The sequence below is a fragment of the Ixodes scapularis genome, unplaced genomic scaffold (genome assembly GCF_016920785.2).
Source record: "Ixodes scapularis isolate PalLabHiFi unplaced genomic scaffold, ASM1692078v2 PGA_scaffold5__190_contigs__length_132052651, whole genome shotgun sequence".
NCBI classification, from domain to species: domain Eukaryota; kingdom Metazoa; phylum Arthropoda; class Arachnida; order Ixodida; family Ixodidae; genus Ixodes; species Ixodes scapularis.
In genome coordinates, this window is record NW_024609880.1 from 64,352,037 (window position 1) to 64,496,215 (window position 144,179).

The 144,179-nt window shown below is 46.6% G+C and overlaps 2 protein-coding genes and 2 pseudogenes across 2 annotated transcripts; 3 read left to right on the forward strand and 1 right to left on the reverse strand.

Moving 5' to 3' along the window:
• Positions 1-22,078: 22,078 nt before the first annotated feature.
• LOC120850428 lies at positions 22,079-74,187 on the forward strand (annotated as a pseudogene).
• Positions 74,188-75,694: 1,507 nt separating this feature from the next.
• LOC121838156 lies at positions 75,695-78,405 on the forward strand (annotated as a pseudogene).
• A 25-nt stretch (positions 78,406-78,430) lies between these two features.
• On the forward strand, positions 78,431-95,498 carry LOC121838157. The gene is made up of 2 exons (XM_042294238.1): positions 78,431-80,738; positions 95,419-95,498. Exons 1-2 carry the CDS (start codon positions 78,431-78,433, stop codon positions 95,496-95,498), a joined length of 2,388 nt encoding a protein of 795 aa, XP_042150172.1.
• Positions 95,499-105,550: 10,052 nt separating this feature from the next.
• Positions 105,551-107,648, reverse strand: LOC120850429 (neprilysin-21-like). The gene has a single exon (XM_040222907.3). The coding sequence runs from the start codon at positions 107,506-107,508 to the stop codon at positions 105,682-105,684; it is 1,827 nt and encodes a 608-aa protein (XP_040078841.3). The 5' UTR covers positions 107,509-107,648; the 3' UTR covers positions 105,551-105,681.
• Between the last annotated feature and the right edge of the window lie 36,531 nt (positions 107,649-144,179).

Here is a 144,179-nt window from a genome sequence, read left to right on the forward strand (position 1 = left end):
GATACTGTTATACGAGTCTGCCTTGTGCAGAAAGGCAAATGATGTTGCTGTGCCCAGAACCTTTGCAAACACTGGACCTGCTTTTGAGCATCCTATTCACTGCTCCACAACAGAATCTTAAGCAATGCTTTTTGTTAAGCTTGTCCTTGGGACAGCACAGCATCCATTGGGATTGCGAGGAATTGGTGTGCAAGCACTGTTTCAGGGGTTAGTCGCTGTCACCTGCACACAACGGCCTCTGACATTAATGTTTCAAAACCTTCTCAGTGGTCCAAAAGCACATCAAGACTAGATAGATGCTTTCTATGCTAATGCAGTCTGTGCTTGGAACTATTAGCATGTAGGTTTTTATAACATCTCCAAAAGCCTGCAATATAAAGATAATAATAATAATTGCAAAAAGAATAATGTGGAAGTATTTACACTTGGCTTAAACGATACCAAAAATCACGTCTTGCAGAGCAAAGCGGTGCAGCGTGAATAGCAGGCAATCAAAATTATGTATCATGATCTGTCCATACAAACAGAGTGGAACGTGTGAAGGGAAAACGGACACAGCGTGCTCAAGCTGAACAATTCCCCGATGTTGAGGCCCTAGACCTTTGGATGAATTATACACATGCAATCACTAGAGTATAGCTTGAATGTGCGCTTAAAACGATCTCGCACAACACTCATCGCTTTGAATGAGGCGCCCGTTTTCTACCGAGAGCTGTCGTGCAAGCACGTTGAGAAAATGTTCAATTCAGACTGTATTAGAACACAGCGTATTGATACGTAAGAGTATTTACCGAGCGCACTGCTGAATTTACATCGCTGAACTTTTTGGTTGTCGTCTCGCCGTCTTCCTTTCGCGCGAAGTCCACCCACCTTGAACCCCGGGTGATCGATTATATTGTCTTTAACATCCAACAGAACGGGACTCACAGCGCACCGATGCATGGTGATTTTTCGCCGCACCAAAATAAGCCTCCAGCAACTCAGAAGCTGAGAGCACTCGCTGCTCGGCTGTCGGCAAATGGGGCCCCTCGCGACGCCGCCAAAGCTTACGCGGCAACTGTCACAGCCAGCGAGTGTCGGGTAGTATTCCCCGATTACGTCCCTGACGAACCTTGAACCGAACACATCAAAAACGTAGCGATGGTCCGTGAAAGATCGCTTCGTCTCGCCCCGTCCGTGAGCGCGAACGTTGCCATCTTCATTGAGTTTGGCAACTCCGGCTGCCTGACAACTCCAAAGTTATCTCAATCGCCAAACTGAATCGTGACGACATTTTGACATCACCGCTAACTTGATTATTTCACCAGCATAGCTCGAACTCCATCGGAATCCGTAGGGAAAAACTCAATCGTAACGTCACATCACGTAACCAAAAGGGCAGCCAATCAGCGACCGATTGAGTTAACTTTATCGTTGAGTTTGCGATCTAGCATAGACAGACAGAAGTGCAAAATTCACGAGTTTAGCTTTACACGAATACACGAGCGTGCACGGTCGCCCATAGCTTTGGTTACATTGCCGCCAAGAGCTGTCGCCGAGCACAGTCAAAACAGATAACGGCAGCTGTCACGCACGCTTGGGTACTTCTCGCCAAGTAAACACGGTACAGGAGTGGACCTGTCACTGACAGAAAAACAGTACGAGGGGCGGCGAGATTTTTGCGAGAGTAATTGCCAATTGTTCGGTTGAACTCGCTTAAAAAGTGATGCAACTAACTAATCACATTTTTGAATAGACCGATTTTCAAGTGGACAGTTTTGGTATGCACTCGAGAGCTCTACGAGGGCTTTTTATGTATGCCCGCGTATTGCTAGGTCATTGAACGGGCAGTGTGGAGCAACATCCACCATCGCGGAAAGAACAGTGCCGCCTACCTGAACTTGAAGAGTCATAGAAAAGACGCAGCTTTTGATGCGTTCATTTGTGAAAGAGGTACGTGGTGTGAACGTTCCTGAACAAAATAACCTTCCTTTATTGATTAGGTGGTAACTGACTCTTTCGTCGAAGCTCGCTTCCAAACCAGATGAGGACTTCAGAGGAAAGGCGGGGGAAGTCTTCGCGGATTGGATTTTTATCGACTAGACTCAGGAGCTTGCGCTGCCACTTCAAAGCGTGCTTCTGGACTCGCGCTCGGGGCAGTATGAAGCCTTTCACCGGAGTGAAAAGTTTCCGCTATTGGCGGTGAGATAATTCGGTGGCGCCCTCCCTAAAGGTTCCCTCTCCTGACGTCATTATCTAGCTAGAAACAAATTCGATGGCGTTTGCAATAAGCATGGTCGAAGCTTGAAAGCATTGCGCTCTAAAGCCAACACCGCCAACACCGTCAAAATCGAAATTTCTTACATTACTATTATTTCCGTTCGTGAAAAATCTTTTGCTCACGTCGTAGTCAGCATCCGACCAATCGTGGCAGATCGACCACAGCGACTCTTTCGATCGTTTACGTCGGCAATAGCCGCCGGCAAATGCGAGGAAGGCAGGGAGGAGCTCCAGCTGTTACTCCTCCTGCGCGAGTTTCCCTTTGGACGCGTCGGTGTTTTGTGTACCTGAAGTCCGCGCGAGAACTCAAAGCACGACGGAAGGCATGACGCGCGTTCTGGAGTCCGGGCATTCGAAAGACACGCCCATCCGTTCTCACTCTGTCGGTGACTATAGTAGCTCTGATACTCCATCTCACATTGGAAAGTTTTAGTAGATCGTTCCGATGACTCCCGGATAACGATACTCAATACTCCGCCAGGGCCGTCTTTGCGCACGGCTCGTATCTGTGTCGGGTATTGTTATCAGGGGTATCGGAGGTATGGGAACGATCTACGAATACTCTGGAATAAAGAGTTTGAGGGAACCGTTTTTGCACATCCGATACGGGATTCAAGTCTGACCGCAACCAACGATGCGGGATTCGATAGAGCCAATCGAGCGACTTCAAAGAGCTTATCGTCATGATGCTCGTCATCTTCGGCCGTCTGCTATCACCGCTTGAACCAATCACGCACAAGAAACGCAACATAATCTTGCACTTTTTTTTTGAGGGGTGGGGGGGGTGGGGGGGGGGGGGGATTACGTGATTTCTTTAGCCGGCGATAGCAGACAAGCAAAACGACGTGCGCCGTGACGATACGCTTTCGGAACTGCTTGAATGGAGTCAATTGGGTCGTAGGGTTCGGCTGCGTTCGGGCTTGGTGTGAAACGAAGTAGGTTACCTTTTAATGTGTTTGTGTGTTCTTTAGAAGTTTACCTAAAAATATATATTAGGGAGAAGGTTATAAGAGTGCCAAACGATCCCCGCAACTCGACTTGGTCGTCTGCGTCGCCGCCCGCCGTTGACCCTGGTAAGTTTCTCGGACTTATTTTTTACAGACAAGGAGCTACGCGTTGTAATTTGAGATGAAAAAAAAAAAAAAAAAAACGACCTGCAAAATACAGCTTTGGGGGAAAGTTTAGATTGCTACTTGAAGGCGTCGATTTTTACGGTCCATTTTAGATCGAGCTTGGTGACTTGGGACACACTCTCTTTCTCTCTCTCTCTCTCTCTATATATATATATATATATATATATATACACATATATATAGTGAGTCCCAAGTCACCAAGCTCGATCTAAAATGGACCGTAAAAATCGACGCCTTCAAGTAGCAATCTAAGCTTTTCATCAAAGGTGTATTTTGCAGGTCGTTTTTTTTTCATGTAATATATATATATATATATATATATATATATATATATATATATATATATATATATATATATATATATATATATATGTGTGCTAACCTCTACACCACTACAGCACACCCGACCAGACAGTGGGAGGCCCAGAGTTCAAATCCTGGCTCCGCCATTTTTTGGCTTTCGGCGGGTTCCTGAAAACTTTGATTCTTTGATTAATTGGATTAAGTACGGTTCATCCATCTGCACATATTCGTTTATATCTTCCTCGGAGACAACGTACGATGGTGTGAAGTGCCCCTGTTGTATATATATATATATAGGGTGTCCCAAAAGTTTTTTTTTTTTCAACGTAAAAATAAATTACGCATCGCCGAACGCTCCTCCTCTGTCCAAAGGTAACACTAGGGGTCCGAACCAGATGCCAAAAATTTCAGCCCAAATCAATATCTTATTCAAATGTTGCAAGTGATTTCGTGAAAATTTCAATAGAAAAATGGGACCCATTTTCGGCACTTTTCGGTTTCTGGCACCATAAAACTCAATCTATTCGAGAACTGCGCTGGCCAACATTTTCTAATTGAAAATTTAAAAAAAAGTTCACTCATAACATTCGAATAAATAAATCGGTTCGGGCTAAAACTTCGGCATCTGGTTCGGACCTCAAGCGCTACTTTTGGGCGAAGAAAGAGCGTTCGGCAATGCGTAGTTTAATTTTGCGGCGAAAAAAACTCTGTAAATATTTTGGGGAACACCCTGTATATATAATCCCAATTTTGGATTGAAAATAAGTTTTTCGTGTATGGCTCAAAAAGGTATGAGGCCGTGGAAAAAACCTGACATATGCGTTAAGTCTTGATTACGAAATTCCGAACTCCTTTTGTCCACGTTGAGCACATTGAAAAGCAGGGCGAAAGAGCCAAAGCACGCACCTGAACTTGTCACACCGCCGTCTCCTTCCGCATGATAATGTCCGTCTGCTATAGGCCTGTTGCACTCGGCCAGAGAGTGCGGGCGGGTCCACGAGACACGACCATGGAATGTTGGCTTCAACATCCGTAAGACGCGAGCATAAGGGCGGTGTTGTAGCGTTCGATCGTGAACAATCCACGTTCGAATACTATAGCGTCTGTGTGCGTCCGTTCATTCGTGTAAGTAAAAACAAAATAAAATAAGTAAAACATATACTGCTCGCGATTTTAGCGTCTCATCGAAACGCTGAAACGAATAGGCATTCGTTTCAGCTGTTTTATTCGTGTTTTTTTTATTGCGCCTTTCAGCAACCTGATTAGAACGTAAAGGCGCGCGATCAAAACGCGACCTCAAATTAATCAATTCTGCTCGCGAGAGGCGCTGCTTAAAACTTGAAAGCAACAAGCCTATGGTCCTCATCAACACGGCAACGAAGCTTCTCCTGAATAGACGCACAAGTGAATGCAGACTCTGAAACCAGCATCAGCAGACGCCTTTACACGAATACCGTCTGCTAAAGTCAACGCAGAGCCGTATATGAGTCAACGCAATGACTCTAGCCAACGCTGGGCGCGCCGATTTGGGAGAGGGGGGGGGGGGGGAGGGGGATTGTTGCTGAGTGTGGGAGATGGTTCCTGACGAACCCTTGGTGGGTCCGATCTTTCGACGAGGCTTGGTGGGAACGAAGCGAGGGGTGAGTGCGCGCAGCACGGATTGTTTCGAAGCCCAGCTTTGTGCCCCAGAAGAGACTCCGTCAATCTGTTACTGCGTCGTCGGTTAGGAAGCAATGTTCGAGATATAACGTCAGCCGTTGCTGGCTTCACACGCTGTGTTCGAGTGTGTGTCTATCCAGGAGATGCTACGTTGCCATGGGGGTGGTTATTATAGCAGAATGACTTCATTTTGTGGAAGGAGAGGGCGGTGTGTCAGGATCAGGTGCATGCCTCAGCTCTGTTTTCCCTTTCTTATCCATGGACGGACCGTTGAAAAAAAAGTTTCAAATAAGGACTTAAAAAGCCCCTAAAAAGAAAAAAAAAATAGTTTGGTTGGGACAGGCATGTCAAAAAATAAGTTTTACGCGAAAAAGAAAACTTTTTAGAGCAATATTGACGGCGAGAGATTCATTTGAAATTCTGCGCGCGAAATTCATGACGTCACTGGTCATTCCGGAATGACCATCTCGGTCGTGAAGGCAAAGCTGCTCCACCTCTCGTCCACGCGTCCGAAATGCCGAGAGAGAAAACAAGTGGAAAGGAGGTGACTGCCGACAAAATGGCGGCTCGCGCCGTCAATATTGCTCTTAAAAAAAAAAAAAAAAACATATTTTCCGCGTTTTTTTGGGGTTTTTTTTGACACGCGTGTTTTATTTACACTGTTAAAACAACTTTTTATTTTTTTTTTATTTTTAGGGGTCTTTTAAGGCAGATAGCTGAATTTCTTCGGAACCTAATATTTTCCTAATTATTTCCCAAGAAGTTTGTTTCGGCCACCCGGGGTCGTTTGTTTTTCTTTTTTTTTTCTTCTGGAAGGTGTTAAACTGCCTATATTTTTGTAGTCCGTGACAGTTCAAAAATAGAGTCGATGCTTCACCTCCAGTGCGAGCGTACTACATTTGATAACAAACGTGCACCTAAAGCCGGGAAGAAGGCAACGGCGCGTGTTGAAGGCCGAGCTTCTACCGCCGTCTAAACCTATTTATCCGTTCACTCTTAAAAGGACACTGCAAGATAAAAAAAAAAAAAAAATTAGAGGGCATAGATGGGACACGTATATTAAGAAAAAAAATATTACTAGAAAAACATTTTTTTTGAGCTGTATTTCTGCCGTTAGACGCCATTTAGGCGGGGAAGGTGGAGCTCGCAGCCAGCTAAGCCCTACCCCGTGCTTACAAGGCGCTTACATCTCTCATTGACTGGAGAGATGATTGACGTGTGAAAGGTTTATTTTAAATTTGTATCTCCGTGCCGTAATATTATTGAATCGACTATTCTTTTATGTTTAAGAATCAAAGAATAAAGAAAGAGTCAGTATTGTTTTCAAATGTATTCTGAGATTGCTTTTCCCGCTTTGGTTTGGAACGTTAACAAACATGGCTGCTGGCGCCTGCGGAGTGCTGAGCGAGGTAAACTCGTTCAGCTCGTTAATTTTTATGAGTGCGAGTGGTTTTGAGTTTCCAGAGGTGCTTAGAGGAAGATCTCCTCAACCGACGTAATTTTCAGCAAGCAACTACCGTAACTACGGGCCTTCGGAAGTTCTGTGCGGATGCTTGGTCTCGTTGCTGGACTGTGTTGCAAAAAGCAAGTTTCAAAAGGGTTGCCAAACGCAAGTTTTAAGAGATCACGCGTGATCGCCGGGAAACCGCCAACCGTGTCTCGGTATGTACGAACGGGGTCGCTTGCGAACCTCATCCGCATCCGCAACCGCTTCGCGAATGCAGCTCAACCGCCGGTGTGAATGCGCCACACCTGTGCCGCGCGGTGTAGATACAGATTCCAATGGTGCTCGGGAGCGTTGACCACTGATGGCGGCTTCTTAGCAATGCCACTCCTGAAAAGAGCCTTTCTCCGCTACATGACGTTTTATGCGGCGAAGCGACATTCACAGGGGCACCTGCGGAAGCGTTCTGTTGCTGTGAGAACTGAGTCGTCTCTACCGTCGCGTAACCCTCTCCGAAACCCGCTAAGACATCCAGCCCTCGGATGACGAGTCTTTCAGCACGCATGCGCAGTAGTGGCGCCTTTAAAAAAAAATGGCGGAGATGACAAAAAAAAAAAACAAAAAAAAAACGTTCAAATTAGTTTTTATTGAAACACGTCAAGTTTTAACGAAAGCTTGCACATTGAACTTTCCGGCGAGCTTCCGTTTACAGCCTGCTTTTTAAAGATTAGGCAAAAACGGTGCAGTTAAATTGAAAATAAAATAATATCGGGTACATAAAATTTCAAGTGGAAGGAAGGTCAACTTCAACGATCATCATCTTGACTTAGCGATTTTATCTGATTTTACCGACTTCATGTCGCGGCTTTCTTTTTTAGTTTGGTTATTTACGGCGCATTGGAACGGAGTTCGTATATATAAACATTTTTATGTTAAGTACTAAGGGTCGTAGAGTTAAGATATTAGGCCGGTCTGTTTCAAATTGATTCTTCGCTCCTTTGTCTGTTGCCCTTCGAAGTACATCGATCGATTGTTGGAAAGTGTGAACTATTACGTCGTTGCAACATTCGATATTGTGAGCGTTCGCCCACGTCACGATTCTAAATTTCACGATTCAAGCCAACAGCCGTTTGCAAGTACCCACACTTTGAAAGCTTGTTTGACCACCGTGGATGGAAAACGTTTTGTTTGGGCGCCAGTCTGTAAACCTTGGGTGCGCCTCAGCAATGCTTGACTATCAGACGATCTAACCACACCAGCAGCCAGGTGGCGGCATCCAGAAGCCGTACTTGCAAACGTCTATAGGCCATGTGCAAAATTCTTGTTAACTATCATCATCATGCCATTCGCAGCCGCTATATTTGAGTTTATTTTTTTATAATTTATCATGTGAATTTAACCCTTTTTTATTATATTAAGAGAATGAATGCGTATATTTAATCGGTCGCTCTTTAATTTCCATGCGACGGAGATAAAAAAAAAAGAAGACGGCCGTGAGATTGTGGAAAAGAAACTGTCAGGAACGAGATCGCAAGACCCGTCCCAGAAGCAATGAACTGGGCCATCCATTTAAGTGAACGGTGTTTATCAAAGACGCTTCGTTGAGGGTACGTGCTGGACTGACAGCACGTGAACATATTTTAGGTCTACGACTCCCCGACTGCCAGTCCATATATGTCTCGGGTGCAAATATCGATACAGGTGCACCCCCCCCTGCCCCCAATATGGCTGAAACTTGATAATTGATCGAAAGTACCCCAGATGGCGCTTTTTTTGTACTTGCTCTATTTAAATTCGAAGATCTTTACCCTGACGTGCCATCATTCTGGCACACCAGGATTTAAACTCGTCCGCTTTTATAATCTGCGGGGCAGCCGAGAGTCACTAACGGGCGCAATTTTTCAATCGCAACGTTCCGCATCCGTGACTTCCCCGAGCTTTAGATGCGGTGTCGGGAATCTCAGGGGATATCGTTCTGCTTTGTCACAGACTGAACAAACAATTCTGTGAGACGGAAAAAGCTTTCGCTGCCGTTTCAGATAGAGCTTCTAATAATAAACAACAGGGATCTCAGAAACGTGACTATATTTGCTCATTCTTTCTTTTTTAAATTTTTTAGTGAGTAATTTATGCTGCGAAACGACCGGTGGGGGCCTTTTTGGCTTTGGCAAGCAGTCAATGTGACAAATTGTTTTCTGCGGGCCTCCTACATCAAGTATTTGTATGCAAATAAACTTTAATATTACTGTTAAGATTGCTAAATTAGTGTCGTTCGTCTAAAGCTTATATCTTATTTAGTGGTTTTAGGACAACCAAATGATTCCCATCAGAAGACCTCTCGATTCCACCCTGACCCCCGATGGTTACCGCTTAATTCACCGCGATCGATACCGTTTTTACCAGAACGCCCATCGTTTGTGCGGCGAAGCTCCCACTCGAACACGATTCAATGAGGCGCGCGGATCTGCTGAAAAAGCACACGCGAACAAAGTGTGGAGCGAGTGTGGGCCAGCTTCCATTGTGCCCAGAGGCCGGCATTGTGCGGTGTTTTATTTTGTGCGTCGCGTCGAGCAATGGATCGGGAGCGGTTCGCACCTGGGTGCTCTTTGTCAGGGCCCGGGTCGAAGTCGCACAAAGCCTTCGTCGCACGAATGCGTGACGGTTTCCTTCTTTTTCTTTTATCTAAGCGGCGACGTTGCGGTCGATGTTCGTGGTCGTGGGGCTGGATGGTCAGCAGGGCTTGGGTCAAGTCCTGTTGTGTCTCGCAAAGCGGATGTCAGGACTATGAGCCTTACCGTCTATGTTTGTTTTCTGTTCTTTAACCCATTAACTGTAGTACAGTCAAGTGAGCGAAAATATGTCAATTAATGGATGTCATCCCGTTCTTGCCTAGCGGCGTCAGGTGGAAGGGGAAGGAGGTTAGACACAGTCCTGGAGGCCCACCTTTCAGAAGTAGGAGTTTTGTGCTGACTGTACCCTGCACTCATACATTTTCTACTGGAGATGTTTTCACTTTACTCGTGCTGTTGAAAAGAAGATGAGGAGCAAAGAAAGAGGGAAGGACAATCCAAAAATTTACGATGCACAGACATATTATCTTAGCAAAATTAGCGCAAAGACAAGGGCGTAAGAGCGTAGAGACAGTTTTGTTCTTCCTTCCTTGTTTTTGCGCTGATATTACGAATATTTTAGCCAACCATATGATTTTAGTATCTTCCTAGTTGTTTTTATTGTTGTTCGCCAACGACAACAAATCGTATACATTTTGTGTCATAGTATAAATTTTGTGTCAAAATATCCCCTCCCCCCCCCAAAAAAAAAAACAAAAAAAAAACAGCTTGTGTTTAGTTTTGCCGCACGGCGGAAATTGAACGTGATATTCAGGTTCACAGGATAAAAATACTCCAGAACTCACCTGTAACTCGTTTTCTTTTTTTGTTTTGTTTTCATTAACCTCTTTAGCTCGAAACGGAGTATAGGTGCGAGGTGCACAAGGATACATTAGGGTCTGATAAGGTGTCTCATCAATCGCTGCGACTCTGCTGTGGGTCCATACGGGACTGCTCGATTCTCGGGCTCATGCACCAGCCTGGCTCTCCTCGTACATTCGATGAAATGTATCCAGCGTTTTAGAAAGGGTCCATCGCCTATACGCAAAAGCGGCGTACTTGGCGGGCTGCCTGCGGGTGTCGTGCCCGGAGCGGGCCGACGACGCTGCGACTCGCGTGACTCCACGTTGTGACTCGGCGTTCCGTCGCCGCCACACCGGCGGTCGATTGCGTCACGCTCTGCGGCGACCGCATCGATCCCCGCGGCGCAACACCTCGCGTGTGGCCTCTTGGCGGCACGCGTGTGTGTGTGCACGCGCTCCGCTGACGCGCGCGCCAACTTGACGGGAGGGAGGAGAGAATGCCAAATAAATGGGGAAAGACGCGTGCGCGGGAGTGGCAAAAAATATAAGAGGCGGCGGCTGTGCCTGTTTAGGCAGGTCCCTATATCGGCTTCCCGTATTGACTTTTGGCGGGGTCCGTGACGCTTTCGAGAGCGTGTCGCAGCTCGATCGTCCACGTGGTGGCGTCGCGCTCTAAGTTGTCGTGGACACGTAATACGGGCATCCGCCGCTCGCTGTGGGCTCGTTAGGAGCACTTCGGTCGGATGTTTAATCTCCCTAAGAACCACGGTGTAAGATATCTATAAATGTGGACCTTTTTTTTCTGAATGTTCGTATCTTTGGCGTGGTGTTCGAGCCAGCGCCCGTCACAGTCGGAGCGAACGCACCGAGTAGAAAACGTACGCGCAGGTGTTTCCATGACAACGATATACTTTTAGTTTCTTCTTAGTTGCGCCGTCTAAACTGCAGAGACGCTGTCGGAAGAAGCTACTGCGGCGCGCGCGAACATGGCTTTAGTTGGTAAATCGGGTTGCAGCGCTCTCAATGCTATGTGGATACAGCTATATATATTTCTTACATCGTGCTAAGAACCATGCAATTCCTACCCTCTCCCTTTTTGTTTGCTATTCGAAGAGTGTCCGACATAACAAAAACATATTTTCTCACAAAAAAAAAAAAAAAAAAAAAAAACGTCGAAAAGAGTTGCATTTTAGATTTTTACAAAGGACCCCCGGACTGAGGCACGAGACGGAGGGGGATAGCGACTTCGTATATGTGCTGTCCTCTGCTTGTCGCAGTCTCCGTGTTGTTCGTAATCATGTTCCATTCACACCAGCTCGTTTGCGCTTTTACGTTTTGTTTATGAATCACCTAGATGATTTCTTGCGGCGTTGATGCTTATGCACTAACCCAATCGGAACGGGGGAGGCTAATCTATTAAATCAGTGTTGTAAAACTTGCACGACCGGTTCTATACTTTATTGCACCTTAAGTCCACTGCTTAAGGCCAGACGCAGTCGATGATTCGAACTGATGAGACCAATCAAACCGCCACGAAAGCGCACCATGATGATGTTTGTCATGTTTCTCTACGTCTTTTATCATTGCTGAACCAATCATAAACAAGAAAGGCCCATTCACTTGCGCTTTTAATGCTGCCTGAACGGTCAGATTAGCTCGTAGCGTCGTCTGTGTATGGACTTAAGTTGAAGCGAAGCGTATAATAAAAGTTTGGAAGTTCGGCGTTTTAAGTGAAGAGAACGTCATTGCTCTCTTGCTAACGATTTGTTTGTAAGATGCATTTTTCGAATGTGCAGCTTGTCCCCACAGAGCGGCCGAAGCTCGCGGTTTGGTTAATAGTATGAAAATCCTCTACCTCTCCTGTATCTACTTCACCACTCATCCTGGTCCTTTAAAAAACAAAAAACAAAGTAAGCCCTACGCCGCTACGCTGTTCCGACGCTTCACGCAACGGAATCTTGTCAAAAAGAAGCCCTTGTTCCGCTCGACACTAGAGAGCTTTAGGAAACAGTTTTGCAACTCCGATACGATCGGTCCAAAATTCGGTATCATTAACAAAACACGTGCCGTCAGTCTGATCTGGATCCCATTGCGTCGAGCTAAAAATCGCCATTTTGCTCGCAGAGAAAGCGCGAAGATGATGGCAGTTCGGGTGAATGTTACCGAATGTGTGTATTGTAAGAGCGACGAGCAATATTAGCACCGAAAACAATCGTACCAAATGAAAAACAAAACATAAATGAGAGCCGGAATATTACGTCTGCTAAAAAAACAAAAAAAAATTAAAAAAAAAAACGGGACGGATATTTTACAACAACCTTCTTCCACGACAAAAATACACTTTTTTAGCGCAATATTTACACCGTTATCCGTGCTTTGTAGGTTCTTTCCTTCCTAGGCCACGGGAGGAAAGAATGCTGCCCGTTGCCGAGTGATTCTTTTCAGGCGCATCGCCTCGCAGAATCCCGAGCTCTTCAATAGCGTCGATTTCGGCCAACGCTGGCCGCGGTTTCGGGTTATCCTCCGCCCGTAATGGCGACACGCTTGTTTCGCCACACCGGCATATAGGAATTCCGATTGTAAACTCGGTATTTTTACGCTGTAATCTTAAAGGATGGCCGTACCGAATCACAGATTTCACGGACGAATTGACGAAGCGCGGCGTGATGAAAGACATAGCGTGACTTGGTTCATTCCAAATCAATCAGGCATGAATGCTGACGCTCAGGACGCCTCTAGCAACGAGAGATGAACATCGCGGAGCTGGAGGGTTGGTACGTTTGTTGTCAATTCCTGAACCCGGAACATCAAGAGGTACAGCTGCGACTCCATTGGGTCCCGTTTCACATCCGTGATGAAAACGCACGCGGAGACTTGGAGCCTATTGCCAATAGGTCATCAATATCGCCAGGGAAACCTGGCGGACCGAAGGATTCGAAGGCAATGAATCGACTACCCAGGTAATCAGCATTATGATCAAGGAAAGGATGACCATCGAGGTCATGCCTCATCTGCTGCGGCTGTTTGTGAATAACGCCCTCCTATAAATATACTTTGTTTTAGTTTACGTCCAGACACATCAGACGCAACGAGCTTTTTCAACCAATCAAACTGAGTCAGAAGCGCAAGTCACTGGGCTTTCCTTGTACATGATTGGTTCAGTGATTATAGAAGACCTACAAAAACATGACGACCACCCACTGGTCTCTAGGCTAGATGGCGCATAGCCGCTCTCCGAGCAGGGCGCAAGTGAAGCCACCGGAAGTTCGATGCTTGTCCCGGAAGTCGGGTGTCTGCTGGGCTTCCTAGTGCATTCAGTCGATGTTTTGGGTCGTAAGTTTTAGTGTCTTTGAGTGGGGTTTAATAGTCATACTCCGAATCAAATCCAGAAAATGAGGCATTTGAACTTGGGACATATGCACACTTGATCAACTAGAATCTCAAAATGTTTACATTCAATGGCTTCGCATGATACTTCTCGGGTCTGCATGCACTCTTACTGCGCAACAAGCAGGTTCTCTTGAGGTGACAAGCGAAAACCCAGCACCGTCGACGCTTTTTGAACCAGTGCTCGGAAGGGTCACAAAGCCTGCCAAGCGCTTACTCCCGGAACAAACCGTTTAATTACTTCCAGTGGCTTCATACCTGTTTGCTGAATGCGCCATCCAGCCCCCTATAATAGAGATCAGTGCGCAGACCATCTGTGTGCGTTTTCGACGCTGTAGGATTGGCCCACAGCTCATGGCGGCGATTGTGCCTGAACTTTAGGTAACTAAATGTATATTGTTTCCTCCCCCCTGCACGCGTCCCCGTCTGTCTCCGATACAGGCGTGAGTGATTGCATCGGAGGCGTGTTTCGAGGTAAGTGCCGCGATCCTCGATGCACAAAATGCAACCAGTTTGGGCATGGAAGTAATGCTTGCGTGAGAACGTTCACAAAAAGCGATTGAACCTGTTCTACCGAAAATAAGCAACTTCGAAATGGTCGACGATGAGGCAGCATCTGTGCCTGAGGGCGTCACAGCACCAGAGAAAGATTCAAAGGGCAGCCGCATCGTCGCTGTTCCAGTTTCAGAACAGCGAGACATGGAAGGAGCCCAGCAGCCAAAGGAGAACATTAATTGGCGTACGAGTTCCCCTGGAACATCAACGACGCCAATTGCCACCACAAGAAAAGAAGGCGTCACGCTGATCAGCCAACAATCAGGACGATTCAGTAGACATGGATGTGCTAAATCGGTCACCCAGAGCGCGTCTTTGACGAGTCTTCGGACACAAAGAAACTGGGTCCGTGGCTAGAAGCCACCAAAAAGATAGGCATGATCAGAAACCGATTTTCCTCTGGATCATCGGGGGAAGAAGGAAACTAGATGAGGATATAAGGCTTCCGCCTGGTTTTGAACAGAGTATAGTTAAGGATGCGAGGCAGCGAGCCACACGATTCAATCAATGTGGGAAAAATACAACAACAACAACACAAGCTCTTCATTGGTATTTTCAAATCCACGGGCCTCCGCTCAAGAAAAAACGATGTCCATTGAATCGCTTAATGCCCGACTCCAAATTCGACATCCTGTCCATCCAAGATACAAAATGTGCGAGGATGAGCAAATAGCGCAAGCAGCGCAAGCTGTGAAGCAGTGTTCGAACTAAAGCCTTACAAGTAACGACGCACTGGTAACACGCTAGTTTCTTTACTAACGTACTTACGTACTTGTTAGAATCCCAAATGACTAAGGATTAATATCGTTATTAATTTACGGTATCTTCTATTAAGTTACGTTACCCCTTACTCGTTACTTTTAATTTAAACTCCCGGCATGATTGAAAACAAAATAATTTTGGTTCTGCACACTACGCAATGTGGCAGAAAACCCCAACAAAGCTATGTATAAACGCCGTCACTTCAAGCTCATTCGGAAGACTCTTTTAACGTTCCAACGACCGGGCCCAAAATGCGCCAGATTATCGCTGCGCGGAAGACCGAAGCATCCTTGGTGCAGTCTTTGTAAAGAAGCTGCTAAGATCACCGTCGCCGTACCCTGAAGGAGCAGCCGTCTCGCTGGAAAGAGACATCCGTTCAGAAGGCAACAGTCTTCCGCCGCTCGAAGGATTTTTCCTCAGCGTCCCTAGCTACTCCAGCTGGTGACATCCTTCTCTTCAAAGCAAATAAATTATCGTTGTGTTAAGAGCAGAAAGGATAAACTCTAAGTTTGGCTGCGTTGACGCTGCCACGGATTCAACCAAAACAAGTGTGTCAGCGGTGGCGAGGTGCTGGCGTGTCTTTAATTGGAATTGCGACGTTGGTTTGAGAAGGAATAAAATAACATTCATTTTACCGGATGAACTTTAATTACACGAAGAGGTCTATTTTGCGTCCATTACGTGGCGTGCATCCGGTCGTTCTTTTCAGAGCGGTTTCTTCTTCCCAGGCAGGTACTATGGGCAAGGTTCACAGGCCAGATTCACGAAGAGCTTCTTAGTTTACGACAACTTAGCTAAGAAGCTCGTAAGTTAAGGACATCCTTGGAAGAGGAGAAATCGGTATTTATGAACGCGTTCTTAAGTGAAAGGAGGAAAGCGACGATCTCGTACGGGAAAACGAGACCCTCCGGTGCTGTTGCTATGGCGGCGGCGTCTTCGGCTACACGAACAACCAGCCGGAAAGCTCGGCATAGTTCGGAGCACATGGATTTTTAATAACAAACACAGGCGGTCTTTCCACTACCGCTTGTCTGCGGTTCGTGTCCGTGCAGTGATATGTCGACGCTAACACGATTTAAACGCTTCGTTGACTGCTGCGAACTCGATCGCTACGAAGTCAACCAAACTGTCATCGTTGGTAAAAGGCCTGTGCCAGTCGTTTGCAAAGCGACGTAGATAGAAACAAACCGCCACAGCGTTATTCGCGGCCTCGGAAATGCAGAAGCGAGCCGACGTTAAAAGAAATATGTTTGAACTACGAGAGTGTCAGCAAGAGCCACGGAAATACCTCTTCACACTCAGAACGGACGCGAGCGTTTGATCGAAGTGCTGAATTCGCGCTGTTAGATCGCGTCTTGGTAAGCGCTTCGGGACCAATCTTTTACGATTAAAACTCGATACTGACGTGACACTCGGCAAAGACAGGTTGGACCGTCATCGCGTAGCTCCCATAAACTATTATAGCTCGACAGTGACGTACCGTCATGTCAGAATAAAAATGGCATACTAATAACAAAGTGTAGATACCGTGTTGCGAGGGTAATCCATACGGCGTTTATTTGAGCTCCATATCACGAAACCAAGGGGATAGGATCAATGGGAGTTCCTTTTGGACGACAGCGTTCGTGACCGCTGCCTCGGAAAACAAGGAGATCAAGATGACAAGGGGAAGAGGTTGACCTCTGAAATCGAGTTCAGCGATCAAACTATTCATGCGGGAAGGGTCCACAAGGCTTGCGCGGGCGCGTATTCCATTCAGCAAGCCAGCCGGTCGTGGGCAGACGGTCTTGGCCAAGGACCGTCGGAGCAACGCTGCGGCGGAGCAGGTCGGAGTGCCTGTTAGGCCTACATTCTGCCGAGCTCGCTTGGTCGGTGGGATCGTTGCCTTTGTTGCTCTTCCCGGATGTTTGTGGATTCAGGGTTCATGTTCCTCGTGGTAGGTTTTAAGTGCTTCTTCCTTTTTTTCTTGCTGCTTGAAGTCGGAACGCGCGAGAAGAGCGCGTAGAAAAATAAATGTCCGTTGGTCATGGTCACGATCAAGTAAGTGAGCGACGCTGTCGGCCATGTTGATTTGATCGTAAAACGTGCTTAAGACAGCTTCGGAGATGTAGGAGTCTGTTGTAATCTGCACAAAAGTTACGACAGTTTCGTTTCGAGAATACGAATTTTCTCTCAAATTTGTTGTACGAACTTATTTCGTCGTAAGTTCTCTTTCAGAATCCGGCCTCAGTTCTCCGAATCGCGCTCACGATGCGTCATGTGTTCGAGGAGATGCAGTACACATCCTGCCGAGGCCAGACAAACAAGCTGGCCTAGCTAAACGTGTTGAGGATATACATTACAGTTGTCAGAATCGCGCTCGCTAAGTGTTATGTGTTCGAGGATATACATCACACATCCTGCCGACAGTGAATTATTTTTTTTTATTAACCTGATCAATTCAATGTGAATTTCTTTGTTATTATTTTTGGCGTTATTAAAATATTGAAATGTTATTATTATGTGTTGTTTCGAACTGATCCAGGATCCAGAACCCAGGATCTTGGGTTCAATCCCCACCTCTGCCCGTTTCGATCTGGATGAGCATCGTACCGGCGTGCGGTCGTGTATCACTACTGCGTGATGCACGTTAAATACCCCAGGCTAGCAGCGGTTGTACTGCACTGGCTAAATTGCTCATCTACAGCTAGGAGACTCGTCGCCCGTTAAGGCAGACGAAGTTCTAGGCTGTATAAACATACATACAACCCAATATTTTTTTAACTGATCATTTATATTATTGGTTTCTGGCTTGTGCTGTTTGTGTGAAGTTTCAACGTTTAAATGTGATCTGTACTTCACTCCGCTGCTGTAATGCTCCGGCGCTGCAGAGTACAAATAAATAAATGAATAATCACCCTGAACAAGTGTATTGTTGCCGAAGTTTATAGGCCCGGTTTATTATAAACAGCTGTCATATACTAACGGTGAAACACAAGGTAGCGGCAAAATAACGTAAAAATAACGTCCGTTAGTCTTGGGTTGCCAAAGGCATGGTAGCGCTTTTTTGGACGAGGACAAAAGAAAGAAAGACAAGACAGACACGAGCGCTGACCGCAACTATTTAATCAACATGGAAATGAGGCATATATACACGCTTCGATCCTATCAATCAACCAACCCCAGGCCTAGCCGCCACTTGCATGAACTGCACCTCCTTATCGAAAAGGTCGATAGATGCAACGCTGACACACCCCAGCCCTGCCCTTTTTATTTCGTCCGCTTCGATAATCTCCCTAACAGTTCTATTCTTGTGTCTAGCGAGTACGGAGCATGAGTCAAACAAAGGTTTGCACCCGCAGTCATGGCAATGCATTGAAAGGTGGCCATCCCGATAGTTTTTGATGTTTAGACTATGTTCTCGGAGCCTATCGTTCAGGCATCTCCCAGTCTGACCTACATATTTCTTACCGCATGTTAAGGGAATCTGATATACAACACCCTCAACACAAACGACAAACGGATTTCTGTGCCTAATCACACAACCCAGCGAGGCTTTGCAGAAAGGGTTCGTCAAATGACTCAGCCTGGCTAGCTTCTCTGGCGCAGAAAAGACCACCTTAGTGTTTATGCGGCTTGCTATTTTCTTTAGGTTATGCGCCGTCTTGTGCATATAAGGCACGACTGCAATCCTTTGTTTACTACTGGCCTCTTCTGGACGGGTGTTGCCCTTAGCTCGAAGCCTCTTAAGGATCACCTCGGCTACCGACACCAGTACAGCCTCCGGGTAACCAGCCGCCAACAGACGTTCAGACTGCTCCTGAACACTCAAATGGAGCCGTATTGCGTGAACCGTAAGCTGAAACACACCATGTTCTTTTGGAAGAAAATGTGTTCGTCATGACTTACTTGGCGCTCAGGGAACCGATTAGTTCATAGTGCCGTAAGTGCAAACTTTTTGTGTCCTTTGTAATCCACTCCTGGTCCTTGGCTCAACATACCAGCTATGCATTACGAAAACACGTGACTTAATATTTTTAACCACCTTGTTTATGACAAGCGAAGGGAGTGCTTTCTGGTCTGCTGATGTCATGATTAGCAGTCTTGTACGTAGTTACACTACTCTACTTAAGTTACTGTAGTTTATCTACTTTTCTCAGTAGCTTAGTAACTTTAAATTACATTATTATTTCGGTAGATTACTTTAATTACTTTTTCGAGTAAATTTGACTTAAATTACAAATTACTTTCGAATTTTAGTAGTAGGTTCGCTGGTCAACAAACACTCCTGCACAAAAATAGATAATATGTTGGAAGATTAGCTGATATTTGCAAAGAGGGGGAAGCATGCGGCGTAGGAAAGGGGGGGGGGGTGGTTTGGAGGATCTTAAAGCCTCTAACATTTTCACGAGCCCCCCACTGCAACAACACTGCTATGAGGCGTGGGGAGCGGACAGACACATCGCAAGTGAGGCCCAGTAAACGCGAAGTTAACGCCGAAGACTGTCTTTTTTTATCGAAGCCAAAGAAGACTTGACGTATTTAAAGAAAGGGTTTCTCCCCGCTTCTTCCCAGCATAGGGACTCTCGCCCACTACAGGATCTGATGCTCCCGTAGTTTGTGCTGTATTTGAAGGATCGCGTGCTAGAGGGCAACGCAGAGGTGGCCTTTTTGCGTTGCCTTTCCTCCCACAACTCAGTATATGCATGACTTCCATGATTTCAAGATCATTCGAGGAGCTTAATAAATCCCCCAACGCCTTTGAAAAAAAAAAAAAAAAAACAAGAAGGCAAAACCAAGCTGAATTGGAAAGTTCTTTAAGACAACATGGTACTTAAAGTACTATTTCAAGTAGGATTAGAACACTTGCACTTTACTTTAAGTACATTTTTTTTATCATGTACTTGTACTTTACTTAAGTATTTTTTTTTCATTAATTTCTGAAGAAAGTAGAATTCCCGACTTTATAGAACATTCCCCAAATTTGGAAACGAAAAATGGCGTATCGTTATGTGAAAACGCTCTATCGTCTTTCGAGACGTCATCTGGTCATTTCTCTGAGTGAAGTAATGGCGGCTATAAGACCGAAAAAGACAAGTGCCCTATAAGTATATTGTGTTAAATAGTTCGTCAGCAAGAGTGAAACAACTACACCGTGGCAACTTGACTTTGTCCAATATTTGCCGCCATTTCCGAAATAGATTGATGCTCTTCTGATTACCCCGAGAGCAATGCATACGAGATAAAATAAAGTAAAAAATAGGGTATGAAAGGACATTATGAAAGATTGTGCTAAAGGCATTTGCACATTACTTTAAGAATATGTTGCATTTACAGTACTTTACGTCAAGTACATTGCACCCGGTGTACTTACGATACTTGAAGTATAACCTCGAATTGACTTTGTACTTTACGGTACTTTTTAGATGTACCTTACGCAACACTGTGAACAAGCAAACACTGTCTGCAAAATCAAGCTCAGGCAGTGCTAAACTTTGCGGGCATCTTCTAGCTCCGATTCCCTCAGACCCTGTCTCCGGATGAATATGACACTTCAATACGTTGCTCTCGGCAAAAGGGTTTATTCACTCACTCATTGCCTGGGGGGTTTCGGGATCGGGGAACGGTCATCAGCGAGGGCGGGGGAAATTCCGCTGCCACAGCAGCTTCTCTGAGTCCCAGCGGTGGTAGTCCACACCGCGTCATGGGGACGTCGTCGTCCAGGGTCGCTGTCCAGTCCGTTTGTCGAGTCCGCGACTCGACGTAGTGCCCGCACTCCACGCGCCAGTGTCCAGCGCCGTCCGAGCTCGCCTCCGTGACCGGTCCCTTGTAAGTCGGCAGCCCAAGCCCTCTTCCTTTGTCTCCGTTCCCCTTTTAAGACCTTCCCAAGTCCTTGTCCCGCCGACCGTCCAATCGGGAACCTTGCTGCGAGCCGACCCTCCGACGTCAGCGCTGGGTGATGTGGCGCTCGCCCCGTTTCTGCCGGAGAGCTCGGACGTTCCGCGACATGACGGCGACGGGAAACGGGAAGGTCACGGGGAACGAAGGAGCGCCCGACAGTACGGCGGCGGGGAGCGGCAAGGTCACGGAGAGCGGAGGAGCCAGGGAGAGGGTCCCCACAACTTCAAACTAAAAATGGTACATCCGCAGTACATCAATGACCAGAAAACAAAAAGTACAAAACAATTAATCACGCAGAAACAGAACCAGCTATTAAGGCATTTATGTGTAAACGCAAGCCGCTTTACATTTGGCTTGCAAAATTTCGCTAACGGATCAAAGCTTTTATGTACCTTCTTGTTAAAGACCGACCAACGAAACCATTGTCCGCAAGGTAGGAAAATGCCCCTCGCACCCTCCTCTTTTCACCCTCTCTCGAAAATCACGTGACGGCAGGGGCTTCTTTTCTGTCGGCTTTTTCTGTAGGGATAATCTTCAAAAACCGCGAAATGAGCGGCTAGCTGCGAGCACCACAACGACCTTGAGACGTCCACGTGTCTTCCCTCCTTGACGCGGGGCGCGGGCACGCTGAATCCGCGAGAGAATGAGGAAGCCAGCGCGACCGAACGGTTTTTCCCATGAGCTGCAGGTCCGAGGCCGCTCGGTCGGTGGAGATCGAGGGGTCGTGGTATGCGGGGTTCGTTACAGTAGCCGCTTTCTGGCATTGAACCATTGCCGTGTCTGCAGAAGGATTGGCTTGCGCAATAAAGGGCTCAGGTCATCTGTTATGTTTAGTTGTACGATCTAAATTCTTCCCTCTTTTGTTTGTTCCTTCTTTGCTGGCATCTGTGGCAGCGGCCCCCTTACACCTGCACCGCTGCCGAACGGCACGCGCCAAGAGCGCGCGCTGTGCTGCGCGCGCTCTGTCTGTCTGTCTGTTGGTTTGTTCGTTTCTTTTCTTCTCTTCTCTCTCTCTCTTTCTGCTCGAGAACTAAAACAGTTTTGCAATGTGACTCCGACTTGGCTGGTCGCTTTCTAGGCTGCCTCCACAGTTTTGGCGACGAGGGTGCTGAACCTGGGCACTCTCACTCCCAGAGGAAACGTGCGTCGTTCGGCATAAACTCACATCGGCAGGGGTACCTGGCGTCGCGACGACTCCTGCTTCCGACGAATTCCGGGCTCACCAGAGAACCTCGGTTGCTGGTTGTCAATGGCCGTGCGTTCGTTTCGAACGTCCTCCTCGATTCCTGAGCCGACATCTTAGCCGCAAGCATGGCTGACTGTGACCGGCCACCACCAAACTTCCTGGACAAGGCCGGTACGCCACCGATACCGTGGAAATCGTGGCTACGAATGTTCGAGCGATACATATTGGCTACAGGTGCTCATGAGTTTTCCGCTGAACGACGCCAAGCAAAGCTGCTCAACTGCCTGGGAGTCGAAGGCCAGCGCATCTATGACTCTCGACCAGCTCCCGTTGGACCGGCGCCAGCATGCAGCGTCACCGGCGGGAGACGGTCAGCAAGCCCGGCAAGCGTCTCGCGACGTGTATAGAGAGACCCTCACGGTCCTCGAGGCTGAATTTTCGCAGCCGGTCAACGAGACCCTGCAACAACTCCGGTTTCACATGAGAAAACAGCAAGAAGGAGAATCTCTGCGCGACTTTCTCTCAGCACTCCGAGCATTGGCCGTGCCGGCGAACTTCGGTGCCGACACCGAGGCCGTCATCTGCCGACAGTTCATGGTGGGTGCTGCTTCCGCAGAGATTCAAGAACGCCTGGTACTTGACGCCGCGCTGCCGTTCAGCGTGGCCTTACAGACTGTCCTTAATTTGGAACGCTCACGCCGGGAAGTTCGAGAATGGGCATCGGCAACTGCGCCAGCTGCGCCGTCGACGGCGTCGGAGGAGCACGTGACCTGTCACGTCAGAGGGCGCGCAACGAGTCAACCTCAGCCGATGATGTCATCTTTGCACGAGCCGTGGCGCTCGCGCCGTGAGTCACCTGTGCGATCTTCGGCGGGGCGTTCTTCAGCTGCTTCAGCCCGGTCAGTGAACGCACGCGCTTCGCGCTCGCCTAGCCAGCAGAGCTGCGTAACCTGCGGCCGTAGCGGCTATGGTGGTTTCGACCGTGGCGGTCGTCAACAGAGCCCTGGACGATCGGCGTTTCGGCGTTCGGTGCATTTCGAATCACCGCGGCGGCAACCATCTCCAAGGCGGAACTACGGCTACGGAAAAACATGTCCCAACTGCGGTTACGGTCAGGAACACTGCAGGGGCTATGACGTCTGCCCAGCGAGAGGTCAGCACTGCGACAACTGCGGTCGTCGGGGACATTTTTCACGCGCTTGTAGGAGTGTTCGCCGATCCCTGCTGCGCCGCCCGCGTGATCAAGTTGAGCAGATCGTCGACGACTACTACGATGACGACGACGAGCAGTGGGAGGTGTCCCACATTTCCGGACCTTCTCAAAGCAAGCTGTACTTAAACATCCAGGTATTTGACTCGACGCTGCAGTTTCTTCTTGACACGGGGTCAGCCGTCTCCATCGTGGATAGTGCCATGTTCGTCCGGTATTTCGCGAGCAAGGCGACAGTTGTACCACCACCTGTGAAGCTCCTGAACTTTTCTCAGCAACCCATCACCATTCTGGGAGCATTCGAGGCACCGGTAATGTTCAGGGAGCGTGCGGCAACAGTACTTTTTTACATTGCTGACCGTGGTACCTCTTTACTCGGCATGGACGCTGTTGTAGCCCTCGACATCCAGATAAGTGGCGCCACTCGGTCGTGCTTCTATACTGATACAGAGGGTTCTGGCGACCCGCCGAGAGAGGAGGACGAGAGGTTGACACCGGCCCCACAGGACGAAGCGTCAAGTGAATTGAGAAATGAGTGGTCGGCAAGGGTGCAAAATCAGCTGGCCTCAGCATCGTCTCCACCACAGGCTGCAGCTTCAGTGGTGCCTGAACCAGCAAAGCCAAACCTGCCGCCTTCCATGGGCAACTTCGAGCACCTCTTCAGTCCGGGTCTTGGCCGTGTCAAGGACGTTGTCCACAAGGTAAACATTCGACCTTCTGTCATTCCCGTCCGTCATCGAATGAGACGTATTCCTCTAGCAGCGCGTCAGTCAGTATCAGAAGAAATCAGACGCTTGGAAGCGGCTGGGGTCATCGAGCGGATTAATTCCTCCGAATGGGTATCACCAATTGTGGTGGTGCAGAAGAAAGACGGCTCAATTCGAATGTGTGTGGACCTGCGGGAAGCCAACAAAGCTGTCGTTATTGATAGCTTTCCTCTTCCGCACATAGAAGAACTTCTGCATGCTTTACATGGTGCCAAACATTTTTCCAAGCTTGACTTAGCGGCTGCTTACCACCAAGTGCCGCTACATAAAGATAGCCGGGACCTAACCGCATTTATTACACACGAAGGTCTCTTCCGGTTCAAGAGAGTATGTTTCGGACTGGCATCGGCGCCAGCAGCTTTCCAGCAGATGATGTCGGAAATGCTTCACGACTGCGAAGGTGTGTTGGTCTACCTTGACGACGTTGTTGTTTTTGGCAGGACCAAGGAGGAGCACACACACCGTCTGCGTGAAGTGCTGCGCTGTATCTCGGATGCTGGACTGAAACTCAACAACAAGTGCCTATTCGATGTGCCAGAATTTTCGTTTTTGGGTCATAAAGTCAGCGCTCAAGGGATTGCTCCGCTACAAACGAAGGTGGATGCACTCAACGCTGCCCCTATCCCCACGGACATCACCCAACTCCGTTCGTTTCTGGGGATGGTGGAGTATTACTCTCGCTTCGTGCCTCGGTTAGCGTCTGAGGTCGAACCTCTTCGAAGGTTCCTGCGAAAAGACACTCCGTTCGTCTGGGACAACGAGGCGGACAGAAGCTTCAACCAAGTCAAGAGGCTGCTGTCATCTGCCAGGACACTAAGAATGTTCGACCCCACGTTGCCCACCATCGTGGCCACAGACACGTCGGCATACGGCATTGGGGCTGTGCTGCAGCAGCGTCATGGTGACGGCGTCTTCCCTGTCGCATTCGCCTCAAGGACGCTCACTTCGACAGAGCGGCGATACTCGGTCGGGGAAAAAGAAGCGCTTGCGTGTTTGTGGGCGTGCGAAAAATGGCACATATACTTATGGGGCCGCCACTTTACCCTTCGCACGGACCATCAAGCACTCGTGTCTTTGCTGTCCACCGGAGGAGCAGGACGTCGCCCGCTACGGATCACCCGTTGGTCACATCGCCTACTGAAGTACAACTTCACGGTGGAGTTCCAGCGAGGTGCCGAAAACCAGGTAGCAGATGCCCTGTCCCGCTTGCCGATGTCACAGAAAGAAGAGAGGATGGAGTTCGACGACGAGATAATCTCCTTTGTCGCTTTAGACGAAGAGTGCATCACGAAACAACAGCTGCAAGAGGAGACAGCGAATGACGCTCTGCTCACCACTGTCATGGGATATGTGACCTCTAAGTGGCCTCCAGTGAGCGCTCTCTCCGCTGATGCGGCCATCTTCTACGACCTGAAGGATGCGCTCTCCGTCAACGACGGTCTCCTGCTGCGCGGAGAGCAATTCGTCATCCCCACGACTATGCGATGCGCTCTTGTCACCAGAGCACACGAGGGCCACAACGGCATTGTCAAGACGCAAGCACGCCTTCGTGAGCTCTATTGGTGGCCCCGCATGAACGCAGAAGTGCGTAGTGCAGTCTGCGCCTGCAAAATCTGTAACACCTCAGACAAGAGTGCCAAGACGTCACCGACCCCTCTCCAGCCAGTGCCCTTGCCAGAGCGACCTTGGTCAAAGGTGGGCATCGATTTCGTGGGCCCTTTTGAGCGAGCGGAGCCTGCGTGTCGCTACGCCATCACGCTGGTGGACTACTTTTCCAAGTGGCCTGAGGTACAGTTCTGCCCAAACGTCACCACGGGGAGGATCACGGACTTTCTGCGCGCCGTCTTTGCCAGAGAGGGGTACCCTGACAGCGTTGTGAGCGCCAATGGGCCACAGTTCGTTTCAGGCGAATTTGAGACGTTCCTTAAAGCGCGAGGTATAAAGCACCAGCAGCTTTCTAGGCTGACTCCACAGTGCCCGCGCCCCGCGCCACAGACGCGGGGCGCGGGCACGCTGAATCCGCGAGAGAGTGAGGAAGCCAGCGCGACCGAACGGTTTTTCCCATGAGCTGCAGGTCCGAGGCCGCTCGGTCGGTGGAGATCGAGGGGTCGTGGTATGCGGGGTTCGTTACAGTAGCCGCTTTCTGGCATTGAACCATTGCCGTGTCTGCAGAAGAATTGGCTTGCGCAATAAAGGGTTCAGGTCATCGATAATACATTTATTTTCGAAACTTATAAATCAAGTGGCTTTCCCTAATCTCTTCATCTCCTCTCATAGGTTGTTCATCCCATTTTGAACTCTTGCTTATTTATTCGTCCTTACCTCTGCTTGATGTCTGTTTTCTTACTTGATAAAGACCTTTAAATATTGGCGCGGGCTTGCGCGATCGACGACGCTATCCCGGATTTATCCAAAATTGGAAAGATTGGCGTCAGGAGGGGTTGAAGAAGCAAACCTAAATTATTGTTTCGAATGAAGACGGCATAATTGTAAGGTAGGTCATTGCTTCACTTGCCTCCACAACGCCCGATCGTTTGCACTGTCGCAACTGCTCAGTAACATAGCTGTATATCACATTTTACTCATGGTTACTATAGATGTGGCCCCACAGGCTTTCCAGTTATCAGCGATTCGACTTTTTAACGACCGGTGACTCTCCTGAATGAGAATAAATATTATCACCTTCCATCAACATCCACCCCTTCCCCCCCACCCCCTTTCCCGAGTTGGAAAAATATCAGCCCACTCCAGGAAGCAGCCTTCAGACTGCGTTTTTTCGGCTACTCATCCTCAACACATTCGAACGTGGAAGTAAACACATCGCATGAACGACGCCTGTTTATTTGCAACCTAAATAATGTGGCTCTATTGTTGGGGCCACATCAGTTTCATCATCAATCATTATTTGTTACGACTTCATGGTGAAAGTGTGTTCGTCGTGATGCCACATAAGTGGCCGATTCAAAGGGAGAACTAGGTCCTCGTATTTATTTTGCGGAAATACTCGCTTCTGTGACGCTCTAGTGCGTAAGGGCAACGCACCCGAGGCAATGCGTAATACTTTACAACTGTCTTTAAGGATGAAATATTTGTGGGAAGTGCGTAAAATTGTTTACACCACAAAAGCATACCTAAACACAACAAAATATCGCAACTGCAAATAATAAAAAAAGAAAATCTGCCTGCGAAAACCATTGCTCCCCCCCCCCCTCTCTCTCTCTTTTCGCGCCACTACAAATAATAGCGGCCGGGCAACGAAATTCTATCAAAACCTCGCTTCTTGGGGAAATGACAGCTGGCTATATGGTAGTGAATCTGCCAGAGAGTTTGTAGAAATAATGGGCGACCATTGAATCTATCCTTTTGCAGGAATCATGCCCGGGATATTTCCATTTCCCTTCCACGCGATTAGAAGGCAAGACGTTGGGGGAATTTATGTGCACTAACATGCTACTTCTAAAAGAGAGTACCAGTTTTCTAGTGCATGTCAACCTACATGTAAATAGTTTAATCAGTGTGCACAAACATGCGCGGCCTGGAGGATGCCATGGATGCATGGCGGAAAGCTTGCTGGAAATAGAAGTCTCTATTGCATTGCACTGGTGTAGAAAATTATTACGTGTTTTTGTTTTATTTCTGTGCGAAAATAAAAACAGCGTTTAGAAACCGAACCCTCTGCGTTTTGAGGAGCGCCGAAAGGACACAAAACCCGGGACAACCTGAACAATACGAGGCGCCTTGCGTCACTGAGCTTATCCTGGTTGCTTGTTTCTCCGGAGCCTTTCAAAAGGGGATGAAAAATTATGAACCGATTGGCCCGACTTGCCACATTAGAGCAGTTCATCTTCATTACGACAGCCTCTCTTAGAGCGTCTTGCATAGTTCAGCTTGTACTGGTCCGTTTTTATTTTCGGTTCCTTTTAAAAAGTGAGCTCTAAGCCACTGGACCAACCTACAACATTCAAGATTTACGGAAGTGGAGAAGTGGTTGGGAGGGCCAAGCGGGCAAGGGTTGCACACCTCTCGAACAACCGTCCGTTACCTTTGCTGAGCGGCTGGGCTTTGCGAGCAGAATGCGAGCTTGCTCGAGTAACTTGGATCCGTTCAGAAGATAAACCCCCCTAAACGACAATCTCCGCCGCCTGGGAAGAACGTAAGCGGGCGAACGAAACGCCTCTGGGTTTTGCGTCACGCCTGCATTTCAAGGGTCAGAGTTACTGGTTCCCAACACCATGCACGATTGACGGCTCGGCCCGCGTTTTTGGTTATATATTGATACAGAGAAGAAGGAGAAGAGCCCGACGGCCCGCGGCTATAGTGAGTTCTGGATCGCGCTCTGGCGGGCAATCAGACTAAAAACGTACCGCTGAAAACCACTCCGTGTACATAGTCGAAAACGGGGATGGGCAGTATTTCAAATACAAGTATTTGAAATACGTATTTCAAATACTTTGTGTATTTTGCATTTGCATTTAATTACAAATTGGGCAATGCATTTCACGTGTGTATTTAGATACTAAAACGTGGGTATTTCAAATACAATTGTAATTAAATACAATTTTGTGGGCGAAAATACATCCCTCAAATTGGTTGTCACTGTCCAGAGCAGGAAGAAAACTATGTTCTGCACCGAATGCAGCGTCTCTCAATCAAGCACTAGCGTTTAGTGACTTTGTGATTACGGTGCTTGTCCAAGGCAAGAATAGTGACGAAATCGACGTTCACAGGCAGACTGGCTAAATAAGTGCCTGTGACAACTTGTGATGCTCTCCAGCCTGATTTCCATTCATATTTTTGCCTGGAACATTCTAAATGCACGGGTCGTCCAGATTTTCGTAACTGGTGCGAGTTGCAACAATAAAAAATTCTCTAGCTAGTGCTGCGCGTCTTGGTCGTCTCGGTTCTTTGTTGGTCTATACCGAAATGTAATCGACAAAAAAAGCTGCTTGAAGCTCTGTATTTTCTTTTACCTATTACGTCCAAGCTGATTATATTTCTTTGTGATTATATTTCTATTACGTTACAAGAGCCTCGCACACTAACTCCCGAGTGTGCGATGCAAAATTAAAATGAGATACCCAGAAACCCGTTGCAGGTGCCCTGAAGTCACTGACGCAAATTTTGAGGAATATATTTGGAAACGTATTTGGAGGAGACCAAATCCATTTGGTTGTATTTATATCTTGTACTTAAATGCTTTTTTGGAAATGTAATTAGATTTGTTTTAAATACATTTCTGACGAAGTATTTTGTATTTGTATTTCGATACATATTTGCATGTATTTTGCCCATCCCTGGTCGAAAACATGATAAGCATCGAATGGGAGTGAACGTAGACGTATAATGATCCGATACAAAGTTTCGCTTGATTCCTAAACGAATAAGGCCATAGCCAAGTACACCTTCACATCAAATTGTTTGACAGAATTGAAGAGAAGATTGTGTGTTTCTTGAAAGAGGTTTTGGCCCCCTTCCATCCGGTCCGCTTTTCTATAGGCCCCAAATAACGTGGGCGAATCTTTCATTTTGTTGCATTTCCACTTCTCCGCTTCCGCAGATTATGATGTGGTAGTTTGGTCCAGTGGCTTAGAGCTCACGTTTTGAAAGGAACCGAAAATAAAAACGGACCAGTACAAGCTGAACTATGCAAGACGCTCTAAGAGAGCCTGTCGTAATAAAAATGAACTGCTCTAATGTGGCAAGTAGGGTCAATCAGTTCATAATTTTTCATCCCGTTTTGAAAGGCTCCGGAAAAACAAGCAACCAGGAAAAGCTGAGTGACGCAAGGCGCCTTGTATTGTTCAGGTTGTCCCGATTTTTTTATGTCCTTTCGGCCCTCCTCGAAACGCACAGGGTTCGGTTCCTAAACGCTGCTTTTATTTTGGCACGGAAATAAGACAAAAATACGTAATAATTCTTCACACTAGTGCAATGCAATAGAGACTTCTATTTTCAGCAAGCTGCTTTCCGCCATGCTCCCATGTCATCCTTCAGGCCACGAATGTTCGTGCACAGTGATTAAACTATTTACATCTAAATTGACATGCACTATAAATCTGGTACTCTCTTTTAGAAGCAGCGTGTTAATGCGCATGAATTCTCCCAGCGTCTTTCCTTCTAATCGCGTGGAAGGAAAATAGAGATATCCCGGGCATGATTTGTGTAAAAGGCTAGGTTCAATGGTCGCCTATTATTTCTACAAACTCCCTGGCAAATTCACTACCATATAGCCTGCTGTCCTTTCTCCAAGAAGCGAAGTTTTGATAGAATTTCGTTGCTCGGCCGCTATTTTTTTGTAGTGGCGCGAAAAGAGAGAGAGAGAGAGATAAAAGCAACGGCTTTCGCAAGCTTATATTTCTTTTTTTTTTTTTTTTGCCATTGCGATATTTTGTTGTGTTTAGGTACGCTTTTGTGGTGTAAACAATTTTACGCACTTCCCACAGATATTTTATCGTCAACGACAGTTGTAAAGTATGACGCAGTGCCTCGGGTGCTTTGACCTTCCGCACTAAAGCGTCACAGGAGCGAGTATTTCAGAAAAAATTTGAATCGACCACTTTTGTGGCATCACGACGAACACACTTTTACCATGAAATCGTAACAAATAATGATTGGTGATGACATTGATTGGGTCCCAACAGTAGAGCCACATTATTAAGGTTGCAAATAAACTGGGCGTCGCTCATGCGATATGTTTACTTCCAGGTTCGAATGTGTTGAGGATGAGTAGCCGAAAAGCGCAGTCTGCAGGCAGTTTCTTGGAGTGGCCTGATACTTCCCAAACTCGGGAAAGGGGGGTGGGGGTGGAGAGAGAGAAAGGGGTGGATGTTGATGGAAGGTGATAATATTTATTCTCACTCAGGAGAGTCGCCGGTCGTTAAAACGTCGACTTGCTGATGACGGGAAAGCCTGTGGGGCCACATCTATAGTAACCATGAGTAAAATGTGATATACAGCTATGTTACTCAGAAGTTGCGATAGTGCAAACGATAGGGCGTTTTGGAGGCAAGTGAAGCAAAGACCTATCTTACGATTGTGCCGTCTGCATTACAAGAAAGGATTTTGGATTGCTTCTTCAACCGCTCTTGACGCCAATCTTTCCAATTTTGAATGAATCCGGGACAGCGTTGATCGCGCAAGCCCGCGCCAATATTTAAAGGTCTTTATCAAGTAATAAAACAAACATCCAGCAGAGGTAAGGATGGATAAATACGCAAAAAAGTTCAAAATGAGATATACAACCTATGAGAGGAGATGTGTTTCAACCAGTAAAGAAGAGATTGGGAAAAGCCACTTGATTTGTAAGTTCCGCAAATAAATGTATTATCAACGACCTGAACCCTTTATTGCTCAAGCCAATCCTTGTGCAGACACGGGAATGGTTCCAGCAGCCGCGCGATGCCAGAAAGAGGCTACTGGAACGAACAACGCATACCACGACCCCTCGATCTCCACCGACCGAGCGGCCTCGGAGCTGCAGCTCATGGGAAAAAGCGTTCGGTCGCGCTGGCTTCTTCAATCTCGCGGATTGAACGTACCCGCTTCAACGAGGGAAGACACCTGGACGTCTCAAGGTCGTTGTGGCGCTCGCAGCTAGCCGCTCATTTCGCGGTTTTTGAGGATTATCCCTACAGAAAAAACCGACACAAAAGAAGCCCCTGCCGTCACGTGATTTTTGGGAGAGGGTGAAAAGAGGAGGGTGCGAGGGGCATTTTCCTACCTTGCGGAAAATGGTATCGTTGGTCGGTCTTTAGCATAAAATATATATAACAGTAACTTCGAAAGTAATTAGCTACCTTGTTATGGTAGTTAGTAATTTACTCAATTAATTTCCATTTGAGTAATTACTACTCTACTCAAACTACTTTTGTGGCCAATACTCAGCAACTTAACTTAATTACTTTCTTGAGTAACGTGTACATCTGATGATTAGTGTGTTGGGTGAAGACAGAACCAATTAGCGTTAATACGCCACTTTATACAACGACCGCTAGCCAGAACCAACCGCGGTTTTTTACAATAAAGACGTTTCCGCCACCACCACCACCATTTGCTGAAGCACGCGTATTGATGAAACGCCGTTCGTTGTGGTAATGCCATGTTAGTAATTTACTCAATTAATTTCCATTTGAGTAATTACTACTCTACTCAAACTACTTTTGTGGCCAATACTCAGCAACTTAACTTAATTACTTTCTTGAGTAACGTGTACATCTGATGATTAGTGTGTTGGGTGAAGACAAAACCAATTAGCGTTAATACGCCACTTTGTACAACGACCGCTAGCCAGAACCAACCGCGGTTTTTTACAATAAAGACGTTTCCGCCACCACCACCATCACCACCATTTGCTGAAGCACGCGTATTGATGAAACGCCGTTCGTTCTGGTAATGCCATAACATATACAATGACCACAATATGAATGTTATTTCCTTAGTAGTGAGTTTGATTAGTGTGAAATCCATTAGCATGTTTGAAGCCCGTGTAGCCGTTTCGTTACAGTTGGCACTCATCTGTCTAAGTACACTGCATGATATGCACTCTTAGCGCGAACACAAAGTCGACATCTTTTTGAATTTTACTTTCAAAAAAATATGTGTTGTCGAACCTTAATTTTCCCCACCTTTGGTTAGTACCCAAAATGACCAATTTCCACCAGAGTAGATTTTTTTTAATGCCAGACCTTTAATTTTCACATATAAAGAAAAGAGAACAAACTGCGATAGCTTCAAGAATATCAGACGGATGTCACCATTCTAAACACCATAACTCACGGTGCAATGATTTCGTTTGAAGCCTCTTTACACACTAAACTCTTTCATGGTGGACTGCTCTCTTCGTTTAACGGAGGTGTGATAAAACCAATTTCTGAATTCTTAATTTGTCACCGATAGCGAGCGCGTCCCTCAGTATAAAAAAAAATGCAAGTTGAGATAATTGAAGAGGGACTCATGCTTACTACAGAAATGAAGCAAAGTTTATAATGTAAACGTGCCAAATATAGTACTTTTTATTTTTTTCTTAGTAAATTTGCACTGCGGTTGCTTCTGCTTCTCTGGGCGCCGAGGAACATCGCGGCGCCTGAGGCATCTATATCGTCGGCAGCCGTACCTCCTCAGTTACGCAATGTGGCCGTCCGCGCCAGTACACCGCAGACGACCTAAGGGAGCGGGAGAACGTCATTCATGCTTCCGCGTTCGCAACTCATAAGAGGTACTTAGGTGTCCTCGGGATTTTTGCTTCAACTGTTAAGTTTTTTTTTTTTTTTTTCTCCTTACAACAGTGTCGGGTATTTTACATGATATGATTAACTACTATGGTCACAGACGTCTTACCGCTCATTCACACTGGAAGCGGATCCGCGTTCGCAAAGCGGTTGCGAACGCGGTTGTATAAAGATTCAGTGCAATTGCACGCGCACTCCATGACATCAAGTGCGCGTGTAATTGCACTGGATATTTATACAACCGCGTTCGCAACCGCTTTGTGAACGCGAATCCGCTTCCAGTGTGAATGAGCGGTTAGAGGGGCACGGAAACGTAATTCGGCAGCTCTGTTCTTTGCTTCAACATACCATAGGTAGGAGCAGAACCTCAGAAACATCAATATTTCGCTGGAAAACGCAAGAAAACACATTTTAAAGTAAATTAAAATATAACCAAAAACCACCTGGTTGTTGGCTATGAAGCCTTAATGGAATGTCGTGACAGCATCGGCCTCTGACGGCGGCCACACTATAAGGAAAGTACGCTTACTAGTACAGATTACCTATAGGCTAGGACGTAATACCGAAGGTTTGGCGAAGAAAGCCGAAGCACAGCTGGCCACCTTGGATTCACTCCGCCGGCCAATCGCTTCCACTCATTCTTTGACGTCACTGACGTCAGGGGCTGATGAAGTATATTTTTAAACATGGGACGCGCTGCTTTCAACAGTTGTCCTCACCGAGGGACGCCGACCTCTCGAAACGACCCGGGTTTACGTCGCAGTGCTGTGACGGTATCCGCTTTTGAGCGCTGTAGTTTCTGTGAGACGTTGCGAGAATTCGGCGATCGTCTCGCCGTCCAACTTAGTCGCCGTCGACGTGCTAAAAGTGTCCCCGCCTGGACGAGCGCGTAGTAAGCCTCGTGTGACGAGACCGACAAAAGCGGCGCCGATCGCTTCTCTTTATTCGTTTAGTGTTCGCCATTGAGACAAGTCGAGTTTCAAAACCGTGGCGATGCGAGCGTTTTTTTCGTGGTAGTTTTTCCGTGACGATATGAGAAATGTACAGTCATATTCTCTGTGCTCAGTGCCTTCGCTTAGAAAATCGCGCCGCGACGAGACCACCGCAAGCTTCTTTTACGCCACTGCCATTCCTTCGTTCGTTTAGTGTTCGCCCTTATGGCGTAGAATGTTGCAAAGTAATCGTGGTGTACGCGTTTTTTGGTGGTGGCGTGACAATATGCAGTTGCACCACTATTGATGCGACACATTGCGTGGAAATACTCGCCTGAAGACTCCCCCCCCCCCCCCCCTTTTTTTTTGTAATAAGAAAATCTTTTATCTCAGCGTATCCCAAATGTTGCAATAAGAAAAAAAAAAGAAGAAAACGTCATGCACTAATTGAGTTTTAGCCTCTTGACGTCACGGCATTCAGCACACAGTCCTTACCGTCTATATTCACTTTAAGAAACGCAGGGCAGGTCGAGATACCGAGTATTTTATTATCGCTCTGCAGTCGACGAAATTGCGCCATTCTCCAGTAAGAAAGCCGAAGGCGAAAAGAGGCGCGAGCATAATGAGCCTCTCTCCGAGTTTGTTAAGTTGTCAATGACTCTAATAGAAGGCGTCAGAAAAAAACCCCACAGGCACAACCCCCGAACCCAGAGTACTCACCCTTAGCCGAGGCTCCGAAAGCCCTGTCCCGCAGCGACAAGAACAGCCAGCGGCGACGCACTGATCCCTCGCGGGACTTTCGACGGCTACCCGTGACGTCCGACCGGGAGCGAACGGCGGCGACCCTTCATCGGACGACCGTCGGTCAGCCTCCGGGGCCGTAACCCCGGGGCTCGGCGCTCTCCTTGCCCCCAACCCCGGTCCCCGATTGGTCGGCGCCGAGACCCCGCGACCGTGCGTGTGCCCGACACCCCATCGATCGGGCCGAGACTCCGCCCCGGACCGCGGTGCGAACTCCGGGATGGGTGGGCGTCCTGGGTCGACTTCATCCCCTTCGATTGGCGCCCTCGGGGCTCGGGGCTCTGGCCGTGGGCGGGCTGGTTGGTACCTGACGTTGGAACCCGCAAAACGCGCCGATGCTGTTTCCGAGGCTGAGAAGTCGACCAGCTGCGTTTCTTTCGGGCACCCGGGGCGCGTTGTCGCTAATGCGAAGACCGTGTTTTCGCCTTTCCGCTCAAACACACCGTCGCGTCTTTTGGTCGTCGGTCGCGGGGTTCGGGCCTGGGGTCCTGGTGGTGTGGAGTGGGAAGCGGGAAAAGGGAAGTGGGGGAAGCTCGCGAGGCAAGTGGCTGGCGTTCGGTGATGTAGGGAAGGGCAGTGGGAATTAAGGCCTGAGCTTTTCGAGTTCGCGAGCTGGAAGAAGAAAAATAAAACGATAATGCCGGTCATGTGTTTAACGCCGAACGGTCGGAGACTCTTGTGGAGGAAATGCCGTGAAGGTTTGGCCCGCAATCATTTTCCGTCGGATGTGGGGACGGTTTGTTTGAGTAGAAGTGTCGCTATTGCCGGTTAATTTTGCCATTTATGGTTTAATCTGAGTTATTGGCTTGGGCGCGCATCGAAACGGTGTCGAACCTGATGAGACGAAAACAAAGATAACTCTTAATGCAAAAAAAAAAAAAAAAAAAATGCTGTAAGAACAAACAAGAAAAAAAAAAACGTTGATTTTGACGGTTGAGTGATTATGTTAACTGGACATTCCCATACGTCTGACGGCGTTTTCGCGTGTCTTTTATACAAGACCAAACAACGTTTGCAGAGTCATGTGGCGTTTTAGCTAGCTAGCCGTGTGGGGGTGCTGGAGTATTAAATACACAACTCAAGAAGCCGGGCTAATTGGCGTCCTCCACACGAGGGCGTATCTCAGAAAGGGAAGCGATGAGTCAAGAGGTTAAAATTAAGCAAGTGGGTGAAGAGTACTCTGGTTTTTCTGGTGCCTTTAAGTTCGAGAAAAGCGAGTTATTGTTGCCATACGGTTTCGCACGATGGCAAAAATAGAAAATTTTAGTAAATCGTGTTTTCTGGCCACGCTAATCGTATCGGGAGCTCGCGCTGCCACTTCGATGTATGCTCTGAAGCGCGCGCTCGTAGCAGTAACGGGCCTTTGAAAACGCTCTACTAAAACTCCCTATTAACGCGGGACGGAAATTTATCTGCGTTACATATTAGTATTTACCGCAGCAGGAGCCTTTAAAGGCTGGTGCACAGTCATTTGCGTTTGGGTGTGGACGACTGCTTTACGGTTCTCTGCGTTTTACTACGACGCGTTGCTCGTGCCTTAGTTGGCATCGCAACCATCTTGTCGTAAGCACTCATAGATAGATAGCAAAAGCCATTGTTGGAGATGAGTAAGATGAATATCGCCTCACATATACGCTTTCCCTCTAAAAATGTATCTTTCCTCTTGCGTCAATAGGTCGCCTGCGTTTGGCAGCTGTCGCAAAGTACCATGGGTACTCTCACTTCCGGTTCGTAGCAGCAGAAACATGGCGATTGTGGACGCGTTTGTGCCTGTTGAACACACCATCTTCAAGATGAAAGTGAAGAGGATGGATCGATGCCACCCTCTGCTGCTTGCTGAGTTCTGCGTTTTTGACCGTCTTCAGTTGCTTCTACGGCGATGATAAATGAATCTTTACGCAGACGAATGCATTCCAGACAGTCAGCAGAGCGCGGAATGAGCGCGGACGAGCCGTTCTCGTTCGTCGCAGAAAAATGTCAGGCTGTCTTAGCCATATTGTTTGTTTGAGCTAAGGTTTTCGAGTATGTTTTTCTTTATTTTGAACATATATGCCATATTAAAAACCCAAATGGGCATGGAAATGCACATTGAGGGCCGCGTTTCCGCGATATGTTCAATCGGCGCCTTTACGCATTTTTATCGTGCTCTGAAGTTTGCTTCACTCAATATAATCAGAGTTATAACGTGCGTATGGACGACGTCTGATTACGCGAAGACCTCGCGTGCCAAGTACTTCAACTAAGCGTGTCCTTATGTGTAGGACGATCACACCGCACGATTTTTTTAATGTTGTCGAGTTGTGTAGGACGATCACACCGTTTCATTATTCCATAAGATATGCGCGCTACAGGGTTATGTTTGTCTACAGCCATTTCATTTTATTTCATTTATTTTTTTTCACCTTAAGGGCCCAGTTAGGGCATTACATAAGAGAGGGCAGTAAAACGAAGAATACAATAGCAGACGCAGTAGTAGAACAATAACAGTAACTATAAACAAGAACATGCGAAATTATACATAATGGGCTAGTAAATTATCGTAAAACACTGTCCCATCAGAGGTGCTGACGATGGAGGATGGCAACTGGTTCCACTGTGTGATGGCATACGGGAGGAATGATTCGTTGAACGAGTTAGTTTTACAAGAAATACGTTTTATTGCACAAGAGTTGTTTAGGCGGGAGGATATTCTATCGGGGGGTGAGAGCAGGGCGTTCATTAGTTCTGGGCAATGGTAATACATTGTATGAAGAAGGCATAAACGGGAGAGTTTCCTTCAAATGAGTAAGGGTATAAGCCCCAGTTGACTTTTTAGAGAAGAGACACTAGTGAAGTGGTCATACGATGATAAGATAAATCGGGCTGCTCGGTTTTGTACTGACTCCAGGTAATTGATTAGATAGACTTGATGAGGACTCCAGATTGCAGATGCATATTCTAATTTTGGCCTTACATAAGTTTCATATGCCAACTTTCGGACTTGGGGAGGGGCGTCTCGCAGTTTAGGTCTGATGAATCCGAGGGTCTGGGAAGCCTCTGCAGAAACGGCTTCGATGTGAGGTTTCAATGAGAGGTCAGGCGTTAGTCTAAGGCCAATATATTTATACATTGAAATTGATTCGATCACGTCTTTGTCTAGGGTATAATGAAAGGGTAAATGCGGGTAAAATGGATTAGCTTACACTTATATTTGTTAAGCGACATGAGCCATTTTCCGTACCAGTCGTTAATTTTTATGAGATCATTTTGAAGGAAAAGATTATCAGTGTCTGTTGAGATGGTGTTATAGATAACGCAGTCATCGGCGAAACGTCGTATTTTGCAGGAGATGTCATGTGGGAGGTCGTTAATAAAAAAAAAGTGAAAGCTGCTTACAACTCCCTGTAATGCCGAATTAGAGCGCAGCTCTTGAGGAGGAGGAGGGAAGGGCACTGGGGGGGGGGGGCTAAACGAACCAGGGGGGGGGTCACGTGACCTTGGGGGGTCGCGTGACCCCTAATGCCGATGATGTCATCACTGAGGTCACTGATGACGTCATCATTGACGATGACGATGCGGGTACCGATGACGTCATTAGTGACGTCACTGATGACTTCACCAGTGGTGATGACGATGACGATGCGAATGTCGGTAACGTCATCAGTGATGATGACGATGACGATGCGGATGCCGGTGACGTCATCAGTGACGATGACGATGACGATGCGGATGCCGGTGACGTCATCAGTGACGATGACGATGACGATGTGGATGCCGGTGACGACATCAGTGACGTCACTGATGACGTCATCAGTGATGATGACGATGACGATGCGGATGTCGGTAACGTCATCAGTGATGATGACGATGACGATGCGGATGCCGGTGACGCCATCAGTGATGATGACGATGACGATGTGGATGCCGGTGACGTCATCAGTGATGATGACGATGACGATGTGGATGCCGGTGACGTCATCAGTGACGATGACGTCATTGGGGGTCACGCGACATCGGCGGGGGTCACGTGACCTCAGGGGAGTCACGTGACTTCGGGGGGTCACATGACCTCGGGGGGGGGGGGGGTCACGTGCCCCCCCCCCGAGGTCACGTGACCCCGGTGGGGGGCTCGCGCGGTGCATTATGGGACATTTCCCATGATGCACCGCGCGGTTACGCCGACGCCGACGCCGCTCAAGCCGGAAACGGGCCCCTAAGAGCTGCGCTCTAAAAGTGAAAGCCGTTTACAACTAACTCCCTGTAACGCCGAATTAGAGCGCAGCTCTTGAGGAGGAGGAGGGAAGGGTACTGGGGGGGTCTACTGACCGGAGGGGAGTCACGTGACCTGGGGGTCACGTGACAATGACAGTGCCGATGATGTCATCAGTGACGATGACGATGCAGATACCGATGACGTCACCAGTGATGATGGCGATGATGCGGATGTTGGTGACGTCATCAGTGATGATGACGATGACGATGCAGATGCCGGTGACGACATCAGTGACGTCACTGATGACGTCATCGGTGATGATGACAATGACGATGCGGATGTCGGTGACGTCATCAATGATGATGACGATGCGGATGCCGGTGACGTCATCAGTGATGACGACGACGATGCGGATGCCGGTGACGTCATCAGTGACGATGACGTCATTGGGGGGGTCACGTGACCTCAGGGGAGTCACGTAACTTCGGGGGGTCACGTGACCTCGGGGGGGGGGCACGTGACCTTGGCACGGCGACGGTGACGGCGACGCCGTTCAAGCTGGAAACGGGCGCCTAAGAGCTGCGCTCTAAAAAAAAAGAAAAAGCAGTGGGCCAAGGACGGAACCCTGAGGTACACCTGAAGTGACGTTTGTTAGCTTTGATGCATGCTCGTTAACAACCGTGTACTGCATACGAGACGCGAGAAAGCTGCTAATCTATGAATATGCAAGGGGATCTAAATTTAGGGATGATAGTTTAGAAAGCAGACGTTGATGGGGAACACGGTCAAATGCCTTCGAAAAGTCGAGAAATATGGCGTCGGTTTGTAAATGGCGTTCTAGGTGAGTCTGCAGTTCATGAACAAATTCACATAGTTGGGTCTCGCAGGAGAACCCCCTACGAAAACCGTGCTGGTGCCTGAAGAAAATATTATTTGACGTTAGGTGAGTCATGATGTTAGAATATAAGATGTGCTCAAAAAGTTTTGACGCAATGCAGGTTAGAGAGCTGGGATGATAGTTCGAGGCGGAAGATCGAGTTCCCTGTTTGTGGACTGGGGCGATCCTCCCAATCTTCCAGTCGCAAGGCAGACAACTCTCGGAAAAAGATTGATTAAAGATGAGACTGAGAATTTCACTGGAAATGTTGGCTGCATTTTTTAAGATCTTTGCATTAATATTGTCTGGGCCTGCTGAGGAAGTGAGCGGTAGTTTTTCTATTTGCTTAACGATAGCGGATGAGTTGAGGGAACTGGAGTAACACTGCATTATTATTTTGTTCCATATTCCAGTTCATCCAATGTAGATTTTAACTTGGGCGCAAGCCAGACCCAGCACTACGGAGCAAGCGAACACCTCCGGCCACCAGTCACGTACGAGCACATGTGTGCATATTTTCTTGACAAAATGCGCTTGGATGGCGACACTGTGAAGGCTTTTAAATCTGTTCAGGCTTTTCAATACGTCAAGTCGTGTAAGTGGTCTGTGTAACATTGTTGCAATAATTTTGTCTTAGATGGCTAGAATGTGCATGCTAAACGTAAGTCATCTATGGTTTAAAGAGAAGAAATGTGCGCCTGCCCAGGAAGACGTGTTATTCCAATGAAAAGATAACTCCACTGCTCTGACGATTGTTTTTACAACAAACTTGTCAACTAATGAAACTATCAATGAAGCATGCGTGAAATTACAGTTGTTGATGAAAAAGTACATACCCTACATGGAGGACATAATAGATAAAATTGCAAGAACTGTGCGCATGTGCAGGTCGTTAAAAAGAACTGTTCACAACATTTCACTAAAAGGTATATAATCTGTACCGGTGAAATCAATTAAAGCAGGCTCACACATTAGACTCGAGAGCCTCCCCCTTTTGCGACCATAGCCTAAATCATTGTTTTGTTAGGTCCTACCCTCTCCTGCCGATCTAAATGCTCAGTCTCTTCTACACTTAAAATAAATTCTTTAGTACATCACTGCTCTGGGTGATGTGTTGGCCCTGGGGGTAGGTTTGAAACTCGGCCCTCCTATAAAGCTGCCACTTTGGGACTTGAGGTCCCGAAGTGCAGTCTTTTTTTCCTACATCACTGTTTTTGACGGTAATCCATGATTGAATTGCAAACAAGGAAGCTGCGCCAGCAGTTTGTGCTGTGCTTCAGAGTGGCCACATACGTCACTGCCATCGTCTCCCTGGTACATGGATCCTTACCATTGCTTTGTACGGTAGGAATGGTGACCTTACATGGAGAGAGCTACTGGCACGGCTGAGACCGGCTGGTGGCCAGCGTCATATGGACTACTGACACGTGCCCTTGTTTACATTTCAATCCTGGACAGCTTTATGTACCTGGTCAGCAGACACAGGTGGTGTCTACAACAAACAAAGTTGTGCCAAACATGTGCCCATGCCACAATAAGCGACCATTTGGTACCTTTGAAAACTAAGCTGCTAAAACAAAATGGGTTGGGTGGATGTTTCGAGAGTGTGATGTTCGTCATCTATCCAGGAGAGCGGCGTGTCCCTTTGTTGAAGATGGGAAATTTGGCCAGCTAAATGATGCTGAGCCGAAATTACGATTTTTTCAACACAAGGTAGGCGCGATGGGTGGAACGCTACAAACCCGAAAACATCACTCGTACAGCGTTATTTGGAACGGTTGGCCGTATTTCTGAAAAAGAAGGGTGCCATTGAACGAGGCCGACGAGACTTGTCGCGTCGCGATTCTCCCCTCTCCGCTTCGTCCCTTTGAGGAGGTGAACAGAAGCGAGGCCGCTTCTTGTCGTTCTCAACTGCTTCGGGAAAATCGCTACGTCGCACTCCACGCTCAGTCGCGCCCTTGCTTTCCAAAAATAAGGCCATCCGTTCGAAATATCGCTGTATGAGTGATGTTTTGGGGCTTGTAGCCCCAAAACATCACTATTCTGAACGCTTCTGCTGCGTCGAACGCTCCTGCGGCCTCATTTCGTAAAATGTAAATTTAAGTTCAGGGTCCCTTTAAACACGACTTTCAGCCTGCGGTGACTGAGATGCTCTTCCGCGTCAGCTGCTTCTCTAAGTCCACCAATGCAAATTGGTGAAGCTGCCCCTGCCTTATATTCCTCGTGCGTTTTTACTCTCGGACCTAACAGACGCCATCCCCCAGGATTTTAGGATTATCTCCAAATATTAGACGGGTACTAGCTCGGTATTTTACAGTAGGTCGGAGCAGCTACAGTGCTGACTTGGACTGTTATTTCTATTTTCCAGAAAAGTAGGGCTGGGCGTCGATTAAAAGTTTTAACCCGATTAATCGTCACCCTTTAATCGATTAATTAATCGATTAATCGGTCTGGTTTATTTTATTGCAAAATATTAAAAAAAGTATTTTTTTTTGCTGAATCTATGATAAACGGTGCAATGTACAACGTGGATTATGAATTAATCAAGATCACTATCAGAGATCTTTCACAAAATATTACGTTTGCTGCGTGAGGCAAAGATGTTCGTTGATATTCTCTAAAAAGAGCGACTTCCTTTCATTGTTTACAATAGCCTCTATTACGCTAAACAGACACTCGAGCGACATTGAAATGGCCGGGGACTGGCGTAACCTCTGCCCTAAATATGATGCTAAAAATATATCGCCTCTATACAGTTTACCTTATTCTAAAATTTGACCTAAAGTTCGCCCTTCGTACAGGCGTACTCGTCCACGTCTGCCTTATGGAAGTGTTTAATCTTGAGTTCTTTGGTTCGTCTAAATTTTACCGATTAACCAGTTAAAAAATTTAATCGCGAATAAAGCATTAATCGATTGATCGGTAGGTTAATCGATCAATTGCCCAGCCCTACGAGAAAAGGTAATGAAATCCAAGTGGCACGACTGCAGAGCGGCGTCTGTATTGTAAAGGGCCATGTTAGCCCATCACAGCGGCAGGGAAAGTCGTACACCTGCTGGGTAGGCGCCAAGGCATCCGGCGAGATTTTGGACACTCAGTGCACATGCATGGCAGGTAAGACTTCTTATATTACCCTAACCCTTTGCAGTCATGTGTTGGACAGTACCCTATATAACTGTTTTTATGAAATATGTTTTCCCTTCTGGTAAGCCGCATGCAGCCAACTATTTTTGCTACTGGCGTGCATGTAGACAGTCAGTCATTGGCATCGTTTTATGGGTTGGTGAAATGCAGAAGCATGGCGAGTGGCTTCGTTGAGGACAGGACTCTAGTGGTACAATCGGGGATGTATTTAGATCGCATCGATGCCATCGACACATACATACTCGGTCTTTTTTAGGGGCGAAGCTCCTTAGGGTCTAGCCTTGTCCGTCTGTCCGTCCGGCCGGCGTCCGTGCTCACATAAAAAGAACAAACGTTTGAACAGTCGACAGGATTCGAACCTGCGCGGGGAGACCTCAAAGGATGAAACGTTGCATGTAGCCGCTGAACGTTTATACAGGAGAGGGCGCTGCGGCAAATGCGTATATAATCGCGTTGAACTTAGCATGCACTGGCTCAACGTTTATAGACGAGAGGGCGCTGCGGTCAAATACTCAAATCCGTATATAACCACGTTCCATATTACACATTCTCTTTCTGACATGGACCGTTGACTTAAGCGGTGGAGATGGGTTCCCAGGGCTTCTAGTGGATCCAAGCTGATCCGCTAGAAGAACCACTGGCTCTGCATTTCTCCAACCATAACGCAGTAATAATAAGGTCGAAACGCAACCCGGAACTCAGCACTACCTATGAACAATAAAATCAGTATCATCAGCACCACCAGAGCTTCGCCCCAATCAACATCATTCACCACGTGGAGGTGCAGTCATTTTTGTTTTCGTTCGAAGCCACCCTGGCAGCATCCCCCAGGGCCATTTTGGTTGTGGGCGAGCCAACTTCTCAAGTGCCAGCTTGTCTTAACTCCGGATAAAAGCCAATATGTATACGAAAATTAAGAATCACCCATTTCTTCTCTATGTCGCTGACTAGTCCGGCAGGTGCAGTCAATTGCAACGCAAGGAAACTCAAGTGAGCTAGAGAACACTGCCTCCAAGCTTTGATTTTGGGAGACTGAAAGTACATTTGGCACGGAATGGAACGCGAACAGGGAGCGCATGGTTTTCGACCCATGCTGAGTCACCTAGAGGCGCAACACCGAGCAAAGGTCTGAAACATCGAAGCAGCAGTCAGAGATTTGCAACTAACATCTGGCGCAGGTGACGCAGCATCTAGCGAAAACCACGCACCCGCGGTTCGCGTTTCATTCCGTGCCGTCTGTACATAATGTGAAGCTGCACTACAGAAAGACAAAAATTTTGCAAAGAGCCTGACATAAATTTGGTCTCAACAGTGGTGTCATTGATTTAGCTAAAGAAGTTGAACCCTAGCACGGTGTACTCAGTTTCTATTATAACAAAAACACAAATGTCATACACCTTTACTCATACATAACATTTATGTTTTGCTGTGTGACGTACAAGTGCACATCTGGATGCACTAAATCAGTTTATCTACATTGAACACGAACAATGTTTGTAACTTTTCATTTGTTAGACGATGTTTATTCCACCTTTCAAGATTTTCAGAAAGACTCGCATATATAACCGTCTTTAAGTCAGAGACAGGGTATCCAATGAACATACTTGGACGTTTCAAGCATGCCTAGTTAATCTCATGTCTGTTACAGGCTGGGACGAGTTTGCAGTCACACTGCGGCCATCTGCTTCGCCATTGAGTTTTTTGACGTAAGAGGCCTTCGAGGAGGAGGCACGAGCAGATGCTGCATGCAAGCGGGTGAAGCCTACCCTGAAAAAGGTTTGTATCAATATGTACATCGAAAAGTAAAAGCAAATGTTAGCATTCCCATTAACATTTTTTAATTCAATTATGCGAATGTAGATCACAACAAATGTGTCAAATGACATAATGTATGCACGCCATAGGCGCAATACGCATGAGAACGAGCATCACCAACATCGGAAACTCCCAAAACCAAATGGGTCACCGAATGTGGGCCTCTTTCTAGAACAACTCGAGGAGGTGGGAAAAGTGCTACCTGGTTAACATTTTAAGGATAGTCCTGTTGAATGTGGTAGAGTATGCACCAGAATTGACCGATTGAAAGTAAAAGTTCTGGCCGTTGCCACATGAATACAAGAAGCAGACATTGGGCACAAAAAAAATAGATTTTTAGAGCACCGTTTACTAGACGTCCTATCGCTTTCTCTGTGCATGTCTTTTCGTGAAGCTGGCCTCGGAACTGAAAGCATCTGACCGACCGCACAAGTTCCCATTCCTGCACTGCAGCAGTTCATGGAGAACCTTTCATAGGATTGGGTTGAGTACCCGCTGAACCCATCTTTCTCCAAAATAGAACACGATTTTGTATCCTCTTTGTACAATGCATGTTTCAGCATGCCACATGCGAGTTGATGTTCCATTCATTAGCGTGCTGGCTAAGGGATAAAGCTTTTTGTTATATTTTAGGTGGTTCCCACGGTAAGGGCCTTTACGTTGGCTGTTTGCCGGGCAAGAACAGAGGAAGATCAGCAACCACAGCAGAAGTCTCGGGAGTTTAAAGTGACGCTAGAGCAGCCACTCTCTCAGTTCACTTTCAAGGAGCTCAATCGCAGGGGCCTTAGGAGTGAAAAGGTGAATTAGCTTGCAGAGTTTCTTTCGTACAACCTTTCGATTGCAGAGAGTGAAGCAGAACGCATAGAGGTTGCAACACGCAACCAATACCGGAATCCGGCATGGTTTAGGTTCCCGAAAGGCCGGATCACTGCGTCAATTTTCAAAGATTTTGTCGGTCGAAACGAGAGAAGTACACCACAATGGTCAACAAAATGCTAAAGCCTCGACTCCTCAATACTCCTGCCGTGCAGTATTTTATGAGAACTAAACCTGAAGCAAAAGAAGCACTGCTGGGTTATTTAAGCCCATGTCACACGAATGCAAGGCTTGAGGCTTGTGGCCTAATGATTCACTCAGACCATTCCTTTTTGGATTGTAGTCCAGACGCAATCTTCTGTATCAATTGCCACGAACCAGTTGTGGCTGAAGTGAAGCGTCTTTATGTCCTGCGAGACTGCGAGCCAAAAATATTGCTGGAGGCGGGGAAGAAAATGAAACTCTTCTGCTTCGCGACGGATGGAACATCGAAATTGACGCACGCCTTTTACTATCATGATCAGGCGCAGTTGAGTCTGAGCCGGATGGACATTTCAACGTGCTACTTTACTTCCATCATCCAAAGGGACGAGGTCCCATCCTGAGAACTTTCAGAGATGAGGCATTTATGGATAGTCATCATGCCAATCTAGACAGTTTTGCGCTTGACATAATTCTCCCGATGATTATTCTGATGTGATTAAGTCCTGTCAAATTGTCAAAACTCTAGTTATGTTCTTGACAACATGCGTACGGGCTGTTTTCGTGTTGTAAATTAAAGCTCATACTATTGCAAACCAGAGCACTTCTTGTGCGAATGCATCAAAACAAGAACCGCCCCCTTCCCCCCCCCCCCCTTCTAGCGTTGAAAGATATAAAAAAAAGGCTGTACAGGTCCCATGCTGTCACATTGCCCTCCCACAATTACCACGAACAGAACATGACAAACAGTGTGTCACTTGATAAAAGAGCAGAGATGTTATCTATTGCACGAGAAAATTAGCCTAAGGTACTATTTCCAAGCCGTAATTGGGACTACACAGGGAACAAACATGGTTGTAAGCCTGGTTCTTATGGTACAATTGACACAAAATGAAACATAAACAGGAAGTGCGAGGTTTTCGACAAATACTCAGTCACCTAGAGACGCAACACCGAAGATTTGAATACACTGAGCAAGAACACATCGATGCAGGAGCCATCCTCTTGCAGTTCCCATCCAGGTGGTGCAGAATCTAGCGGAAACCATGCATCTTCTGCTCGCGTTTCGTTCCATGCTGTTTGTAGATCCTTTCACACGTGAACATGCTGCATTTCCAGGTACATTACAACAAACTTCGTGTGTTGTTTATAGGCTGGCAGAGAACTGAAAAAAAAATCACTTGACCAATGATTTATGACATACTTTCCAGGCGACAAAAGGATAGCTTCTGGTGGTGCAAAGTTTACTAGTGCCGCATCCAGTATTGCTCACTTTAACCCCTCAAATACCGTACATTTATACAAAAAAGGCATTGCGATTCATATATAATGCATACGGCATTCATATGTATGTGTCATCCCTTTATTCGTTATCCGAATTAACCCAGTTATCGACCCGCAGAAAAGTGAAGCGTCTGAATTGTTTGTATAAATTAATACACTATAAGATTGGAATGAAGTTCGAAGATTATCTGTTGTACAGTCTCAGTCGAGTCACACGGCAGAAGCATGAAAATCTTCTTCGAGAGTTTCAATGTAGAAAATACATTTTTAACTACTCTTTTTTTCCTGGAACTGTCCTTGGCTGTAATGGCCTGCCTCACAACATTACAGGCAGTGCCACCTCGTCTCGTTTGTCAGCGCACTAAATGGAGTTTTGAATCCATTTGACTCATCATTGCCAACTGTTACCTCTGTTTATTGGGGATCGTTTGTTCTATATGCCTTCCACTTTTCCTCAACTGTTTTTTGAAGACATGTATAACTAAAGCTATGTTTTTGCATATGTCACATGTGTACTCACATGCCTCGGCCCACAAAAGTAGGCCGGCATTAGTATTAAAGAAATATAAATATATAAATAAATAAATATACCGAGCAAGCAAGCGTCTATCCAAAATTTGTAAATGATTTTGGAGATAATCTTGAAAAAATGGAGGATGAACGTTTGTTAGGCCCGAGAGGAAAAATTCAGACGGGGTACAAGGTAGGGTGGGCTACAGCGCTTTTTACAGGCGCACTTGCATCAAGCCTCACCACTGTGCACTGGTGTGACCAGACAAGTATCTGATGCGTTGAACTATCTTGGTTTGCTGGGTGGGTGCCTGATTCGTCCTTTGCTTATTGTTGAAATGTTTAAAAAGTAGCAGGTGGGTGCTTGTTGTGATATGAATGCATGCTCGGTATTTTACAGCAGACAATTTAGATGCAAAATTGCACAGAGAAGATTACACACTTTTATCATTAAAGGGGCAAGCAGATGCTTATAGCTGTTACGTTTACTTGTTAAAAGTGCTTACTATTCTTCCCCAGTGATGGGGGAGGTTCGTCAGTCCAGCCACCATAACAATAATCTCGTCATAAATGTTGTTGACCAGTGTGTGCGTCACAGTTCCAGTCATTATTCTCTGTTCCTGGAGGTCGCCAATGGATCGCTCTACAATGATGCGAGATGATAAAATTCTTCTGGAGTTTGTCACCTCATGTTCAGACAGCCGAAGCCGGTTATTTGTGAAACTAGGGATGATTAGCTGCAAATCCCTTTCATAAAACCCTTCACGCAACAGGAATCACCTATCCGCCAACACTTGGTCGCCAGTTTTAAGGAGGTCCATGAATCCTGAATTAAAGTGGATATTTACCGACTGTAGCTAGATGACTAAATAATTTTACAAATGAAGAGCACTAAAGCAATTATTAATACCACTACCGCATAATTAACTTGCATTATATATATTATGTATTCTGATGATTTTCCTGGCATTGGCTATGTATGCTTTATGTTGTCTTTGCCTGCATGCAACGGTTCTTCGCTACGCTACAGAGCAACGCTTTTCGTCTCAAATTCAGCGCGCATAAACACAATCTACGTTAAAATAAGATTGCAATTAACGGGACGACGAGGTGGCAAGTTCTTGACATATGAGGCGGCGTTCGGAAAGTGTATTTATATTGCGCATGTGCTTACACTGGCGTAACAAAATATCGCGTGCCTATAATGGTATGTAGATATCAATGATATCAAAGTAATAAAAGTCGTTTATAGGGTACATCATTTTCCGTCAGTAGAAAAACAAACCAAAACGTCCTGCAATAAAAAAACAAAATCAAAATTTTTTTTAGCCAAGCATTTGTTATATTTTTTTTTCTTCGTTTAGCGGAGTCGCGTGTAAGTTTTACGTACGCGTGTTTCTTTTTGCGACTGTATGTACGTGTATAGGGCTCCTTTTTACATAGAATCTTGCTGAAAACCAGGTTACTTGTATTGTTTTAGAAATGTACTCAATGCTCTAGAAAGTATTTCCTACATTATTATCGGGTTCCAGATCAGAAGTTTGTGTGTTTGCAACATTTACAACGTATTCAGCTGAAATAAATCAAAGTGTGGCGTTTTCGAAACCTGCGAAGAAATACGTTTGTCACGGGTACTTACCAGGAAATATTTATTATTGCTCTTATTTATATAATTATTCCTACATACAAAAAATGTGTCACATTAGGTCACACATACGACGAAACGTGCAACGAAGAGCGATGTAAAAATATTGTGTCGTATTAAAATCAAAAGCGCCTTGTGCAGTGACTGACACAATGCGTTTTTGCTTTTAGAGCGCAGCTCTTAGGCGCCCGTTCCCGGCTTAAGCGGCGTCGCCGCCGTGGTCCCCGTCGCCGTCAGCGTAACCGCGCGGTGCATTATGGGTAAATTTCCCCGCGAAATCTAGCGAAAAATTTCCCCGCTAAATCTGGCGGAAAAATTTCCCCGCTAATACTAGTGGAAAAATTTTCCCCGCTAAGTCTAGCGGAAAAATTTCCCCGCTAAATCCAATGGAAAAATTTCTCTGGGGGGTCACATGACCCCCCGCCGAGATCACGTGACCCCCCCCCCCCCCCACGACAAGAACACGTGACCCACAGTACCCTTCCCTCCTCCTCCTCAAGAGCTGCGCCCTAATTCAGCGTTACAGGGAGTTGTAAATGGCTTTCATTTTTGATGCGACAAAAAAATTTCGGCAGCCTCTCTTCCGAAAGTTTTCATATGCGACACGAAACCGATGCTCAGGTGAGTGATAAGTACATAAACCTAGAAAAAACGAAACTTCGAAAGTCCTTCGAGTATTCGATGAGATCCGAACCGTGAACCTTAAGATCGTTTAGCCCCGCACTCAACCACTGCGCCAAGGTGGAAGCCAGAGGTATTATTTGCTTTTCTCCCCTCCCCATCACGCGCATGCGCGGGTCGCGGAACGATACTCTTATTGGATGTGCTAATGTCTTCCCAATGCCTGGCAGAAAGAAGGAGCGGACTAAGATGAGATAGGTGAACGGAAGAAATGTACGGACATTGAGTTTCCCGCCAAAGGGATCGTCGAACTGTGATCAGCGGAATGTGGCGTTTATAGAAGACAAACAATGCGTTTGTTTGTCTTCTTGACCGCCGGGGGACCGCACTTGGAAAGACGTCCAGAGCAAGAGGCCAAGCTAACTGTATTCGCTCGAAGACTATCGCCCGGAACCTTTTGCCCTACCAATACTTCGAACCACGCTAAACTTTCACCCTAACTTTCAACCACCCTCAGTTTCCCCCATCCCCTAGTCGGGCAATGACTTGCACCCGTAGAAGAGGCCCATACCTCTCCCCGGCTATTTCCTTTTTCTCTGAACAACATCAAACAAGCAAACGAAGCAAACAAGCACGTTTGTTACGCTCGGTTGCCTTATTTATATTACTTTAATTTTAGATCAAATTAAATCGAATGGAAGCTTTATTCAGAGAGCCAACGAGTAGTATACAGTTGTTTGGTACAGTCTGAGCGCAGCCGTCGCTAACACTGATAAAACTCACCAAGCACAAGAGAAAGCAAAGGAGAAAGCGAGTTCTGCGGGGCTGCACTATGCCTGATGGATTTAGCCGGTGATAGGAAACGTACGAGGGGTGATCGATTTGTTTTGCCTCCTAGGCTGTAACGTTTTTTTTTTATTCGGTGAGGGGATTTAAGGATGTTGCATTCAAAATGAAAGTTTGGAGTCCACTCCTTTATAGAATCATGTAACTTTTTTTCTTTTTAACATAGTTCCAACCGGATGCCGTCGTAGATGATGGAAGGCGGTTGTTGACAAGACCAACGCCACGCTGCAGATGGGTTGCAGTTCCAAGATGTTTTGCCTCATTCACCTCATACAGCCCGGACCTCGCGCCATCAATAAAAAAAGGCGTCCGAAGGTTACAAAGCTTGCATCCGACGACGAGGTTACCGATGGAGTGCGGCGCCGTTGGTGTCGTCAACAATCTCCCTCAATCACCTACTGCAGCATGGGGAGAGTATAGTGAACCGGTAGTGGAAGTACGTTGCCGCCAGTGGAAACTAGTATATTGAAAAGTTATGGGCTCCTGGAAAAGAGTGGATTCCAATCTTTCATTCGAATGTAACAACTTTCAATTTCATCACCGAATAAAACAAAGATTACAGCCTAAAAAACAAAATTGATTGATCACGCCCGAGAAATAAAGGAGAAGAGCGCTGTGATTATACACTTTTGGAGCTGCTTGATTGGCTCTATTGAATTGTGCCATCGTCCACGGTTGGGCTTAAGGTGAAACGAACCGAAACGTTACAAATTACGGGGGGGAAAGCGTAGGCTTGTTGATTGATTGGTTCATTGGGGTTTATGGCACATCGACATCTAAGGCTATGATGCGCCAAGCTTAGTCTATTGCAACACGGGGCCAGAAAAAGGAAAGAGCTACAGTTGCGAAGTATGTGTTAAAACTATGACCATGAATGTGAATAAATTTAAACAAATATGACCAAGCGGTAGGAATTGAAAGTAAAATAACAGTCGGTGTAGAAGGCCGAGATCTGCGAGGAAATTAAAACCATAGCTGTGTGGGCTGAGCGGTTTATCACCTAGTAGTAGGGCAAGGTGTAAGGAAACGTGTTCTTTATAAAGCAGTGAGAAGTGTTTGCAACGGCACTGGTCATACGTAGGGCATTCGATGAGTATGTGCATATTACTTAGAGGTGATTTATAGTGTCCACATTCAGTGGCATCCACCCCGCTCAAGAGAGGCACATGTGTGAGACGGGTATGACCAATTCGTTAGCTCGAGATAGAGAATACATCCTCATAGAAGCCCTCCCGATGACGGGCACTCTCCCACTCGCTCAGAAAAGGTTTGATTGCATGTAGTTTGTTGCCTGTCTTTATTGCTCCACTGCAGCTGCCACCTTGCTTGGATGCAACGTTTCAAAAAGTTCTGGCTACCTTCGTATGGTATTTGGTGCATGTCGATTTTTCTCTCATTAGCAGAACTGGCGGCGCAATCATCCGCTTCATTTCCAGGAATGCCAACGTGGCTAGGAACCCAGCATAGGCTACTGTGTCAAGAGTTTTCTTTGCAGCCGAGATAATCTTGTTCTTTAACTCAAAGACAAGACAAGTGAGTACGGTTAATTGACATGACTGCCTTTACAGAACTCAAAGAGCCTGTGTAGAGTACCGCTCGAAGAAGTCTTTTTTCTTTGTTTAGTTATGTAATAAACAGTTAGCAGCAGTTCATACAGCTATATTGTAAATATAGTGAGTGTCAAATTCGTTTTTCTAGTCTTTTTTTGTCTCGTCTTTGTAAAAACTAGCATACTCCTGATACCGCATTTGGAGCTCAAAAACTGCCTGCCTTATGATTTCCTGTGGAACAACCCTTTTATTATACTTGGTCGCAATGTATGTAGCAGTTGTTCCATGGTGCTATATGTGGTGGGTAATGGACTAGTAGAGGCTTTGCATTCATCCCAATAAATTGTGCAACACACTGATTCCTCATAGAAAAAGGAGGACTAGGGAAGGTTTGTTTTAAAATGTGTGCCCTGAAACTTGATATTTTTAATACTATCTTGAACAGGGTGCTCGGCGACCGAGCGGACTCTGACAGGGTACATAAAGCCCAGAGAAAATCTTCTATACTCCAGTGGCAGCTCGTTCGCTTTTGCATGAAGGCTAAGCATCGGAGAGGTGCGAAACGCACTAGTAGCTAATCGCAGTCCCCGATGATGAGTTTAATCTAACATTTTCAGAACTTATGCCCGGCCAGGGCCAAAGACAATACTACTATAATCAAGCTGAGAGCGAATGACGGATCGATAGATACGTTACAGGCACGGTCAGTCAGAGCCCCATGATACATGTGACAAGACCTTAAGGATGTAAGGATGTTCAGAAATTTGACACATGAGTTTTAAACTACTAATGTGTGGAATTAAAGTAACTTGGAATCAAACACAAGGCCTAAAAACCTGTGTTCATTTTTTACAACAATAGACAACAATAGAAGTGATGTACAGGCTCAGGGACGGTACGTGGAGAATTTTACGTCAATGAGAAAAAGAGACACAAGCTGCTTTTCGGGAGAAACTTTTAAACCATCTGAATCGGCCCATATGACCAAGTTATTAACCGCAAGTTGGACCCGACGTTCACAAATTGAGGAATTACAGGATGAAAACGAATATTTTTAGAACAGCAACATTTAAAAAAATATTGTACAAATGGAGGAATCGCACGGCCAATAGAATTACGTTTGACGGTAAAAAGAGTACACTCCCTTAGGGGATATTCCAGTTTCCTATAAAAACTCCTTAGAGAGAGTTGTCCCCAGCCTGACGCGGAAAGTACGGTACTCCAGATAACTCGGTAGAGCACTCAACATTTGGCCTCGGAAACCGAGATCGAATAAATCTTGCAGCATGCCGTCGCGCCAGCCCGCGTCGTATGCCTTCTCCAAACCAAAAAGATGGAAAGGCGCTATTGCCTGTTGACAAACGCCTGATGCACGGTAGTCTCAAAGCGGACGAGATGATCGACAGTGGACCGAGCTGAACGAAAGCTACATTGGTACCTATCAAGAAGGTTGTCTCGTTCTAGATAAAACATGAGCCTCTTGTTAGTCATATTTCCCAATATCATGGAAAGACAGCAAGTTAGAACTATAGGTTTGAAGCTAGATGCACAAGAAAGACGTTTGCCGGGCTTCAGCACTGGCACAACAACAGCAGTCTCCCAGGAGGTAGGAAAGTGACCGTCAAACCAAACGCTGTTCAAAAGGTACAAATTTAGCTCCATAGTGGATGAATGAAAATGTTATAGCATTTTATGGTAAATACCACCCTGTCCAGGGTCAGTTTCTTTGGAGAAAAAAAGGGACATTTGAAGTTCGTGTAATGTAGATAGATTTTTATAGGGTTCGTGCACGCCACCTAATGTAATAACAGCTTTTTTTATGCTTTCATCTTGTGTTTCTGAAAGGTTTGAGTGTAATGTTGGGAACTAGAAACATACTCGAAGTGCTCACCGAGGATGTCAGCCTGTTCCTCGGGACTTGCAGGACACACTCCATTTCGACTCAAAGGTGGGACAGTTAATGCCCGGTAAGAGTCGTCGATTTTATGCACGCAATCCCATACCTCCTTGACAGATATTGTGCTGTTAATCGAGGAAGCGCACCCACTAAAACTTTTTATTTTCGCTTGTTTTTGAAAACGCCTTGCCCGTGCCTTCTTCCTTTTAAATTCACTTAGATTGTCTGGTGTAGGGTATCGCCAAAAAATGCCCCACGCTTCGTTTTGTTTCTTTTTAGCCGCTCGGCAGTCTTTGTTCCACCACGGTTTTGGCCGTTTAGGAAGCGGGGTGGACCTCATCGGTATGGTAATCATTGCAGCTTACAATATGTGTTTTGTGAGATGGTATGTTGCTTTATCAATAGAGTTGATGTTGAGATGAAACAGCTAAAAGAGATGATTGTTTTTAAAACGTGCCCAGTCAGCTTTTTCAAACTACCTCTGAGGTGAACGCGATGAAAGAGTTACGTGAGAATGGTTGAACTCTAAGATGAGTGAAAACTGATCACTTTCGTATGGATTTGGGATGATCTTCCATGAAAACGACGGTAAAAATAATGGGTGACAAATTGATAGGTCTGTAAAAATAAAAGTATCAGTGGTAGAACTAAGCAGTATACACCAACTGTGTGTTTACAAACCAGCCCGCTTTACCCACACAAGGTGTAGGCACAGCGAGTACGCAGAAAACAAATTAGGCAGGAGTGAAGCGTTTGCGCATGATCAGTACCGACAGCATCGCCCCTGCAGTGGCGTGACTTCAGTGAGTTGAGTTGGTCTATAGCTTTATTTGTGTTAAGTAGACACAATCCTGAGGAAAGAAGAAAATGTTCAACGACAGCCCCTCTGGGATCCCGCCTGCCACTCCGTCAAAGGGAATTGTAAGCATTAATAGCTCCTGAAAGTAAAAAAAAAAAAGGTGGAGGAATTTGACTAATAAGGTTTTCAAGCTCTTCAATAGTTAGCTGGTAACTGGGCGTATATACAAAGAACAAACTGTAATTATACAATCTAACAAAATGTGGGCTGCCATTGCCTCCACCGAAGTCTGCAGGGTAACTTTGCTACATGGAGTTGAACGTTGCGCAACAACTGCAACGCTTCCAGATGAATGATGTGCTTGCGTCCGGTCCTTGCGAAACACCTGGGAGTACTTTTATATGTTAGTGTGACTCGCTTTTAGATGCATTTCCTGCAAGAAAAATGCAAAGGGACAATTATCAACTAGCAGCTGCTTACATCACCATATTTAGGCAGGAGGCCTCTACAGTTCCATTGAAGAAAGAAAGACATTCCGCATTCTAAAAGAAATTCAGATCGATATATATATATATACTAGATGAAGCAAACACAAAATAAATTTAGATGCCTTTTGGTGCCTCAATACGTGGATTGTCTTCTTTTTTTCTTTTTTTTTTCTTAGCAGCGTATTTTGGCCGTTTAACAAGCTCAGAGGAGACGAAAGGAAGGGACTCTGCTTCAGGAAGGTCATCATCAGAAGGCGGTACGCTCTCGTCCATTTTTTCGTCCGCCGAGAGCTTTGAACCCTTGGGCGGTGGAGGTTTTTCTATCTGCCCGGGCTTCTGTTTGCTGCTGGGGGCACTAGAAGAGAGCCATCCAGCTAGCTTCTTTGCTTCATAACATTTTCCAATCATTGTTCTAAGTGCTTTGCAATGGAAAAGAGAGACAATTTCGACAAATGCACAGTGTCACTTGTAGAGTGAACTACGAGAAATCGAGGATATTTTTCCGGTTTATTAGCTTTTTCAAAAGTAAGAGTTACGGGGCAGTCACTTTTGAGGGGTCGCTCCGCTCGGGGTTTAGGAGCGCGGCAAGTCATAAAAGGCAAGGGTGTTTCGAATCCGCGGTGCACCGCCCACCACCGAGCCCAACAAGGGGTTAGGCAACGTACCATAGCAAGAAAGGGCTGGTGACATTCCTCTAACAGTGCTGACGGGAAACTATAACCAAGCGTGGATCCGGACGAGGGTTTCTGTCACCACCCAAGGTTAGCCCTTGCCGCCAAAGATGTTGAAAGAGAAAAGAAGGACAAAAAGAGAAAAAAGGGAAAAGGTAGAAGAGGAAAAGAAAGGTGACTAACTGAATGATCCTGGTCGGGGCGAGCCAGGACACCCGTCTACGAGAAGCAGGGAGGCCGAAGTGGTATGTTGCTTCGCCCGGGGGGCCCCAAAGCGTCCAAACATACCCCGGGCTCAGCTCAACCGCCAGGATCCTCTTTCCTCCGGACACGGGTTACGCCACGCACATCCAGGCGTGGGTGGGTGAATCCACAAGGCTGGGGGTTCGTAGTAATGCCACTCACCAAGCACCTCTACTAAAGAAGGTGACCCTGCGTGTGGGTATGGGATCCTACGTGGCTGGGGTCTGTGGTGACGCCACTTACCAAGCACCTAATACCTAAAGTGTAGGCGCCCCCTGCGGGGCGCGTAGCCTTATGTTTCTCGAGAACAAATGCAAGAATATACGACTAGAAAATTATTCCTATCAGAACGCTTATTGGAAGTTGTTTCAATATAAACGTATGTTAACCAAACGTCTCAAAACTACATTTGTAAAATCAAGATGCAATCTCGGCTCTCCTTCCGAGCTATGGATTCGTTTGTACGCTGTGTTTGCTCGAATAGATGCTAAAGGGTCATCATCCTTAAACACTATGAAGCTATCGCTTCACTCCGGGATCATCAGTGGGTACGGTGAAAGCACCGGGAGCAGAGCACTCAACGCGTGCCCCGTTGACTTGTTACAGACCCTGCTGCTGTCCCTCGCCTTGGCTTCGTGGTATACATTTTGATGATTCAGCACCTCGGGTGACGACAACCAAGTGCTGCATTTAAGCAGAAAATGACTTCATCCTCGGAACCCTCCCAGAACTTCTTTCAGGTTAGTTACACTAGTTCTTCAAAAGTGATAAAATATTCCTTATCGTTGTGCCTAGCCCACGCACATTGTTAGCCATTGCATGTGACTGCTTCCATGTTTGCATGTTATTGTTGTGTGGTGATACAGAAGAAAATCCGGGTTCGACAGTCGAGGAATTGTTCGCATCTCTTATGGAAGGTCACAGGGCCATTAGAAACGATGTGTTTGAAGTTAACAAACGACTAGAAGTGACTGAAACAACTGTGACCAGCATTGGTGTGTGGACGATCCAGTAGAAAGCAATGTTAAGGAAATGTCAGATAATACAGAATCTGTCCAGAGCCTAAAACACTGCGTCAAGAAAAAGCAGGAGACTCTGAATTACTAGAGTAGAAAGATAGTCGATCTGGAGGACCGAAGTCGGAAAGATTCCGTTGTTTTTTTGCGTTAACAATTCTCCAGGCGAGACAGAAGAAGTACTGCGGCACAATGTGATTAAAGAAGTGGTCGGAAATAAACTGTGCGTAAAGTGTTCTTCCGTAGCACGAATTCACCGGCTGAAGAGACCTGCTGCGAATCGGCTAGTAATACTTTATTTACAAGACTACCAAGAAAAACAGTCTGTACTATGTAACACTGAAGAACTAACAGGAACGCGCAGCTTTGTTCAAAATGACTACTCTCCAGAAACGCAAAGAAAGCGAAAAGAACTTTGGCAAAGTGCAAAAACAGATAAAGAATGAGGAAAGAAGCTCTCACTAGTAAATGATAAACTTAACATTGACAACACGTACTACGTGTGGCATAATAAGGCACGCATGTCAGTACAGTCTGAGAGTAGTGCGGCGTCTAACCCATACCGAATACAACCTCCGGCGCACTACTTACGTGTACTATATGTGAATGCCAGAAGCATAGATAACACAGCTGATAGTCTTGAAATATTGCTTATTTCTTCCGATCCTCATTAAGTAGTACTAACAGAAACTTGGTAAACATGACAGAATGCATCATGATGAAATTGTTTCACCCGGTTATCTTTGTGCAGACGCGATCGTGACTCACGTGGTGGAGACGTAGCGGTCATTGCAAAATCACATATTAATGTGATCAGAAAAACACACCATGAAAGTTTGTTTTTGAACGTTTTATTATGAATTTTCAATTTTTTGGTGTGTGCTGTTTATCGAGCTCCAAGCTTCAAAGATTTGTTTCAAAGATTTGTTTCTCGGTAGTCTAAACGATCACCTGCTGGCCGAGCGTGGGCGAAATGTGATTATAACGGGCGATTTTAATTTACCCGGTTTAGATTGGAAGCAGCTGGCCTAGGGAGCCTCCATCAGCAGTGATGCTATGGTGGACATGATGCTAGCCTTAAACCTTGATCAAATTGTTCGTGAGTGCACCCGTGAAAGTGCTCTTTTAGATCTTTATTTTTAGTCAAATATTTTCTTTTGGTGTGCTTGGTGTTGACTCCAATATTTCAAATCATCGCCTTTTTTTCCCTGCTTAACAGATTAGAAGCACGAGGAATCGTTCTGTTTTAAATAATAAAGACTTGGAAATAGGTATTGACGAAAACATTATTGATTACCAAGAGGCTAAATTAAGTTGTACCTTTAAGGATAATGTTGGTAGTTTATGCGTGAAGTTTAAGGATCCTCTACATTTTTTTTATTGAACATTTTGCACCTCCGAGGAAAGCACGAAAACATCGCGAAACTCATAGGGTTAGTCGGTAAATTATTCAGATTAAATGCAAAATATAGTGACGTAGAGGGCAACATGCCACTTCAACTGGCAGGGCAATTTGAGGAACTAAAACAGGTATTGGTGGGAAAGGTGAATCTTGAAAGAACAAAATTATTTAAGGTAACGCTTCCTGGATTTACATAAAGTGACCCACATTTTGGCGTAACCTTGGACAAAGAAAGGAAGTACTGTAAAAAAAAAAAAAACTATAGATGGGAATTTTGTAACTGAGGTTAGTAACCTAGCACAAGCTTTCAAACGGTACTTTCAAAACGTATTTAATGCAAAAAATCAACACGAGGTGCAAAACTAGTCAGTCAGTTGTAACGATGTTTTGTCCATTTTAGTGGAACCACGTAAGCTGAAAGTTAAGTAGAGCTCTTGTCCGGATGGTCTTCCCAATGCTTCTTTAAAGCGCTACGCCGAGCAATTGGCAGATTTTTTAGCTAAGATTGTTCAAGTTTCTTTACTTACCGGCGAAGTGCCTAACGACTTGAACAAAGCTCGAGTAATATCGATTCATAAAAAAGGAGACAAATCTCTACTGTAAAAGTATCGACCAGTATCAATGACTTGTAGTTGTTGCAAGTTACTAGAACACGTAGTGGCCGGTTACATTTAAAAAAAAAAACACTTAGAATTGAGAAGGGTATCTTATCGGCTACGCAGCATAAATTCAGGAACGGAACGACAGTTCATGGGTTTTTCGCAAAACTCGATGACTCGGGGCAAGTTGATGTAATTTTCAGATTTTTGTGAGGCCTTTGACAATGTACCAGATGGGTAACTGCTTTACAAGCTAGATCGTTTAGGTTTGCCTTGTTATATTCGTTCGGATTGCAGCATATTTAAGAAAGATAGCTCAGTTAGTAGATGTAAATGGTCATATTTCTGAGTTTTTGCTGTCACATCAAGTGTATCTTAAGGGAGTGATTAGGGCCTTTGCTTTTCCTGATATACTTTAATGATCTCTCTGAAATAGTGCCGCAGTCGTTTTCGATCCTATTGTTGCGGACGACTGTATTTTACGTAAATAAACGCACTAACTTTGCTGTCGACCATGTTGCACTTCAAGATTCTATCGTCGAAAGTGAGAAATAGTGTGAAAATTTGGACAAGAACTTGAATATCGAGAAAACTGTGCTTTTGAGAACTACAAGGAAAATAAATATTAGTTCAGTTGAGTACCGCTTACTTAGCTGTGCTATTCCAGAAGTCACTGGCTATAAATATTTAGGCGTCACCACTGCTAATTTCTTAACATGATCATCAGATATCTCGAATATCTCTTCCGCAGCATTCTAAAAACTGTGTTTTTTAAGGCGTAAACTTAAACACGTCCTTAGTAACATCACGCCTTTTGCATACAACAACAATCGTATATATATATATATATATATATATATATATATATATATATATATATTGTGAACAAAGAGGGGAGAAGGTGATTATTGAATTTATTGCATTAAAGTTAGGGGAAGGGAAAGAGAAATTCAATAATCACCTTCTCCCCTCTTCGTTCACAATATTACCACGGCTGCACTTGTTAATCTTCACTCATTCCCATTATATATATATATATATATATATATATATATATATATATATATATATATATATATATATATATTGTTGTTGGCTTAGATTGTTTTGGTTTGTTTTCTTGTATTTTGTGCTATTGTGTATTTACATACATTTTCATCTGTTTATATTTTGTTCTCTCTGCTTGGGTCAGAGAACTGGCCTGCAGTATTGTGAAATAAAGAAATAAACTAAATAACTCCGCTAAAAGCTTGAACCAATATAAATGACATGCACTATCGCTTTAGAGGAACAAAATGCTATAGCTGTCAAAATATTACACCAAAGTAAAGCCACGTTCCACTCCAATACCGACATCAAAAATGCTAGGTAGCATTCTTAAGAAGTTGATGGTACCATTAACTTCCTAGCTGTCCTTCAGCGGGTTGGATTCTTGGTGAAAGAGCAGGGGTTCATGACGTCCCGCTTGTACTGCCATCGCTTATGCCGTGTTTTTGCACTGCTTTTACAGTCGTCCTTGTCGTCTCAGCAGACGATCTGCTGTTGTGTTTTAACAGCTGATGTTGGTAAGTGATCCCGAGCGCGTCGTGGTGATACGCTGCTCGCTCAAGGGGATTGCCGTCGTTGTGCAATGCCAAGCACGTCTCGTTGTGCTGCGAGATTCGCACACAACCCGATTTCTTTTAACTACTGCAATCCATTATAGGGGACGAACAAAACAAAATAGCCGTTGCGCACAGCACCACTATGAAAGCTCCAAATGTCTGTATTATGATTATCTTAGGTCCTGGTTTATACAGCAAATTTAGACTACCATCACGTCTGGTCCACTCCTGCGGCCGGGCTAGACACATGTCTCGCTGTAATGTGGTACGAATGTGACGTCGGCTATAAAGCTGATCACCCAAGCCGGCAGTTTCGGTTTCGCCGTAGTCTTCCGAAACAAGACTTCTAGCCAAGATATCTACAAAACTACTGATTACATTAACAAAAAGTATATCTAGTAATTCAGAGACACTTCATATACCAAAAAAAAAAATAATAACACCAAAGTCAACAAAAAAAAAATTGACCGGAACTATTTTTAATTGCGACGTCATTTGGCGTAATTAACGAGAAACATGAGCAGTGTTCCAAATTGTATTGATTTTACTCCAGGATAAAGGTTTTTGAACTTGGCGTTTGAAAGCCTACTCGTGTTTAGGATAGTGTGGCTCTAATTATGACCCGCACGAGTAACTCGGAAGGTTTGGAACTAGGGTGCCTACATGTCTGTCTGTCTCAGGGTGAAGACATTCATTGTTGCCCTCAATGTGCCAGCGCGTGAAGCTCTGGCGCACTCGGTGCGTGACTTGGGCGGTAAAATGGCGTCTATGCATTAGCCAAAGCTACGCCCTTGAGCTGGGTGACACCGAATTGCGCGCCTTTCAAAATGCATAAAATAAAACGATTGGGCGGAAAAAGGGTTGAGATGTCACCACTCAAGCAAAAGCGCGCGTGTGTACGAAGGCACTCTATTTGGAACACGCAATGGGTGACCGACATTCCCTACCAACCGATGTCCAGGCTCCCCGTTGTGCCTTAAACAACACGGAACGCTTTTTTTTTGTTATAACTCACGTGCTATAATCGCTTACAAAAAATCATCAATTTGGAAGTTCTTTACAATAGTTGCGCTGGAACCTATATCCTTCCCACGACTTACCCGACGTAACAAGAAAAAATATTGTAAAATACAACTCGAAAATTCATGCATTTCACTTTGAGAAACGCCATTCTCTGCCTCAGTCTTGTTTTTAATCACTTTGTTTCTCGTGCTCGCAGTATTTTTACTGTGGCTACACTGCATTTCTCAGGGCCATTTCTAGAACAATGAGATAGCTAACACGCATAGTTGTAAACAGTCTGACCCCTTTTCCTCTAGTAAGAAAACGATTTTCCTAGCAAGGTTGAAGAGTGATAAAAACATCAAACCATTTGTTCTCAAAAGTAAACGCTTTATCTGTTTTTTTTTTTCTTATTGCACGCGGGGAAAGAAGGAGAATGGGACTACCATCACATCAGAAACCGTGAGCTTGTTTCAGATAAGTACTCCAATATCTTCCACTCGCAACACACACGCTCTGCGCGTGTAAAATAACGAACTCCAGACTTTGTTGCTAAAGAAGGTGTGGACCTTTTAATTCTTTTTTTTTTTTCATTTTAATCTAGCCTTTCTTACATATAAGAAAACTAAAACGAGGAAAGCAGCATTGAGCGAATTGTGCGGCGGGCGTTTTGCTCTCGTGTACTGCGTTCATTCCAAAGGTGTCAGTGCGGTGGAAGCTACGCATTCGCCGCACCAATCATACGTGTATATTTTACCACGTGATCATGCTCCCGCCCGTACACGCGCGCAGAGATCGAGGTCACGCGATGAAAGCGAAGCGGTTGTTGGGCCCCCGCCAGCGCGTTACCGCACAGTCAGCTTCAGGGGGTAAACGGTGTATACGGTGTCCACCTTACGTGACTGGAATTTTGCTTCTTTACCTGTCGCCAGTTTCCGCGCCCGCGGAAGAACAATAGAGCGGGGCGGCCTGCACGCCATCATGTGTAGACCTGTCTGGGTTTCTCACGGCGCCCGGCTCGCCGTCCTTTTGTCGCGCTGGTGTGAGAACGCGGGCTGCTCTATCGACGAAGCCGCGAAAGCACGCGGGAGCCGTGCGGCACTTTCCTTTCCGAGAGGCGAGAGATAAAATAGAATAAAAAAACAGTCGGTGTCGCGGACGATGGCGCCATTCACGAGGAAACCTTTTTGCCGCGCGGCCGAAGAAGACGGGCGACACAAAGACAAAGTCGAGGTATTTGCGCTTGCGTGCGTAAAACCTTGACTTGTTTCTGGTCGCCGGAGCGAAACGCCGTCGTCGTTGTCGTCGTCGTCACACGCGCGTGCGCTGCACCGGCTCTGCACCGAGACCGGCCTTCCTGCCCGGCCATGTCCGCATTCACGCCTCATCGGACCTCACCGACGACTCGCTCGTTAAGAGCCGTTGGAAGACGAGCGGAGAAGAAAAAGAAAAATACGAGAAAATAAAGATGGCGCCTAAGCGGTGACTCGGTTTCTGCGCTCTGAATAGGCTGGGGCGGAAAAAAGGTTAGGATAGGGCTCTCTTTGGGTGCGCGTCCAAGAGAACGCACTCTGAAGCCGCACAGTGCTCATGAATCATATAAAGAACACTGTCTGCAGATAAGTTGACAGAATTATCTGCGGAAACTCCTTATTACTGATTCGCATGACGGATTGATCACGTGACGACATGTCCGCGGTTCGTCCGTCTCCCAGGAGCATCCATACGGGGGAGACAACGAGCAGACGCCAACCAGGACGGACCGAACTTGTTCGCCACCCCACAGTGCAGCGAAACTCCAACATGGCACCGTGGCACCGTTGTCCAACAGAGAAATCTGCGTTTGCTACTGCGATAAAGAACCGTACGCCGCTGTTACGTACAGATCAAAACAAAACACCGTGATAGGCTTCGCGTGAAGCGCCACCAGCTTTACTAACCATACGCATGAGAGTGAAACAGGCGCGGTCCTGCACGAGAAGGGTTCGGCGTGGAAGCGACGAAGTTCTGGGCTCGCGGAGGGGCGTTTGGAGATGCATTCACGCACTCCGCGCTCGTGCTCAACACTGAAGCACACCCCAGTCCCAAGAAAGGTCTTTCTCGGTGAAAGCCTGATTGGACGTGAAAGAATTATCGCGGCGTGCTAGACGAGTTTTGACGGAAGCTTCTTGACACGGACCCGGAGGATGACCGGAACCTGCGTCGCGTCAATCGGACAAACTTTCTGCAGTTTTTTTCACGCGTGGAACCAAGAATCGCTCGACAAAATGAACCAGCGAACGCAGAAAAAACAACGATGGGCCATTTTTGTTTTAATCGTCCAAAAAACAACAACGAGAAAGCAGTGTATTGTTGCCAGACTAAACGCTTTTCAAGACAATCTCCCGCCAAAAATGCGGAAGTGAAAAGGCACTCCACCATCCACTTTATCAGTCCGCTCGTCCGCGGACGAGGCGCGGATCGCAGGAATCGGTGACGTGCCGGTCACGTGGTGCACGGTCCGCGGGCGAAAATCGCGATTCGGTCCGTCGTGTGGATCGGCTATTAATGAAGCATGTTCAAAGAAGGCTTGCTTCATACATGCTTAAAACATGTCATCAGACAGTTTTTCGCTGACTAATGTGACAAGACTGTAATGCAAAAGAAGAAACACATCTCCGACAGTGTCTGCAGACTTTCTTTCTTATTATGTGACCGCGTCTGCTTTCCCGCAGGGCACCTGAAAGAGCCAATCGCTCCGCCGCAGAGTGAAACTATTGGCTTTCTCAGATGAATCGCCGTAAAGCAGACGCTCCAGATGTCTTCAAGTGCATTGCGCGAAACGCCCGCCGCCCATGAGCTGGGCCATAGCCTCCTCGATACTCACAAAGCCTGGCACTTCGACGGCGGAGCTATAGAATGCCCGGTCGTAGATTTGGAGCGCGAGGATCTGGTAGCACAGAGCAATTCTCGGGGAGCCTGTAGTCAGCGCACAACTTTTGCAGCGGCAAGGACCCGAAATGGGTTTTCAAACCCGACGAGAAAAGAAGCGGTAGCGCGAAGATCGCGAGGAGCACGAGCGGACATTCCATCTCTCGGGGCAAGTATGTTTCGGCGTCTCGTCGTAGGCTCTCCTCTCATCCGTTGTCTGCCGCTCTACCTTTCACTTTCAGCGGCCGCGTCTCGTGGCGATCTGCCAGGCCTTTTCAGTATATAGGAAGCTATGGCAGGGCATACCTAATGCGGTAACACTTTTTTTTAAAGCAATTCGTGAACTCTGCATGGACCTGGATTGCTCCTGTTTGTTTGTTGCAGCGTATAGCGAGGTCATTGGGAGGGAGTGTGTCAGCAACGGAGCGAGGTTGTTTCTTTTGACTTCAAAGCACGCGTAGGAACGTGGGCTGCGTACTAGGGTAGGAACTATGTATTAGTAGAATCATGGAATGGACGCGGAGGGCACTTCCAAGTGCCGTTCGATCGTTAAAGGAGCAATGCAACAATTTTTGTACTTTGCGCAAATACCGCTTAAAACGGATCCCTAACGTTAACGACCCATGATTCACGCGTTCGTTTTTCACACCACGCAATAGAAGTCCCAGAAAAAAATTAAAGAAAAACGAGCAGCGTTCACCCCCTCAACTCGCAGCCAGAACAAGCGGCCACGTGATCTGGAGCCGATTATATGCCGCCTAATGCCGCCAGTGTTGATCATAGCCACGCGCTGGGGTTGGCAAAGCACAGGGCACGCGCTGAGTTCCAGACATTGTTATGGCTCGGCTGTTGTCGTCGTTGCAGCGATTGGACACGGGTCACTACCCGGATGCTTCTCGAGCTAGCAATTATCGCGACCCTAAGCCGAGTGCCACGCAATGCTCGGGTCCAATCTATGAACCGCATTCAAATATCGTCACTTGGGTGTACTGCGATCCCCACGTTACGTCATCAAATTTTGCAAAGTAGATATTGAATGAAAATTATCGCTTTTGTCCTTGAAATTACACCGCAAAAAAGGAGTTTCTTGGCCAGCGGCGTTGCGTGTGAGTATCCTTGAGTCCCAGGTGTAGGTGTACCAGTACGCTCGTGACAAGTGAAAAACATTCCAATTGCATATGGTTGCACCGCTCCTTTAAAGACCCGCATCAAGCGATGTCGCATCTTCATTGCATTGGACGGAATGTCTGATCCAGGCATTTTTGTTTTATGTTCTAGATAAGTGCCACCTCCTTTCATTCGTTAGAAACGTTCCCGCACTCGCGGTAATAACGGCGGTGATTAAGGCAATCTTTCCCCGTCACCCAGTTAGAAGAGAACAATGAACCAAAAATTACAATAATGTTTGGAGGTGGGCTAGTCGGAGGTGCATGGTAGACATAATTAAATCAACACAAAAAAAAAAACACAATAAAACACAAGGACAACTAGAATAAGGACACAGACACAGCGCTGAGTCACGACTTACTTGCTTTTTTTGTCTTCTTTAAAACACATCAAAACAAGAAAACAAAGGAAGGAAAAAAAAAACCAACAAGAATTCACCGACACACGAGTCAGCGCTGTTTCTGTCGTTTTTCTTTTTCTGCGCCTTTTTAATTATATGTTAACCAAAAAATTAAGCGACAAACGCCGCCGTGAATGGGCGCCTCTGTTGTTAGACAGCCTGCCACCTTTGTTGTCTAGAGATGAAAAATACGACGGGCAGAAGCCCTGCCCGCTCTTTTAGCAGGTTTCTACCTTTACCTGGAAGAAACTCAAGGCAGTGTTACTATGGTGCCTGGAACGCGTCTCCGACTGGTGCGTTTAGCGCGTCAAAAAAGTAGTCCCTCGATTTCCACCTGATAACGTCATAGAAGTGTCATGCTGTCGCCAGTCGCGATCCTGGCGGCGTCCCAACAGTTGCGGTGCATGTAGCAGACGTTTGTTTTGCTGCAGGTCGCTCTCTCCAGTGGGACCAACGAGGTAGAGGAGCTTAGAGCGATAAACCGGGGTTCCGGTCTGCACTCGAAAGTGACCCCCATAAGGCGGCTGCCATTATACGCAAATTTGACCGCTCGTCACATGACCAAACCAAATACGTGACGTCACAGAAAAGATGGCAGCGCCCATGCAGTGGCTGGCCCCAGCCAGAGCCGTGTATTGGGAGAGTTTGGCCAATAGGCGGAGCAAAGGCCGCCGCCAGCGCCGAATATTCCCCCCGCGCTTAGAGCGTAAACTAAATTTGTGACGCAGTGTCGACCAATCAGGAGTCCGCGACGTCAGAATATTGCAAACGACATTCAAAGCGTGAAATAGAAGCGTTCAATCTCGGCCTCTCTGCTCCATCTCATAAATTTTCGGCAGTGAAGACAAAGGTACAGGCGCGTGAACCTAGCTCAGCAAAACGCTTTTGTTTGTACGTGAACTCGTGCGTAGGAGCCACTTTCCAAAGCCACGCGCTCGTGCCCATGCCTTTGTCTGCACTGCTGATGTTGGCTTGTTAGAACAGCGTCCTGTGACTGGCGGAAAGAAAACAGTGCAAAGGGTGGGGAGCGCGAGCGTCTCGAGACGCGGAGTCCCGCTCGGCTCGTGCGCTGGCTTTGGCAGTGCTTTCTTTCGCCGTCTCAGCTGACACGCTGTTTCTAGCAAGTTGGCCCTGTTTTGGAGCGCACGTTCGTTTATTTTACACTTGAATATTGGCGTGACGAAAACCTCGCACGAACAAAGTTTTCAGTCACTGAGAGTTACACCTTTTAACTCTAGCGACGCTAAAACGGCTTGAATTAGTCGTGTCACAAATTTAGAGCTCACAACCACCGCCAGGGACTGTTTCGCGGCCTGTGGTTGGCCCCGAGATGCTCGCCTATTCAAACCAATGTATGGCCAAACTCTCTCGATAAACGGCTCTGGCCCCAGCTGGGCCGGAGCTTGTTTGATTCTTTGTTGGTTGTCGTTCGCCTCGGCGAGTTGATTTCAGACGCGAAAGCCGTCATATGAGGCCGGTCGAAAGTGACTTCAGAGTTCAGCGTGGTGTCTGACGTAGGTATAACGTGAAAATACTGAGGAGCGGTGTGCATTTCGCTGGTGACCGACGGGGATATTGCCACGGAAGAATCTGCCCTAGCTGCGTTGCTCGGACCTCGGATTGATTCGGATACCGCTAGGATAAAATTTAAGGCGACGTTTCTGTGCTCTGGTTGACCATCGGAATCTTCGAAGTCTGCGGTGAAGCGTGTGCAATATATTTGGACACACAAGTTTAGCGACGAAAATTGCGTGAGTCGTGCTTGGCAGTGGGCAATCGTGGTGCCGCTTCGTTCAAATGACCGAAGGCTCACTTTGGTTGTGCGGCGCACCGGAGAGCTGCCTTGAAGCTGGTAGTTGCCGTGCCGTACTAAATGATGCTGTGCTGCTTCCCAAATTGTTCCGGCGTAGACGTGCACTTTCACGGAGCACAGGTGTGCGGCGTACCGAAGAGCTGCCTTCAAGCTGGTAGTTCCTGTGCCATGCTTTAGGTGATGCTGTGCTGCTTCCCAAATTGTTCCGGCGTAAACGTGCACTTTCACGGAGCACAAGTGTTCCAGTTGATATTGATTCCGCTGTTCTGTCGCACGCTTCGTCGACACAAAAGTTTCATCAACACTCATTACGCGAATTGCAAGCCGTATGGACATTTCATTGCGCGTGTTACCTACCCAGTCCACCCGTTCACGCCGCTTTGCGACAACAGTCTGCAGCGGCTCATTACCAGAAAAGTGGTCCCACATCCATTTCAGTTCAGTTTGCCCACGGCAGTCGCCAAATACCGAGGGAGAGAATTTATTCGGACAGAACGCCACTAAAGCAATGCAGCTTCTTTAGTGGTCAGGGTAGTCTCTCTTTTGTCAGTTTTGTTATATAGTCACGGGTGCTTGCTCCAGTCCTATCTTCTATCAATATTTACTATTCTGAAAAGTTCCAGGCCATGCTCAGCTGTCATCGTATGTTCTGGTGGAGGTGCTGGGTACTTTGCCCATAGCCCTTCACTCTGCGTGCACCGTGGCGGCTCCCCAGCCGAGTTGCCCGATAACGGGACACGGGTGGCGGACTATTTCGCGTCTTAAACCCTTGGCGAGCCGTGAACCAATAACTGTCCCGAGCCCAGCAGAAAGACCGCAAGACGAGCAAGTACCACGAGGACGAACCTCGAAAATACACCACGAAGAACCTGAAATCCGAGTCGGTCGCTGCTACCAGCAGGAACCACCGGAATTCGGTCTTTTGCCAGAAAAATCCGAAGCTGACTAAGCCAACAATGACAAACCTGTATAGCAGTGAACCGCGTCCACTCCCACCATTGTTTGTATGCCCGTCGCACCTCACACTCCGACGACCTTTCACGCATGGTATATGAAGATGTCCAGGGCTGGATTGAACAATATGACCGTGTTGCTCGCCACAGTGGGTGGACAGACAACCAGCTCCTGCAGAACCTATACTTCTCGTGGAAGAAACTGTCAGGCACTTGCTTGAGAACCACGAATCCTCCTCAACGTCATGGGAAGTTTGCAAGATCAAGCTGAAGTGCACGTTCATCAGCCAACTTTGACGAGAGAGAGCCGCATTCCTGATTCTGTCCAGGACACGGACCCAACAAAAGCGTCGCTGCCTTCGTGGAGGATGTTTCGCGCTTTATCGAGCACCCACGCCAACCCTGGTGCTACTGAAGACGACAAGATATGAATCCCAAGCCCCTCATGTTAGGGACAGCACCTTCGGCAGCCTTGTCCGCAACCCCACGACAACAGTCGAAGGGTTCGTATCACCGAGACTTCCATGTACACTGCAGGCCGAGCCTGTCACTATCAACAACTCCTCAGCGTCTCGACACTCGAGTCGTCCCGCTGCAACTTCGACGCCAGACTCCCAGGCATCCGTAACATTATCCACATTGTTGTCCGGGAGGAGATCAGGAAGCTACTTTCTGCCATCAGTTGCTTAGATTTTATTTTGATTGCTGAGATTGTTTCGGAACAAGTTCGACAGGCATTTCAACTGAAAACTTCTTCAGGCAAAGAGGCATCTGACGAACCGAGGGCGACTTATGCCACAAAGTCACGACGCCCACCACCAGCTACCAGTTAATATTCAATGCCAATTCAACGAGACACCCTATCGCCGAAGCATTCCCAACATTGGAAAGAACCAGTGTAGGTTCTTGCTGAACAAAGCACACCGAGGAAAACGGAGGTGCTACGAATGGTCGACCGAACACCACTCTGCTACCACTGCATGAGGCCAACCATGTCTACTGGAGGTGCCGGTACCAATGAATTGGCCTGCAAGAGTGTGCCGAACGACCTTCGACCATGTCTCGAGGAGCGTCCGCGGGGCATTGAGGATTATCTTCGGGGACCTTTGCCCCTGGTGCTGACATTACCCCGAAGCTCCTGATCCCCGTCACCTCGACAGGAGGTAAGCCCGACAAAGCAGGTGAGCGGCAATGCAAGGGCAGTTGATTTGGTGTTGGTTGTTGTCCAAGGACAATACCTAATAATTTGCCGACACCATTTATCTGTGTCCATGCAATGAAGCTCACAATTTCCAACTTTGACGGAGAATGCCGCTGATTGACTTGAAGAAATAGAATGGTTGGTTGTTCTCAAAAGTGGACACCAAGCATCACCCGACTTCACTTTGCCCCACAAGACTTACACAAGTTGCAGTGGTCGCGGGATTCAGAAAAAAAAAATCGCTATTACGAAATAGAAGTGAAATGGCTTGGATAGCAAACAAACACTGTTGCCTGTTGCCAGCCATCAAGTCAACACTACAGCAAAAGGCACAGCCAAGTAAGCACTACATGCCCGAGCTTGCTGCATTGACGCAGAGAACTACCAGGAAAATTTGCGGATTAGAAGCCAGCTCTGCAGCTTCAGTGCCTCAAATGTCACTGGCCGCACACGACGTATGATTACAAGACGGCATCTGTCGGTCAAAGCTGCCGCTCGACCAAACTGAACACCGACGTGCCAGGAGCGTCATCCGACAACAAGGAGCACAGGTACTACGACTGGACGCCTGACACGAGACTATCGCAGAAAGAACTCGCTATGGAACCATTTTCTAATAATCAATAATTATGTAATTAAGTGGAAATAAACATATTTGATACACTAACCAGATAAACATATTTCCGCTCGCCTTTGCGGCTTCAGAGTCACTACTCAAAGAATTATGTTCACGGCACGTGCTGGACCTTTTGAGGACACCCGCCGTCTCTGACCCCTCAATATTAATTAATGGTACATACCAGACTGGCAGACTGGTTGCATTGGGCTGCACTCGTTCCACTTCTCCTGAACATGTGGCGCGTCCGAAAACCAACTCCAGTGATGTGAAAATGTTGTTTATTAATTTATTCCCTCCAAGGGCCTCTGTAGGCATTGCGGAGAGGATACTTAAAGCTACACACGTGATAACATCAAAGCACACGGACATTGATGAGCACAAACAGGCCCAGCTACCGAAAATAAATATTACACTAGTAAGAAATAATTGTAACAGTAAGAAAGCACAAAACAAACAGAGGGACAAAAACAGACATGTACAAGCTTTCAGTTTACAACAACATATATTTGACGCCAGCGAAGTCTGCACCAAAAACCGTCGGTGGGGAAAGGGGGAACGAGCAAGAGGGAGAAAAGAAGGGAGAGAAGGTTGAGAGGGAAGAAAAGGGGGGGAGGGAAGGGAAGATAGCGTTTCCGCATACGAAGCTGATTGACGGCCGAAGGCCGAGGGGGGGTCTAGTTGTTCAAGGTTGTGCAATTGGAGTCCGAGAAAACGCCGGCCTCAGAAACACCAGTTCTGGTTTTGTCAACGAGAGGGATGGGGAAGCAATGTTATTCTTGGTGGTAGTCATCCTATAAGCTTCAATTATCTCCCTCCCATAGCGCTCCCGGTGTCCCCCAACTACTTTGGTCTCGTTGAACAAAGGCGTGCATGCCTGGCACTCCTTACCGTGAACTATAATAGGATGCAATGACCCCTCTGGCTGTGACGCGCATTCAATGTGGTGTTCTCGGAGGCGATCATTTATGCATCGGCCTGTTTGGCCGATATATTCCGCACCGCAGGTCAAGGGAATCGAGTAGACTTTTTCTTTTGCGCATCGAACGAATTGAGAGCCGTGTTTTTTTGCACATGCTGGGGGGGAACTGGCGTTGTTAACCAGTTTGCACATGGAACCCAGTTTGAACCTGCATTTGAAAATGACCTTGGTGCCAAAGCGGGACGCGAGAGACTTGACGCGGTGCGCCACGTTATGCATGTAGGGAATGCAGGCGATCCTCCCGCCCGGAGCAGCCCGTGAGGTGCGGGGAGTTCGATTTACGATGAGCCTCTGCGTGACAGAACTGAGAAGGTCCATCGGGTACCCTGCCTTGAGAAGGCGGTTAAATTGTGTTTTCACACTCGAGGTTGAGTGGTGACTGCACGACCTGCTGCGTGCAGAGGTGATCAACGAAGTGACCACCCCCGTCTTAACGGACCTGGAATGGGAGCTGGAAAAGGGAAGAACTGGTTTCTCCGAACGTTGCCGAAACGCCCAGCAGATACCCGTCTCAGTCGTATTCAACCTGATGTCTAAGTACTGCAGTCCCTCCTCCGTGGGGTCCTCTCTCTTAAAGTTGAGGCTGCCTGCCGCGCTGAGAAAACAAGGCGAAATAGAATGGACCGGGGTTCCTGTGGGGTGAATTACAAGATAGTCATCCACATAGCGCACTACCTGACATCCGGGCACGATGCTCCGTAGTTCCTCGTCGATTGTCCTATCAACGAAGGAAAGATAGATTTCACTCAGCACCGGTGCCAGGCAAGACCCAATGCATACACCTGATTTTTGAATAAACACTTCTCCGTTCTGCTCAATCATTGTAGAGCGGAGGTAAAGCTGGAGCAACTGGATAAACCCAGACAGTGGAATGCCTGAAGCGTTCTGGAACCTGCACAGGCCGAACTCATTGATGGCCTCATCAACGCACTTAATTAGGAAAGGAATGTCTAAACATCCTCGATGTCGTAAGAAAACACTGACAGTGGAACGGGCGCGTTATGTAAGGGAGTCAAAACCGTAATTAGCTCGTTAGAGTTACGAATTCGGAACGGCTGGGAAGGGGTGAGAAGGGAGAGGTGTTTTTGGAGAAAAAGCGCAACGGGCTTCTGCCAGCTTCCGCCTTCCGAAACAATGGAGCGGAAGGGTAATTCCGGTTTGTGAGTCTTCGCTGAGAAGAACAGGGATAAGTACTGCTTGGATGGTTTCATGACGGAACTTTTGAGTTTCGGGAGATTAAGCTCGGAGCACAGCTCTTTAACTCTGGACCGAACAGACCCCGAAGGCCGCCCCTTTACTCGACGAAAGTTTTTGTCAAGAGCTTGTTCTACCCTCTGCCGGTACTGGTCCTCACCCATGACGACGAAACCTCCAGTCTTGTCGGCCTCAAGAAGCTTGAGGTCTGAAGATCGGAGTTCATCCACAGCTGACTTGACGGAGAACTTGGTGGAGGGCGCCGGCACAGGGTGGGTGCACACGGATCGCACCGCTGCTCCCAGAAACTCGTGGCGTTCTTTTTCTGGAACCGTTGATGCCACCTGATGCACCGCAGCTAGCTGATCGATTCTCGACACCTGGGAGTCCGGTGCAAACTTGGGGCCACATGAAAGGGCGGTCTTGGTGTTCTCAGAGAGCTCGACTCCGGAAATATTAATTGGCGGATCAAATCCTGAGCTCGTGTTAGCCCGGCTTGAGGTGGCCACCCCCGCAATTACATTCCTCCAGGATGACTCCAAGAGCTGCGCAGCGGCTTCTTGCAGAAAGATAAACGACGCGTGCTTGCCGTAGGATGGTCCGAAGCACGATGTCATGAATCCCGGAAGAACAGCCGCTGTCAGTCGGAGCTCTTCAGACAATTCTTTGCGTGATATCTGCATGATCCTGTGACCTGATGACCAGTTGTGGGAGTGGAAGCCGAGGGCTTGAAACACCGAGGGGTGCACGACATTCTTGCGGACGCACAGACCCAATGTCCGGAGGCGCAGCTTGAGGAGGGTTTGCCTTGAAATGAACATGGCGGCACGGAGGAACGTGGTAGGTTCAAACGAAGATGATGGGGTCTGAATGTGGGATAAGGGGCGGGTGGGGTCGTGCGATGGGTGCTGGGGCAGGGGGCTGGGACGGGACATGCTCACTTTTACGTATGAAGACTTTGACGAGCGTGTTGGGACAGATGTAACAGTAAGAAAGCACAAAACAAACAGAGGGACAAAAACAGACATGTACAAGCTTTCAGTTTACAACAACATATATTTGACGCCAGCGAAGTCTGCACCAAAAACCGTCGGTGGGGAAAGGGGGAACGAGCAAGGGGGAGAAAAGAAGGGAGAGAAGGTTGAGAGGGAAGAAAAGGGGGGGAGGGAAGGGAAGATAGCGTTTCCGCATACGAAGCTGATTGACGGCCGAAGGCCGAGGGGGGGTCTAGTTGTTCAAGGTTGTGCAATTGGAGTCCGAGAAAACGCCGGCCTCAGAAACACCAGTTCTGGTTTTGTCAACGAGAGGGATGGGGAAGCAATGTTATTCTTGGTGGTAGTCATCCTATAAGCTTCAATTATCTCCCTCCCATAGCGCTCCCGGTGTCCCCCAACTACTTTGGTCTCGTTGAACAAAGGCGTGCATGCCTGGCACTCCTTACCGTGAACTATAATAGGATGCAATGACCCCTCTGGCTGTGACGCGCATTCAATGTGGTGTTCTCGGAGGCGATCATTTATGCATCGGCCTGTTTGGCCGATATATTCCGCACCGCAGGTCAAGGGAATCGAGTAGACTTTTTCTTTTGCGCATCGAACGAATTGAGAGCCGTGTTTTTTTGCACATGCTGGGGGGGAACTGGCGTTGTTAACCAGTTTGCACATGGAACCCAGTTTGAACCTGCATTTGAAAATGACCTTCGTGCCAAAGCGGGACGCGAGAGACTTGACGCGGTGCGCCACGTTATGCATGTAGGGAATGCAGGCGATCCTCCCGCCCGGAGCAGCCCGTGAGGTGCGGGGAGTTCGATTTACGATGAGCCTCTGCGTGACAGAACTGAGAAGGTCCATCGGGTACCCTGCCTTGAGAAGGCGGTTAAATTGTGTTTTCACACTCGAGGTTGAGTGGTGACTGCACGACCTGCTGCGTGCAGAGGTGATCAACGAAGTGACCACCCCCGTCTTAACGGACCTGGAATGGGAGCTGGAAAAGGGAAGAACTGGTTTCTCCGAACGTTGCCGAAACGCCCAGCAGATACCCGTCTCAGTCGTATTCAACCTGATGTCTAAGTACTGCAGTCCCTCCTCCGTGGGGTCCTCTCTCTTAAAGTTGAGGCTGCCTGCCGCGCTGAGAAAACAAGGCGAAATAGAATGGACCGGGGTTCCTGTGGGGTGAATTACAAGATAGTCATCCACATAGCGCACTACCTGACATCCGGGCACGATGCTCCGTAGTTCCTCGTCGATTGTCCTATCAACGAAGGAAAGATAGATTTCCCCATCATCTTCGTTTGAACCTACCACGTTCCTCCGTGCCGCCATGTTCATTTCAAGGCAAACCCTCCTCAAGCTGCGCCTCCGGACATTGGGTCTGTGCGTCCGCAAGAATGTCGTGCACCCCTCGGTGTTTCAAGCCCTCGGCTTCCACTCCCACAACTGGTCATCAGGTCACAGGATCATGCAGATATCACGCAAAGAATTGTCTGAAGAGCTCCGACTGACAGCGGCTGTTCTTCCGGGATTCATGACATCGTGCTTCGGACCATCCTACGGCAAGCACGCGTCGTTTATCTTTCTGCAAGAAGCCGCTGCGCAGCTCTTGGAGTCATCCTGGAGGAATGTAATTGCGGGGGTGGCCACCTCAAGCCGGGCTAACACGAGCTCAGGATTTGATCCGCCAATTAATATTTCCGGAGTCGAGCTCTCTGAGAACACCAAGACCGCCCTTTCATGTGGCCCCAAGTTTGCACCGGACTCCCAGGTGTCGAGAATCGATCAGCTAGCTGCGGTGCATCAGGTGGCATCAACGGTTCCAGAAAAAGAACGCCACGAGTTTCTGGGAGCAGCGGTGCGATCCGTGTGCACCCACCCTGTGCCGGCGCCCTCCACCAAGTTCTCCGTCAAGTCAGCTGTGGATGAACTCCGATCTTCAGACCTCAAGCTTCTTGAGGCCGACAAGACTGGAGGTTTCGTCGTCATGGGTGAGGACCAGTACCGGCAGAGGGTAGAACAAGCTCTTGGCAAAAACTTTCGTCGAGTAAAGGGGCGGCCTTCGGGGTCTGTTCGGTCCAGAGTTAAAGAGCTGTGCTCCGAGCTTAATCTCCCGAAACTCAAAAGTTCCGTCATGAAACCATCCAAGCAGTACTTATCCCTGTTCTTCTCAGCGAAGACTCACAAACCGGAATTACCCTTCCGCTCCATTGTTTCGGAAGGCGGAAGCTGGCAGAAGCCCGTTGCGCTTTTTCTCCAAAAACACCTCTCCCTTCTCACCCCTTCCCAGCCGTTCCGAATTCGTAACTCTAACGAGCTAATTACGGTTTTGACTCCCTTACATAACGCGCCCGTTCCACTGTCAGTGTTTTCTTACGACATCGAGGATATGTATTATAGTTTAGACATTCCTTTCCTAATTAAGTGCGTTGATGAGGCCATCAATGAGTTCGGCCTGTGCAGGTTCCAGAACGCTTCAGGCATTCCACTGTCTGGGTTTATCCAGTTGCTCCAGCTTTACCTCCGCTCTACAATGATTGAGCAGAACGGAGAAGTGTTTATTCAAAAATCAGGTGTATGCATTGGGTCTTGCCTGGCACCGGTGCTGAGTGAAATCTATCTTTCCTTCGTTGATAGGACAATCGACGAGGAACTACGGAGCATCGTGCCCGGATGTCAGGTAGTGCGCTATGTGGATGACTATCTTGTAATTCACCCCACAGGAACCCCGGTCCATTCTATTTCGCCTTGTTTTCTCAGCGCGGCAGGCAGCCTCAACTTTAAGAGAGAGGACCCCACGGAGGAGGGACTGCAGTACTTAGACATCAGGTTGAATACGACTGAGACGGGTATCTGCTGGGCGTTTCGGCAACGTTCGGAGAAACCAGTTCTTCCCTTTTCCAGCTCCCATTCCAGGTCCGTTAAGACGGGGGTGGTCACTTCGTTGATCACCTCTGCACGCAGCAGGTCGTGCAGTCACCACTCAACCTCGAGTGTGAAAACACAATTTAACCGCCTTCTCAAGGCAGGGTACCCGATGGACCTTCTCAGTTCTGTCACGCAGAGGCTCATCGTAAATCGAACTCCCCGCACCTCACGGGCTGCTCCGGGCGGGAGGATCGCCTGCATTCCCTACATGCATAACGTGGCGCACCGCGTCAAGTCTCTCGCGTCCCGCTTTGGCACCAAGGTCATTTTCAAATGCAGGTTCAAACTGGGTTCCATGTGCAAACTGGTTAACAACGCCAGTTCCCCCCCAGCATGTGCAAAAAAACACGGCTCTCAATTCGTTCGATGCGCAAAAGAAAAAGTCTACTCGATTCCCTTGACCTGCGGTGCGGAATATATCGGCCAAACAGGCCGATGCATAAATGATCGCCTCCGAGAACACCACATTGAATGCGCGTCACAGCCAGAGGGGTCATTGCATCCTATTATAGTTCACGGTTAGGAGTGCCAGGCATGCACGCCTTTGTTCAACGAGACCAAAGTAGTTGGGGGACACCGGGAGCGCTATGGGAGGGAGATAATTGAAGCTTATAGGATGACTACCACCAAGAATAACATTGCTTCCCCATCCCTCTCGTTGACAAAACCAGAACTGGTGTTTCTGAGGCCGGCGTTTTCTCGGACTCCAATTGCACAACCTTGAACAACTAGACCCCCCCTCGGCCTTCGGCCGTCAATCAGCTTCGTATGCGGAAACGCTATCTTCCCTTCCCTCCCCCCCTTTTCTTCCCTCTCAACCTTCTCTCCCTTCTTTTCTCCCTCTTGCTCGTTCCCCCTTTCCCCACCGACGGTTTTTGGTGCAGACTTCGCTGGCGTCAAATATATGTTGTTGTAAACTGAAAGCTTGTACATGTCTGTTTTTGTCCCTCTGTTTGTTTTGTGCTTTCTTACTGTTACATCTGTCCCAACACGCTCGTCAAAGTCTTCATACGTAAAAGTGAGCATGTCCCGTCCCAGCCCCCTGCCCCAGCACCCATCGCACGACCCCACCCGCCCCTTATCCCACATTCAGACCCCATCATCTTCGTTTGAACCTACCACGTTCCTCCGTGCCGCCATGTTCATTTCAAGGCAAACCCTCCTCAAGCTGCGCCTCCGGACATTGGGTCTGTGCGTCCGCAAGAATGTCGTGCACCCCTCGGTGTTTCAAGCCCTCGGCTTCCACTCCCACAACTGGTCATCAGGTCACAGGATCATGCAGATATCACGCAAAGAATTGTCTGAAGAGCTCCGACTGACAGCGGCTGTTCTTCCGGGATTCATGACATCGTGCTTCGGACCATCCTACGGCAAGCACGCGTCGTTTATCTTTCTGCAAGAAGCCGCTGCGCAGCTCTTGGAGTCATCCTGGAGGAATGTAATTGCGGGGGTGGCCACCTCAAGCCGGGCTAACACGAGCTCAGGATTTGATCCGCCAATTAATATTTCCGGAGTCGAGCTCTCTGAGAACACCAAGACCGCCCTTTCATGTGGCCCCAAGTTTGCACCGGACTCCCAGGTGTCGAGAATCGATCAGCTAGCTGCGGTGCATCAGGTGGCATCAACGGTTCCAGAAAAAGAACGCCACGAGTTTCTGGGAGCAGCGGTGCGATCCGTGTGCACCCACCCTGTGCCGGCGCCCTCCACCAAGTTCTCCGTCAAGTCAGCTGTGGATGAACTCCGATCTTCAGACCTCAAGCTTCTTGAGGCCGACAAGACTGGAGGTTTCGTCGTCATGGGTGAGGACCAGTACCGGCAGAGGGTAGAACAAGCTCTTGACAAAAACTTTCGTCGAGTAAAGGGGCGGCCTTCGGGGTCTGTTCGGTCCAGAGTTAAAGAGCTGTGCTCCGAGCTTAATCTCCCGAAACTCAAAAGTTCCGTCATGAAACCATCCAAGCAGTACTTATCCCTGTTCTTCTCAGCGAAGACTCACAAACCGGAATTACCCTTCCGCTCCATTGTTTCGGAAGGCGGAAGCTGGCAGAAGCCCGTTGCGCTTTTTCTCCAAAAACACCTCTCCCTTCTCACCCCTTCCCAGCCGTTCCGAATTCGTAACTCTAACGAGCTAATTACGGTTTTGACTCCCTTACATAACGCGCCCGTTCCACTGTCAGTGTTTTCTTACGACATCGAGGATATGTATTATAGTTTAGACATTCCTTTCCTAATTAAGTGCGTTGATGAGGCCATCAATGAGTTCGGCCTGTGCAGGTTCCAGAACGCTTCAGGCATTCCACTGTCTGGGTTTATCCAGTTGCTCCAGCTTTACCTCCGCTCTACAATGATTGAGCAGAACGGAGAAGTGTTTATTCAAAAATCAGGTGTATGCATTGGGTCTTGCCTGGCACCGGTGCTGAGTGAAATCTATCTTTCCTTCGTTGATAGGACAATCGACGAGGAACTACGGAGCATCGTGCCCGGATGTCAGGTAGTGCGCTATGTGGATGACTATCTTGTAATTCACCCCACAGGAACCCCGGTCCATTCTATTTCGCCTTGTTTTCTCAGCGCGGCAGGCAGCCTCAACTTTAAGAGAGAGGACCCCACGGAGGAGGGACTGCAGTACTTAGACATCAGGTTGAATACGACTGAGACGGGTATCTGCTGGGCGTTTCGGCAACGTTCGGAGAAACCAGTTCTTCCCTTTTCCAGCTCCCATTCCAGGTCCGTTAAGACGGGGGTGGTCACTTCGTTGATCACCTCTGCACGCAGCAGGTCGTGCAGTCACCACTCAACCTCGAGTGTGAAAACACAATTTAACCGCCTTCTCAAGGCAGGGTACCCGATGGACCTTCTCAGTTCTGTCACGCAGAGGCTCATCGTAAATCGAACTCCCCGCACCTCACGGGCTGCTCCGGGCGGGAGGATCGCCTGCATTCCCTACATGCATAACGTGGCGCACCGCGTCAAGTCTCTCGCGTCCCGCTTTGGCACCAAGGTCATTTTCAAATGCAGGTTCAAACTGGGTTCCATGTGCAAACTGGTTAACAACGCCAGTTCCCCCCCAGCATGTGCAAAAAAACACGGCTCTCAATTCGTTCGATGCGCAAAAGAAAAAGTCTACTCGATTCCCTTGACCTGCGGTGCGGAATATATCGGCCAAACAGGCCGATGCATAAATGATCGCCTCCGAGAACACCACATTGCATGCGCGTCACAGCCAGAGGGGTCATTGCATCCTATAATAGTTCACGGTAAGGAGTGCCAGGCATGCACGCCTTTGTTCAACGAGACCAAAGTAGTTGGGGGACACCGGGAGCGCTATGGGAGGGAGATAATTGAAGCTTATAGGATGACTACCACCAAGAATAACATTGCTTCCCCATCCCTCTCGTTGACAAAACCAGAACTGGTGTTTCTGAGGCCGGCGTTTTCTCGGACTCCAATTGCACAACCTTGAACAACTAGACCCCCCCTCGGCCTTCGGCCGTCAATCAGCTTCGTATGCGGAAACGCTATCTTCCCTTCCCTCCCCCCCTTTTCTTCCCTCTCAACCTTCTCTCCCTTCTTTTCTCCCTCTTGCTCGTTCCCCCCTTTCCCCACCGACGGTTGTTGGTGCAGACTTCGCTGGCGTCAAATATATGTTGTTGTAAACTGAAAGCTTGTACATGTCTGTTTTTGTCCCTCTGTTTGTTTTGTGCTTTCTTACTGTTACATCTGTCCCAACACGCTCGTCAAAGTCTTCAAGAAATAATTATTGCTGCAACTTTTTGAGTGCAAAAACAAACACACCTCTGAGCATCTAGTTTAATACTATGGATGCATTGTTGTATAGCAGAACACTTCCTATACGTATGACACACTAGACATTTTGCAGAACCCCATCAAGCAACACAACTGTCACCATTTTTTTTTCTTTGGCGTAAAGCACACAAATGGGCCCCAGTTCACACCGAATGCTAACGCAGCATTCCAGTCCAATAGGCGCTGAGCCGAGTTCACAGTGATGGCGGACATGACATTCTTGTCGAACAAATGCCAAAAGTATAAAAGCCTGGGGTAATTATAATAGTAGCTACTGTAATTCGTTTCATCACAATTTGGCAAACGGCAAAGGCTACAGTCTTGGTGAGCCAATTTCCACGTTGGAGAGAGGCACATGACAACATGTCATTCAGAGTGCTCGTCTGCACAGATTTTTCACACACCTTCGCTCCGTCTCTCTGATTGGCTCGAGGGGGCTGCGGCGGTTGCCCTTTTCCAAGTTACAATGATACGAAGTATAGGCAGCCCGCACTTTTCAAAAAAGTCTATTGAAGAGACCGAAAGGAATGGCCAACATTTTTCAACAAGACTGCTCTTCAGGCAAGGGATGAACACACATGTGAATAATCTTATCCAGGTAATTAGAACAAGTAAATAATTGACCGACTAATGCAATACACTTTTGATGAAAAAAAGTACTGCTGCAATAAATTTTACAAAAGAGAAAAAGGGGCAGTTAATCTATGCATACACCAAAACAGTTGTTCTTACAGCAAGTCGAAAAGCTTTGAAGCAGGTGCCTGCAACGATTTATTCATCCCCACACTCAATAAAACGTCATCCTCGTAGCTGGAAATAAGTGTGCACTTCGCACTCACAGAAAAAGGAAGAAAAGCGATCGAATGTAGAATCGTCGATTAGTACAAAAGGTTAAAGAGGAGTTTTCTCGCTAAAAGTTGCTATGGTTATTCGGTGACGCAGGGCTGAAACAACTTCCCCTAGGCCCTAACGCGGCATATACCATTCGCTTCGCTATGAGAGATAATAGCACAACTAGCTATTAGCTCTCATATTAACATAGAAAATCACCACATCATCGATATATTATATACAATTTTTTCCCAAACCAAACGCTAGGGTTTGTTCACCCCACATCGCACAGACCACCAGGGAATGGCCCTTTCACTTCCGTAATACACAAAAGTGAAGACACAGAAACGGTCTCAAACGCACGGAGAGATTGTCACGGAGAGCGGTAGGGAATAAACATGAATAAATAAAAATATTATTACCCAACTCCAATCTTAACGAAAATTGCGTTAAAAAATAAAAAGATTTAGGTTCGAGTGATGCCAAGGCGATAGGTCCACGCCTGGTGGAGAGTCGGACAAGGAAGTCGATGACACGTAAAGGTAAAAAAAAAAAAAAAGAGGAAGACATTTAATCCAGACGAAAAAACTCAGCCACAGACGTCAAGAACAAAAACGAACTCCTCCGGGCATTCCCTGAACGTGACACAACCAAATGGGTGCGGACACGCTCTCTGTATACGGCACCGTCAGGCCGCTACGCCATGACGAAATAAACCTAACTAAACAATGCTAACAAAGACTTATGAAAAAAATAAAAATAAAAAAAGTTCAGCAGAACCGCACCCGTAAAACAAAGTTCAACGCGGCAAAAAAACACGCACGAAACTAAAAAAAAAAAAATTCTTAACTGACCGACGCCGAGTCCAGTCCCACGACACTGAAGCCTGACAGGATGGCGGCGTCCAGATGGTGCTCGAATCTAATCTTTACTCTTTTCCGCACAGCCACGACGCTGCGCGGAACAAAGTGAAGAATAGGTTCGAGCAGGCGATGCACGAGAAGGTAACCGAGACTTAACATGTCTCGAGCTTCATATCGGAAGAAGAGCTTTCGAGGTAGTTACTGCAGTTACTCAAACTGTTTCTTTCCCCTTCCCTTTTTCAGAAGAACACATCAGCCGGCGCTAACTTTTCATCTCGGGAGGAGACCATTCTTCACGGACAGTTATAGTTGAAAAGGAGGCTGACTTTGACCGAACTAGCCTCCAGGCAGAAAAAAACACAAAGATATTTACCAACCCGCTCGTTTTTAATGTTAGTCTCGGGGCTTTGCTGTTTCCAAAAGAGATAACCTTTCGGTGCTATCGGATCTTCGCGGAGAGAGATAGAGCTCGGCCGTTTCAAGGATACGGCGCTCGAAGCTTGGGCGAATACGCGGTATCGTTTCACGCGTGCACGAATGGCTGGTTTCAAAATTTCCCCACATCCCTAACGAAACCGGCCCATCTTCGTGTGTGCGCCTGCGGGATGTTTGTCCCGCGCCGCCGGTTTTAGCGCGCACGCGGCGTTGTTTTGGCCGGCAGAAGTGTTGTTGACCGCTGATATTGTAAGGCCATGGTGTTTTCATCCTCCCAAGCAACAGTTCCTTTGCTTTCGACTGACTGACTCCTCCAAGGTGGCTGTCACTGTTCGCCGCGTCAACGACACATTCGTACCATTTCACTCCTCGTGGCACAGGGTGCGCTGCTTGCTTTACTGACACGGGCCGCCCTATCTAACACAACGAGCGCGAAGGGTCGTGGTCCTCTGCTGGTTCCGAGAGGGCGGGCCAATGAAGGCCCCGAATCAATACGACGTCTGCCGATTCCTAGACATTAAATATTTACGACGTCCGCTGGTCTGTTAAGAAGTGTTGCTTTCTTTTTAGAACTCCTCCAATGTAGCTTGCTGCCCATAATAAAACTTAAATGATCAATAAATATAACAGGGTGGAACTACTGTATTTCATTTTTATGTGGGAACGTTGAAAAAAGGCAAAAAATATTTCAAGTTTGTGAGGACGCGCAATTCGCAAGTCCGTTTCGAGCCGTAAAAACACGTTTTTGTACGAGATTGATGCTTACATATAGAACATAAAAACAAAATATACACTTTGTCGACTTGCTTTTCGAGTAGACAACTATCATATCTACATTTTAACAAAAATAAAAAAAATAAAAAAAATGTTTTTTTTTTTTAAGAAGATCGATTTTAAAATTGGTACTTTTCGGTTTTCGCTCAAAATTAACGTAAACATACCGCCAATAAAATTTTATACAATTAAGTGATTTTATCATATATATAAAGACAGTGTTTCGGGCTCTCTATAGATATAAAAAGTATCAACGTAACCCAAGTAGGTCGCCACCATTTAATTGTCGAAGTTCGTCAACAATTAACCGAGGGGGCGCATTTTGACATTTTTACAGAAAAAAAGCAAAACACCTAAAATTATTTTATGGTATTAGAGCCGTTTACCTGTGCTCACAGAGTGCTTGAAAAACGTTAATGTAATGTGGACTAAAAATCCACGATGGGAGATCGAGCGAAACATCCGACCCACGACGGATGTGAAAAACACTGCTTTCCGCCGTGGCCTCTTTTAAAATTCGTAAGTCGAGAACAAAACATCCGACGAACTTGCGGTTTGTGGCTACTGCGTTTTTGAGAGACAACGCCATAACATAAATGTTTTTTCAGCGAAATTAAGAATTCGACCCTTTTTGCCTGCACGATTTCAAATAAAATCACCGATATACAGGGTGTTTTTTTTTTTTTTTAAGCTTAACAGATTTGTTTTAGGAAAGCCGTGAAAGTTACACTTATGCCGCTTGTGGGGGTCAGTTATACGGCCAGGGAGACATATTATAGTGGACTAATTGTTGTAACGATCAGTCGTGGAATTAATCAAGATTCGGTAATTAACTTTTTAATTAATGAAAATAGACATATGGTTCCAATTAGAAACTTGCTCAGCGTCATCAAAAACCACTAAATCAGTCATTTTCAGAAAGACTTTGAGTGCATGAGAAGCGTAGTATTGTACTAAATTTACGACTCGTGGAGCAGGTACAAGGCTAGAGCTAGATAAGAGACGGAAAAATCGCGCGGGCGCCTTATCGCAATTGCTAGCTTTGTACCTGCTCCACGAGAGGTAACTTTATTGCACTACTACGCTTCTCACGCGCTCAAAGTCTTTCTGAAAATGACTGATTTAGTAGCTTTCGATGACGCTGAGCAAGTTTCTAATTGGAACCGTATGTCTATTTTCATTAATTAAAAAGTTAATTAACAAATTTTAAATAATTAGCCGACTGATCGTTACGATTAGCCACCTATAATAGGTCCCCCTGGCCGTATAGCTCACCTCCACAAGCAACGTAAGTGTAACTTTCATGGCTTTTTTTAAACAAATCTGTTAAGCTTAAAAAAAACACCCGATATATATATATATATATGCGCTTACGATTTTTTTTTATTACAGGGTGTTTCAGAGAACGCAGACCAAATAGCTCCTGCAAAAACTACTCATCGCAACGAAAAAAGGCTTGTGGCGTTTTGGTCCTGGGCCAGGGGCCCATTTAGGAAAATTATTAAAGTCCGGGATAATTAAGTTGTTAATTATTTTTGCGTAATTAACTTTTTTATTATTGTGGTTAAGGGCATGGTTTAAATTAAAAAAACTGCTCAGCATCATCGAAAAACACTAAATCAACAAATTGGGGAACGGTAGAAGGCACACGAAGCATTTGACGGCTTTCTGAAAAACCGCAAACATTCGACGTGTTTACTTATGTTTCGCTCTGCTATCGGAGCGCATCTCGGCCCCGGCGGCACCGCGCCCCCGTCGAGAGATGGTGCAACCAGCCTCTGCTGCGTCGCGCGATGACAGCGCAGCAGAGGAACCAAACCTTTCCCGCCCAAATAATACAAAAAATACATTTTTTTAATTACGCTTTTTTCTATCATTTGATGATCTCTATGTGCATTTGTTTTGTATTTAAACCAAGAAATCATTGAGCAAGAAATATTTATATCAGGTTGAATTTGAGTGCAAAGCAGTGGTCTTCTGAACCAGGGGTTCCCCTAGGAATTTAAATTAGGGATGTCTAATTTTTTAGGGGAGGGGGGGGGGGGGGGGGGGGGAGGGTGGCATTGAGAATAGAGGAGTCGTTGTGAATTAAGAGGTGCCTTCAGAAAAACAAGGGGTTATGTAGGGAAACCGCTGTTCTGAACAAATCGAAATGTTCAATTTCTCATTCACTTCAGTCGTCAAATGTCCTATTGTAAAAAAAAAAAAGAAAGGAAAAAAACTGAACTCAAAAGAAGAAGGAAATAAAGCTTTTTCACTAACCTAAAAGATATCGAGTAGTTTTTTTTTTTAGGGTTTACTCAACAAAAAGTAATTAATTAAACTGTGTTTTAAATTTGCAGAAATTTTCTTGCGCATCGTTTTCAGTGATCGGACGAATTGATCAACCAATCTGTAACGTTTAAAAATAAATACGTTTAAAAATAGTGATTAAAAATGAAAGCAATTTACAACTCCCTGTAACGCCGAATTAGAGCACAGCTAGCTCTTGAGGAGGAAGAGGGGAAGGTACGGAGTGGAGGCTATGCCCCTCCTCCTCTCCTGCTCGCCTCCCATTTAGGGAAAATTTTTCCGCTAAATTTAGCGCGGAAATGTTTCCGCTAGATTTAGCGGGAAAATTTTTCCGCTAGATCTACCGGGGAAATTTTTCCGCCAGATTTAGCGGGGAAATTTTTTCGCTAAATTTAGCTTCACTGTTACAGCTCGAGTCGGCCAAAATGTCTATAAGCTGAAGAACACATCCACAGCAAGAACATGCGGTTTGGCTAATGCAGACCGCTTGGGAGGGGGGTGTTGTGAGGGTGCGGGCTGTGCGTGCGATGGCCAGGCACAGAACATGGGCTCTCGCGCGCCAGACACGTACCGTGCTCGGCCCGGATTTCACGCCCTGCCCAGCAGGTGGCACATCAGGGCATTGTTGCACTCGAGCTGTAACAGTGAAGGGTCCAGATCACTTAAGGCTGAACTCCATGGAACGAAGTATGTGACGAATAACTGGCGAACGCAGCCCGACGGCACGCACGCTTTGCGCGCAACGTAACAGCCGGTGTTTTGATTCCACACGCAGAGCAAAAGCCACCGGACAAAATTCGTCGGTTATTCGCAGCATATTCGTCCCATGGAGTTAAGCCTTTAGGACCAAGCTTTGCGGCAATACCCTTGCTAGCATTGCTCAGAGTATGCAAGTCTTTTAAGACCAAATCACCCACAGCAATGTGGCCTGGTTGTCGGGTCGAGTTGTATTGTCGTCACTGAATTTCCTGGGCTTTGTTTTGGTGCGCTCTCGCAAAGGCCAGGGCACTCTGTAGGCGCTGGTCCAGTTCCGCTGCAAAGACCTGGGGTGCAGAGGACGAGGCATCTGTGTCCTAGGAAGATGTTGAGTCCAATAGAGTGCGGAGCTCCCGACCATAGCATAAGAAGGCTGGCGTGTAACCTGTCACTACACCTTCGCTGGTTCTCATGGCAAAACCTATCTCGGGAAGTCGTTTATCCCAATCACGATGTGCCTCACAGTATACCATTATGGCTTCCTTGACGGTGGCATTGTGGCATTCTACCAATTGTCCAGATGATCGATATGGCGTTGTGTGCCGGTCAACGATACCACAGTGACGCAAAACACCTTTCCACTGGGCGCTCACGAAGGTTTTGCAGTTGTCACTGGAGATACTCTGTGGGACTCCATACCGACAAAAAACTTCCACCATTTTGTCCACTAGAGTCCTCGACGTTGGGGCACGGATGGGGAATTTTATTTATTTATTTATTTATTTCAAAATACTCTCAGTCTCTACATGGAACTATGATAGGGAGGGCATGAACAAAAACTTGATAAACACTGTCACTGAAGGAAAAAAAAAACACAACAAGGAAACAAGAACAAACAACATAAACTTGACAACTGCGTTGTCAACTCAATGCAGTTGGTAAATTCGTCGATCACAACTAGATTATGCCTGTTTTGCCTGGATGTTGTTGGTAGGGGTCTGATCAGGTCGAAACTGAGTTGCTGCATGGGCTCTGTGGCCGAAGTACTGTCCATTAGGCCTTTTTGTTTTTGTCACCGTGGCTTTAGAGTTTGGCACGGGCGGCAAAAGCGAATGTACCGAGATATATCGGCCCCCATACCCAACCAGAAAAATTGGTCTTGGGTACGTCGCATTGTTTTAAAGAAGCCGGCGTGGGCGCTTAGAGGATGGTCGTGGGATAACCTTGAAACCAGATTACGCAGATTCGTAGGCAGCCACGGCACTCTCTTTTCTCCTTTGATGTACATGAGTACCCCGGTGTTGTCGATCTCACTGTCACCAGCAAGGTCTTGCACCTGACGTGCTTCATCGGCATCAGCCGGTAAACAGTTGTTTTTCAGCTACAAGATTATATTGCTCAATAGTGGGTCCTGCATTTGCTCTGCAGCCAATCTGGTTTTGTCATTTAGTTGAGAGATGTCATCATCTTGTTTCACTGCAGTCTCTTCGAAATGAATCGACTGCTCCGGTTCTTCTGCATCGATAGGAAAGCAGTCTTCGGCGACACACTGAGAGCGTGAGCGGACGGTCACCACTGGGAATCAGCTCAGCGCACCGGCAGGAATATTGGCCTTTCCTCGGCGGTGCTTGATGGTGCAGTTAAAACCCTGGAGCCGAAGAATCCATCTTCTCACCCGACAAGATGTCTTCTCAGTGCTGAACATCCATGAAAGTGATGCGTGGTCGCAGTAGATCTCGAAGTGGGTAAACTCTATATATGGGCGAAACCTATCGAGTGCCCAGACGACTGCTAAGCACTCCCACTCTTGGACTGTGTAGTTTTGTTTTGCAAGGGTCAGAGTGTGGCTAATGAATGAGACGGGTCTGAGCTGTCCTTCGGTTTCCTGATGAGATACAGCGCCAATTCCCACCCCACTGGCATGTCTCATTCACAAAAGGCTTGTTCAGGTCAGGAAGGGCAACAACTGCATTGGCTGTCAGCTGGGCTTTTAGGCATGCAGTCAAAGGCACGGGTGGTTTCCTACCCCAGCGGACATCCTTTCTCAGCAGCGACGAAAGGGGCTTGGCCGCATCCGAGAATCGAGGACTAAATGTCCGGTAATATCCCACCAGTCCGAGAAAGGCCTGAAGCTGCTTCAATCAAGTTGGTTCTGGGTATGCTGTCACAGCTTTTACCATTCCGGGATCTGGGCGACACTCTCCGGGTGCAATGATGTGGCTTAGAAACTTAGGGAACTCTTACACAGCTGTACTTTGGTGGGGTTGATTGTGAGGACTGCATTAGAGATTTGGTCCAGAACCTCTCTCATGTGCTCGATATCAAATCAAATCATATCAAATTATTTATTTGCATCTGCAAGTACAGATGCCGGAGCCACGGACAAAAAAGCCAATCTTCGTTGGCTTGACGGGTTCCGGGCCCCGAGAGCTTGGCAGATGGTGACAGAGATGCAGGAAAAACAATCAGGGTAATAAATATGCACACAACAAGTGAACTAAAAGGTTAACATAACTTAATACATATTATACAAAATGTAGGTACATTTATTTACGATTTATACTACCAATTTCAAGATTATCTAAGGAATATTTATTGAGTAATGTGGGTATGTTATAATGAAGGAGCTGCAAGCCGTAATTTGTACGATAACGGGACACTCTCCATTCCTCTGAGCAGCGGTGGTTATATTTCTGGTTAAATTTGATTATGCCTCAAAAAACCAATCACTTCTGGCGATGAAAAACAAAATGACCTAGTCAGAAGGTATTCATACAGTCGATATATATTGATAATTTTGTACTTTTAAAATAATTATTTGGTATGGAATAAATAATGAACGTTTCCAATAAAGCGTAACACTCTCTTTTGAAGCAATCGTATTTTGTATAGATTTGATTTTGTCGTCGCACCCCAAATGAAATGAGAATACGTTATTTGGGATTTAAATAATGCAGAATATATTTGTAATTTTATATTTTCGGGGAGATTGAAATGACATCGAGCAATATTACCGACGATTTTGCATAATTTACTGGTAATATGATTTATATGTTCATCCCAAGACAAGTTTTCTGAAAATATAACACCCAATGTTGTATGATTTTTCACTAGTTCAACTGGCTTAGAATTAATCTGGAGAGTTTTGTTTAGAGATACATGTTTATTGATTGATCTAAATATTATTGCTTTAGTTTTGATTTCATTAATATTAAGCCCATTTGAATTTGACTACATTGCAAATTTGGAGAGCATTACATTTCCTTTGATTATTAAGTTATCCGCATCCGCGTCAGAGAGGAACAGACTGGTGTCGTTCGCATACATTATGAAATGAGTGTCTTCATTAGTATTCATAATATCATTTATATAAATATTAAACAGCAAGGGCCCCAATATGCTATCTTGTGGGACACCATATCTGATCGGCATAAAAGATGATAAATGTCCATCAATGCACACACACTGCATACGACCTTCTAGATATGAACACAAAAGTGAAAGTGAGGAACCACAAATACGTACTGGTATAATTTGTCAACAAGTATTTTGTGACTGATAAAATCAAAGGCTTTGCTAAAATGTATTTATATGCCTAACGTCAAAAGTTAGTTTTCGATGTTATGTAAAATAATTTCCTTTTGTAAGAACAGTGTGGATTCCGTCGACTTTCCCTTCCTAAAACCGAACTGAGACTCAAAAAGTACTGAGCGTTCGACAAAAAAAAAAAAAAAAACTATCTAAACGACACAAAATAATCTTTTACAGCCCTTTAGAAAAAATAGGTGGGACCGATATAAGTTTATAATTAGACAAATGATTATTTTCACCACCCTTATACAGCACTGACAGATTTGCAAGTTTCATTTTCCTAGGAAAATCTCCGCACGACAAGAAAAAATTGAAGATGTGTTACGAAATGGAAATTAAAGCATTCAGCCAGCGCGGTATCGGACACCAATCTGCCATCTATGCTGAGTTCTCCTATTGAACTGTGAACTGTAATTGAACTGTAAGATTTCATTTATTGATTTCCAAACGGCATCTGAACGTTCCTTTGAAGCCTTACAGAACAGTTTATTATAATATTCACGCTTTGCCCTCCTTAGATCTGCTGTTAAGGTATTGCGATATTTCTTGAAGATAACTAATTTATTTAGGTCTTTCGAAGTGATATAATCTCTGCACAACCAAGTTTTGTGTTTTATCATTTTAATGTGAACAGGCGTAATCCAAAACTTACGAATTTGTTTTGATGAGGTAATTGTCTTATATGGAAAACATTTCTTATAAAGCAGTTTTTAATCTATCAAGGAGGTTTTCATACGCATCGTTGATGTCTATCTGTGAGGGTATCGGCGTCCAATCTGTAGATGAAATTTAATTTATAAATTACAAGAGGTTTTGATCTAACATATACTGGTAAGAAAAAGTCTGTATTTTGACCTTAGTTATAAGATCTGTACGATTAAAGGAAACAAAAGTCGGAATAGTATCACTAACGTCACAGCAAATAGTGCCCGCGGCCATAATCTTGGTGTTTATTTTTGTAATAAAGAGGTCGATGACACTTGATGAGCATTCAGTGTCTGTTGTGAATGACATAATTACGTTCTGAAAGCCATACACTCTCAAGAAAAAAGGGTGTCAAAAGGTGTATTTTTACACCCTTTGTCCCATATAATACAGCCCCAAACTTCAATTCGACATACAGCGCCCTACAGTCTAACAGACGGCCCGAAATTTTACGAGGGGCTTGATAGCCGTGTGGTAAAACTTATTAAAATAGCTAATGTACGTTTTACTGAACACGAAAAAAATAATCCGGGTTTTCTTGGCCCTGCTGTAAAAACTTGGTGTTTTCTTTATGTGGTCTTTGATACGTACTTTAGCTATTCTAATAAGTTGTACCACACGGCTATCAAGCCCCTCGTAAAATTTCGGGTCCTCTGTTCGACCGTAGGGCACTACGTCGAATTGAAATTCTGGGGTGTATTATATGGAACCAAGGGTGTAAGAATACACCTTTTGACACCCTTTTTTCTTGAGAGTGTAGGAAGCGAGGGTATTATTCGATTGTGAAGATAGACCGGTATTGTTTTGCATATTCACGTTAAAATCTCCCCCCATTATAACAGAAGAATTATTCGCGGACTAATATTCCAAATAGCTGTCCAAAAAAGACTGAAAATTGCAGAAATTCGCTGATGGTGGGCGATAAACAACAGAAAATATTTTATTTTTGCATCGTACACTAAACATTTTATAATCATCAGTTATCTCGGTAAATGAAGGAAGCATTTCACACTGAAGTTCTTCAGTGACCATTATGAAAACACCCCCCCCCCCCCCCCCCCCCCTCCGTTCACTTCTGTTCAGAAAGAAGTTAATATAGCCTGGTAAAACAAACATATCCTGTTCGTCTCGACACCAAGTTTCGGAGAGCATTATGGTGTCGAACTTAATTCCACACATTTCAAGAAGAGTGACAGTGTCGTCTATCTTGTTTTTTATTGAACGAAAATTTAGATGAAACACAGAAATATCTTTCGCATCAAGACAAGTTTTGATATTTGAAGGCAAGATTAATTCGTGGTAGTGCATCCGATAAAAAAAAAACACAAGGCTACCGCCTTTATAATAGGCTAACAAATCTGGTCAAGATCCACTTCATGTGTAATTAAGACGATCGGGGTGCCAACCGATTTTCGTGCCATTATCTTGCAGTTTCGAATCCAAACAAAGCGCAATTTGCACTCTCGCTTTTTTTGCGTGGGTCATTCCAAGCAGTCGTTTCAATGTGGGCATAAGTGCTCATTTACAAACACAGGTGTTGACTCATCAAAACCTAGTTCAGACGCTGATAACCCGCTTTTTCCTTGCTTTTTCCAAAACTGAATCGCGTTTGTTCCTTTGTGCAAACTGTTCGATAAGGTTACTGATTGCTGCGCCTTTCGTTAGCACACGGTGGCATACCTCAACGTCCCAGCCGGTAATCTGCTCACCCACCAGGTTCCCTATCTTACTGATTAAATGCATGACGTTTTCGTCATCGGTTTTCGGAGTGCCCTTTATTTCCAAGTTACGGTTTCGGGAGTACTGTTCACACTGGGTGAGCCTCATTTCAACATCTCGGGCACTCTTTTTCATGATATGATATTTTTCCTTAAGGTCGCTTGTTGATTTTTCCAAGGCTGAATTTTCTTTTATGACTGTCTTTAATGTTGCCTTAATGTCCTCAAACTTTTGTTTATGACCTCCATTCACCCGTTTATGCGCTTAAGCTTTGAATGAATTTCGCGAAGATTGGACCTAAACTCGCGCTCGAGCGACTCACGGAGCACCTTGAGTTCTTTTTTTTAGATCATCCCTAAGTTTTGAAAACATATTAGCCATCTCTTTAGACATGACAAAGAAAAGCTCGGACACAATTTACAATTTGAAAAACAATAAGCAAGAAACAAGCAGTTCTTGGCAGTAGTGACGGTGAAAAAAAAAAAAAAAATGTAAGGTCGTAAGCAACAAGAACCAACCTGGAACGGTAGCGATGATTTTTTAGGGTGATGTACAACCAGCCGTCACCACTGCCAAGCAGGGTATCGGAACAAAACGAAAATCCAAAACGAAAAACGAAAAAAACGATATTTTTTGGCGGAACGGAAACGTAATCGAAACGTTATTTATTATTTTGTTCCGGAGTGAAACCGAAAAATTTTCTTATCGGTTTTCGGTTCAAGGGAAAATATCAGGTATTTCAGTAATTCGTTTCACGCAGCGAAGAGACTGCCGTTGGTTTGTACCATAATTAAAGAGAAGACAAGCAAGCCATCGCCCCCGCGTCTAAACTCCGGGCGAACAAGCATAGCAAAAACAAAGACAAAAAATACAACGAGAAACAAAAAACATGACTCAAGGCGCCATTGCTTCCCACCAATGAGAGCGCGGTGGCGCGACGCCTCCACACGCTCGCAATGCTCTCCTTGGCTCTTGCGCCCTCTCCCTCCATGCTTTCTTCGGACGACACAGACAGACAACAGATCACGGCAAGCGCGGGAAGTTTGTGACCCGGCGTTGTAGAAGTCCATCTTTTGTTTTTCTACGGATACGGCAGTCTGAGACTCTGTTGCAAAAGTGTACTTCTTCATACCTATGGGCCTTCAGGGCCTTCTCGGCGCTGAAATTTCAGAGGTCCTGCCTTTCACCGAGCACACTTGATGACGTGATGCTTCTGAGATCATGCCCAGTGCCTTGATCATGATCTCATTCTCAAGGCAATGAACATGATCTCAGAAGCAATGTCGTTTCCGCGGATTCCTCTGGAGCGCCTGAATTATCTATTTTTGTGTAAAAATAAACGTTACGTTCCTTTTAATTTTTGTTGCGATTTTTTTTTTATAGAAAGAAACCGTTACGAACCGTTACGGAGCATTATTTTTTCGTTCCGGAGCGGAAACGAAACGGAAATTTTTCGTATGGAACGAAAATGAAAACGGAACGAAAAACATTTCGTTCCAACACCCTGCTGCCAAGTGCCGCGAACAGAGTGCTGAACCAGGTTTTTTGTAGCTAGATGTAGCTAGGCCAAGTTGACAGATGACCAATAGCAGCTGGCACGTGCCGGTTTTGATGACGATGACGCGTCGCAGTTTTTGCCGTGCCGTTTTTGCCTGTCATCGACCGTGATTTGTCGGAAGCTTGAAATCGGTGTTTCCAGCGGCGCTCGGTTTCAGCCTCAGTCAGCCTGGAACGGTAGCAAAGATTTTTTAGGACGATGTACAACCAGCCGTCGCCACTGCCAAGTGCGATATGTTCATCAAAGGACTCTGAGTAGATGAGGACGTTGTCTAGAAAGGCCATGCACTATGTGTGCTGTATTCCTTCAAGCACCTTGTCCGTTAGGGCCTGGAATGTGGCCGGACCTCCTGCCACGCCAAAGGGCATACGCTTGAACTGGAACATACCTTTATGGCAAATAAAAACCGTTTTGTGGATGTCTTCTTTTGCCACTGGGATCTGAAAGAACCCTTGTGATAAATCCAAGCTAGAGAATCAGTTAGCCTTGCCCAGCTGAGCCACTACCCAGTCCGTCTGAGGCATTGGGTACACTGGGGTGTCGGTGCGAGAGTTCAAAAGTCGATAATCAATGGCTAAGCGATACCTTCCGGTTTTCTTGGCCACCAATAGAGCTGCAGTGGCCCACGAGCTTTGATTTGGTTCTAACAGGCCTTGGTTTAGAACATCATCTACACATTGATCGATTATCGTTCTCTTCTGAGCATTCGTCGACCTCAGTTTACAGCGAACTGGAGAGTTGGAGCCAGTGTTTATTTTGTGCTCTGTCAAGGAAGTGCCACCGGCTTTGCACAGAAGATGTGCTTATGACTGTCAAACAAGCTTGCCATGCGTGGATCACTTTCGGACATATTTCCAGGTATGTCTATGATGGAGACTGTAGTCATGTTTAAAGTGTTGCTGTCAGGTGGTTCGGCAAACAGGGCCTCCAACCCATAGATAGGTCCGCTGGCGAACCCAACAGTAGAGATATGCATCTCTACTGTTGGGTTCGCCAGCGGATCGAGTTTTTAGAGATCACCGGGATGCTTTCGAGACGAGCGATGCGAGCTTTGTGGGCGAATACCGGCTGACCAAAGGGGTGACTCGCTGGCTGTGCGACCAGCGGAAAGCTCCAGCGGCGCCGCGAAGGGCCCCGTGTGCCGACGGTCGAACAACAAGTCCTCGTAGCTGTACGCTTCTACGCCGCTGGCGGCTTCCAGGGAACCGTCGGGAGCGACGAAAACATTGGTGTTCGCTAGTGCCCTGTGAGTCCCGTACTTGTTGATGTCACCAACGATATCATCGATTGCCTCGGATCGAAGTGGCTGTGTTTCCAGCGAACTCAAGCAGAGAAGGCGCTCACCAAAAGGAAGTCCTTTGAGCGATGCAAGTTCAGCGGCGTGATGGATAAATATTCTAAATACTCTTACACGATTCAACACGGTTGTGTTTTCATTTGAGTGCACCCAATATAAGCGATTTGGCTGGGGGAAAAGCCAAGCAAGCAAAGGTAGCAGGCTTAAGTTGAGCTAGTTGGCTCATACTTCAGGTAGAGAAAGAGAGAGATATACTTTATTTTAACGCAACTACTTCAGGTAAGGCCAGCTGAATTAGAATGAACAGACACCTAAAGAAAAGACCATACAAACCATAGGACTAACAACTGATTTTCTTTTTCCTTCTCTTCTACGAACCAAACCTGAGGGAAATATTCTCTTTTCTTCTTTTTTGCTTCCTACTTCACCGAAAGTGTAACCCCCGAAGGAACATTTCTATTTGCTCGTGCATCAGGAGAGGAGTTGCAGAACGCAGTCAAACGAAGTCAAAAAGTAAAAATTGTTGTTATTTGTTTATACAGCATGAGGTTAGTCTGCCTGAAAATGGCGACATTGTTACCCACTGTAGATAAGCAACTTAGCCAGTGCAGTATGACCGCTAGGCGGGGCTATTTAACGTGCATCACGCAGTAGTGATACACGACCGCATGCCGATACGATGCTCATCCAGATCGAAACGGACAGGGGCGGGGATTGAACCCAGGGTTCCTGGGTTCTGCAGCGCGAGCTTTCGCTCCACGTGCTCCAAGCTGGTGTGCGCTAGGCCACTCGGCGATTCTCCGAAATTCCCTGTGGGGAGAAAAAAAACGATGTAGTTTCAACTGAATCGCCAGAGTGCGGCGACGTCACCGGACACGTCACGGTGCAGTTCTCTTCCGATGTAGTTTGTTGGCGATGGAAATTAGGCTCCTCCCACCGGCGACGTCACGATGCAGTTTCTCCACCGCTTTTTCCTGCATAGACAGACTGTGGCACGTGCTGGGCAGGGCATGAACTCCGTGCCGAGCACGGTGTGTGGCGCGCGAGCGCCTATGCTTCGCGCACAAACCTTGTTTGAGTCCTCCCGATTCAAAGGAAAATAGTCGCATCATTATCATCATCGTCGTCGTCATCTTCATCATCATCATCATCATCATCATCATCATCGCGGCATCGGATCGGCAGAAGACCAAAGTGGCCGAGGGGGCGATCGAACGCACCAAGCGCAGTCTAGAAGACTGGTGGCGGAAAAATAGAGAATAACATGGCTAGAGCGGAGCACGGACTCTGCTCACCCGTTACAAAGGGAAAAGCCACAACATCCAATCTAATCCAATCCAATCCAATCATCTGTGCGTGGCCGTCACACGCACAGCCCGCACCCTCACAGGCTACAGTGATTTAAATCAAATAAACCTGATTTAAATAAAATGAATTTGATTTAAATAAAATAATTTTGAGTTAAATAAAATAAATTTGATTTAAATGAAATAAACGATTTAAATAAAATAAATCTTACTTAGATCAGATAAATCTGATGTACTTGATTTAAAAAAAAAAAAAAAGTCATGTTGTTTTTTTTTTTTTTTTTTGGCTTTGTGTCATTACAGATGATGCTCGCTCGATGGGGATCGAAATGCCACTAAACGTGTTAAACCTGCGGAGTCAGAGTCCGTTTTTGTTTGAATAATTTTTCAAACTTCAACGAGTGTATTTATAAATTGTAGTGTAAAAGGCAGGCGTGAAGTCCCCAACGCGAGTAAAGGTAAAATATCTCAAATAAAAAAAAAATTAAAAAGAAAAAAGAGTAAGTGTGACAAGGAAGCGAAAACGGCGCCAGACGTCTATTAGACGTCGCAGAAGAAAGCAAGACCGAACAAAAGACGCGGAAATTCAGTCGAGACCCCCGCTGACATTCATTTCCCGTTATCGAGTCGTCATACGGGAAGTGTCGCCGTCGTGAGACACGGCAGCCGTACACGAACGTGCAGTGTGTCGCGAGATTTGCATCGATTCGTTTTTTTTGTTGTTTTTTTTTGTCTTTTAATTTTATTCTCTCCTCAATTTCTTTCTTTATTTGCTCTTTTGTTTATGTGTTCTTGCGCTAGTATTAAAGTTAGAAGAAGACCTATTGCTAAATTACCCAATCATTAAGAAGAATGCTGGGAATGCAATTCTACGCGCCGCGCGCGCTCCCCTTCCCATTATGAAAGATTTGAAGTAAATAACCAAAATAAGCCGGGGGCAAACGCGCGTTCAGGGTGAAATTTGTGTAGGCTTTTGCTTTAGAGCAGTTCCTGCTGCACACGCCAGCACGTGCAGAGCGTGTAGCTGCACTCGCAGCCTGTTCCTTGGTGCTTGGATAATTTAGTAAAAACTTTAGATTTTTTTTTTCAAAATGAGCGCACTTTGGTGCAACACCCGTCTGCTACTCGGATAAAAAAAAAAAAAAAAAAACCCACATTCGCCGCTTTCTGAAGAGGCGAACTTGTACATGCTAGACTCTGAAGTTCTCACTCTGCGTTCTGGACATGTAAGCACTGAAATAATGTCATAAAGTCTTTTTGGCCTGTTCCATTTTCGGTATTCGTGCGTATGGCATGTGCTTTCTCTCCTGTTATGCAATCTTGTGCGCAGCAAGGACGAGGACAAAAAGGAGAACAGGACACAACGGGGCGCTGCCTAAATGATCGGCTTCGTGAGCACAGTAGCCCCAACGTGAAAAAAAGAACAAAAAACGGGGGGCTTCCTTGACTTGCATTGCAGGACTTGCGGTTGTGCCCCACTGTTGGATGGATGCTTAAAAATATGAAAATGCAAGTGAACGTTAACACGACACATTGTGGAAGCCGAACACATTGATAATTTAGGAGACGCTTGTGTTGCCATGCCGTCGATTGCGTTATCGGAGAAAGAACTGGTTTTTCTGAGAACGAGATAGTGTTTTTTTTTTCAATCATGATCTGTTATGGTTGTTTCTTTGCTTTTGTCGTTTTGTGTGTTTATTATTTTTTGTTTCGTGACGATGGGTTAGACTACAAATACCGGTACACGTATTTAATGAAAATCAATTGAGAGTTGTGCCTCGTTGTGTCCGGTTCTCCCTTTTGTCCTCGTCCTTGCTGCGCACAAGATTGCATAAGACCAACTCGTCGAAAGAACCACTCTTCGTGCTTTCTCTCGCTTTTTGACGCGACGAACATCCGCGTGCTGAGCAGTGGTTTATCAAGTGCAGGCAGTAATTTGCGCAAACACTGGAATTGTGTTTTGCTGAAGGTTACAAAAAACGAGTGAGATGCGAGGCCAAGTCTTTGAACCCGCTGCATCATGAACGTTTTATGTAGAAACGGTCACACAGCCACGAGACTATAATCATATTATAACATTTACTCAACTCATGCACCCATGCGTAATCCACGAACATCGTATTTCGAGCGAGAAAGGTTCATTATTTCATGTGGGAAGCGTTCATCGGCAAAGGTAAAAATATACACATCCTATTGTCATTCATTCTAGAAGCGAAAACAAAAAATTCTTACGCCACACAGGGCGATAGCCTTACAAACACTGGCATTTATCTAAACCTTGTTCCCACAAGTTGTATATTATATGAATTCTAGAAATTAAGTAAGCCCGAGGGCAGGATTCTTTAGGAGCCCTGCACGGCCGAAACTCTCACATACGCGCATTTACACAACCCGCGGGCTCAACTGTGCATAGTAAAGCGAGTCCAGCTGTGCCGGACCACACCATTGCACCGGATGCATGGAAGTCCCAAGACGACAACCGAACGCGTTGCTGAAGCCCGGCTCTTGCCGAAGAACTGCGTTCCAGAGGACTTCGGTAGCTGACGCCAACGAGTACGGCCCGGTTCTCGCCTCGCACAACTGCAACACGAGGTAGACGAAGAAGAGCTGTTCCGCTCCCATGAAGATTTCATCAGTGGCCATTCGCAGGCGTATCGGCTTGCTCCGTCCGCCCATGACCTTCTGGAAGTGGTCGTACGCGACACGCGTCGCCAAGCCGTCACGCAGGGCAGCCATCAGCTGGGCTTGCGTGAGCTCGGTGAAGCAGCGCCCGGTGGCGGCCGTTGTGCGCCTGGTGTGGGACAGTAAAGGGTTGTTACAGATGGGCTGCGCGCCTTGATACATTTGTCTTACTAAAAACTTGAAGGCCGCTTAAAGGGGTACTCCACCGATTTTTTGAGCTACCTCAACTAACTATATTTTCTGACTCTCCGGCCTTTACTCTCCCCGGTATGCTATTTAGAATCGCGAAATTCATAATAGGTATTGTGAAATCGGCAAATGAAAATGATGCAAAAACCAACATTCAAATATACGCGCACTTTTCAGTGCCGTGACGTCAGTGGCAGGCAGGCTTCCCGGTCGAGCAAGCAGCCAAAAAATAGAATGTGCCAATCATTTGTTCCGTGCTGGAGCGCGGGTACTGCAGCGAGCTTCCCAAGCATTCATTTAACACCGTGAAACTGCTCCGAATCAGTTTAAAACAAAATCTACAGCCCAAAGAGTGAACCCTTGCCTTCCACTGACGTCACTTTTTCATTGTTGCCAGTAGAAACTTCGAGCTTGAAAAACACGGTGAGGACCAAAACCAAAACTGTAAATTCAATAACTTTGCAAAAACAAACACAATATTTTGACCTAATATTTGAGATACTATTTTCACGATGTTTTTTGGTTAGTTTATCAAAATTTCAAGCAAATCGGATACAATGAAAAAACCTGTGGAGTACCCCTTTAAGCTTCGAAGAGTGGAATTCGATAACGTTTTCGACCCCGTTCGCATCGCCTTCTCAATCGCTTCTCACGCTCTTCCTGTCAGTGAGCAGAAAGTGCGGTGGACATGACAAAGGTGTTTTAGCTGTTGCAAAGGGTGATAGTGTACCATACGATTTACTCGTGCTTCTAGGATTGCACAGCGTGTTGCGGTGTCGCGTCACGTTGATGTCGATGTTTGTCCGGGAAATGGTGCACAGGTATTTTGTGGAACATGTTTCTAAAGGGGTTGTACAAGGCCCAGCAACCTCAACCTGAGTGGTTGCCGCTGCTTGAGGAGCTTGCCAACCTCAGGGACTTTTAGTGACTCCGGCCTATGGCAGTCAGCTGATGTATTTTAGTGTCTCAATCTAACAAGCGTATGACGTCATCTACCAGTAGACAATACAAGGCAATAAAAAAACATATGGCTTAGTCCAATAAAAAAAAAAAAAAAGGACATATGGCTTAGTGGGTGGCGTGTCTGGCTCGCAACCGAAGGGTCGTGTGTTCGAATCCCGCCTCAAATTATTCAAATGTTTCTTTAAGACGAATGGATTACTCCATAAAGTGAGGATCAAATGAAAACAACGTGACATTCTATGTCACGTTGTTTTAATCACTTTCATTTTACGCGCGTGACGTCTCGTTTCACGTGAGCGCGTTGTGGGTTGGTTCGAAATTCCCGCGCGAGGTCATCGGGCTGTGACGTCATGACCCTAGCGACCAATCGGGAGTTTCCGTCACGACGCCGCCGACGCCGGCGCCGGCTTTTCTGCGACACGAGCTCCTTAACGCTTTCGAGTTAAAAGTAAAATGTGTGGCACGCAGAATGGGTCCCCTCCGAAAAGCACGCGCCATGTATTACTACCTTGAGGGTATTTGAAATAAATAAATAAATATAGTAGCTGCCCCGTCAAGTATCCGAGCTCACCATTGCTTGGGCACCCACTCTGAGCATCTATTGGACACGTTTGGAAGGCACCAAACCCAATCACGGGTTTTGTGCCTAAAAAATGGCAGCCGCCAATGTTGCTTGGTGCGGTTTTGAAAAGGGTAGGCTAGAGCCACTAAACGAGCTACGCTTAGAGTATCGGCACCCTGTTCCTTGGTACTCTTGAGGGCGCCGCCATCTTAATGCCTTGTAGGGAGCAGACGCAACTAACGTTCGATGTGATTCAAAAGTGCGACTTTCTTGGCATTAGATTTGGTGTTAGGAAGCTCGTGTAATATTGCTTTGCTCCGTCGCGAACTGCTTAAATATTCGTGGAGGACGGAAAAGCGTTTCCTGTAATTTCAGATGTAGCTTCAGGTACCTGGCAACCATGATTTTAAGCCCCAAAATGGGCAAGTGCTTTTAGTCTGAGGCGTAATTATTTTTGCCGATGATTCCTTCATCATTTATGCCGATGATACAAGTTTTTTTTGTTTTCAGTTACAGAAATAAAAGACAATGTTAATGAAACGAATGCTTCACTAGAGAAGCTGCATGATTGCAGGGAAGTTAACTCACTAATATTCAACACGAGCAAAAGCAAAGATGTCCTTTTTAAACCTAAAAATAGACGTATTTCTTTTTCTTTTAATATTACCTTGGGCCCCTTAGTCATAGAAATTGTCCCGAACGTCATAACGTTTGGAGTCTATTGTAATCAAAAGATGTCTTAGGATTGACGTTAATAATGTTGTTAAAAAAGCTATCAAGAGTGCTTGGGAAACTATGTCAATTCAGAAATGTATTGCCTCGTCACATAAAAATGCTTATTGCAAGGCGCTTTTTGTACCTCGTTTGAACTACTGTCATTTAGTGTGGTGTACCACATCTTTGTCAACTATCAATAAATTACAGATTTTTGAAAGAAAGGCTGTTCGCACAATACTCAACGTTCCTTTCGATACACACACACTTCCACTTTTTAAGTAACTACGTCTAATAACCAGACTTGGAAAGTAATCCGTTACATGTAGCGGATTACTTGTAATTCGTTACTTTTTCAAGTAATTTTGTAATTCCCAAGTTACTTTTCTGAGGCATTAATTTGTAATCTAACCTCGTTACAAGTAATTGTAACGAATTGCTTTTATTACTCGTTACTTAAAAAAATATATGAACATAATAAAGAAACTGTAGCAATATGAGTGGGCAAATCAGAAGCCTGAAGATAGGAAGTTCAACAAAATAGAACAGATCGTGAAGAGAATAATAACCGAAAGGAAAACACGATTTTTTGACTGACCGTTCACTAGACCTACTAGACAAACGTGTGAGGCGTATACAAATATGAGATATACAAAGATCAAGAACACAACGCCCACTCGGCGTTGTCTTCTTGGCCTGCTAGCGGAAGTAGACGCTGCTACTGAGCATGCGCACCGGTATCTCCGTCTTTAGAATACCAGGGTTCATTGGCGGGTGTGGTTGCAGCTTTCGCTACCTTGTCAGCTTACAGGTGAACTCTTTCTCTTAAAAATATTTCTTTTTTTCTACAAAGATTACCATAATGCGGGCGTATGAGAAATGGAGAGTAGTGTTGGAGAACATTCTTGAAATCATCACGATTGCTTCTAATGCTCCCTGGACAAGTGTACGGGAAAAGTAACGTGAAGGTAATTTTTAAAGTACCGAGTAAAGTAATCCGTTACTTTTCAGCAAAAGTAATGTGTAATGGTGACCCATTGCATTTGAGGCTCGTTAATTTGTAATTGTAATCCATAACATTTTTTCGGTAACGGGCACAAGTCTGCTAAAAACTGTCCTAGACCTGTATGAGTATACTCTACTGACACGATACAGATCTGCCCATCGTTCTGACGAGCCTTTCCTTGGACATATTTCAAACCTAACACCAAATATCAGGGTATACGACGTTCGTGAGGGGGAGCATTGGAAAATACCCATAAATCGTACAAGTTACAGGCTCCACATGCTAAGGTACAATCTTCCACTTGTCCTAAATAAACGTCATAAGCATAATTTGACAAATATCGAAAGACTGGATCTCAGCACAATTATAATTTTTTTCTGCGTTACAAGTTCGCTTGCATTGTGAGTGAGGTCGTGCGTTCTGTATATTTCTGTTATCCTTGAGGTAACGCGATTATCTTTACAGCCCTTTCAAGTACCTATATATGTCCTATATATGTCGTCATGTGCCTAATATATATTATTTATTTGCTATCTTCGATAGTGTGGTTAATTGATGCTGTTCTTTTACAGCGAAGCTGTATACCTCTACCAGCCAAGGAAATTTTCGTGTCGTCGTTGTAAGCAAAAAAAAAAAAAAAACTCCCGGCGAACAATTGAAGGCAAAACAGCATATCTCCTTTGAAATCAGGCATACAGCATACAGCTCGGTACTCGTTTCAATAAAGAAAACCACAAAACCAGCATCAAAACCACATGATGGATGATAAGGCGCGTGTGGCCAAGAGGAACACCCTCCCACGCGTTCCGGTGAAGATTAGGTTTGCAGCTGCTACAAAAGGGGTTGACGTCATTCGAAGCCCTCGTGTGAAGTGCGAACCGCATAATGGTGATAACGGCGCCTGCTGCCCGGCGACGGCAGCTTGCGACGTGGGGAGTGACGTCAGTAGCCTTTCATTGACGTCATTCGAAGCCCTCGTGTGAAGTGCGAACCGGATAATGGTGATAACGGCGCCTGCTGACGTCACTAGCCTTTCATATATAAAAGAAGGACCCGCCTATACCATGTTTCACCTTACGTCCGGACGTAGCGGATGCTACGAGCTATCTTAGCCAATCCCGTTCTGTGGACGTGGCCTGTGATGCGCTTTCCGCGCGTCGCTGTGGCCCCTCTCTAAGGTCACGTGTCATTCACACGGCTTCCGATTGGCTCCGATGGCTCGTAGCATCCACTGCGCTTAAACATAATAACGTGAAACGGAGTACAGCAACTGATTTGCTATACGCTCCTGTCGTTTTGGTTCTCTATTGGTTCAGACGAATGGCGTCCTCAACAATAAAAAATGTACTCAAAATTCTGCAATTATTGAACCTATCATGTTCAAAATAATCCGATTTTTTTCTTTATTTCATTTTTAATGTGTTCCTAGAGTCCCACACACTAAATCGAGCAAACGCGATGCGAATCAAAAAGAAATGGCCAGGAACGCTTTTCAGGGACCCTTTAAGCTGAGACTTCAGCCAATGCGATAAGCACGAGAGCTCGAGGTCGCTGCTTTGAAGCGCTCTTCCGCAGAACGAGTGCTCGCGCTAGAAATGCACGTCTCAAAGCCAGGAGACCGGCTAGCACGCGTTTGTAGCTTTGGCTGCAGTCTCAACTTAAGGGTGAACTGAGTGTAAGGGGTATTCACTGGACGCCATATTTGAGGGAGATGTTTAGAGCGCATGCCGAGAACAAGCTCACATTAGTCTGCTAAGACCGGCAACCTTTATGGTGCGCAATGCTCCTTGCAAAGGAACTGCGGAAGCTCGCCGTCAACCCGCGCTCAGCAGCCGCGTACACAGCTTAGCCGCCTGTGAACGCTCGCTTAAGCTAAGACAAGAAGCTCCGCCTTCAGTGCGAGCTCGTTGGCTTCCCTAGTGCTTCGGTTGCGCGTTCACACTTATGTTCGCAAGGAAGTAAGACTAAATCCAGGGTCACAGTGCTCATATTTCATACAAAAGGAAGTCTGCATACACGAGTCATCGAAATATCCGTTGTTCGAATGCCGCGTGCAAAGTTTCTCTTCGAAATCATTGCCATGCCGCATTTGAAGCACGATTTTCGTGGTGACGTGCGTTCGAATCTGTATGCAGACTGTCTTTTGTGTGATGCATAAGCAGTGTGACTTCTGCCTAAAGGTTCACACTTAGCCCGCAAAAAAATTGTATCTACGTGAACGTTTAACCTAAAGGGCACAGTACGAGACCTAGAATGCTTATATAGTATCCTTAAACATTAATTCCTATCACGCCATTTGTCTCAACAAACGCGAGACCTAACACGCATGGATGTCACTCTGATCGACAGATAAAAATAGCACCCTTAAGAACAACATTGCCACTAATATTGTGGCTCTATTCTACCAGTCACAGCTCACGAAAATTGAACATCTACAAGGGCATAGGAGCCGACTGGCTATTTGAACATACCTCGCCTCGTCGCTCAGCCACTGTCCGGAAATATTTTTAGAGTTGGCTACGTATAGCAGCATGTAAAAAATGCAGCGACCAATCCATATCCCGGCTTGAGCAATCTGAGAAGTGTCGCTGCCTCTGAGGGACACGCTAAAGATGAGCATCGGAACGTAGATGGTTCTGGAGCCGCTCTCGTACCAGCAGTCGGTGCTGAATGCCGACAGAGGCCATCTATTTGAAGACCCACGGGCAATTTTTGTCATGAAGGCCATTTCTTGAACACTGACGTAAGAGTGAAGGGCGCTGTTTATCTTATACAATGCAGGATCATCAATCTGCATATCAAGATTCTTGTTATATATCCAGGAGGCCCCCATAATTTTGAACGTCGTGGTGGAGATCAGGACTTGAATGACGGTCTTTGAAGCATTGTTGAGGTGAGTCGTGCTATGTATGTTGCTCAGAAACTCTCGTTTGATAGCGGTGACAAGCTTCGTAGACATAGCTATCAGTCTGCGGTTGCCGATGGCGAGCAGCGAAAACTGTAGGAACAGAGAAGGCAAGGCCTGTTCCACGGCGCGGAGGCAAAACCTCCACCGTTCAACTCCGAACCGAGACTTCTGATAAACGAGGCTGCTGAAGACATCGTGCAGATCAGGCCATGGCAAAAACGGTGCTATATGAATTAGCAGTCTCACGCCAAGAAAGTTCATGACGATGTGAGGTTCGGTGCTGTCTACTAACCGCTGCAACTCGGAGCAAAACTCGGGAGCGTTGATGATCACTTCAGAGTTCCCTCCGGAAGCGTAGACAATGCCTGGTACATTCGCAAACACTTCAGACAGGAAGTAGTGAAGAGGAGACTCGGGGTCAAACTTCTTTAGCTGGGAAGTGCGGTTAATGCTGTGGTTCTGGTAAAGCTTCTCTAATTCACTCGCGAATCTGACGACATTAAGCATGTGGACGGATGGAACCTGTTTTTCAGCGAGCACGCTGACGGCGTAGAAGACTGATTTTGTGTAGATTCGGATAATTTCGCTCATTTCCACACCGGAAATCATGGATAGAGCTTCGGGCAGGTCTAGAGAAGCGATGTCTTTTCTGGTCGATGGATGGGAAGTGACGCTGACGCTCAAAAACGCTGCCGTTCCAGTCTTTCGAAGTAGTTTCGCCGCCACTTTCCAGACTGACACGTCTTCGATGGGTGACGTGAGTGGGAACCCCTGAAGCGATACTCGGGACATGAGCTCAAGCACCGGTTTCCAGCCGTCCTCGACTACTTTTTTCTCATTGCTGCATTGGTTAAAGAGACTACGTAGCACTGGAGCAACATCGGTTTGATTCCCGCTCGTGAGCAGAGGGTACATCATTGCTTCGAGTTTCCCGACGTAACGATCGGTAGGCCCCTCATGAACATCTCTTAAGATCGAATATTCCCTCGTCGAACGGTCACAGACGAACCTGTAAAAGTTGTCGCAAGGATCCAGAGCTAAGGAAAGCAGTTTACTCAAGTAGTTCGCCTCCTGAACACAGTTTATGGCCCTGCACATCTCGGGTAGCATCGTCCTCTCTAGTTTGAAACCATCCCCGAGGTAGAACCTCTTCAGAAGTAAGACGAAGAACGCCGTTGTGAATAGAACAATAAATACAGCCAGCGGGTAAAGGCACAGCTCTTTTTTAATAGCAGGTGTCCCCCTGTGTGCCTGAAGGACGCGTGTACCCGTTGCCGCGAACTGCAGACCTTGGACTTTCTGACCTTCTGGTTCGATCATGTTGAGGGAAACTGGAGTGACTCCGTCGGAAGCTTTGCAGGTAGTCCCCAACCGGTGCTCCGTAGATCTGATGACGGCGTCGCCTATGCCAGTGTCTTCCGCAGGTAGATCTGTGGGTGCGATGTCCAACACCGGTATCCAGCCCTTTTGTTGACGCGACGTATGCTCGGATAGTGTGAGCGACAAAAGCTTTGATACAATTGCGCGTTTGGCGTCGGAACGTTCTTCAAGGTTTCTATTTATGTCTTCTGTAGGACGAATAGTGTGATTGTTGAAGGTGCGTTTTCGTTCCGTCGACAAAGACCCGTCGTATGTTCCTGCCATAGGATTTGGAGCTCCAGATCCGAGTGTGTACATCATTGGCCTCGCATATCCGCAATGTTCCCTGCTGGTAGCACTTGACATCCTGACCTCACTCCAGCGCACATGTGCCAGTGGTTGTGAACATAATGGAGAGAGTGGCAATGGTATTTTAGAAGCCAGGTATGGCGATGCACTCTCTAAATCTTCCCCAAGGGTGTTCTTTATGGCTTCGTCCAACGCGTGGTTTAGATCGGCCTTACCTACGGAGCAGCGAGGCCTCCCTGAACTCTGCTGGAATGCTCTCACTGCGGAATTGAGTGCGAGACTTTTTGCCTTCTCCTCGGCAGCCGTAGTAGCCTTTTCGATTGCTTTATTTGTCAGCTTTCTTGCGAACTCTTTTTCACCATTCTTAAATGTCGCGTTTGCGGTGTTGCCTTTGGTAACCCTTGTAAGAGTACCGAAAGCTTGCTTTTGAATACATTGTGATATCTTCTCTAATATACTCGGTGAGGCGAGAATTATAGAACTGTTTAAGCTGCTCCCTGGGATGCTGTGCAATACCTGCTCCTTAGTCCCGTTCCAGAAATCGTGTGCAGTCCTCTGGGGTGCCTTTTCCGTGTTGTCCACCTTGTCGGTAGACATCGTGTACATCTTTCCTGCTCGTTTTTCGGGTGAATTCCCCAAACTCGCGTCTGAAGATACCTTTAAGATGCAGTCACTTGCGTTGTGCAATCCATTGGAAGCTGCAGAGTGCTGAATGGAAACTTGCGCCAGTGTGGACGTTTTTCTCGCGGAGTGTGCCGAGAACAGGCCGACTGACCCCGACGGTACAGCGCATGGGCGACTAGAAGCCGCCATTCTTCTCGCAGGACATAGACGTTCCGGGTAGGCGAACGCATCGGCAGCGGAGAAGGCCCTTGGAGATGAAGAACTGGGTGAAGGAGTCGACTTGGACATGAGAGGTGCCAGGGACAACTCGTCAGACGGCAGGGCTTTAGTTGCAACATCGTCGCATGTCTTGCGACCGTTCATAGTCGTAAAAAAACGAAACACTGATCGAAGGGTCAAGAGAATGTACGTGGGCGATGAACCAATGACCGAACGCGCTAAAATTGCCACGCGGTATGAGCATACGTGTCCCTCGTGAGGAGCGTCAGCGTGATACAACTTCAACGCCTTCGTTTTCAGCCGATGTTGTTAAAGCTCGAGAAGTGTAATTGAAGTCACGCCAATAACTAAAGTCAGTTTTATTGTTAGAGGATTGGACAGCGTGAAATTAGTCTGCCAGATTTTATTTTTTTATTCTTACAGTCACTAAAAAAAAAAAAAAACTTGCTAGGGCTAAAAAAAAGGTTGTTAGTTGTTTATACAGCAGGAGTTTGCCATGGAGATTAATGGAGCGCCATCCGTATTTCTCTCACCGTAAAGTAATGATACCGAAGGCAACGGAAGTCTCGACCAGTCGTCTGGTCGAGACGACTAATCGTCTCGACCACGGTTCCTGCCCACGGTATTCCTGCTACTGGCTGTGTGTCTCGCGGATTTCTTTGTATTGCTTCTTTTTTTTTTTCCTCTTGGTGTCCCATCGTTCCATTCGTTTTCCTAAAAAACGGTTCGCCACCTCCGCTATAAGATGGTTTACTAGGCGAATACTTTCTCCTCTCCTTAATAATGCTGTCGGTCTTTCTTCATGCCGCTAGTGAAATCCACGTCCATGCCAAGATCAATGAACTTAACAAGCATGTATCTCTCTGCATAAATTCCTCAGCTTGGGATTCAGTAGAATCATACTCGCCTGCTCTACGTTGGCTTTGCTGGTGGTCTCTGTAACAGAGCAGATAGCCAAGGCTGCTTTGCGTTTGCTCCACTTGTTTTTTAAGCATTCGACGACATCATCTGGCTGATCTTCCCGGTGTACGTTACTCAAGCCAACATGCAAGATGTACATACGGGAGACTCTCTATACCTGATCTTCGTACCCAGTAATCATGCTATGAACTTGCTCAGTTGCGGCTTTTCTGTTCAACACTACTTCAAAGCTTCGCTTATCACCTATATCAGGGGTCTCAACTCATTTGACTGTGGGGGCCAATAGCCCACACCTGAAATGTCGAGGGTCAACATAGGGGAGGAGGGGTGTATATAAAAAAAACAATCCATGGTGTTTCACGTTGCAAAGTAGCCGAGTTTTTTAGCGACCCCCAGAGATTTCCTAAAGAAGAGATATCTCGTGCTGTTTGAATTTCGTAAAATAGCCGCTCTGCAAGTACCGTCTTTAGCTTTGATTTATTCATACGAGTACCTCAGGTTTGTTCCTAGTGCCATTGAGAGATTTCAAATACCACCATTCCGCCAACGTGCTAGAATTTTTCAATAGAACTACATCATGTAAACTAGTGCTTCTAATGCACTTTAGACAACCCACAAAAATCGGTTTCTTAATGTATCGCACTGCAATTTACTCCAAAGGTGCAAGCAGAAAATAAAAATTTACAAAAAAAAACGGAAAAAAAGAATTGTTCTGGGCATTGACCCCGTAAGTGATGACGTCAAACAAGGATTCTGGGTCCAAACAAACCGTTGCTAGGGACGTTGTTATGGACTAATGCATGGAGACTCCACACGAGGCTAGAATTTCGCTTATAAGTAAGTAAATATTTTTTGTAAGCAACCTAACTTCTTGATATCTAATTATGAAGATGTTCTTGTTATCTTAGCGTCGTATTGCAACGATAAAAGCCATTTCTGAAGTACTCCACTCCGCTTTGCTTTGGTAGCAGACGACACGATATATTTGCTGGCCTCTGTTGCAGCGGGCGTCTTCATTGAATTGCGTCGGTAAACGAGCAACACAAGCAAGTGCATCGCCATGGCCGAAGAGGCCTCCGCAATGTGCGTTTTTTTTTTCTGTGAAGAACCCAGCTTAGTTCAAAGGGGCGAAAATTCCGTAAAATCAAACCACGTCATGCAGATCAGTTACGACGACGACCTGAAGTGCATTACCGGCGTAGTGCAGGCCAGCACGAGAAACAAAGCGTACGCCGTCGAGGTAAGTCGTTTGTTATTATTATTATTGAGGCTGTTAGGTTATTAAAATATTGCATGTCTATCGCAATTTCGCAATTTTTTTTATACATTAAATTTAGTGAATGTGCTCTTTCGGTGAAGATCTCCATCGAACCCGTGATGAGAGTACAATCTGTAATAAACTCACCTTATGTTTTTATCTAGTTCTTTCGCGTTTTGGGGTCATGCGGAAATCTAAAGAAACTGCAAGAATCTTTCTCCACGCGATGGTTACAACCAGGTACGAAGCACCCTCCCATATATCGCGAGTCCGCAAACAAAATTTGGGATCTCTACCGACCGCCTGGAGTGCTTTTCTCGCGGGTGCATTGCGATGTTTTAGCAGACGATCATCTCGATCGACGCCCGGACTTGTGATAAACCATATTTTGCATCGCACCCCACTATTAATTCTTATAAGTGTCTGAAACTCATTATATTTCAAACAAATGCAATATCAGAGTAGCGTCTTTATTCACCCGATTCAGTCGCCGGCGCCGGCTTGGCCGGCCGGCGTGTTGCAGACGGCATTCTTCTTGCAATCGTCGTCTCCTGCAGGCATCTTGAGGACCGGAAGTTACAGTCGTAAATATTTCAGAAAGAAGTGGTTACCGGCACACTTCTGTCGAAACATATATGACATTCAAGCTTCCTATACTGCGATTTTTAGAAGTTAAAATCCTACTCCTGATTTTTGAACGGTCAACCGTTCGTAGCGAATCCTAGCCACATGTATTTGTCCATAACAACGACCCTAGCAACGGTTTGTTTGGACCCATGACGTCACACCTACGGAGTCAATTGTACGCCACGTACGCCACCACTTCGCAGGCGATGCCGTGACCTCCGAGATTTTTCTCGCGCTCGAACTAAAGGAAAGATGACGACGAACCCCGCGAAACACGCAACGAACGATCTGGACGTTCTAAGCTCTGTGAACATGTTAAATACTTTCTACCTTTGACAACTGCGTATTCGACAAACTTGACGACGGGCGAACAGTGTGGGTGAAGAAGCTAAAACTTGCACAGCGGCTAGGCTCGGCCTCCTCGAGCCGAGTCGAGATAACCGCAGAAGCCGGGCACATCAGTTGACGTCACGCGATGTGTAGAGGAGGTGTTAGAGAAACCTTAGTCAGACTAGGTGGTGTTGTACAGCGTCTCCCATAGGGAGCCGTCGAGTGGGCAGGTCAAGATTACAGTACGTCGTGCTGTAGTTATAATGTAGGCTAGAGGTCCAACTGGCGCTAGTGAGTGATTTCAAAACCAACCAGACAACAACCAGCCTGAAATTGACTTCCAGTATTGTAATTCTATTTGAAAAGGTCAGTGCATTTTTACTTTACTCTTAATTATAAGAACGAATATCATGAATATATCGTACGTACTGAATAGCTTGGAACACTGTTTCTCAATCACGCGGACGAAAATATTGTTTAGTTTCGGCGTTTTTTTTTTTAATTCAGGGCATTAAAAACGATGCTAAAATAGCTTCGTCCATGTATTGATATACACTGTCCGACACTGTAAGTTTGAACACGACATGGTCGCTTTTCTACAAGGGGCTTTATGTCCCAAAGGAATGAAGAACATCTAAAAAATAAAGAGAGGCGTCAAGAACTACGCACTAACACTGGGCCAGTACCTACCTGTGCATGTAGACCATCAAAATAAAGCCATGTAATGAGTGCAATTCGCAAGAAAAGAAATTCGTTTTATTTACCCTGCTGCTCATGTATGGGTACTAAGGTAGATTTGTTCTAGCGTCCAAAACTCATATCTGTATGCTCGAAAATTTTTAAAATAAAGGAGAAGCCAGAAAACTGTTACCGCCCGATAAATTCAGAACGATAATAAAAATAAAAACACCTTTTATGGTGCGCATACTTTTACTGTTTTCCGTGTTTTAGGCGCTCGTAATGGGTCAGTTTAGTGACATATAAATCTTGCGGATTATATTTATTAGCGTCATCGGGATGCTGGCATTCTTGAACAAGCTCTACGTTCTTTGCGACTGTTATTTTTGCTTAGATTCGCACCCTTGTCTTCCCACACTTGCCGTGGAACATGTGACTGGACCCGGAATACTGGGAAGTTAAACATCGCTCACTGATCGGAGAAATACTGTAACTAAAGCAATTTTGCTTTTATATTGTTAATAAAATTACATACAATTCACTAGAGATCCAAGTAACAAAAGTAACTTCTGTAATTCTCCAGCGAAGAGACAAAACATAAAACGCGTCCTCCCATAAGGATGCACAAGAGTACCGCAAAAGTGGACTGGTTGTTGCAAGAGTCAAGTTGCTCTCCGCTTTAATTTGAAAGAAAAAGTCCCATAGACACTTGCATATGAAGGCTTCAGCGTACACTATAATAACTCTAGAGTCTCTGAATAGGTTTCCAGAACATGCGTCGGATCTTGGAGGATCCAGAGTACCAAAACTCCCAAGCTCCACACCGTGGCGCTCAAATTCATCCATTTCTGTTCCGCCATTTTGGAGACCTGCATAGTACGGTGTACAATAACTGTAGGCATACCGCACCGTTGGCGTTGTCGACACGTCTTTCACGTCAGTGTGTGACGCCGTGGACAGGCGCTTTAAATCATTTGTGACATCATTAACAATTTAGTCTATAGCTGCACTCGTGTAATCAACACCCCGTGGTTCACGTTAAAGACAACAGGTTAGCAGTCGTACCGCACTGGAATATCTCCTTTTGAGATGAGTCATTTACCACTGCCTAGTCATACAAAAAGATCAATATTTCACTCGATGAGAGTGGTATGTGCCGTGTTTCCATTGCAGTGGCTAAATTTATCGCGAACTTATTTCTGTCATCCCATTTAGCCGCTGGCATTTTTTTTTTGTCTACACTCTTTGAGCATTTAAACTGCCGTAGTACAAACGCAGCATCATTTTATCGATTTATTTGCAACTGCATACAAGATTTTCAGGACTGAACAGGAACGGGACAGATTGAAACATAGTCTCAAGCTTTGTGATAGCTTGACAATTGCTTTGCTGGCCTGATGAAGCTTGCAGTGAAGTTCAGCAATGATTTTCCCATGACGATTCTCAATGCAGTTGGCCGTCGACGTTATCTCTGTAAATAATTAAGGCATACAAATGAACCTGACGGTGAGCAACGAGAATGGCTTGATATGAAATCACAGACTCTCTAAACCTCAAACACCAAGGATGTTTGTGTCATCATTCATTCTACCTGATCATCAAGATTCATCTTATTCACTCGGGGTATCAAGTGGCATACCTTTCAAAGGCCGTGCTATCAAAGCTTTATTAATTTCTTTTGTGCCACAAGGCACGAACACAGCAATGTAATCAACGAAACACTCGAACGACAACCGCCTGCTTTGCTCTTATTTCTTCGTTTAGATGCGGCGTATGTTGTGCCGGCAGCCCAGGAACATTAGCCTAGTGTTTCTGGGCTGCATTCATAGAAGTCAAGAAAACTGATTTTAAAACGAATTGACCATTTCAAGATTGCGCCTGGTGTCGGTCTGGGAAGCTCCGTTGGAATGCCGTCACGTCATAAGTTTCTAAGAAACAGCGCCTGTTCTCGGCAGTATGGCTCGCTCCTGGAGTTACTTAATCCTGAATGCAACTTGACGAGAACTGCTAACACCTTTACTATACTTTAGAGCCGCATATGTGGAGAGTTTGGTCATTCGTTTGGAAGTATAGGAGGCAAATAAGTAGGCGGCATTGGCTGAAAGCGGGTGGGGCGTGTTCCAGGGCGACATCAGAAATTCGAATGTGGCCAACCAGAAGCCGAAAATAATACCTTGGCGGTGGTCGCGAGAAACATACCTGAGAAATACATCGGAGTAACTCTCGGTGACTGAAAATATGGTGCACGTGATGTTTCAATCACGGTGATCCAAAATCATGGTGGAAGAGTGCGACAAGCAGAACGATCGACATAATCCGTACGCCAAGCGCCGAGGGCCGGGAATTTGCCTTCCGAGTGGTCACACTCTGTGCGAGCAAAACAGAGTTCAGCGGCGCATTCGTTTCTTACATCTTTCTGCGTGATCATGATCAGAACTTCACGTGCACCCCCTTTTCAACCATAAAGGGTTACTACATTTACCTCTTACGCGCTTATTAAAATGACCAAATCTCTTTCTCGCTATCACCGCTAGGGGATTCTTTTCGGCTTCTAGTTGGCCAAGAGAACATGCCAAGCCGACTTTCTGCGTCTGGTGCACGCCCTGGCTCTGCCCGCGCATCCCACTGACCAAACTCTCCGTATACACGGCTCTGCTATACTCCATTCATCCACTAGCTGAGACTGCAGCCGAAGTAGTCTAGCCAAAGCTACAAGCGTGAGCTAGCCTACCTAGGGTGCCTTCATGCGCGCTTTGCTTAGGGTGGTGGCATCTCGCCATTTTGTCACACACGTTTATTTTTATTTTTTGTTGAGAAGCGTGTGAAAGAGCGTGTCTCTGCACGCGCTTGTGGCGCTGACTGTGCTATGGCGACATTTTGTTTTCGTCGATTTCTTTGTATTTTGCCCGTGAGCGCGTGCTGTCGGCATCTGGTACTACAAAGGGTGGCATCACCCTAAACAGAAGGACATTGAGGCACCCTAAGCCTACCCTCCTGGCTTTGAAACATGCACTTCTAGCGGGAGCGCTCGTTCCGCGGAAGAACGCTTCAAAGCAGCGACCTCGAGCTCTCGTGGTTGAGGCTACAGTCTCAGCTCCACAGTGCTTCTGCAACTTGCATTCGACACCATCAAGATCGCCCTTCTTTGCAGACGTCAGGTACAGGCACGTAGCCAGGGGGGGGGGGGGGGGGGGGGGGGGAGGGAGGGAGGGGGCATGGGGCTTGGGCCTCCCCCGTAATCTTCCATTTTTCTGGGACCTCCTCTCCCCCTCCCCTTCATAAAGCATTTTGTCATAAGCAAACCCCCCCCCCCCCCCCCCCTGAACCAATATCCCGGCTACGTGCCTGGTTAGGTAGGAGCTTGATCTGAGGATGCGGGGATGTTCAGGCTAGTGCCACTTATTAAGCTACGCTTCATCACTTGGCCATATTGTGGCTTAAAATCATATGGTTTCCAGTTATCTGAAGCTTTCTCTGAAATTACGGGAAACACTTTTCTGCCCTCCACAAATGTTTAAACAATTTGTGACAAAGCAAAGCAATATTAGATGAGCTTCCTAACACTGAATCTAATGCTGAGGAAGTCGCACTTTTTAATCATGACGATTGGCAGTTGCGTCTGCTCTGCACAAGCACCAAAATGGCGGCGCCCACAACAATGCCGGGGAACGGAGTGCCGATACTCCAAGCGCAGCTCATTTAGTGGCTCTACTTCAAGCCAACCATACCCCCCCCCCCCCCCCCCCCCCCCGGACGCGCATCCAATAGCGAGCTCAAATATGGCACCCAGTGGATACCTTGTATCTTGAACAAGTCATTAGTTCAACCGCTAGATGGCGTGTTGACTTAAACAGCGCAAATAAGGTAAGGAAGAAAGAGACAACAGGAAGGAAAGAGCGCTGTTGTCTCTTCCTTCCTGCTGCCTCTTCCTGGTACACTAGATGGCGGCTTTCATCCGTGCGGCCTAGGGAGCCTTCATACACTTTCGTCACGTCTGTCTTAGGGTGGCGGCACCTCGGCCATTTTTATGCCTAGAATGCACGCGCTTCGATCTCGTTCGGAGTGAGCGCTTAGCTCTGCCCGGTGCTTTGGCGCCATTTTAAGGCCCATTCGGCTCGCGCAGGCAGTTTTCAATACAACAATGGGTGTCTTCACCCTATGACAGATAAAGCCCCTTGATAAAAGCGTTTTTTACAAGTACCGCCAACCATTGTTGTGGAAGCGCTCGAGACACGTGTCATGAGCGGGTGCTCCGCGCCATTCGCTTCCAACGCCCGCTCATTTCAGTGCTGCGCCGCCATTTGCTTCCAAGGGCCGCTCGAGACATGGGCCTCGTGCACTCGCGCATTTGACGCTACTTGCAAGACGAGCGCAAACACATCGAGGAAGCGCGCGTGTGTATGAAGGCACTCTACATCGAGGGGCTTTAATGACAGACGCAGATTGAGGCACCCTAGTGTGGCCTAGAGCGTGGCCTAGAGCTACACTCTACTAGAGCTTCTGTATAGGGTCCCTAAGGGAGCCTATAGGGAGTATTCACTGAACGCCATATTTGTGGGTGCTGTTTAGAGCGCATGCTCAGAAAGAGCTCACATCAGTAGGCTGCTAAGACCGGCACTCTTGATGGTGCGGAATGCACGTTGCAAAAGAACTGTGGAAGCTCGCCATTAGCACGCGCTCAGCATTCGCGCACACAGCTATGGCCGTCAGTGAACACTCCCTATACAGAGACTCTAGTGTGGCCAGAAAACTGGCTCGTGCAGTGATGTTCCGCTTCTGCTCTTTATTTCCTCCTTTCTGCTGCTCGCACGTGCTCAGCGCGTGCTCTCGACGACGATGACACATATGCCAGCAAACGTGCCAGTGGTGCTAGCAGTGCCCAGTTCGCTCAGAAGCGGAGCCCAGGATAGCTAGGTTCGACATTGTACATGTACCTTTTTTTAGTACACGGAAGTGACGTCATCACGTCTGATTGGTTGGAAACAAAAGTGACGTAATTTCCCTAGAAAAATGTGGGCGGAGTCGGCAAAACTGGGCGGAGTCGGCTACCGGACGTGACAACAAAATGACGTTTCGTTTTGTACCGAGTACGTTTCAAAAGGTACTTGCTCGGAACTAGGTGTCATTGGCAGCATGTGTTCGGCGGCGAGGCGTCGCCGTCTCGTCAATTCGTCTTTTTCTTTAACAGAGCTTTTTTTTTCGCCAGAAAGGCTGTATCGGGAACACCGCGATGCATTCGAGCTCGCGGAGGAGATCTTTCGGAAGCAATACCGCCTGCCCAAGATCGTGGTGCGGTGGTTGTGCGACGAACTTCGCGAGGAACCGGAGGTGAGGAGAGTGCGTACCTCGTGGACGGTCATGACCGGTCATGACTGTGGAGCTTCAAGTGTTGTGTGCACTGCGCTTCTACGGCACGGGGAGCTTCCAAGGCATGGTGGCGAGCGACGAACACGTAGCGCGGGACCAAAAGACAGTCAGCGTTGCGGTCCGCGCCGTGTCCGTCGCTATCGTGCGTCGTCTCGGGGTCCAGCGTGGCTGGATCCACTTCCCCGAGACGCCGAGCGACGAGAGGTTCGACGCGGAGAAGGGCTTCAGGCTGCTCGGCAGGATACCCGGCGTCATCGGTTGCGTGGACGGGACCATGGTCTCCATCGTCGGCCCGTCCAAGAACGACCCCACCGTCACGAAGGCGGCGTACTGGTGCCGCAAGTACTTCTACGCCCTCAACGTGATGGTGGTAAGTACACTCATGTTACGTTGTCAAAACGCGCCCCAAATCTGTAGAAAAAAAAAAAACGTATTGCCGATACGGTTTAAGTATGCCGTTTTATGACTGCGGGCTGTGGGGTCTCACGACTGCGCGAGCGTGTGCTCTACGTAGCATGTGAGCCGTGAGACTCTTCTCCCAAAAATAATACTTATTTTTAATTTCAAAACGTGCAAACTTCCGAAAAAAAAAAAAAAAAACATTATTTTTGTTTCAAGGTAGTTAGTTGTACCTTGCATCCAGGAAGGTGTGTTGAACATGCATGTGTCAGACAAAATAACTTAAAGGTTCTGAAATTGCGACTGCTTTGTGAACCATAAGTACAATCTACTACTTGTGGATTCAGGTAATTACATGTCAATATCTCTCTCACTTTCAGGTGTGTGACGCCGACTGCCGGATAATGTGCATCGACCCACGGTATCCCGGGTCGGTGCACGACTCCTTCGTGTGGCAATTTTCCTGGCTCCGAAACCAACTCGAGCAAGGGCAGGTGCCACGCGACGGCCGGTTCCTGCTTGGTGAGCATATTAATTCATTCCTTACGCACACGGTGGCTCCCACTGCTTGAAAGCCACAGTACCACACGTACTGTGCTTGTTGTGAGGCACACAGACACAGTTGATGGAACTCCTTGAAGTGAGACAACACCCAAAGTTTGGCCATTAATCTCTGTTTATGTCCACATAACTCTCACACTCTGCAGGCTACGAAAGCCACACTACACCAATCTCACGACAGTGATAGACTATGCAAGGAATGCGACCGCAGTGCGAGTCGCTGTCCGGTTCGGCCCACTCACTGTTACTGTCTACCTGTACCCTCTTGCTGGTTGGTTTTTTGCATGAAGTTGGAGCTCTTTCGCTGATCCCTGGGGGCTCGCCTGGTCGCTTTGACGGTCGTCAGTTTGTACGGAATGGGATCAATTCCTCCTTGGCCACTTGGGGCTCGCCAAATCTGTCGTCGGGTCGTCTCTGTCCCACACACTGGATTTTTTCCTTGACCCTTCTTCTTCGGTCTGCCTATATAGCTCCTCCTATTAGACCCTCCGTGTCCTAACAGGACCTGACTCCTTTCCAATCTAACCACCCCCTTTTTTTTCCCCATCTCCAACTCCACTGAGGATTAGGAAAGAGGTTCGTCGAACGCCTTATCCCCTTGCTTGCCAAAGACAAGGCCAGCGTGTTCTGCTCTGCCCGTGCCTAAGATCACGGCCACACTCCCAAAAGCAACAGAGCTTTTATCTGTCGGATGCAAGGGCCTAATAATGCACTTGCATACAACACAGCACCCCTAAGGAATCGTGCACACATCCCATACAACCCACCAGGAAAACACATAGTTACATGAAATAACAGGGAGTTTGCAGGCAAGCTGGTGCTAATTAATCATAATGTAAACTGATACTGTAGTGCAGAAATATTAACACACTTAAGTTACATTATAATTGACATAGTTGCACACAGCTGTTTTCTTGCCTTTTATTTTAAAAAGTAAAGAATGTAATATGTTCCATCCTCTACATGTGCAGGTGACAGCGGCTACCCCTTGGAGCCTTGGCTCATCACCCCCGTCCCCGGGAACCACGCGACCTCCACCGCTTGCGGCCGGTTTAATAAGGCGCATTCCTCGATCAGGTCTGTTGTGGAGCGCTGCATCGGGCTGTTGAAAAACAGATTCCGGTGTTTGTAAAGGCACCGGGCTCTGTATTACCACCCTTCAACAGCCACCGCCATTATTTCGGCATGTGCAGTGCTCCACAACATCTGCCTTGCATCGAGCGAGCCAGAACCGGAGTCAGACTCCGACCCTGAAGAGTCAGAGTTGGAGTCTGAGCCGAGCTCGGACGGTTCTGAGCCAAGCTCGGAGAGGTCAGCGTCGGCTCCCGAGAGGCTGGCTCCTGCCGGCCCTCCGGTCGGCCTTCCGGTCGGCCTCTCGGACAGGGGGAAGGCTCTGAGGCAGCGCCTTGTCGCCCGGTTCGGAACCCGCCGCAGACGTGCCCGTGCGGAGCGCCACACGCAAGGGGTCCGCCGCCACGACGGTAGTCCCGACCACCAGGGACACCGTCGGGAAGCCCCTCAGCGCCCTCGCTGCGGTGGTGCCCAGCACGGACGCCACCAGCGACAGGGAACCTCTCGCCACCACGACTCAGGTCCTGACCACCAAGGACCCCGTCACATCCTTGCCCTCAGTGAAGCCCTTCCCGTGGAAGCCGTAAAGTGCACACTTCGCTTCCTGCTCCACAGTCATGGCCGTCCACAAGCTACATACTCTCTTCAGCTCCTACACCTTGTGAAGTTCGTCGCACAGCCAGCGTGCTGCCTCCGGATACGTGTCGAGTGCATCGCGGTGAAATCGATACAGCCTTTTTTTTAATTTTTATGAGCAGAAGGCACGAGACGCAGTCGACAGTGACAGAAAAGGTTCGGAGGTTTAATTGCCAGACCAACAGGTCATCTGGATTGCCCCTGCAAAGAACTCAGAAGTAATTTAGACTACCTCTAGAAAGAAATGCTTGCTTTTGCAGAGATTGCTTTCTTAGTTGCTGATTGAACCAGGGATATTGTTGTCATGGACATTGTTTCATTTTACAAATACCTCAAAGCGTCTTGCCTTCTGCTCCATTTTATTATCTCTTTTATGGTACTACATCAAAGTTAGGTGATTGTGTTATCTCAAGACAGTGTACATGTAGTTTGTTTTGAAAATTGCTTTATTTCTTAAAGAAAAACCTGTGACTTCATGAATAAAAGTGTGATAACATGGAATGTAATATTTCATTCTTGGAAGTAAAACTGAGCATCGACTGGAACCATGTAAGCAATTGGGCAATCTTAAGTATATATCACAGATATCTTGTTGAACACTCTGGTCTTATTTGAGCACAATAGTTAAATTTCGAAAGGAAAAAAAAAATATATATATTCTCTGACTAGCATACCACCATATAAACACTGGACCACTTTGAAAGAATTATCACAGATGTTGCGCCAAACACTCTTATTTGAGCACAGCAATAGCAAGTACTCGAAAGATAAAAAAATTGTTTCTGACTAAAGCAGCCGTCACTCGCGCGCTCCCCGTTGGTTCCGCCGACCCCTCCGCTGCCCCCGGCACACCCGGCTCCTCGTGGTTCGACATTTTGGTTTGAAGAAGGCGCGTAGCGCACATCCCGCATATTGGAACAACTTTCTCTCCAATTAATTCTTAAATGTATTGCAAAAGGGTACAAAAAAGAGGTTTGTTTTAACAACGCCCAAAAGGTTTTGATTGTTTTTCAATACTTTTACCTGTACTAGAACAGATGCGACGGCCAGCGACACACAGGATTGGCTGCCGTTCCTTCGCTAAACTCAGGAACTGCTCCCCGCGTCGTAGTAAATCCTACCCCGTATCCCGCGCGTAGGGACGCCTCAGGGAATGCGTAGCTACTTCCGCTCGTCGGTGGTTGGCTCCGGACGTCGCTGAAACGGGTGACGGGTGTCAAGTTTGCGATGACGTAGCGGCGTCAAAGTGGGCAGAGCCGCCACGTGAGTGTTGCTAGGATACGCTCCTCCTTTGCATTACGTCACTTCCATGTACCTTTTCTCAAATGTCCAACCTAGCGATCCAGCTAGCTCATATACGCGAGCGAGAGTGCCAAGCTGGGTAAATATTGTTATTTGATACTGGCTTTGTTCCGCGCTGCAGAGTTGGAAAAGCGATTTCGTCAGAGGCTCACAAGCCAGTAGCTTTTGTTTTAACTATTCAAGAATTAAAAACATATTCAGTCAATCAGTGAAGAATGGTATCAAACGATACAGAGCATATATAAGACATGCCTCGTCAGCATTTCGTGAATGAAAGAACTTTTATTAGACATAAACGTTTAAATTCATTTTCGCTGTAAGTCAGGGCGCCGCCGACATAACAGGTCAATGAGGAAAATCAAGCAGAGCCAGAAAACACTATGTCACGGAGCTCGTCATTTTTTAGAAAGTTTGTTGTCACCGCGCGGTTAAAGCAATCAAGCGCCAACCATGCACCTTGGCCTTCCGCTTTTAGAATGCGTGTTTGTGCTTGTGTACCTTGTAGTCTTTGACTGCACCTTGATTTATGATAAAACAAGTAACACCATAATCTTTTTTCCAAGACGGGTCTTCGGAGGAGAGCTTTGTGTAACTCATATTTTGATGATAGTTTGATTAGACTTAACAATATCTGACCTTATTAATAACCACCTAATATTTTTTTTAAATACTACGCCAAAATTGAAGAATCCGCATGTTCAAGGAAAGATTAAAAGCTTATTTTTTAGCCCCAGTGACCTAAACTTAAAAGGCCTCTGACACCCCCCCCCCCCTCCCCCAATTTTTGTTTTCATGCTAGGCGTTAAAATGGTGTATCAGGATACCACCAAAAAAATGTTGCTGTAACGGTAGAAGAAGAGGAGTCAGTGAGCCTAGTAAACAAGTTCTGCTCATGTTTTAGACAAAACACGTACTTTATGCTCGACGTTTACTTGTACTTGGTACACTCACCAGTTCGTACTCTTTAGACGGCAAACATCTTCAGCCTGGAGAGTATCCGATGATTCGACGACCTCGGTGTCAAAACCTTCAGCGATGCGATCGGGCGTGTCGTATGCTACCACTCCTAACTTCTGCAAAGGTTCTACATTTTTTTTCTTCAAAACTGAATAGCTTGTTTTGTACCCAGTATGGCTCTGTACTATCGGACTGATGACATACACTCATACACCGGCTTGTACTCGTAACGCTTTCATCATTGACCTCCATCACGTCGATCCACTGACTCTTCGTCCTCAACTTTTACAGCACGCAAACGAACCAACCGTGCAGTGATAAAAAGCTAGTGGAACTGAAACTTCATTTTCTACAATCGCTCGTGGAGAAGACCAAACAAAACGTCTTAGGCAAGGTTAGTGCCACTAAATAAGCTACGCTTCAGAGTAACGACACTTGGCCACATTGTGGCTTAACATCATGGTTGCCAGTTATCTGAAGCTTTATCTGAAATCACAGGAAACGCTTTTCCGCCCTTAACAAATGATTAAACAGTTCGCTACAGAGAAAATCAACATTGCATGAGTTTCCTAACACCGAGTCTAATGTTGAGGAAGTCGCACTTTTGAATCATGACGATCGACAGTTGTGTCTGGTCTGCACAAGCCCCAAAATGGCGCCGCTCACAACAATGTTGGGGAACGGAGTGCCGATACTCTAAGCGCAGCTCATTTAGTGGCTCTAGGCAAGGTCATGAGGAGCACGAGGAGGGAAACTCACGTGACTTCCGGCGAACATAATTTAGTGACGAAGGTCGATGCCTTCCCTTCTGACCGCCCCGACACCTTGCGGTACACTGTTACGTCACAGGGCACTGGCGGGCGCTTTGGATTTTTTTGGCGTGTCAGAGGCCCTTTGATAATTGCTCCATGAGTGGGTAGCAGATTTCAAAGCGTTTTTGTTACAGCGATTTTGATTTTTTTCATTAATAATTAAGTCTATTGATAATTTAATGTCCAGACAAATATACCTATGCCTTTCATACACCTTTATATATATATTCTGTTTTAATGTAACGGAAATGGAGAATTTTATATTAACGCTGACATTGTATATTAATGAATGTGATCCCAATGATGTAATTGTGAGTTATTTCTATTTAAAACTTTTGATGATGTTGATATTAATTATTGTGTTTGCGATGCTTAGCTAATGTCAATTTGATTATTCTTTGTATAATTTGCGGCGGGCGCGGCGGCGGGGGTTTGCTGCCACCTTTTGCCTCCACACTGCCTTCCTTCTCCAAATGCACTTTCTCACTTTTCTTCCTCCAATTTTACCTCCTCCTCCCCTTCTCTCATCCCATGCGGAGACGCTACATTCCAGCAGTTTCACAAACGCGTAACCACTCAGGCATCGTCTGTTATTCTTTTTTCACATGAAAACAGGCAAAAATGTTATCATTGCTGTCAATTGTTATGTGACAGCTTTGTCCAGCGACTATTTTTTTTTTATTAAATACAGCACAGTACCTCCAAACACCGCATTCAGAAAATGCAACAACAAAGGAAACGTCACTGCAGGTCACCTTTGTGCAGACAATCACTTGACAAATTAACATGACGCAAGCATGATTCAAGTAATTAAACACAATTTGATCTCATTGACCGAATCAAGAAAAAATGTGCAGGTACACACAATTTGAACAAAACAACAACAACAACAAATGTACAACAGTTATACAAGCAAAAAACGAACTCTACCAGAGACAAGCAACGAAAACATGAAATCATTAAGAGGTGAACAAGAGGCTTACGGAGTAACGGAACGGAACTAAAAGACGAGCGTATAAGCGCCCATGTTATATAAACAAAAAAAAGAAGAAAAAGACGGACAGTGCTATTTTACACAAAACTCAGCCATCAATGAAAAAGAGTGTTTCGTCGTACAATTGATCCTTAATAAAGCCATCTGCAACGCCGTTAAGGTTTATTTTGCGGGTGCATATTTTTGTGGCCATGGAGAAGTGCAACATGATTTGAGCGGGCCTGTCCCATAGTTGACCTCAAAAACAATCTTTGTGGCGTGTATGATGTGGCAGAAATGGTCAATTCAATTTTAATCACCGTAGCCGTTTCTGGCGAGAGAGCCCGTAACTGTTCGCCGTTTGCGCCCGAGAATTCCTCTACATCCTGAAATCTGCTGATAGGTATATTCCGGTGTTTCCTAGTATCTATGAGCATACCACGGTGCAGCTCAAGGCGTCCAGGCTCAAGATCTGTTCCGTAAAACTTACAGAGGTATCTGTTGTCTTCTTCACCTGTTAGAAAACGCTCAATATGAGCAATGTGCTGCCGCGTCGAAAACGGATAACTTTCGCTTAGCGAAGAGTGTACCGCGTGAACTGCCTCATAGAGCCGCTGTCGATACGTGTCCTCAAAGGACGGGTGTGTACGACCTGCGGATCCATAATCATTTCGGTGTGGAGTCTTTCTGTTTTCGTTGGGGCAGATTGTTCGTCAACGTCAAGCTCAGCTGCTCCTGCACATGCCTCGTTCCAAAATGGAGGAAAGCGTTTCCTTAGTTCGTTTACAATCTCCCTAACGGCTCATATCATTTTTTCTGTTTGGTCAAATCTTAGCGTTGGCTTCTGCAATGCGGTATTTACAGTTTACAACCGCGAAAATATTAGGAAGAGCAGTATTACGGTGAACTATAGGCCGAATTTGGACAACATGGCTGAAAACTACCATCAGCTCTCTATAATTAAACCGGAGAGAAGCAGAACAGCCCTGAGGGTCCCCCTTGTGGGGCAATATTTTCTCAAATTTATATTTGCGTCTTCCTGTTTCAGCGCTTAAAACAAAGCGACACGCTTTGGGGAGGACGTTAGAAAGCTTCTAAGGTCATTTATCATTCTCAAGAGGTCACGACACATGTTCCCGGTGTGGCTCAAGTACTATAACGCAAGATTAATGACATGAGCCATACAGTGTACCTACAGCGCTCGGGGTTCTTCCGGTTGCATGAGCGCTTGGCAGGGCCGTAACCCGGAGGGGGGATAGGGGGTTCTGACCACCCCCGAAATTTTTTTCTGGGTACGGGCCTGGTCGGTGCACTTGCAGCCAGCCGATTTTAATCTCCACCTCTGCGCACGCGCAGTGGCGCCGGTCGGCTACCGGGTACCAAACCGGGACCGGTTCTCCGGTTTGCTGCAACTCTCCATTATATGCCACCGATGCACATGATTCATAGGCGAAAATAAGACAATGGACACTTTCAAAATGGCCGCCGTTGTCCCCGAAACCCCCCCCCCCCCCCCCCCCCCCCCCCGAAATTTTTTCTGGGTACGGCCCTGGCGCTTGGAACCCATTGTGCTGGCCCCTCATGTTTGCGGCACCATCGTCACATTGCCCACGGCACATGTCAATCGGCAAGCTGAAACGGCAGAGCGTGTCCTTGCGAACAGTGTGGTCGCTTTCGTGTCTGCTGCGTTATAACAACCAGAAAACAAGCTCCCGTAGCTCGAAGTTATCTTTGATAATTCTAAAGCAAATCGATACCTGCTCTTTGACCGACATATCCGTTGTCTTATACACTATCACGGCAAAATTCCCTGCTTCGCGGACTTTGTTTTCAGTGAGCAAAGGAAATCGTGAGCCATCATATTTCTTACAGCTCGTTAAATATTTCAGGGGAAAGCCCTTTGTGCCCAGATAGGCAAAGCCAAGATTACAGCTCTGGTATGTCATTTTCTCGCAGTTCCAGGAGCTGCCTTAAGTTGCTTTCTGCGTCATCATGGCCGCGTGCCGCTAGGTCATGACATGTCAAGTATTGCAACGCAGATTCTATGGCTGAAATGCCTTTCTAGCGTCATTTCCCCCCCCCCCCCCTTTTTTTTTAAGGAACGAGAAAAAATGAAAGACGTTTGCAACTTCCTGTAACGCCGGATTAGAGCGCAGCTCTTGAGGAGGAGAAGGGGAGGGTACTGAGGGGAAGGTGTGCCCCTCTACCGTCATGTAATGTCAAGCGACCATCGTGACGTCACGTGACGTCATGGTTACGCTGCCGGCGACGGCGACGCCGACGCCGCTCAAGCCGGAAACGGCGCCTTAGAGCTGCGCTCTAAAACATTGATACCCTTATCTACAGATGATTTAGAGGCTAAGGCTACCCAATGAAAACTGGAGGCCTCGTGGCTTTGAAATCTCTGCAAACCTTTGTTTCCAATTGGAAAAGCCATTTTATACAAAGGTAAGGTAAGAATCCTTGTTCCTCCATGTGTTTGGGAGGGGTAGACCCGTCTCGTAAGCAGCGCGACAGGTCTCACAGAATACTTTGTTCAATGAAGTATCATAATAAAGCCATGAGTAGGTGAGCGTCCACGTTGGCTTGTAACGTCGTCCCTGCACCCCTCGAGGGAAAGGAACCGAGGCATTGCTAATCGTTTGCAAGTGTGGGGATGTAGTAGTTACGGCGTCTGCCGGCATGCTTGAAGTGATCCCAATATTATCAATAGACGAGGCTTCGCAAGTGATGGCTGCACAGGGTGCATGGGGACCTCGAGCCCGATGAGGAGCAGCTCGGCTTTCTTCAGAGACTTCCGCTTCCTCACGAGGTATTTCTCCATTGTTATTTTTTCAACACCCTAAAAATAAGAAAACAACAGGGTAAGACTTGCATTCGGGATTCACGTAAAAAGTCTTAATCAATAAACAGTACTAAAGAAAAAACAAAAACCTAAGCGGGGAAAATGACGTCGCATGACTTGGTGTCATGTCACTTATGAACAGATTACGTTTCCCCGCTATATTTAGCGGAAAGAAATTGACGTCACGGGACCTAAGACGCAATTCAATTCCCCGCTAAATTTAGCCGGAAAATTGACGTCACGTGACCTCAACACCAATTCAGTTTCCCCGCTAAATTTAGCGGGGAAATGACGTCCCATGACTTGGCGTCACGTCACCTATGAACAAATTCATTTTCTCCACTAAATTTAGCAGGAAATACGGCGTCACGTGACCTCAACAGCAATTTAATTCCCCACTAAATTTTGCGGGAAAATTGTCGTCCCGGGACCTCAACACCAGTTCAGTTTCCCTGCTAAATGGGACACCAAGTCACATGACTTGGTGTCACGTCACCTATGAACAAATTCAGTTTCTCCGCTGGATTTAGTGGCAAAATTTACGTCACATGCGGGAAGGCATTTTAAGTTTTGCAGTGTACGTGGCCTGCCAAAGAGAAGAATTCTAGGTCTCGTTTTAATTGTGCGTCATGGCGCTCTCTCACCTTTCTCGCGGATGCGATGAAAAAAAAAGAAAAAAACAGAAAAAAAAAAGAAAAAAGAAACAACAAGAACATAAAAGTTGGAATGACTGCATATTTATTTTGTTGCCTTTTTTTGTCCTCTTGGTCGCTTTTTACCGCACATCAACAGACGCTGACAGACGCTTGTACTGTACCGTCGCTCGCGCATGATGGAACCCTATAACGCCGATTTTATGGTCGAGTCTCGCGAGCGTTGTAAACGTTTTCAGACGGGAGGCGGAATAGCAGACGGACGAAGGCGAAAACGGACGCCGACGGTAAGCGTTCATGTCCGCGTCCTTCGGGCATGGCAGACGACGGTAGATTGTGGTGAAATAGCAGACAAGGCCAAAGGCTGCCGCGCGTCTGCTAGCACAACTAGCAGGCGTTAACAGAAGACAGACTAGACACAGGATGTCGCGAAAGGGAGACACCAGGCTTGTTAGCGCGTTCGGCCGAGCAGTCAAGCCAATCCAGTAGTAGTGGGTGGGGCAACTGATTTGTAGGCGGGGCTTAAAGTGGGCCGTGACCTTTACGTAAATTGCGCCTAACGGCGTAAATATTGCGCAAACGTTTTTCTTCACGTGGAAAAATTACGGAAAAGAAAATCCGTGTCCCATTTATGCTCTTTAAAAAAAAAGAATGTTTTCTTTCATTGCAGTGTTTCTTTAAGGCATATAGTGCTTAATCACCCATTTTGTATTAAATTGTATGAAATATTAAGTTAGTCCCCCGGCCATTAAAAATTACTTTTACTTAAGATACTAGTAAATTAAATTTGTATTAAATATTATGTCCCCCCCCCCCCCCCCCCCCGGGCCTATCACTAAAAGTCACTCTTATTTAAGACCCCCAGTACGTTCAAAAATGAAATACGCTGCATCAATCAGAGTAACATAAGACTCTTGCTTATTCTTGCCTAATATTTATTTTCAAACTTTTATCCAGACAAGGCGAGCGCGTGCCGCGCGTGTACCTGCGTTCCCAGCATTCTCTATGGTGCCTATGTAATTTTTTAAAAGATCAATTCATAGTTTGAATTCATTGCCGTCATGATTCATACTGAACCTCCATCCGTCCAGACTTTTCAGTGTCAATATCATCAATCAACTTATATAAAATTTAAAAGAAAACTATTTTGGAAATGTAAATTTGTATTACTGATATTTTTATTGCATATTTTTACTAGTCTTGTTGGCACCCCGTGTCTTGTATTTTTATTCCCAATCTCACTGCAGTGCCTCCGGGCCGTAAAGGCGTACTGAAACAAATAAATAATATAATTAATTAATTATTGAATAATTGAACTGCAGAGGACTCCAAACAAAATTTTTGTAATTTGTATTTATATTCTAGGCTGCTTCCCATCCCAATACTCAATCTCTCACGAAGCGAGGCTTTCTCAGAACCATTCCGTATTAGAATATAAGGTTTACTGGGGTCGCACATTCTCAACATTATCTAATGAATGTGCTACATTTTGTACATTCACCGTTAGCTAACCCAGTGTGAAATTTCCACTGACGCTTAAAATAATATAGTACGAACTTTCAGCAGTCATGCGTTCGCGCCCGTGCAATCACCACGCGCGAGTACACCCTGACGGTCGCCTTCTCCGCGTTGCTCTCCCTGCCCGACCGACCCTTCGTGCCGCTTCACAGCAGTAGCCGGTGGAACAGGCAGGCAGTCCAGGCCAGGGTAGGCCAGGGAAGCTACAACTTGTTGCTCGCTCCAACGGTGCTGGGGAAGGGAGGCAGCCTGAGAGGAGGAGTACTCTTCCTCTTATCCCCCTCCCCCTCCATCAGTGTCGCTGGCGAAGCGAAGTCGGCCTCCGCGCTGCCGAGGGCAAACAGGACGTAGCGGTCCAGCGCCACTCAGAGCCTGGCAGGGACCGGTCGTGAGAGCACGGCCGCGCCGCTGCCGACCGAGTTCGCGACGTGCACGCCGAAGTAGCCCCCAACTGGATACTCCGTCGTCGGCGAGAAGCAGCGTGACAGCGGCAGTGTGAGCGCTCTACTGTGGCACAGGGTGACAGTGACAACTGCACCGAGTGTGGCGACCTGATGTGTTATATTAACCCTGGACCCACGGTTGTGCCGCGACGAATTCCCTTTACAACCGCGGGTGTACCGTGAACCACTACTGTTTGCATACCGGCGTGTGCTCTGACCACGAGTCCTGCGCATACGAACCCCAGTGCTCCGTGAGTGTCGGTTGCGACTTCGAATGAGCTGGGACCGTCGCTCGTAACAGTAAGTGTCGTGTGACAACCGTTGCCGATCATTGGTGCTTTGTGACAGACCTCCGCAATCTTCGGTGTGATCCGCCACCAACATCCCGGGAGTACTGGGGACCACCCCTGACGGCTGGGGGTGTCCTGGGAGCACCCTTCACAACACAGGGAGCGCTCCAAGCACCATTCACAATTTCCAGTGGTCATCGACCCGCCCCCAATGAAATGGCTTCGTGGTGACCATCCTTCACAAATGTAGGTGTTCCGGGAACACCACTCACACTTGTAGGCATTCCTGGGCCACCCTTCATAACCTTTGGTGTTTGTGAACATCCTTCCTTGTAACACAAGTGCTTCGTGACCTTCTAGTTTATCGATCATCCGGGGGAGTATTGACCACCGCCTGTGGCAACTGTAGGTTTTTCTCTGACTACACCTAACACTCGTAGGTGTTCCGGGACCACCCTTCACGACCTTTGGTGTTAGTGACCACCCTTCGCTATAACACAGTGCTCTGTGACCCTCCAGTTCACCGACCGTCTGGAGGTGAGGTGACCACGCCTCACAGCTGTAGGTGTTCTGAGACCATCCTTCACTAGCTTTGGTGTTTGTGACCACCCCTAGTCGTGGCACGAGTGCTCCGTCATCCTCCAGTTTACCGAACGTCCGGAAGTGTAGTGGACATCCCTCACAACCGCAGGTGTTCCTTATCGCCCTTCACACTCCCCTGTGTTTCTTTACCCCCCGTTACTGAGACAACCCGGATGTGGGTGTGACGACGAAAGGTGAAGTGGTGTCGAGGAGTTGGTAAGCTTTTACTTCATTGTCGCCTCGTCGACTCGGATGCTCGGAGCGGCTCGGCGGCGGTGCCGGTGTAGCCGGTGTCCGCCGCTGCTCCGCCACGGCCGAAGCGTGCAGAGTGGTCCCCGGCGACCGGCGACGGAGGGGTGACTGAGCGGGCACCCAGAGGAGTTTCCCCGTCGAGTCCCGTTAGCGACGCCCCGGTGCCGGGATGGGCAACGCGTGCTTCGGCCAGGTGGCCTGGTGGACGACGGCCGCACGGCAGCCTCCAGGGTAAGTGCCTGCCGGGAAGCGACGATTCCCCTTAAAGCCGCAATCAAACCCCTCAAACACCGTGCAACAAACGCGGTGTTTGCTCCAGACATCATCGCAGAAATATCTGCGTACATCCTTAACTCTGTTTCGAAGCACGTTGTATGCAAACAGTTTTTCTATTACTAATGTGACATCGAAAAACAAGTAACACGGTTCCGACAGTGTCTGTGTGTTGTAGGACGTATGAGCAGTGGGGACCACGGCTTTAGAAGCTCGGTTCATCATACGTGGACAAGCCGGGATCAACCGAAGTGTGCGCTACTTCGACCGTCTTCGCTGCATCTTACACGCAGCCCATCGTAGAACATGGCGTGAAGATGCACTATTTACGATTTTAACTGTACCGACGGAATGGGCAAGACTAGACATGCCACGCATGACGCCTCTACAACATCAACCTTGGCTTTTAGAGTCTCGAACGTTTTCGACGAAAAACAGTGTCCTGTGTTTATTTTCTACAACAGATTGAGTATCAACAGCAATATACGCGGTTGGATGCTATCAAATCAAGGTCAGCATTTGTTGTATCACTGACATGCACGAAGTTGTCTCTATCTCTCTTTGAAAAGAAACTTCCACTCTCCGACTTCTGTCGCGCACGAGCTTTGTGCAGTTATTCTGCGAATATAGTTCCATAGCGCGAGCGTGCAGAGACGATCTTCTTTCCGGGTCGTGCGTCTCGGTCTGAGGCTTCCTGAGCGGCACGTGCAATTTGAGTTGCATCGCGGAAGACGACTCACTTTCTGGTCGTCTCGCGTGGCCGCACTTCATGGCCGCTCATCACTCGCTACGGCCTCGTCAGTTCTGCGCCGAACCTTTCGGCCCTCCTGCCGCCGTCACAGCTCCTCCATCTTCGGTCGCTCCTTCGATCACGGGTTCGCTCATTCGCGCTAATGTTTTTAACCAAGCTTCTTTTTGTTCTTCGTTTTCTTTTTCTTCGATCGTGTTTCTCTGCAAGGTCTGTTCGAACCATTGTCTGCGTTTCGCTAAGATTGTTTAGATCGAATCCTTGAAGTACATAACATATGAACACTGCAAGAAGTCTGGAGGATTCACTTTCTCGCTAAGCACTTAGAGAGAGAGAGCCAATCTCAGCAAAGTACGACAAATTACAAAAATATAAAAATGCCGTTGTAAAAAAAAAAAAAAAAATACTATTTGCGCTGTGAGACAGGGCGCTTGATATTTCAGCGTGCTGTGACAGTAAAAACAGTTTTTTTGTGTTTGTTTTAAGGGTTACGGATATTTTTAGAAGGGTCATTCACCGAACTCTCTTTATAGTTTGCATAAATTGCCTCTCCAAGCGATTTCCGGGAAACATTGCCGCTCCAGAGTTTTTAGGGTAAGACGCACAACTTCCACCGCGAAAGGGGTCAGAGAGAGGTACCGTTCGTGAATATTTGTTTTTATATTGCTGGCCATAAGTTTCATACTTACAGAATGAACGGTGTACAGGGAGTGCCACTATAATCTAAAATGGCGGCGTTCATGTCAGACTGCCATGTGTATTGAGCCGTTAGAAAGGAGTTTGAAGTGAACTCCCTCATCTCGTATATTAGCGCACTGTGGCTGAATACCGGAGGCACTCCCGTGCTGCATCTCACTCCCTTCTGCAGAAGCCTGGCTGTGCCAGCTCATATTGCGTCCGACTGTGCCTACTTACTAAGCGTCATCGGAAACCACTAAATCAACTCTTTTTACAACGACTTGAAGCTCGTGGGAAACTCTGGAGCGCGTCGAAGTTGCCACTCGTGAAGCAGGCGCAAAGCTATACTCCGTTTCACCTTCTGTTGTACCGCAGCGAAGGCTAGAAGAGCGAGCTCATAGCGTTCGCAGCTGCCCTTGGTGCACGAGAGCTTGTGCCGCCGAAATGTGCCCTAGGGCAAGGAGCTCGCGCGTGTAGCCTTTCCTGCGGTGCAAAGCAAGGTGAAACAGAGTATAACAGTGGCGGATCGCGATGATAATCTAATCATCCGCGTAAATTTTAACCAACACGTTGGGACAGAGTATATGCAATGTGGCGCATTTAGCGTGAACAAATTACTACCGTTTTGTTTTCAACGCTACAGCGCTAAAGAGCTTGTGTCGAGGAAAACCCGGCGTCGGTGGCGGGATTTGAAAATCTTGAGTGTTAGATATTGTCATGACGCCACAGCCACATGACCTCTTGTGGGAATTTCAAACAACCCAGAACGCTCACGTGAACCGTGACGCCACGCGTGGAATGAAAGTGGTTAAAACATATTATCTAATGCGAATCAAAGGTCGCGCCATGTCTCAAAGGATTTTCGTTTATAAAGTAATTCAATTGGCTTAAAAATCCCGGAAAATAAAAACTTTTTTTTAACAGTCAAACAAAACTACGCGTGTCAAAAAAAAAAAATGGGGAAACAAATTTAGAGCAATTTCGACAGCGAGAGATTTGTTTGAAATTCTGCGCGCGAACTTCATGACGTCACGAGTCATTCCGGAATGACCATCTCGGTCGTGAAGGCTCAATGCGTGGACGCATTGAAGTTAACGATATATTTGTGTGTTTTCTACAGGTTTCCTCAATACAGTTGTAAGTTGCGATCGTGTTTGTGTTTCTCTCTTGTGTCCGTCTTTTCTGCGCAAACCCGTGTATCCAAACGTTCACCAACTCGCCCAACAACAAACTATTTTACAAACTATTTTAAAGGCGAAGCCGCTCCACCTCTCCTCCACGCGCCCGAAATGAAGAGAGAGAAAACAAGTGGAAAGGAGGTGACTGCCGACTAAATCGCGTCTCGCGTCGTCGCTCTAAAAATGACTTTTTTTTCTTTTGTTTTCGCGTAAAATTTATTTTTTGACAAGCGTGTACCAAAGAAACTGTTAAAAATTACTTCTTTTTTTCAGTGGCCTTTTAAAACAAAGGAATTTTAGGGGGAATTCGAACCCACGACCCTTCGGTTGCGAGCGAGACACGCGATTGACCACGTGGCAATGCACGCTTGTGCTGCGAATGACAAGGCAATGCAAACGGGGACCGATAACGCTATCGAGTTGTACTTTTTTGCTTTTTTTTTTTTAGTTCACATTTTGCCATTTTTGGCGCTGTCTTCCAAACTGCTACTCTGGTGGAACGCGCTTGATATGCACCGTAAACTCTGTTGCGACATAAGATTTGCGGAAGAACGAATGGTGAATCAATAACCATGATAGGCCACGCCGTCTATATTTTAAGCTGTGAGTGACTACTAACCAAAAACTCACTATTTTCCTGGCGTGACAGGATATGAAACTGAGAATCGTGCTGTTTTTTTTCCCGCACACAGTTGCTTGGAAATCGACATTGTGACTCTAACCGATGTCGTGTTTGCGCCGTATAGCTTCGTCACACGGTGCACGCCGCGTACGTCGTTTGCACGTAACTTCCTACTCACTATGCTGGTGGTCACTCCTACTCTTTCTCGACGAGCAGACCAAATGAGGTGACGCGAATTCGAAGCTGCAAAAGGTGTGCGCTGAGCGGCAAGACGACCGCAGTGGCAGCTGATGAAACGTCAATGCGAGTCACGCAGAGGCCGGTTCGCACATTTGTGTAGGACTGATCGACTGCGTGGCAACCTTTCGTAACCCCGCTTACGACAAGGGAACACACTGCGACAGTGGCGCCATCTATCAGGGAGCCCCGGAGCACTTTGGATCTGGAACTTTGGAACTAGACCGGAGATTTTGCGGTACTTGCGAGATCAGATCTACGCTCTTATTTGCGAAAAACAGTCACTAATAACACTGACCGAATTATTTCGAGCACGCAGCGGAGGAATTGTGCGTAAAATATATCTAGACGGAGGTGTACCGAGGCTGCTCGATAGATGGCGCCACTGTATCGTCTCATCGTAAGCAATTACGAGCGCTTGCGACGCAGTCCACACAGATGTGTAAACCAGGCTCGAACAAGTTGTGCGCGTGCGCTCACTGTTTCAGGTATCCGAACGGCTGAGTCAACCTTCTAAGAGGAAGCTTTTCCGTCCGGATGAACGGGGGGTACACGCACCAGCATCCGGCAGTTCTCGGCGACCGCGTCCGGGGGGTTGACCCTCGTCGGCCCCCGCCCCGAGCGCGACATTAGACGAGCTGGCGGGTATCGCCCAAAATCTGAATGCGCGCGCTGCCGTCTCCCTTCTACGCCCGCATCATCCACCCAAGGACCCCCGTGGGTCGTCGCCTCGCTCCTCTGGCCGACGACCGACGACGCTCACGAACGACAAAGCAGCTCAGCGCGACGCCCGCCACCATTAGCTCGCGCGTTCCAAATGCGCACGTCTCTTTTTTTTTTTTTTCTTTTTTTCTTGCGCGCGGGAATATTATCGCGCGTGTAGTCGGCGCGGGTGCGAGCATCGGCCGCGATCGGGTAGATCTTTTATTTTGTTTTTTGTACGCATTAACGTGGACCACAGAGAATGTTACGAGCGGGGTTCGTTGCTTCGGAGAGAGCCTCGGCTGCGCAGCTACGTGTGTGCAGCCAGCTATCCGCAAGCGCTCCTGTAACCTCCACTGCAGTCCGGGTTAAGGTGAGACGAAGTATCATTAGGGGTTTGGCGGCTATCCCTACTCGCGGGTCTCCTAAAGAACCACATCGGGCAAGTTGAGAGGGGCGTCAGTTTTAGAGTGTGGTAGGCGCGCGCGCGCGCGCGAAATGCTTTGGGTGGCTGCGGCTGCGATAAGCTACTCTTCGGATATTGAAACTTCATTCTCAGATTGTCTTGTGAACGCCGCCATTTTCGTTCTTAGTGCCGAGTGGACTCGATTGGCGTTCGTTGCGATTCGAAACTGCGACTTCCTGACCTTTAGGTACAGTGTCGGGAAGTCAAGGAGACATCGTTTTGCTCTATTGCAGACTGTTCGAACATTTCTGCAATAAAAGAAAATGCAGTTTTTTTGTGTTATTTCAGGTAAAGCTTCAGATATAAGTGGAAAGATTGATTTCGAGCCCTTGGAGTTCGAAACTGCGGCTTTCTTACCTTTAGACACAGTGATAAGGAGATATCGTTTTGCTCTGTAGCAAACTATTTAAACACTTCTGGAGTAGAAAGGAAAAAAAAACAATTGGGTAGGCCCCATTGGGGACGCAGCCGCAGCGGGGTACGCGAGACGTCTTGTACGTGCTGCAGAGAGTGTATGTGCACTAGTCTACAAAAATGGCGTAGCCAAATACACAGCTTACAGTTATTGACGCGTTACAGCTAGTGAGGGTCTTACGGTAAAATCGGCCAATCGTCCTCTTCGCTCCCTATGGAGACGTACACGGTCCGCCGGGGTCGAATGGGGTTGGCGAGGATTGGCATTCCTCCGTCTCGCTGCCCGAGTCTCTTCACGCCATTTGGGAACCCTGCGTTGTCGAACGCGGGAGCGCCATAGCCAAGCAACCGTCAAATTTCTGCAACAAATTACACACTCGTAAGCGTTATACCCCACCGCGTCTATTGCTCAGGAAGTCGCATTTTGAGACCGTAACAATCGTCGCTTGCACTTACTCCACACTAAGCACCAACATGACAGCGCCTACCAGAGAAATTGGGAAATGTATTGGCGATTAGGCATGTGGCGAACTTTTGTCGAGCCTGAAGTTTGACGTCGGGCCTTGGAGGTTTGGCGTACCTTCGGACCTTTGGGTAAATTCGACGAAGTTGGCCTCAAGGACCGTGTTGCCCAACTTCCACTCAAAGGTTTCTAGCTTTGCGAAACAAAGAATCAATCATGTAGTGTTACAAAAAGTTTACCAATGTTTAGATAATAGAAAGCAAATACACGTAAATTCAAAGCTTTAGTTAGTTTAATAATGTGAAACAATAAAATAATACATCCAACGTATATCGCCCTTTTCCTCTGACGGGTGGTATCAGCGCATTTTTAATTATTGTACTCATGCGAACAATAGTCGAGCTTCAGATGAACTTTTTTTCAAACTTCGCGTTAGAAGTCCGAAAAAGTCGAACCTCGTCGACCTCGAACCCGCGCAGGTTCGCGGCGTCCCTTGTGCCGATGCTCTGCGCGATGTTTATTTAGTGCCTTTGAGCAGTGGTCTGAAATACGCGGCCCGCGGGCAACTGGCTATGAGTCTCACTTCCCATATCTCGAGCAATAGAAATGACATGTGCCATAATGATCTCACCTCGCCGATTCATTTTCGCTCGAAAACTATCTCCTGCTCTTTTAACGTATTCACATAGTTTATACTTATCTGTGTTCGTTTTCCCTTTGTATCACCTTTTTTTTTTTTTTTGCCTTCTTACCTTTTTGTAATGTAGAACAAACTCGCTGGGCTGGAAGCGCGAGCCCTTCGTTAAAGGATGCATCTTAACTGCGCAAACTCTCGATCAGCAGGAGCATCTAGCATAGCTACGTGCTCGGAATTCTCGTCTCAAAAAAAAAAAAAAAAAGAATATTTTTGCAAAAAGACAAGTATCTGTTCAGAGTGTAATAAAAATCGTCAGGAGAGCAAGAACTGTTAAATTAACTGACAGGTTTTTTTTAGAGACGTGTTGAGCTTTGTTAAGTTCTGAGTGAATTTAGTAACAAGAACGACAGTGTACGTGTTCTCTTGTTCTACTAAAAATGCAAGCAGTTGGCGTGTCGGTGTTTCTTTTTTGTTTTTTTAATTATTGTTATCGGATTATGTCATGGCCCAAAGTAGTCATATACACAAATCAGATCAAAGATGTCACTGGCAAAATTGTGAGTTTACGAAAAGCCTAGAGCACGAGTTCTCTCTAAAATCTTTTGAACCCCCCATGGTTGGCCCTCGACCTTTACGGTGTTTGATGTCTGGCCCCCACGCTCAAATGAGTTTGAGACCACTGGTCTATAGCTAACCCCTCTGCATCGTCACTGTCACGTGATTGCACGGTGGCCATGCCAGAATAACACAAAGCTGTCTGACAATGGATAGACGCAATGAAAAAATAAAAGTGTGATATATAATCCTGTTTGTGCCTTCTAAAAAAAAAATCAAGAACGTAGATAGAGATTTGACTAACTACATTTCGCTTAGTAGAGAAAAAAAAAAATCAAGCACACGAGGGGATAGGAGTCAGAAATTACATTTTTAGCCGTGAAATTTTGAAAATAAGAGTGGGCGATTTCTGTTTCTTTTCTCCTCCGCGAAGCTACCCGCCCTTTTGCTGTGATGCATCCGCAGTGCTCAGCCAACGATACTTGGACAGAAAGCCGCAGCGCTGAATTTTCTACAGGTTGTACACGTAACACAGGTGCCGTGTCTGTGTTCAAGTGGGACTCGTGCTCTGGCCGATGGGACGCGAGTTCCCAACGTAAGATGACGTAGCAGTCTTGTCCAAATGGACCTTTTCCAAATACCGACGGCACCAGGCGGTGGCTGCACGAACCAAAAATCAAGGAAGTGACCTACCTGCGCTAGCATCGATAATGGGAGCTACGTTACCAGTTGCTTCGCTCTCTGAGCAGCGTCGCGTGCCCAACGCAACGAGGTAGGCCTAGCGCGACTTTAAAGAAGGAAATCCGTAGCGTCCACCCAAACGTCGTGTTTTTCTTTCCGTCCACTTTCTTTTTTTGTGTAACACAATTATATATATGCTGCAATTACGTGTTCTACTCGTCGATTTACAGCCTCATTCCGAATTTCCTCGATTTTTTCGTGCCGACTTCCACCACTTGGCATCGGGCGCTCGCGCGTGCGCAGAACGCTTCTCGGAAAAGGTCCATTGTGATTGGCGCTGGCCCTCACTAGGTGACGTCGAAAACACAGCTCTTCGCGTTCTTATTTAGGTGGTGTTGGCTCAGCCACCTCTGACGAAATCATATCGTAAATCGAATGCGAGCACCGCATCGCTGGTAACAATCAATCCCTCGATGAATATCCGGGATATCTTTCGGGGAAGCCTAACAATGTACGCTTGATCCAGACGCGTGGTTGTGGTAAACACTGGCATCACAGGCCGAAAAAAAAAAAAAGCCCGTCGCGATTGAGTGCTTTAATCTTGCTTGCTGGCTGCGCCTTGCAACATTGAGGCACTTTACGGGTACAAATTTGTCTGGCCACGAGCCAGAAGAGCGGGTACTGTCTCGCTTGTAGTGCATAAGCCGTCACGACACAGGCGATCACACGTTTCGCCGGGGAGATAAGGACGAAGGCCGAATTGGTTTTCTTCTCAAATCGATGCACTGAAACGAAAACGTAATTCTGTTTTGGGTTCTATGAGCATTTAGAATGTATCAAGGGTCGCCCGTCAAATGGTGGCGACGCGCTTTATAGCATCGGCTACATTCTTTTATGATTAGGCAGTTTAAACATACCGGAAACTCGTGCTGCGATTTCAAAGCTCGGAGCACGATCTCCATTGCTCTTCAAAAGCTCGACCGTGGCCGCGGTTGCCAGTGGTAAGCCTCTGCCAAAAAAAAAAAACCAAAAAAACACCCTATTAAAAGATGCTACCGACAGCCGAGATAAGACAAGTACAGTTGAAAATTCATCGCAAAAAATAAGTACATAGCTGTGGTAACAGTCAATCATGATTGGTTTACGACAAGCCAACACACTCTCTTAAAAAATTAACACAAAACGATTTTTCTATTTTCGCTAAATACTACTTAAAATTACTCTCTAAAGTTAACTGAATAAACTTGTCCTGGTTTTTTGTTCTAGGCAATAGCAGTCGCCCAAAAAAAATTCGAGCATTATGAGCATCGTTCATCCCCTCAACTCGGAGCCAGAACATGCGGCCATGTGGTTTGGTGCCCATCCTATGCCAATCATGTCGTATTACACCTGAGACTGCGGTGGAAGATATCGGAAGAACTTTCAGTAGAAGGAACAGACACAGAGAACGTCTCAGAGACGTTCTCTGTGTCTGTTCCTTCTACTGAAAGTTCTTCCGATTTCTTCCACCGCAGTCTCAGGTGTAATACGACATGATTAGCTACCACCAGCTCGCCTGCACTCTCACCGTCTTTTATCCTATGCCGGCAACGTTAGTGCCACTAAATAAGCTACGCTTCAGAGTAACAACACTTGGCGATATTGTGTCTTATAATCATGGTTGCCAGTTAACTGAAGCTTTATCTGAAATCACAGGAAGCGCTTTTCCGAACACCGAATCTAATGCTGAGGAAGTTGCACTTCTGAATCGTGACGATCGTCAGTTGCGTCTGCTCTGCATACGAGCCAAAATGGCGGCGCCCACAGCAATGTCGGGGAACGGAGTGCCGATACTCTAAGCGCAGCTCATTTAGTGGCTCTAGGCAACGTTAGTCAGAGCCACGCGCTGGGGTTGGCGAAGTAGAAAACTCGTGCTGGAGCACCAGGCATTGTTATACTTAATTTCACGTTACGTTGTACCGCAGCGAAGGCTAGAAGCGCGAGCTCATAGCGTTGGCAGCTGTCCTTAATGCGCGAAAGCTTGTGCCACCGAGATGTGCCCCAGAGCAGGGAGCTCGCGCTTGTAGCCTTTCACTCTCAAGAAAAAAGAGTGTCAAAAGGTGTATTCTTACACCCTTTGTCCCATATAATACACCCCAAAACTTCAATTCGACGTACATCGCCCTACAGTCGAACAGACGGCCCGAAATTTTAAGTGGGGCTTGATAGCAGTGTGGTACAACTTATTAGAATAGCTAATGTACGTTTTACTGAACACGAAAAAAATATTCCGGGTTTTCTTGGCCCTACTGTAAAAAAATGGTGTTTTCTTTATGTGGTCCTTGATACGTACTGTAGCTATTTAAAATGTTGGACCACACGGCTATCAAGCCCCTCGTAAAGTTTCGGGCCCTCTGCTCGACTGTAGAGCACTGTACGTCGTATTGAAGTTCTGGGGTGTATTATATGGGACAAAGGGTGTAAGAATACACCTTTTGACACCCTTTTTTCTTGAGAGTGTTCCTGCGGTACATCATAAGGTGAAATAGAGTATAAAGTTCGGCTATTCTCATCACCGCAATGCCCGTGTGTCCGCCGAGGCATTGATTGTTACGAGCCGAGGTTGAGTGCTCACGTAGTTCTCGTGTTCACCCCATGAGCCGCGCTCGACTGTCGTCGGGCGGGTAGTTTGGATCCCAGAATTACGTCATCAAGATATGCGAAGGCAATAATTAAAAAAAATAGTCCCCTTTTATGGTCGCAATTTCACCGCGACAAAAGAGCTTCTGAACCAGTGGCGGTTTTTTCAAGTATACTTGGGCCAGACTAGAAGCAGTACGCATCTACGAAGTCGTGAACATTCCAACCCGATATCGTTTCATGACCATGTTAAAGAAGACTGTAATTTTTATTTGTTAATTTTTGTTGGCAAAATTACAGATATTGGGCCCTACGCTAAGCAACAGGCTGGATTGTCTCGAGTAACAAACCGCCGTAAGTGATAACGCATTCAAGAGATCCATACGTCTGCTTGACAACTGAATGCTTAAAAAGACAATTACTGCAGTTAGCTGAAGAGCTCTTGGGTATCACGAGGGAAGTGGTTGTAACAACCAGTACTGATGTAATCTGCCAATAGCTACGATGTGCTAAAGGTGCTATCGACAAAGCTGCATTAACTCGTAATTAAAAAGAAAAAAAAAACTCCCAGGGGTGATAAGCAAACGTTTGATGTGTTTTTTCTGTGCTTTTTTTTATTAGAACCAGTTAACACACGGGTATAGTATTTTAATGCTACTATAGGAACCTAGGTACCAATATAATGGGTTAAAAAAGGAAATGTGGCTATCCCTTATTTCTCTCGAAGGCCGGGAGCGGAACCGCGCTTCAGGCCACATAAGCCCGTATCACCATCGTACCACCAGTAAGCTGACAGCAGCGCTAGAACAAAATATTCTTTGGAAATTACACTCTAAATAAAACGTATCTCACAAGAAATATTAGAACTATGTATCTGTGGTCGTGTTCCCATTTATAGCTGAGCAATACCTCAGCGTAATGAAGTTCTCCGTCTGCACATCATTCTTAGCGTCTTCTCTTCACTCAGGCCTTAGAGATGCGCGCCACAGGTAATCCTGAGTTTAGGGGCATGAACCGTGGGACCGCTCTCGCTCGCGCGATTGTCACACTTGCCTACCTTAGCAGCATCTCACCAACCTACGTTCTGTTCCTTCTTTTTTTTCTTTTCTTCTAGATAGACCGTAATGATTGGTAACGGTCGCTCGATTCTGTTTCCCGCTTCGCTGGGATTGGCACTTCGCGAGCTCCGTGATAAAGTTTACGCTCCTGAGAACGTTTACGAGTGCAATGACCCACTCGGCTGAACACACCGATTATTGAAAGGCGGTCGGTGGTAAACATGGACATTACCCCCTGTCATAAACATTAAGAGTGACCGCAAAATAGAAAACAATGCGTTTTTTTTAGCCGTAGCTTGACGAACAAAATTATAGAAAAACAATACAAAAAAAAAGAGAAAGAAGCATACCACAGATTGTCCGTGTGTTCTGTGTGTCACTAGCATCATTTCTGCGATAAAAAACAAAAAAACTTCGTTCTAGCGCTTTATATCTTCTTTAAATGTTCGCACTTCGTGTCTGAACAATAAATACCGCACACGGGTATTTATTTTTACCAGGAAAACGAAACGACCGCGGTAATGGCTATAGCTCGCACGAAGAGCGTATCCCCCCGTAAGAGCAGCGTACGCGCAGTGCAGAAACTGTGACGGCCCCCTCACTCGTGATGCGGGCGGGCAGAGCGCGAGAGAGACAGCCACAATTTTCTTTTCGGGGGGCGCGGTGGCCAAATCTTTTCAACCACTACATGTCGGCAACGCGGACGAACAACGGCGAAACAATTCGGGCTATTTTTGGAGTGAAGAGTCGGAGCTGTTTGTTGCATATACATGCGTGTTCCCGTTAGAAAGTTGTTCAAATAAGAAATAAAGAAAGGTGTTGGGACGGGCAAAGGCAACGGGAGCGCCGTCCGTTCGTTATTTGTTCCGCTTTTGTTTTTTTCGTCTCGAGCAACTAATCTGCACTTGGATCGTCAGCGCAGCGTAACAGATCGGCGCCGTTCTGTTCTCGATGTGGATCCTAAAGCCGCGTTTTAGGTTTTGCTGCTCTAAATCCTGTTGGCCGTCTGGCGAGTGAAGTATTCCTATACCGTGGATTTTTCTTGGTGCCGCGGCTTTGACCTACACTGCACAGCCGCGCTGTTTTGATTCGAACGTTGCACGCACCGCTTGCTCCTTTTGCTCTCTCTATTTTGACTCGGACAATTCTGCTGTGTTGCGTGTCTGCTAGTTCTTAATTTGGATCGGCTGCTCGGAGTATAAAATGGTGGGCGCTGACATCTCGGTCCTTCTGCGGAGCTGAGGTTATTTTGAGTCCAAGGTTAGATTTGCATGGATGAGCATCGTGTCGTGCGGACGTTTAATCACTACTCCGTGATGCAAGTTGAAGACCCCGAGGTCAGCTGTCGTATACCGCACTGGCTAGTAAATCACTCGACCTCGGCGTGACTCATTGTCGCCATACCTTGAAGGCAGACCTACCTCTCGCTGTCTAAACATTCAACGTCTAAGGTCTTTCGCGTTTGTTTTAGGTATATATCGAGTATGGCCCAGTTCTGATGAGAGATTGCAAGTTTGACATTGCCTTTATTCTATAAGTTTTCAGTTGCGGCACTTCCGTCTTAGCGAACAATTAGGTTGTGGCACTCCCGTCTTAACGAACAATTAGAAAGACGCCAGCTTCAAACGAGAATTTCGTAAACAGCAACTTATTCTCTTCAGACTTCACTTTCAG

What these genes read in the sequence shown, in the direction of transcription:
- LOC121838157 (XM_042294238.1), top strand. Translation starts at nt 78,431, where the DNA reads ATGTTCATTTCAAGGCAAACCCTCCTCAAGCTGCGCCTCCGGACATTG. An exon ending in GGCGTTTTCTCGGACTCCAA is followed by an intron (nt 80,739 to 95,418) that starts TTGCACAACCTT and finishes ACATATTTCCAG; the next exon opens with GTATGTCTATGATGGAGACT.
- LOC120850429 (XM_040222907.3), bottom strand. Translation starts at nt 107,508, where the DNA reads ATGATCGAACCAGAAGGTCAGAAAGTCCAAGGTCTGCAGTTCGCGGCA.